The 144179-nt window shown below is 36.1% G+C and overlaps 2 protein-coding genes across 4 annotated transcripts; both read left to right on the plus strand.

The window, feature by feature from the left end:
- Nucleotides 1-2130: 2130 nt before the first annotated feature.
- CCDC112 (coiled-coil domain containing 112) lies at nucleotides 2131-38840 on the plus strand. 2 transcript variants are annotated; one of them, XM_027869217.1, is made up of 10 exons: nucleotides 2131-2223; nucleotides 7652-7773; nucleotides 9424-9545; nucleotides 21967-22056; nucleotides 22809-22884; nucleotides 26513-26903; nucleotides 33856-34269; nucleotides 36946-37041; nucleotides 37940-38058; nucleotides 38143-38840. In XM_027869217.1, the coding sequence occupies exons 1-10, from the start codon at nucleotides 2131-2133 to the stop codon at nucleotides 38171-38173; spliced, it is 1554 nt and encodes a 517-aa protein (XP_027725018.1). In that variant the 3' UTR covers nucleotides 38174-38840. The 2 variants fall into 2 exon arrangements, with proteins under 2 accessions (XP_027725018.1, XP_027725019.1); XM_027869218.1 differs by lacking the exon at nucleotides 36946-37041.
- A 7289-nt stretch (nucleotides 38841-46129) lies between these two features.
- PGGT1B (protein geranylgeranyltransferase type I subunit beta) lies at nucleotides 46130-106619 on the plus strand. Of its 2 annotated transcripts, XM_027869192.1 has the most exons (9): nucleotides 46130-46271; nucleotides 51293-51411; nucleotides 61946-62013; nucleotides 67454-67605; nucleotides 76264-76396; nucleotides 81592-81637; nucleotides 85263-85447; nucleotides 86543-86651; nucleotides 105209-106619. In XM_027869192.1, the coding sequence occupies exons 1-9, from the start codon at nucleotides 46132-46134 to the stop codon at nucleotides 105388-105390; spliced, it is 1134 nt and encodes a 377-aa protein (XP_027724993.1). In that variant the 5' UTR covers nucleotides 46130-46131; the 3' UTR covers nucleotides 105391-106619. The 2 variants fall into 2 exon arrangements, with proteins under 2 accessions (XP_027724993.1, XP_027724994.1); XM_027869193.1 differs by lacking the exon at nucleotides 51293-51411.
- The last annotated feature ends 37560 nt before the right edge of the window (nucleotides 106620-144179 follow it).

The following is a 144179-nucleotide window of genomic DNA, read 5'->3' on the forward strand; positions in this document are numbered from 1 at the left end:
CTGAGAGACCTATCCACTGAGACACTGAGTTTCATAAGGTAGCCCTATTCTCACTGACTCTCTTCCCCTTGCTCCAGTCTCTCCTCCCTTTTGTTACCCATTTTCCTAATTTTGAAGTTTTGCTTATTAGTCTTTTTCCTTCCTTCTTTTATCTGGTTATTTAATTCTCCCCCTCTTTTCCCCCACTGTTAGTGTCATCAATTCCCACTTCCTCTCCTCCCTTTCAACTACTATTGTTCAATAGCTTATTAAATTTAATTTTTTGCACCCCTTTCCAGAGACCATTTCTCTCACTCTCTTCTTTATCCATCCCCTCTTCCTGTATAATCTAGATCCTCATTCTCTGGTTCATGACCCCTATGCTTATCTAATTCCTCTTCTGTTCTCTGCATTTCTCATGGAATCAAAACTCCCAAGGTATCTATTCTAGGCTCTCCCTTCTAAGCAGTTTCTTCTACTATCTTGTAGAATTTGCTCCATGATTTCTTTTCCAGTGTGCCTCACTTCCAGGAAAATATCAATTCTTGCAAATGTCAGAGAGGACACTGACCCATGGCAGGTTCCCTACCCCCTTCCACTCTCACTATATTTCTGATTATGTAGCCGACCACTGACTTATGCCCTCCTGGTTATCTTCCTTTTCCATTTGCGGTTACTCTTTTTTTTTTTTTAAAAAAAGGCAATTGGGGTTAAGTGACTTGCCCAGAATCATACAGCTAGTAAGTGTCAAGTGTTTGGTCTGAGGCCTAATTTGAACTCAGGTCCTCCTGACTTTAAGGCCAGTGCTCTATCTACTGCGCCTTATTTTTCCATTTGCCTCAAAATTTTCCTCCCTGGGTTCATGCCCTTCCACTCCCTCAGGCACCAGTTGCTCCCAAGAGCTCTAACTCCCCACTCCTGACACAAGATGAGTGGTCTTCTCAAGCACCAGATCCTACAGATGATCCTGAGCATATAGTCCCCATCTCCCTTCACAGAATATCTCTTTCCACCTAAAAGAGTGAAACCTCCTCCAACCATCGGAACAAAGCTTCTCTCTTTTTCAGTCTTTTTTTTTTTCAATCCTTCCTCCCCACCTTCTCACCTACTCTCCCCTGTAGGCTCTTTTTTTCCTGAGAGACCACAGGGATTGCCTTTCCCTCATTCCTAGCTCTTGATTTGACCTGGGCACATCACACACTTCCCTCTATCTTCCTTCTCCCCTCCCCACTTCCATGTACCCTCCCATTTTGCAATGTAGTCCCACAAAACCCCCCCCCCATTAATTTATGTGTAGGTGGGGGTGTCATAATTTCCATCCACAATGCTCCAGGCCTGCTTTTCCACCTTTGCCTCCACCTGACTTCCATCATCAACTCTGTCTTCTTGTGCACATTTAGAAAGAATATACCCCTCCAACTCTATGGCATATTCAAGAAGCAAATAATCTCATCAGGTCTGGGTTTCTTTCTAAGCATGTTTTGAATAATTCTTTATCATTGAAAGTCTGTATTTATTTCATTTATAGTTCAGTTCAGATTTGCAGAGTAGGCTATATCCTGAGCTCCATTATTCTTTGAATACATTATTCCATTCCCTCCTATATTTTCTGGCCTGTGCAGAATAGTTTTATGTAATTTGAATTTCCTTCTGTTTGTATTTGAAGTTCTTTCTCCTAGTCACTTGCAGAATTTGTTTTTCGTAAATTAAATTATTAAGTTTAACCACTGTGTGTTGGAGTTTACAGTCTTTATTTTTGTTTTCCTGGAGGCAATCTATGCATTCTTTCTATTAGGATTTCTTTTTCTGCATTCAGAAGTTCTGGGCAGTTTTCTTGTATTATTTCTTGAATTATGGTGCTCATGTTTTTTGCCCAAAGCACAGAAACTATAGATCTTAAAGAGGGAGTGGAATAACAGAGTAACAGGTGGCCAAAGAACTCCACCCCACCTCCCAGTGAAATCCAGTTGGGATAAATGAACAGTAAGCCTGAACACTATCAGCTAGGCCCAATCTGAACACCAGGAGAGCTTCCTCTGACCAGGTAGAAAGATGCATTTGGAAATGTAGCGCTGGCCGGCCCCGCCCCCCTCCGGCCCCGCCCCCCGCCTCAGATTCATTCTCCATCCACACCAGAAAGATTGTTGAAAGATGGCCGCCTTGACTACCGTAGTGGTGGCGGCTACTGCAGAAGCCGGATCTCGGACCTTGGCCGCCGCACTTCCAGCAGCGGGACTATCGCAGGTGAAATCCCGCTGTTTTGCTTGAGCAGTCTGCCGGTTTTCAGCGTCGCTGGGCCCATGGCGGGGTCGTGGGTTGGGGGGGAGGCCTTTAGGCCGCTAGATCGAGGGTGGGCCCCCGGGGGTGGGGTGGGGGCGGGAGGGGCGCTCCGGACACGGGGTTTTTTCCCACCTGCCTGACCAGGTGGGGCGTGGGGATGGGGGCAGAGGGTGCATTTTGTCCTTGAGTAGATGGATTCTTTTTGCAGGCTTTTTATTTTTCTGCTTTTAGGGAGATTGCTTCGAAAGCACAGGTTGGAATTTGGGGAAGGTGGGATATTAAAAAAGGCGTCTTGGTAGAAATGTGACCAAACATTTGCCAGCGCCTCTTGTAGAGATGCCTGATCACTCAAGGAAGAATTGCAAGAGGCACTGTACCGATAGATTAATGCATATTTACTCCTGGTACACTGTAAAGGTGAAGGAAAGTGGGCTCCACGGTTGCAGGGGGAGATCTCCCTTGGTCTGGTGACTGAGCACTTTTCAGTATTAGTGTTGTTTTCATCGATGTTTTCATCCTTTAGTTGTTGCTTGTTGTTCCGTCGTTTTTCAGTTGCGTCCGACTCTTTCTGACCCCATTTGGGGTTTTCTTGGCAAAGATACTGGAGTGGTTTGACAGTTCCTTCTCCGGCTCATTTTACAGATGAAGAAATTGAGTCAAATAAGGTTAAGTGACTTGCACAGTGTCACACAGCTAGTAAGTGCGTAAGGCCGAATTTGAACTCAGGTGTTCTTCACCCCAGGGCCTGCACTCTATCCACTTCACCGCCTAATTTCCTGTTTCATCCTTAGTAAGCGTATCTAATAAATTCATCCAAGGCTTTTTTTCCTTCCATCACCTTCCATTAAAAAAAAAAAAGTTTAATATCCTGTGTCAGCCTCTGAGAAAGATAGATATTTCTTTTAACTTTGCCCCGATTATGCAAATGATTGTACTTTTGGGCATATTTGCCATCTTGCAAATATAGGTGAATCTACTTTAAACAAACACACCTTAAAATCTGGATGTAAAATAAAGAATGATTCTAACTGTCACAAAAGTATTATTTACGGTATTTGTTAATGTATTTAACACATTATTAAAACTTTACATATTTTTCAGAAAGGTTTATTTTGTGAATTGTACTACACCTGAATAGTCAAAAATCCCTGTTCAGTTCTCTGCAATTAATGGAATACAAATGCTGCCAGAATTATAAGTGCATAACTCATTTTCCTCATCTGTAAAGTGATAGGGTTGGACTGAATTGTTTCTGATATCTCTTCTAGCTTCAGATCTGTTATCTGTCATTTATGGCTCTTATGGTACATATAAACAATTAAGTCTCCGCATTGCTTCTTCCTTACGCACTTTGAAGCTACGTTCACTACATTGCTCTACACAGTAATCAAATTGTCCTGGGCCTATGGTGCTTAGTTGGTGACCAAGGGGGAAACTGTCTGACCCACACCCTTTACTATTACTCTGTAAACTGTAGCTGTAAACTTTTTAAGCAAAGGCACTGTTAAAAATTCTGCATTTAAAAATGTGTCTCAATACCATTTTCTTGACTGATCTTTTATTTTCCTGCATACCAGTACAGTTTGTTGCTTTCCACCATTTTCGGCCAGCTCTTAGCTTCTGAGATCCTTCCCTGTTTTCAAAAAATTGTGAGTTCATAAATAATGCCAAATGGAGTAGTCTTCTGATAGTACCCTAGTTCTTGACACTTTAGATAACATTTCTTTATTCCTGAGTGGAAATAAGTTCTAATTTGACACCACTGGAATATTATTAGACCTAAAAGGAAAACTCCGCAAATTATGAATCCTGTGTGGACTATTTATGGAAGAATATGGACTCACAAGATGAGGCAACTTGGATGGACTTAAATCTGTAGTCTGAGAAAGGGAGTACCCACATCAGTGATACATATCACACATCCATTGAAATATTGACATTTCAGACCCAGCTGCTGATTTGCTTTTGACCAAGCCATTTAGTAACTCTGTTAAGCAGTTATAAAAGGAGTAAAATACTTAAAACATTAAGTGAAGGCGTGGTAGAGTAAGGTTATATTTTAATAAAATTATGTAGTGATTAATTTCAAAGCCCCTATAACCCCTTAAGGAAAAATGAGAATTTTTAAAAACGTTAAATTAATATTTACACTTAGAATTTTCTTTTAAGTTTTTTTTAAATGAGCTTAACATCCATATTTCAATATCCAAAGCAAAAACAGAAATGACAATTATAGAGAGGCAGTTAGTTGGTATAGTGGATAAGAGGGGTGAACCTAGAATCAGGAAGGCACTCAATATGGTAAGATTTCAAGGGCAAGTCACTTACCCTCTACCCAGGTCAGTTTCCTTATCTGTAAAATGTGGATAATAATAGCACCTACCTCCCAGGGCTGTTGTAAAGCTAAAAAAGATATTTGTAAAGTGTTTTGCAAACCTTAAAATACTATTAAATACTAACAATTATACGAAACTGAACTTGTTACTACAGTTTTTTAAGTGGATTGTAAGTAACAAAACTGCTCTGCTTGTGTCCGCTTCTGAAGTTCCTCCTTTCTTATGTGTATTTTTAATATTTTATTTATGCTATTTAGTTCTCCCTACCCCCAGTAGAAGCTTTCCCCTGTGGTATGAGGGGAATATGTTGTTGTTGTTGTTCAGTCATGTCCAACTTTTCGTGACCCCATTTGGGGTTTTCTTGGCAAAGATACTCCAGCTCATTTTACAGAGGAAGAAACTAAGGCAAAAACAAGGTGGATTTGAACTCAGGTCTTCCTGACTCCACGCCTGGCACTCTATCCACTTCTCCATCCAGCTGCCCAAGGGTAGTATAAGGATATTTAAACAAAGCAAATCTATAAATTGTATGTAAATTTATGTCTCATTTTGCATTTCTCAGTACACCCACCTGTAAGAAAATGGGAAACATGATTCATCATTATTAGATTGTCCTCTGCATTTCTCAAAATTTAAAGTCTTTTTAGAATTGTTTTTCTGTACATTATTTTGGTCATTGTTCTCATGGCTCTACTTGCTTCATTGCATCAAGGCAGGACAATTCGGCAAGCATTTATTAAGCACTTAATATGTGCCATGCAAATACAAACAAAAAGACAATTTCTTCCCTCAGGAAACTTATGTTTTAACTGGGGAAGAAAATACACAAAAGGGAACTGAAAAAGGGGTTAAAGTACTTAGAGAGGCATGGTATTAGAGTCTGTAGAGTCACTAGCACAGCTAGGAGGGAAATGAAGATTACTCGGCTTGGGCTTCTCTCCAAAATGCAAGCACGAGGAGGATGGGGAGAAGGGGGGTGTCATGGCAGAAGGATATAGAAGACAAGGGTGATCAGACCTCAGGGGATAGTTAGATTGTTCAGGTTAGACAGCCCTCAAGGAGGTTGAGGCAGGAGCTGATTGCATGCTGTTAAAATCTGGCATGTGAGAAGCACAGCCAGGAGAAAAATGAAATCATTGTTAGTCTGTACATATCTCCTCAGGTTTCTTTGGCTTCCCCCTTTTGATTATTATGGCAAAGTAGTATTCCATTACATCTATATGCCACAACTTTTTCAGCCTTTCCCCAGTTGATATGAATCTACATCCCAGTTCTTAGCTATGACAAAATTTTTATACAGGTAGGTCATTTCCCTAATTTTTTTCCATCTTTGGGCAAAATGCCTAATGGTGATGGTCAAAAATGAGTCAAAAAAACATAGATCGTTTAATGACTTTGGATGTAGCACCAGATTGCTTTCCAGAATGATTGTCCCAATTTGTAGCCCTACAACAATGCATTAGTGTGCCTGTCCATCCACAGGTCCCTCTAACAGTTGCAAATTTTATTTTTTTGGTCATCTTTGCTGATCTGATGGATGTGAAGTGTGATTTCACAGTTATTTTTGTATGCATTTCTCTCAGTGATTTGGAGCATTTTTTCATATGGGATTGATAAATGACATTTCTTCTGATTTCAGAAGAAATCAAAGCTATCTATAGGTATATGAAAAAATGCTCTAAATCACAATAGAAGAGCAAATTAAAACAGTGCTGAAGCACCACTTCACACCTATCAGATTGGCTAACATGATAAGGAAAATGACAAATACTGGAGGGGATGTGGAAAAATAGAGACACTAATGCACTGTTGGTGGAATGTGAATGGGTCCAGCCATTCTAGAGAAATATTTGGAAGTATGCCCAAAGGGCTGTAAATTTGTGCATACCCTTTGACTGCTACTAGATAGTATACCACTACTAGGACTTGTGTCTCAAAGAGATCAAAGGAAAGGGAAAAAGGACCTATTTGCACAAAAATAATGAAAAATATTTAGCAGCTCTTTTTTGTGATGGCAAAAAAATTGGAAATTGAGGGGATGCCCATCATTGGGGAATGGCTGAAAAGTTATAGTAAGTGATTGAGATGGAATCCTGCTGTGCTGTAAGAAATGAGGAACTAGAGGAATTCAGAAAAACCTGGGAAAATTTACATGAACTGATGCAGAATGAAGTGAATAGAACCAGGATAACATTGTACACATTAACAGCAATTTTGTACAATGGTCAGCTATGAAAGACTTAGTTGTTCTGATCAGTACAATGATCTAAGACTATTCCAAAAGACTAATGATAAAAAAGGCTAAAAGTGCAAATTGAAGTATAATTTTTTAACTTTATCTCTCTTGCTTTTGGTAACATGACTAATATGCAAATATGTTTTGTAAAATTTTGTGTGTATAATTGATATCATGTTGCTTAACTTCTCTATGAGTTGGGGAAGGATGGGGGAGGGAAAGAATTTGGCATCCAAAATTCAAGCATTTCAAAAAAGAAGAGGAAACTGCCTGTTCCTATCCTGACTATTTACCAATTGAGGAATGGCTCTTGTTATATATTTATATCAATTCCTAACATATTTTGATAACAATATGTATTTGAAAGATTTGCTGCAAATATTTTCCCTTTTAACTAAAGTGAATTTAGAAAAGCTTTCAATTTTATGTAATAAAAATTGTACATTTTACCTATCATGATCATTTCTATCCATTGTTTAGTTAGGAATTCATTATAGTTGTAAAAGGTATTGCCATTCCTTCTTTTCTAATTTGTTTATGATGTGGCATGTGGCCTTTTATATTAGGTTGTGAATCTGTTTAGAGCTTATTGTTGTATACTGTGGAGATGTTGGTCTAAACCTAATTTCTCTCAGACAGCTTTCTAGTTTTCTCTGAAGTTTTTGTCAAATAGGAAATTGTTACCCTTATATCGTTGTTATCCATAGGCTTGTTGAACTCTTAGTTTATCTTAAAATAATTCTTGGAAGTCATAATTAAGCTTTAGATGAATTTACATTTTTAGAAGTGTACAATAATTTTTTGTGTGTATTCTTTGAAGAATGACAGCTATTCAGGTACTCAAGATGGAGTTCGACCTTTTCAGTTACATAACTGGAAGCAGAAAGCTGATCAGGCCAAGAAAACTGAATTCATACGTACAGCAGAAAAATTGAAAAATCAGTAAGTTTAAGAAAATGATTAGAAATTAACTTTGCTACTTCCAAACTAAGACAATTGAGCTCTTTTGGGAGTTAGTTCACAAAAATATACACATAAAGTTAATGAATCATAACAGTGCATTTTTTGTTTTTAAATGGAACATTTTATTTTCCTTAAGATTTTTCTTTTACTCATATTCCTGTAATCCCTGTGGTTTTTTTTTTAAGGGAAATATGCAAGAGTGTATGGGTCAAAGGTAGAAAAGATGACAATTTTAAAATAGCCTACTTCACATAATATAAGTGAGAGGCAGCATGATCCTGGGGAAAAGGAAGTATACTTTGGAGTCAGAGGAGCTGAATTCAAATCCTATCTCTGATGCTTATTACCTTTGTGACTTTGGGCAAGTCCTCTGGGCATTGGTTTCCTTATGTATGAAAAAAGGAGTTTGGACTAGATGGCCTCTAATGTGTCTTTGGTTCTGGAGCTGTAATATGTGTGTTCTAACTCTATAATCAATAATGATTTGTTTGTTAATGCTTATGTAGTCTTTCTAATAAGTAGTCACTGACAGTCATTGACTGATTGGTGCTATATACAGAGCAGTGAGGAGATACTTTAAAAAAAGAGTTAGAAGATAGAGCACTAGTTTCCAAAGACTTTTGTAATAAAACCTTTTTGAATTTTGATAGGGGCTTTTTCTTCAAATAACTCATTTATTTGTTAAACATGTTTATTTAAAATTGCATTACGTGTGTGTGTATGTGTATTGCAATTCTATAGATAGAACTTGTTTAGGAAAAAAAGTATTTCCTAGTTTGTGAAAAATGCTGCTATAGAAAATCCCTTGGTAAAATAAAATTTTACCGCTTTTATATAATATTTTTATCTTAAATATATTCTTTTCGTGGAGTGAGAATTTGGAAATAAATAATTTTCTTTTTCTTAATCATCAAAATATACTCACCTAATTATAGTTAGATTGTTGGGTTTTGGCTGTTTTAATGGCTATCACATAGTAAATTATTGTCAAATTAGTAAATGACACTTTGTAATCAAATGTTTTGTTTAATGATTTATTGTGTTAATTAGGATTTCTTAACCCACTATAGGAATATTAGAAAAAATTATTCTTTTTTTAAAATACCTTGCTGATGTTCTACTAGTCCCTAATCGAGTTAGCTATTTATAAAATAAATCATTATGTTGAAAACAGAAGTGTCATCATATAAAAAAACTCCCAATTAAATGATTCATGGGTGTGTTTAAAAAAAAACAAAACAAAATAACCCTTACAGAATACCTCACTTTAAGCCAATGTGGGAGGCAGTGAAGATGAAAGAGGTCAGGAATGAGAGATTGAACAAGTTATTTGAGTTTGTGCCTCACTTCCGTTGTCTGTCATAGAAAGGTAAATGTGAGGAATTATAACTTGATAAATGGACATTTTACTGAATTTAAATTTTCTTATAATTTAAATTCCATATATATATATATACACATATATATATATGTATAAACTTTTTGTTAAATTCAACAATATTGTTTAATAAGTACTGGATGGAATCAAGACAGATAACTATAAGGGTGATAACTGGTGTATCTTCATACTTGAACTAATTAAAAATGTTTTCAAGTTAAACTTCTCACAATGTGTTTCTTTCCCTTAAGAGTTGCTAATATAGAAAAAGATAAAAATGGTCATCTCTACAACAAAAAAAATGACTTCCGAATTGATTTTATCGTGTTGGAAGAACTTGAACATAAACTGGTTAACAGCAGGAAAACAGAAAGTAAGCACTTTGTATACTAAAACTCTCATGGAGAATAAAATTGTATAGTTGTCTTCTTGTGCTTTGATACTGTATAGACTATGTTTATCCTAGCTGGTAGTTTTTACTTTGTTGTTATTCTCAGCTCCTTACTCTCCCTTACCCCAGATTTCCAATCGGTTGCTTAATCATGTTGCTACCCCAACAACATTGCTCACACGGTCCACTTCACAGGTGCAGTGTTTGAGTGTGCATGAAATTGAGTTCCCCAGCTGCTCGTGTTTTCCCTTTTAGTATTACCTCATTTATTTTGTTTGTATTCTGTATGAACTTATATTTGTAAATATTTTCTTGTCTGATAGAATGTCAACTCCTTGAGGATAAGGAGGGACTGTTTCATTTTTGTTTTCATATCACCAGTACCTGACATAGTTCATGCATAATAAATGCCTGTTGATTCAGTAATCAGTAAGCATTTATTAAGCTCTTAGTATTTGCCAGACTCTATGGTAAGCGCTGGGGATACAAAGAAAGGGATAAGAAACAGCATCTGCCCTCAAGAAACTTATAATTGGATAGGGGAGACTATGTAAACAACTATATACACACAAACTGTATACAAGACAAAATGGAAATAATCAGAAGAGTGAAGGCACAAGATAAGAGGGATCAAGAAAAACTTCCTGTAGAAGGTAGAATTTTAGTTGGGACTTGAAGGAAGCCAGGGAAGTCAGGAGGTAACAATGAGGAGGGAGAGCATCCCGGACCTGGGGGACAGCCAGAGAAAATGGCCAGACATCAAGAGATGTTGATACACTTATCCTATGATTTACCAAAAAAAAAAAGTATGACTTAGTAATAATTTCTATTAATGAACAGAAATTGATTCTTGGAGTCACACCACCTACTTAATTGTTCTGTGTACTCCTGTATTAAAGGATAACGTCTTGATTATCATTGTCATAATGATATCTGACATTTACATAGCACTTTACGTATATTTGATCTGTGTCACCACAGTCTTGTGAGGTTGATACTACATTCATTGTATTACTTCCATTGAATAGATGAGGAAACTGAAGTTCACAGAGGTGAAGTGACTTACTTGTACAACTTGTGAGAAAGGTAGATCCATATCCAGTTTTTTTCTGATGTCAAATCTAGTGCTATCCTCCTTAGGCATAGTTCCTTGTACATAGTAAGTGATCAATTAATATTCATTGAATGAATGAATGCTACCACATCAATATTGTCCTTAGAAATATTATCGGAGAATGACAGTAGAGAATTGAACTTAATTGATAAGAACTACATGTTGGAAGACTAATTAGTAACAAAAATAGTGCTCTTGGGAGAAATAGTGTTTGATTATGTAGTAAAATGTTCTAAATCAAACAAAAGGACTTATTATTATAAAGAGAGTTCATGGTATAAGAAGCTGTATTGCAGTTTGTTATGAGTCCAAATTTAAGGGGCAGCTGCGTGGTGCAGTGAATAGAGCCCTGGTCCTGGTATCAGGAGGACCTGAGTTCAAATGCGACATCAGACACTTGACACTTACTAGCTGTGTGACCCTGGGCAAGTCACTTAGCCCCCATTGCCTCACCTCCCCTGCAAAAAAAGAGTAAGAATTTACCAGTATATTTATTTCCCCCCAGTATATGAATTTGAACCATTTGAAAATTAATTTTTTTCATTTATCATGTATTTTTCTCCCTTCATGTCTCCTCCATAAAAAAAAGAAAAACAAAAAACTTTATAATAAATATACCTTGTTAAAAAATGAATTCCTATATTAGCCATTTCCAAAATGTATCTCATTCTCCATATTTATTCCATCATCTCTCTGAGATTTAATTAGTTAATTTAATTAAACTCATTAATCAGATTTAAGTCATTTATTTCATTTTTACATTGTTGTTATATTATAAGTTGTACTCCTGATTCTGCCTATTTCATTCTGCATTAGGTTATACAACTCTTCCAAGGTTTCTCTTAAACTGTCTCTTTCATCATTTCTTAGAGCACAGTAGTATTAGTTTGCACTGTTTTTAAAACTGCCTTTCAAAGGTTTGGGTTAGTAGGAACCATAAAACCCAATTCCTTCACTACATTGTAATTCATAATGGAATTAAGGTTTCCTTGTGGAATGTCTTAATTTCCACTGTCATTAATTAAATGTTTATGGAGCATCCACTTTATATGAGCTGCTATGGAAGATAACAAACGTTTTTTAAAATTTTTTTATTTTTATGAATTTTTTTAAAATTTTTAACGTGTTTTTTTAAAACTTTGGGTTACCGATTTTCTCCCTTCCTCCCTCCCCACCCACCCTCATTGAAAAGGCTAGCATCTCGGTACAGGTTATACTAGTCATGTTGTGAAAAACTAAGTATATTTCACTTCATCCTATCCTATCCCCCCATTTATTGTGTTCTCTCTTTTGACCCTGTCCCTCCTTAGAAGTATTTGCTTTTGATTATCCCCTCCCCCAATCTGCCCTCCCCTCTATCAACCCCCTGCTCTCTTTTCCCCTTCCTCCCTTATTTTCCTGTAGAGTAAGATAGATTTCCATACCCCATTGTGTATGTTATTCCCTCCTTGAGCCAAATCCTATGAGAATAAGATTCACTCATTCCCTTCCCCATTTCCCCTCCACTGTAAAAGCCTTTTCTTGTCTGTTTCATGTGAGATAATTTACCCCATTCTACTTCTCCCTTTCTCCTTCCCAGTATAATTCTCTGTCACCCCTTAATTTTATTTTCCAGATATCACCCCTTCATCTTCAACTCACCCTGTGTCCTCTATCTATTTCTCTATCTATACATACATATAATTTTTCCTCTCCCACCACCCTGATAATGACAAAGGACTCATGAGTTACAAATATCATCTTTCCCTGCAGGAATGTAAACAGATCAACCTTAATAAGTCTCTTATGATTTCTCTTTCCTGTTTACCACTTCCACATTTCACTTGAGTCTTGTATTTGAAAGTCAAATTTTCTGTTCAGCTCTGGTCTTTTCCTCAGGAATGCTTGAAAGTCCCCTTTTTCATTGAATGACCATTTTTTACCCTGAAGGATTATACTCATTTTTGCTGGGTAGGTGATTCTTGGTTGTAGTCCTGTCTCCTTTGCCCTCTGGAATATCATACTCCATGCCCTCCGGATCCTTAATGTAGAAGCTACTAAATCTTGCGATATCCTGATTGTGTTTCCACAATACTTGAAATGTTTCTTTCTGGCTGCTTGGAATATTTTCTCCTTGACCTGGGAATTCTGGAATTTGACTACAGTATTCCTAGGAGTTTTCCTTTGGGGATCTCTTTCAGGAGGTGATTGGTGGATTCTTTGAATTTCTATTTTGCCCTCTGGTTCTAAAATATCAGGGCAATTTTCCTTGATAATTTTTGATTATTGATAATTTTTGGTATTGAAAAATTGAAAACTCCTTTCCTGGCCTGTGCTCTGGTCTATGAGCACTCTTTTCTGTCTTGGAACTGTGAGGAGGATTTCCTCTCCATAGCCACTACAAGCTCCACCATGCCAGCACTCCTCCTCGCCCCAGGACCACCACCCAGAACTGTGACCCAGATCCAAGCACAGGCAAAGCAAGAGAATTCTGCACCAGCAGAGAGATCCCTGCAATCCCCCTCTGATGAGCCACTCTATTCCCCCTCAGTCTGTGGGCCAGAAGCTCAGGAGGCAGCTGCTGCCCTGGGGTCGAGCTCGGGAAATAGGGCTGGAGCCCCACTGTGTTTCTCTCTTACCACCACAGAAACAGACTTTTGCCACTGACCTTCTAAGTTGTCTTTGGTGTTCATTCATGGGTTGAGAAGTCTGGAAACCACCACAGCTGCCCACAATTCAGTCCTCTGAGGCCTGCTCCAGATTTGCTGTGGCCTGCTTGCCCACACCAAACTGCGTTCCTCTCCTCACCTGTCGTGATATACCTTTCTGGGGAAATCTTAATGTGCTGAAGCATGTCGATCTTTCTGATCAATCATCCAGGCTGTTTTTGGCAGGAAATTTGTTTCACTCTGTCTTTTTGTGGGTTCTGCTGCTTTAGAATTTGTTTAGAGCCATTTTTTATAGGTATTTGGAGGGGTTTGGGAGAGAGCTCAAGCAAGTCACTGCTTTTACTCCGCCATCTTGGCTCCGCCATTAAACTATCTCTATTATATTAAAGATTATTGTCTGAGAGGAGAAATGAAAACAAATAATTACAGCACAAAATAGACTGTGATAGCACAATAAGAAATATTCAAAGAAATATAGAAAATCAAAGGAGGGAATGATTACTTTTCGCTGTGGAGATCAGAGCTTCATAGCACTTGATCTGAGACTTGGAATTAGATAGCATACTTGGCAAGGTAAGGGTGTTCCAGATAAAGGGTGCAGCATTAGCTAGCAAAGACAAGGTTGTGGAAAAATGCAGATTGTGGTGTGTTCTTTCACAATCTTTAACTTATTCTCTGCATCAAAATGCTAGGCATATAGGCCTGTGCCTCCTAAGTACTTGCTGAATAAATAATTCTACTCCTTGGTTAAGTATAATGTACACTAACAACATGGTTTGATCTCCAGGAACATCACAGTTAAAAACAAGAACCCCCAGGGCTAAGTGGCCTATACCTGAGGCAAAAAGCTAAGCTAGGCCTGTCTCCTAATGTAAGACAAATGAGTCACATATAGCATGTCACAGTGCTTCATTTGGTATCTTATTAAGATTAAATATTTATTATCTAATAGGTGTGAGTAGAAGAAGTGTCTCTGGAGGCTGAGTCCTTGAGATTTAGGTATATCACATCTCCTTGCTCTAGTTGTTAAAATGATGCTGTTTCAGAGCATCACACTTATAGCTCAGTTATTTCTTCCCAATCTAGAACATGAACATCCTGAAGGCAAAGGAAGCTAAAGAGATGCTTATGTATGGTGTCCATGGAAATAATTGTTGTTGACATGGCCATAGGGTTCCAGATGACACATCAGTGAGTCTAAATCAGTTCACCTCACCTTCTATTCTGAATGCCATTTCATGGATCCCTATTATGCCAGAAGCAGTTGGGGATCTTGTAGTTACCAGACCACTTACTGTCATCAGGATAGAGTATATAGACCTCCACTTACAAGTTGAGATATGGCATGATATAGTGGATAGGAGTTCCACCTTTGACACTTAACTGGCTTTGTGACCTAGAGATAGTCACTTGATGTCTTAGTACCCCATCTCTGTAAAACTCTTAAGTTTCAGAACCATGGCTACTCTGTGAGTTCCACATTGAAATCACAGATCTAGGAAAAAATATGATTATATTGGGTATTTCAGAAGTCTTGGTGTGCATGCGTGCATTCGCATGCACACCCCCCCAAATGAACTACTTATATCAAGGTGTCATTTCCAGATTAAAAGGTTAACTAACTGACCTTTTTCATGGGAGGTTTTGGATGTAAATAAATGTAAATTGAGCCAAAATACACGTGTGTTTGCAGACAGCATTTTATGTACTGCATTTTGCTGAGATTGGATACACTGAGTAAGCAAATCCTTTTGATTTTTCTGTGCCTTTTCTAGTGGTCGTCGGTCTGGGGGAATTCTTAAAATTTCGTTTCACACTGTAGCAGTCATGAAAGAAGGAATATGATAAATGTTATTAAGTGTGAAAATATATGTAGGACCTCAGCCTTTGTTAACTTAGATGAACATTAAAATAAGGCTTAAAATTAGTTGTAATCTAAAACAAAAAACAAAAGAATTATTCTGTTGCTGCTGCTGAAGTCATAGTATTAGACTTCAGTGTGATAATATTAACTTGGATTTTTTGAAGTCCCTTTACTATTACTCAGGACTTCACTGTGTTCTTAAAATTTATTTCAAGCTGTAATAACACATAGGTAGGCAATCTTTTTCTTTTGTTTGTATCTTCCACTTACTCACGTACTTTTTAACTTTTTTTTCTCCATCCTCCTTTCTTTATTATCCAAGTTGTAGCACTGACACCTAAGGGCATTGCTTAATACCACTAATAACATTCACAAAAAAGTTGCTAGCCTTTCTTAGAGGATCTCACACTGATAGATGAAGTTCATCCCCAGATGAAGTGTTAGGGAATAATAATAATGAAGTATATAAGTCAAATTCCATAACAACAAATTACACTGTAACAAAATTCTTTAAAACGGAAGATCCTGGTCTTCTGGGGGGAGTCAAGATGGTGGAGTAGAGAAGCACTCAACCAAAATCTCTGATCATTCCCTTCCAAACAACTTTAAAATACTACCTCAAGTTGAATTCTGGAGTGGCAGAGAAAACAAAGGGTCAGAATGAGCCATTCTTCCAGCCCAAGACAACATAGGCAGTTCAAAAGATCTGTGATATAGGAGGAGAGGCTGGCCGGGAGCCCCCGTGGATAAGATGCCATTGGTGGGACTAAGTGGTGGTGACAGAAGCAGCAGCAACTTCTGGAGCTTTCAAGCCAGAGACAAGCAGAGACCTGCATCTGGTCAGAAAGAGATTATAGGGTACCTTGTGCTAGCACTGAATGCAGAACCAGATGTTATTTGTCAACTCCATTGCCTATACCCATTTCTGGGTCATAGTTCAAGGGAAGAGGGGAGCACTTTCAGTCAGGAGGGAGTGTGAACTCTGACAGGCAACTGCTTGGCCACTCCACTATCTATAACCGTCTCTGGGTCGTAGTTCAAAGGCTGAGAGGAGCATGTTCAGTCAAGAGGGAATGGAAATCCTGAGGGGCAGTGTCACTTCTGGCCCTAAGGGCCCAAGGACCCTGAGGAACACTGTTTCTGGTCCCAAGGGAGGAGGACCCAGGAGAAGCATCAGTTACAATCCCAAGGACTCAGTGGCCCTTCTTGGGTAAGGACCAGAGTGCCAACCAAAAGAGTAGTGACCTTCCTTACTTCTCCCCGATCACACCACCTTGGAAGCACTGAAAATTTCCAAACCCTCAGAACAAGTTTTGAACACAGGAGGGCCAAAAAGCCTGCAGCTTGAGACAGACCCTCCCTTCCCCACCTCTTCCCATCCCCCATGCTGGAAACAAAGACCCACATTGACATAATGATCCAGATCAAGAAATAGAGTGGGAAAATGAGCAAACAATAAAAAAAGAAGCTGACTATTAAAAATACTGTGGTAACAGAGAAGAACAAGACACAAACTCGGAAGACAATGAAGTGAAAACAAACAACTCCTCAAACGAAAAATGTGAATTGGACCCAAGCCCAACAAGAATTTCTGGAGGAAATAAAAAAAAGTTTCAAAATCAAATAATCATAGTAGAAGAAAAATTAGGTAAAGAAATGAAAACAAAGGAAGAAAATTATGAAAAGACAACAGCTTGATAAGAGAGGCACAAAAAATAATTGAAGAAAAAAACTTCAAAAAACAGAATTGGCCAAATGGAAAAGGAGGCGCAAAACTTCTGAAGAAAATAATTCCTTAAAAATTAGAATTGGGCAAGTGGAAGCTAATGACTTCATGAGACTTCAAGAAACAATAAAAACAAAGAAAATGAAGAGAGAAGAAAATGTGAAATATCTTATTGGAAAAATAACTGACTGGGAAAATAGATCAAAGAGAGATAATTTAAGAGTTACTGGATTACCTAAAAGTCATGATGAAAGAAAGAACCTAGACATCATATTTCAAGAAATTATCAAGGAAAACTGCCTTGATGTCCTAAAACCACAGGGTAAAATAGAAACTGAAAGAATCCATAGATCACCAGCTAAAAGAGATTCCAAAATGAAAATTCACAGGAATATCATAACCAAATTACAGAGCTCCAGGTCAAAGAGAAAATATTTCAGGCATCAAAAAAGAAATCATTCAAATAACTTGTAGCTACAGTCAGGATCACACAAGACTCATTAGCTACCACATTAGAGAGCAGAGGACTTGGAATATAATATATTCCAGAAGGAAAAGAGCTGTGATTACAATCAAGGATAACTTACTCAGTAAAACTGAGTATACTCATTCGAGGAAAAAAAAAAGAATATTTAATGTAATGGAGGATTTTCAAGCATTTCTGATGAGAAGACCAGGGCTGAATAGAAAATCTGACTTTCAAATACGAGACTCAAGGGAAGCATAAAAAGGTAAACATGAAAGAGAAATCATAAGGGACTCAGTAAGTTTAAGATGTTTACCTTTCTTTATGGGAAGATGATTCATGTGTCTTCTAAGACCTTTATTATTATTTTTAGGGCAATTAGAAGGATTCTATATAGAAAGAGGGTACAGAATTGAGTCAGTTATGTTGGGATGAAGTTAAAAAAAAAGATAGGTGAGAAAGAGGGATACCCTGGGAGAAGGGGGGAGAGAGAGGAAGAATGGGGAAAATTATCTCACATAAAATGGGTGCACAAGGAAGAGTTTTTTGTTTTTTTTTTACTGTGGAGGGGAAACTGGTGGGGGGGGAGGCAATGCTTGAACTTTGTTCTAAATTAGTTCCAAAAGGGAAAATATATATCAATTGGTAATAGAAATCTATCTTAACCAATAGGGAAGTAGGAGAGAAAGGGGATGAGTGAAAGGGGGTGTGAAAAAAGGGAGGGCATATCAAAGAAGGCAGTAGTCAGAAGTGAAACGGATTTTAGAGGAGGTGCAGGATAAAAAGAGAAGGATAAACAGAAGAAAATAAGATGGAGGGAAAACACATAGTAATTATAACTCTGAATGTGACTAGGATGAACTCACCCATAAAATGGAAATGAATTGCAGAATGGATTAAAAACCAGAATTTAACAATATGTTGTTTACAAGAAACACCTCACATAGAGAAACACAGACAATTTAAATATAGGACTAGGGCAGAATCTATTATGCTTCAGCTAAATTGAAAAGGGTAACAATCATGATCTCAGACAAAACAAAAGCAAAAATAGACCTAATTAAAAGAGATAAACAGAGAAACTACATCTTGCTAAAAGGCACCGTAGACAATGAAGTAATATCAGTAACTAACATGCACCAAATTGCATAGCGTCCAGATTCTTAAAGGAAAAATTAAATGAATTATAGGATTAAATAGCAGAACTATCTAGTAAGGTACTTCAATTTGCCCCTCTCAGAACTAGATAAATCTAAACATAAAATAAGAAATAAGTTAAGGAGATGAATAGAATCTTAGAAAAGTTAGATATGACGGACCTCTGGAGAAAACTGAATTGGAATAGAAAGGAGTATATCTTTCTCTCCACTGCACATGACACCTTTACAAAAATTGACTATCAGGGCATAAAACCCTCACAACCAAATGCAGAAAAATTAAATGCACCCTTTTTAGATCACAATGCAATAAAAAATAAATTTAATAAAGGTCCATGGAAGCATAGATTAAAAATTAATTGGAAATTACATAATACTAAAGAATGAATAGGTCAAAGAACAAATCATAGAAATAATAATTTCATTAAAGTGAATGATGACAATGAGACAACATTCTAAAATTTGTGGGATACAGCCAAAGGAGTACTTCAGGGAAAATTTATATCAGAATGCATATATCAGTAAAAGGGAGAACAGATTTGGGCATGGAACTTAAAAAAAAAACTTGAAAAAGAACAACTTAAAAATTCTAATTAAGCACCAAAATGGAAATCCTGAAAATAAAAGGAGAGATTAATAAAATTGCTGGTTTTATGGGACAAAATAGATGAACCATTGGTTAATTTTATTTATACAAAGAAAACCCAGTTACTAATATCAAAAATGAAAAGAGTGAATATACCACCAACAAAGATGAAATTAAAGTAATTATTAGGAGTTTTTTGCCCAGTTATATGCCAATAAAACTGACAATTAAGTGAAATATACTAATATTTGCAATAATATAAATTGCCCAGTTTATCAGAAGAGGAAATAGAATATGTAAATACCTGTATCTTAGAAAAAGAAATTCAAGCCATCAGTAAGCTCCCTAAGAAGAATCCACAGGGTTAGATGGATTCACCAGTGAACTCTATCAAACATTTAAGGAATTATTAGTCCCAATACTATGTAAATTATTTGAAAAAATAGGTAAAGAGGGGAGTCCTACCAAATTCTTTTATGAAATAAATGTGGTTTTCATACCTAAATCAGGGAGAGCAAAAACAGAAAACTATAGGCCAATTTCCCTAATGAATATTAAAGTAAAAAATTTAAATAAAATACTAGCAAGAAGATTATAGCAGCATATCATAAAAATCATACACTGACCAGGTGCAACTTATAGAAGAAATGCAGGGCTGGTTCAGTATTATGAAAACTGTCAATTGACCACATTAATAACAGTAACAACAAAAATCATGTCATTATATCAAGAGATCCAGAAAAAACCTTTGACAAAATATAACACCTGTTGCTATTAAAAACACTGGAAAGCAAAGGAATCAATAGAGCCTTTCTTAAAACTTTGAGTAATATCTCTCTAAAACCAAGAGTAAACATTATCTGTAACAGGGATAAACTTAAAACTTTTTCAATAAGATCGAGACTGTAGCAAGGATGTGTATTATCACCTCTGTTATTCGATATTGTGCTAGAAGCCCTAGTTTTAGCAATAAGACAAGAAAAAGAAATTGAAGAAAAATAGGCAGTGAGAAAACAAACTCACTTTGCAGATGATATGATGTATATTTAGAGAACCCTAAAAAACTAGTTGAAATGGCAACTTCAGCAGAGTTGCAAGATACAAAATAAGCCCATATAAATCACCAGCATTTCTGTATACTACCCACAAAACCCAGTGGCAACAGATAGAAGGAGAAATTCCATTCAAAATAACCGCAGATGGCATAAAACACTTGGTAGTCTACCTGCCAAGATAAACCCAGGGATTATATGAACACAACTACAAAATACTTTTAACACAGATCTAAACAATTGGAGAAATGTTAATTCCTCATGGTTTAGGCCAAGCCAATATAATAAAAATGACAATTCTACCTAAAACGATCTCATTCGGTGCCATACCAACCAAACTACTTAAAGAATTATTTTATAGAGCTAGGAAAGATAGTAAAATTTATCTGGAAGAACAAAAGATCAAAAATATTGAGGGAGTAAATGAAAAAAAATGTTAAGGAAGGTAGCCTAGCAATTCTAGATTTCAAACTATATTACAAAGCAGTGATCATGAAAACAATCTGCTACTAAGAAAAATAGTGGTGAAATAGTGGAATAGATTAAGTACATGATACACATTAGTAAAAGACTATGGTAATCTGGTATTTGATAAACCCAAAGATCTAAGCTTTTGGGGTAAAAACTTAACATTTGATGAAAATTGCTGGGAAAACTAGAAAGCAGTTTGGAAGAAACTAGTCTTAGTCCAGCATCTCACACCATATATCAAGATAAGGTAAAAATGTATATATGATTTAGACATAAAGGGTGATAGCGTAAGTAAATTAGAGGAACTTGGAAAAATGTACCTATAAGATATAAGATAAGGGAAGAATTTATGGCCAAAGAAGAGATAGAGGGAATTATGGGAAGTAGTTATATAAAATTTTAAAAAAATTCAAAACAAAACAAAAAAACCTTACATAGACAAAACTAAAAGCAGCCAAAATTAGAAGGAAAATAGGAAAGTGTAAAAAAAATTATAGCAAATTTATCTGATGAAGGCCTCCTTTCTCAAAAAATAAGAAACGGAGTGAAATTTATAAAAAAAAAGCCATTCCCCATTTGATATGAAAGGCTTTGAAAAGGCATTTTTAAAAAAAAAATTGAAGGGGCAGCTAGGTGGTGCAGTAGATAGAGTACTTGCCCTAGAGTCAAGACGACCTGAGTTCAAATCTGGTCTCAGACACATAACACTTACTAGCTCTGTGACCCTGGGCAAGTCACTTAACCCCATTGCCTAACCAAAAAAAACCAAACAAAACTTCCTTTATTTTTGGGGTTTGTGTGTGTGATGTGACATGGCTGGTATGGAGAGGTTTTTCATAGTATCATATATATAATCGAAATAAAATTGCCTGTCTCTCAAGGAGGGGACATGAGAGGGAGGGAGAGAATTTGGAGTGCTCAAAAATTTTAAAAACAATTGTTAAAAATTTTTCACATTAATTGGGAAATGTGTAACAAAATAAATATAAATAATTTTAAAAAAAGAACCCCAAGCCCAAGGTAGCTAGTTTTTCATTTTTGTAATGCACTATTTTGTGAACAAAATTTCAGTACAATAAAATTTGGACAAGCTCTTGGAGTTCTTTATTCAGGATTTAACATTGGACATTAAGTGTTGCTCATAAGCAAAATTATTATCAGTGGTAAGCAAAAATTTTCCAAAACATCAAATTCTATTCTATGTGACTCTGCTATAGATTTCATCAATGTTAAAATGACTTTTCCAATCCTTAAAGAATTTCTGAGTTGTAAAAATGTTTCTAATAGAATTACTTAATTTTTACATGTCATCTCTGTAGGAGCTAAAATCCAACAACACCTGACAAAAATACATAACCATGTAAAGAGGCTTCAACAGCAGTTAAAAGATGTAAAATCTACACCAGAATGTAAGTGACTTATGTTGTACTTTTTGTGTATTAAAAATTATCTTGGGTGGGGGGAGAGATTAATTTATACTTTGAGATATCAGATGTTTTTCTTTTTAGCACTAATTGAGCAAAGACCCATTGTGTAAACAAAATGGAAAGAACAAAGAAAAGTTGTGGGATTAATGTGTGTGAAAATTATGCTATAGTTTATCGTATCTTTATTAGTGTAACAGAACATTTATTGTTAGTTATGATAATGGTCTTACTACAACTAATAGTAATGCTTTCATATCATCCTATGTGGTAAGGCAAGGCAGGTATTTTTCTATAATTTATAGATGGGGAAACTGAAGTACATACAGGTTAGTTTAAATGAGTTACTCAAGATAATTAGTGAACAAATGAATATATTGAGTACTGACTACTAGGTCAGGGTGTTTTCCACTGTTACTTTTTTTTTATTTTGGTGAGGCAATTGGGGTTAAGTGACTTGCCTAGGGTCACATAGCTAGTAAGTGTTATGTGTCTGAGGCTGAATTTGAACTCAGGTCCTCCTGACTCCAGGGCTGGTGCTCTATCCACTACACCACCTAGCTGCTCCCCACTATGTTACTTTTTAAGATTGCTATCTTTTGCTACTGTTCTTGTACTTTAAATTAAGACTTTTTAAATGCAATGAAAGTCAAATTTTTTCTTATAATTTCATATATACTAGTTATGTTGAAGTATAGTAAATGTGATACATTGTTTCCTCTTTTTTATTTTTACAGTTGTTGAAAAACTGAGAGAAATGATGGAAGAAGTTGAAAATGCAATCAATACTTTTAAAGAAGAGCAGAGACTGATGTATGTTTTAAAATATTTTTAAATAATCAGGTTTATTTTCACTCTGTTGTTAATGTTATTTTTAAGACTATACAAAAGCAATATGGCATGACTTAGATTGTTATTCCTTTTTCTAGTGATCACTTTTAATGTGCACATATGTTCAGAGTGAATTTGTAAAAGGCAAGATACATTTTAATGAGACCTTAAAATGTAAATCTTCTCCTCATTTCATTTATACACAGACACAACAAAACCCCAAATCAGTAACCACGAATTTTCTTTCTGTAAGATGTAGTTATTTTTCATGATGCTTCTGAGTTCTTTCCATGTCCAACACTTTCCTATTCGTTTCTTTTAAAATTAAAAGTAAAACAAAACATCTTTCCTTGATTTGACAAACAGAAGCATCCAACAAATACATTCTGCACAATGTACAGACTCAAGAAATACCTACCTGTTTCTTGAAGAAAGTTTATTCATGTGTTACAGACATTAGGCTTTTGAGTACTCTAGAAGGCTTTGGCATCTTTCTTTCTTCACTCCAACTTATGTTTCCAGCATTTTTTTTGCCGTTCTCCTCTGTACCCATCCTTACATTGAAGCCACTGGATATTAAAGTACATGTTGACTTGGTTTGGAGAATATAGAATTTCTGTTTCTTTATCTTGTATTAAGTTTATTTGCCTCTTGTATCAAGAGGCAAAATGACCAAATGTTCACTGAAATGACATTTCTTGTTGCATTTGTATACAAAATAATAGTTTAAAATGTGATTTTTTCTTTCGTTCTCCTCTCCAAGGAGAATCTAGTATCAATCATTGAACTTAGTTGGAAGTCTTTTATTTCCTCTTTTCATTTATAATGTCACTATAGATTGGGTTTGTTTCCTCTTGGAATGTATTAAATTATCATTGGCAAAGATTGTATATTAGGAGCACCAACAGTTAACAATGTTTGTAGATAGATAACTGTATGATTCTAACCTAATTGCTTGTCCCACTACTCTGCCATTATCATTGTAGGAGAAGGGGGATACAATATAGGCTTGAGGGCCATTTTATAGGTGATGCAGTAGATAGAGTGCTCAAGAGGTCTGGAGTCCAATAGACCTGAGTTCAAATACCATCTTAAATACTTACTAGCTGTGTGATTCTGGGCAAATCACTTAACCGCTTTCTGCCTCAGTTTCCCCAACTGTTAAAAGGGGATAAAGAGAGCACTTCACAGGGTTATAATGAGGGTCAAATGAGATAAATTTGTGTTTAGTACAGTGCCTGGCATGTAATAGAGGCTTAATAAATACTTGTTTTCTTCCTTTTCTCCTCTGTGTTGCAAAGGCCCAAATTTGATACCCAGTAGCCAAGCTTTAGGTGATGAACTTTTTGCTTATATGTGGACCGAGTGCTGCTGTAGTCTGGAAAACCTGAGTTCAAATATGGCCTCAGACCCTGGTCAATTCAACCTATTCCCGCCTCAGTTTCCTCATCTGTAAAATGGGGAAAATAGCACCTACTTCCCAACTTGTTGTAAAGATAAAATGAGATAGTTTTTGAAGCAGTTTGCAAAACTTAAAGCATTATATAAGTGCTGGTTATTGTTATTATCTACCCTGCTACTCAGAGAGTAAACAGTCTGTCCGGAAGCCTATTCTTAAAACCTTTCCAGGTTGGCAGAATCTGACAGATTTTGTATTCCCCTGGCATAGATTTTGATATCCCATGGTCCTTTCTACCTCTGGGTCTCAGAGTTGAGCTAGTTCAACCTATACCTATAAAATTCCAATTACTGAGTTTAAAAAAATCACTTTTTTCGTAGATGTTTTTAAAATGTATTATATATTTCTCTGTCTTCTTAAACAGATTATACTGAATGTAACCATCTTCTTTTGATGACTGAGTTTTATCACTATGAGTCTTCATTGTTTTACTCTCTAATGCAGCAATGTCATCAGGGTTTATTGATGTTTACAGAGTGATTTATGGCTATGTTAAGCAGTTTCAAACCGCAATACTTTTTGAGTTCTTGTTTTCTATTTTTATTTTTTCAGTCTCTTTCACTCTTAAGGTGTTAGCTCTCACTTCTTTCTACTGTCATTGCTATTGACAATAGCAACAACTTTCTCTCTCTGCTTCCTTTTTGTCTGTTGCTGGTCTGGGAATGGAGCTAGGACTAGATCTAGTTCATCAGAGATGCATGTAGACACATGGAACAAATATTGCTGGAAACAACAAAATAGAAGCAGTTATACCCAGCCCTGCCATAAACCTCTGAAATTAAATCTGGATAACAACCTGGAACTATGTAAGGGTGGAGGGGAATGGGATCGGGGTGGTGGGATAGAGGGGGAAGGGGGTTGAGCCAAGGAAGTAGAAGAAAACTGTGTCTTATGAAGAGAGAGCACTGGCTCCGGAGTCAGAGAACTTGGGTTCAAATCCTGCCTCTGATGTTTACTACCTGTGTGACCTTAGGTAACTCACTTAACCTCCCTGGGCCTCAGTTTCCTCATCTAGAAAATAAAGGGGTTAGACTATATGACCCTTGATGTCCCTTCTAGTTCTCGGTTTATGAGCTTGTCAGGATAAGAATTATACAGAGATTGGGTGAGGACAGTTAAGAGGAGAGGAAAGGTAAGAATTAGAATAAAGGAAAGTAAATGGAAAGCAGGAGCGTGCTAGTGTAATGGAACTTACCAAAAAAAAAAAAATCACTATCATAGATTTATAGTTGGAAGGGACCTTAGAAGCCAGTTAGTCTAACTCCACTCATTTTACAGATGAGGAAACTGAGGTCAAGAGCCTTTCTCAAGATCACACAGGTATTACATGGATGAAGTCAAATTTGAACCCAAGTCTTTTGATTCCAAGTGTAGTGCTTTATTTTATTTTGTTTTTTTAAGGCAATTGGGGTTAAGTGACTTCCCCGGGTCACACAGCTAGTAAGTGTCAAGTGTTTGGTCTGAGGCCGGATTTGAACTCAGGTCCTTCTGACTTCAGGGCCAGTGCTGTATCCACTGGGCCACCTAGCTGCCCTTCCAAGTGTAGTGTTTTATTCACTACACCATGCTGCCTCTCAGTCAAGGAAAATAAATAGCAAGAGGACATGAGAGCTAGGTGAAGTATAGGGAAACCGAGAGTTAGTTTATAATAAAAATAACATATGTGGAGTTTACATTTACAAGGTAATTTATTTACAACAACTCTGAGGTGTTGTTGATTCATTTTTCAGTTGTGGCCAACTCTTCATGACCCCATTTAGGGTTTTCTTGATGAAGATACTGGAGTGGTTTGCCATTTCCTTCTCCAGCTCATTTTACAGATGTGGAACTGAGGCAAACGGTTAAGTGACTTGCTCAGGGTCACACAGCTCATAAGTGTCTAAGGCCGGATTTGAACTCATGAAGATGAGTCTTCCTGACTCTAGGCCCAGTACTCTATTCACTGTACCATCTAACTGCCCTGTGAGGTAGGTAGTACAAGTATACTTGTTTTATACTTTTGAAAACTGAGACTCAGAGATGTTAAGTGACTTCAAGACTTGAACCCAGTTCCTCAAGAGTGCAAATTCATTGCTCTTTCTTTATCACCATGTTGGAGGATTGACTTGTAAATTTTTTAAAAGCTGACTATTCAAATATTCTTAATTTTAGATATGAAGAACTTATTAAAGAAGAGAAAATAACTACTAATGAACTAAATGCTTTACAGAGAAAAATAGAGACCTGGACATTGAGTAATTCAGGAACAGAGAGACTTTTCAAAGTACCGTCAAGCAGAGTTCCCTTGGATATAGTGATGCCAAATAATCTTCCTGAAGAAGTAGTAGAATTTGAAAAGTTCCTTCAGCAAGCAGGAGGACGACAAGGGGGATGGGATGATTATGATCACCAGTATTTTCTAAAAGTGAGAAATAAGCATAAAGGGAAGCCCAGCTATTTGAAAGAAGTTCTAGAGTATCTACCTGGAAGGACAGAAGATGAGGTTCAGCTGCATGAGAAATGGTATCAAAAATATCTATCTTTAGAAGAAAGAAAAAAAGAGGTAAAACTTTTTTTTATATAGTTTTTTTTTTTTTTTTGTAAAGCTTTTACTCTTTGGATATATTTCTCTTTAGTGACCTTTGGTCAGTCTGTGATTTTTTTTTTTCCTTCACCTCACCTGTCTATAAGCACCCAAAAGCACTCAAAGTAGTAAAATTAAAGCATTAAAATGCTAAATATATTAAAACCTAGGAACTAATATAAGTTTATATTTACATAAAATAAAGTTTATATTGAATTATCAAGGAAAGCATTAGAATTAAAATGAACAGAAAACCCCATTTAGTATGGTTAATTCATACTAATTAATATCCCGTTAGTATAACATACTATATATGTTTGCCATGTATGCCCAAGCATACCCTAATGTCTCCCCCAAAATTGCTTTGCATTTTAATTTATTTGCATGCTATGTTCTTTTAGCTTTAAAACATCTATTATGGGGGCAGCAAGGTGGTACAGTGGATAGAGCACCAGCCCTGGAGTTAGGAGGACCTGAGTTCACAGCCAGCCTCAGACACATAACACTCACTAGTTGTGTGACCCTGGGCAAGTCACTTAACCCCAGTTGCCTCACCCCTAAAAAAAACAACCATCTATTATGGAAGAAAGGCTAAATCATGTGCTCTAGATATTATAAAAATGTATAGAAAGCCCATGTTTGCTCACAGCTTGTACCCCCATTATTGCAGGTTGCTAGTTCTTTACCATTGGTCCTCTCCTCCTCTGACTCCTACATCAGGCATGTCCAATATACATAATCTTTATCACATGTATCCTACTGAAATAGGGCTAAGAAGTGGCTTTGTAATTAAATTTAATCATTTGATACTCTTTTAATTTTAACATATGTATTGGTGTATTGTTAAGATAAAAAAAGGAACCGACAAACCAAAATTTAATGAGTGTGCTTATAATAGTGCAGATACCTCAGACTTCCTGGTTGAGCACTTAAACTTGAAGATCAGTGATGGTATAGTGCCTGCAGCAAACTGAGTAATGACCAACAGAAACAGCCTTTATTCAGGTCATTGTAGGTCTTATTCAGACTCATCAAACATTCCATTTGATCCTTGGTTTATATTAAAAAAATTTAATTAGAACATAAGTCTTGATTCACAAGAGGTCTTTATCAGCCTAAATTGAGCATGTTTTCTAGAAGTAAAATAAGAAACAGAGAAGTTTTCAGTCCAATTGATATGAAAAATACAGATAGAGTATACATAGCCCATCAAAGAATACCCAGCATTTTGCTTTTATTGCCATTTCATCTCCTCTCATTATACAACAAACCAGGGTCACATGCGATCTACCATTTTTTGATAAGGGAATTAGAAACTAGCCTAGAACTAATGTTTTTAAAAACACCAACTGTCAAAATCTCATGTGTTGCACTATTCTTTATCGTATTGTTAGATGAGGGCAAGCAGGTTTATTTGTCTAATCAAGAAGAGTGGTGCTATTATCAGAGTAATGGAAAGACCAACCGAGAGAGCAGAGTAGGAAGAAGCAATACAGTCCAGGTTCCTGCAAGAGCTGCTCCATCACAGCCCTAGAAAAGCAATAGTCCTTCTCCTAATTGGGAAACCCAAGGAAAAATCACAGTGAGCCATTTTTGCATCTCATGTCAGCACAGGGAGACAGATGGAGATCTTCCAGCAGTGGGAACCAGGTCTAGACAGAAGGGCGCCACCCAGACTGCATTACGGTAAGAAGAGAGGGGCCTGATGTAGTGCAGGGTGCAGGAACAAGTACCACTTGACAACTCTATTGCTCATACTCTAGAGCTGCACATCAGATCCAGTGTGAACTGAGAAGGGGACTTCCCCTAGAGATGGGGAACCAGAGTAAGGAGTGATTTACAGGCCTGAGGCTGTGTACTGAGTAGGAAGCGGGAACAGAAGGGAGCAGCAGCTGTGGGACTAATTGTGGAGAGAGGTCTCACATCTAGCCCACAGCTCATAGCTGAGTAACCAGGACAGGGGGCTCAAACCAAGGGAGAGCCTATCATTCTGTCACTGTAGGTTCTGTAATTGTAGGTTGTACACAGTGTTACTGGTTTGAAGAATACAGCAAGAACAGTAAGGTGTAAGAAGATTGTAAAGGTAGGAAAGGGCCGGGGTATGAAAGACTGTGAACCCCAAATGAGATTTTTTATTGTATTTGATTCTGGAGTTTGAGTGGGGAGTAGGGCGCGTGTGCGTATGTGTGTAAGAGAGAGAGAGAGTGTGTGTGTCAGAGATAGACAGAGAGATAATCAGACTTGAGCTTTAGGAAAATCACTTTGGTGTGTGGAATGGAAAATGAATTGGAGTGAGGAGAGACTTAGGACAGGCAGACCCACCAGCAGGCTATTGCAACTATTTAAGCATGATTAATAATTGACCTGGACCAGAATGATGGCCTTGTTAGAGGAGAGAAGAGAGTATATTTGAGAGAGGTTAACAATGGTGAAATCAGCAGGCCTTGGCAATGGATTGTGGGGCTGGACACCCTGGCAGTGAAAGTGAAAGTCTTTTTGAAAGAAATCTCTTAATAGTCTGTCCTTTGTTCTGTTAACTCAATAAATGTCTTTCACTTCGATTTTTAAAAATAATTTCTAGAGGTAGGGTAATTTATTTCTTTTCTTGTCCTTTGTTTTATTTCGTTTTCTTTCATATGTTCCTGTTGTTTGGAACGTATGTAAGTTGAATAATCTGCTCGTGTCTTTTTTTTTTTCAGGAATGTTTCAAATCCCTTTCTTTTGCTAAATGTCTTTTTTCTTTGATAATTACATCTGGTTTGCAGTTTATGTCATTTGTGGGTTGCATCTTGAACTTTTGTTTTTTGGGAATATATGATTCCTTTCCTTTTCCTGTATCTGATAAGTACAGAATACTCTTCTATTAATAGAATTTCCTCTCTTTTATGTTGGAAAATCTTTTTCAAGGTCACTTGCAAAAATTTTTGTTTTTCACTGGAATTGTTAAATTTAACAACTATTTGCAGCAAAGATTTTTTTCCCCCAGAGACAATCTGTGGATTCTTTTGATTGGTGTGTGTACATATATATATATTTGTACTTAAAAGTTCCGGGCAATTGCTTTGCTGTTATTTCTTGCATTATGGTGTTCAGATTTTTTTACATGTTATGTTCTTCCTTACCTGATTTGTCTCTACATATCCTCTCTTCAAAGTCAGTGTGTTTTGCTTATTTAGATATCATTTATTCTTTTAATGTTACTACTTTTTGCTTTTCTTTTTCCAGATTGTCTTTCACTTTGGGATATTTGTATTCCCAATCAGTTGTCTTCTCTTTTGCTTCTTTGGAGATACACTACTGTGTATTCAAGTTTTTCCCTTTGGCTAATTATTCCTGTTGTACTGACCATAAATTCACTCACTTGTAATTTTGTGCCCAGAACAAGAATTGATTTCATCAATTCATCATAATGATGTGATTGAAGAATTTAAGTCAATTCAATTCAATAAACATTTATTAAATGCTTACTGTGTACCAGACACTGTGCTAAACCCTAGGAATTAAAATAATAAAAAGAAAGTCCTTGCAGTCAAGAAGTTTATAGTCTAGTGGGGATAGACCACACAAAAAAGTGGTGGGGGCTTTCAGGAAGTGGGGTGGGTCTACAATGGGGTAACCTGTGTGCCCAAAACCAAACAGAACTGCTGATGGAAAGTGGAGAATTACTAGGAAAGTTCGGATTCCAGCCCTTTAAAAAGGGAGACTTTGGGAAAAGGTTATTGTTCTATCCTCAATCCCACCAATCAGAGGGGAGAGGCACTGAGGGAGTTGAAAAGGTATTTGGTATCAAAACTGAGTCAGTGTGCATGATGATGAGATTTCAGGTGATGAGTTTATCCTGACTGGGGCATGATATTCTGTAGAGTGGAAACCAAACAGAGCTGATTGGAAAGTGTATGGGAAGCAGAGAGTCAATAATACTTGAACAACATCTAATATGGTGGGTTAGGAATGTAAGCAACTTTAATTTGTTTTGGTCACTTTGGATTGGCTAATCTTATTAAAGATAAAGATCTTGAAAATTGACTGTCTTTGGATGACTTGTTTATCACAAAGCAAAAATATGATATTTCGCATTTCATTTTAAAAGTTTGTTATTTTTAAAGTTTGTTAATTTTTTAAATTAAGTTTAGTTAATTTTAGTTTTTTAAATTCATAAGAATAATGCCCATTATGATTGAAGGTTCAATAGTATTTTTCTTTTTAAAAAGATTATCTTGATGGACACTCATGAAATATTTATTTATATATATGATTATTACCAAGCCTTCTGAACCAAAAATCAGGACACATGGTGTGACAAAGGATTTTTTTTGGTCATTTGGTTTGAGGTTGTGGGGCATAAGAAGGGAACAGTAGAACAGACTATTTCAAATCAGGACCATCTTGGAAAATCCATCTGTAGTTACCAATAGCCATAAAGCATTTAGTTACTAGATATTTGATGTGGGATATTTATCTTTTTTAAAAAGTATTTTTGATGACAAAGTTGAAGAAACTTTCTTACTTCTCAGAAATGACTTTAGTTTCTCACTTCAAATTAGCAAGGCCAGTTATGTTAAATTCCTTGTTAATTAATCTCAGGAAATCGAGGTGGACTTTTCTTCTATGAGATGTAGCATTTCTAATCTAGTCAGTCCTGTGTTTTTAGTAATCTGCCAGGCTCGGGCATGGGTATTTTTAATTGGGCTGTAATAATGATAATAGCTAACATTTACCTAGTGCTTACTATGTGCCATGCACTGTGCTATCCTCCCAGCAGTTGTAGGAGGAAAGTGCTATTATTATCATCCCCATTTTACAGATAAGGAAACTGAGGCAAACAGTTTAAGAGACTTGTCCAGGGTCACACAGCTTTTAATTGTCTGAGTCTAGTTTTAAACTGAGGTCTTGCTGATTCTAGGCCTGGCACTCTTTCCATTGTATCATCTAGCTTACCCTGGGGGAGGATTATGTGTATATGTGAACTTAATGAATTCTGAAGGCTGCTTCATTAGTGTCAATAACTTTTAAATAGTTATAGCATATATTTTTCAAATGTTCCTATTTTAAAAAATAAAATGCTTTAAAAATACTTGGTAAAATTCAGCTTATGGCCTGTTTCTGCCAACACATATGCCCATTTTGGAATGTTAAATATTTGTCATAGACTTGGATATTAAAACATGTTTTTCTTGTCTATTGGGTAGTTTGTTGCCTGACCTATTGCTTCAGATTTTGTTCCTTTTTGTTTCTCGGTTTCTCCTTTTTCTTAAAGATATAGTTTTAATACTCTCTTCTGTTTGCCTCCTTGGTGATAATAACTAATAAACCTCTTTCCTTATTAGTCAAAGACTGGTTAGAAAATACTTCAGAATTGTCAGCAAAAGTCATTGTAAATGATGATATAGTAAGTTCATGATATTCGTCAGCTAGTCTAGAGAAGTCAGGCAGAACAAATTTTAACTTTGTCTGAATACTCTAATTAAAGTTTCAGAATATCGCTGATTCGTACACAATGGACTTCTGAAGTGAGTTCCATCTTTTACTCAGTATCTATATAAGGCCTTTGGGTTGTTTCTCAGTGGATAATGGGTATGTTGTACCTAAGCTTCTGAAAAGAATATTAAGGATCATTAATAAATGCTGTTTTATGATGATGACTCAGATGTTAGTAATTATGTTGTATCTATGAGTAATTGCTTGAAATGTTATGAGAAAATATAGCTTATTTTGTTATTAATTATTAGGAAAGTAGCTAAATTAAATGAAGATCAACTTTCAATATTTTAAAAATGTTTTGATAAACATAATATTTTAAAATACTTAAATAAGTTGCTGAAAATTTTGGGGTGGGAAGGGGTCTTCCAGAGTTTTCAGAACCTGGAACCATCCTATACAATAATTTTGGATCTTTAAAGATGCTAAAGATTGTTAATTTTATATAAAAGTCACATTTACAATGCCTATCAGAGTGACTTATACACAGCAGTTACTCAGGTATCATGTTGAATGATTTTGAATCTGACTTCTAAATAAATTACTCATAGTTTTTTCAGACTAAAATGTATTTGATGTAGTCTTCAAAAGCCTTAAGTAGTTGTCTCAAAACTGAACATGAACTATAACATAAAGTTAAAATGAGAAAAGAGATCATAGGATCATAAATCTAGAACTGGAAGGAACCTCAGACGCCATTGAGTTCAACCTTCTTATTTTAAAGTCCAGGAAATTGAGTCCCAGGGAGGTTAAGTGACTTGCTTATAGTTACAAGACATGTCAGAGGGTTAGGATGAATCCAGGTCCTCTGATTTCCAGAGACAATGCTTTTTCACTGTCAACAGTCATTCTTCAAATAATGGTAAACATGTTGTACACCGTGAAGAAAGATCTAGAAAGCAATATTAAAGATCCGGAGAGAGTTTAATGTATTCTATTCAATTAAAAGCTAACATTGGTTGGGTTAATACTAAACTTTTATATAATAATTGAGTTATTTCACTATTGATTCCTGATACAGCATCAGACTAGAAGACACTCACAGAAAAGAAACTCCAGAAAAGAGATTTGGAAATAGGAGTGAGATGACTTGATGAAGGGAGTATAGCCTATAAAGTGCAAAAGGAACAAGCAGAAACATAGAAGAACCTAGCTAAGGTAGTAGACAGCAAACTGAAGAAGAATTGAAAAGTATGAAGTCTATTAGGAGAGGTGGCCCAAAGAACCAACAGAATTTATAATCAGTACTGTAAAAGTAAAACAAGACAAGTTCTCAACATGGTTATGAAAAAAGTTTGCATTTTAAAAAATAAAAGCCCACAAAATAATTCTAAAATTCAACCAAATAAGAATCCTGTGTAGTTTTTTCCGGAAATACAGGGTAAGACTTTATAGTTTGATCACCTGAGATTTAAAGTAAACATACATTTACTTTTTTTTTTAAACCATTTAGGCTATTCAGAAATGGAAAACAAAGAAGCAGCAAGAAAAAAAAGAAATGTTGGCGTGGAAAGAAAAGTCAGAGGAAGTACTTATGACTAATGATCTTCAGCAAGAAGAGTCCTCAAAACAAAAAGAGGAGCAGAGAAAGAAACAAAAATTGGCAGTTGAAGCCTGGAAAAAGCAGAAAATGATGGAATTATCTATGAAACAAGCATCTCAATTAAAAGAAGAAGAGGAAAAAGAGAGAAAACAACAGAGAGAACATCAGCGCCAATTTTACCTAAAATTACTGCTAGAAAAATATACTCAGCAGAAGAAAGAACAGAAAGAATTGTTGAAACTTGAAAAGGAGATGAGGGAGAAGACTGAAAGGGAAGAAAGAAGAAAAATGGCTACAAACGAAATTATTAGGTTTCAAGAGAGAGTAAGTATATATATATGTGTGTATTTATACATATATTTACATTTTATGTATATGTGTGAATATATGTGTGTGTATGTATGTGTGTGTGTGTATGCACACTTGGTGTGTATGTAGATAAAATCTCTCCTAAATAGTTTCCCCCTCATTATCATGTTCTCTTTTTTCGAAATACCTTTTGTGGATACCTGTTGTCTTAACATCAGAATCTGGGTGGGGGGGATTTCTCCCCTATTAAAAAAGGAATCTAAGAAAAAATGCCCATTATTTCCAATAGTCATACCTCTTTTGACTATATATAAATATATATACACACACGTATGTATATGTGTGTAAATGATATGTTATAATTATGTTATATACACATGTAATTATATTATATGCTATATATTGTATATACACACACACACATACATATATAAATATAAATTCTGCCTTACTAGTCCCCTGTCCTTCTACTATACAGAGGGAGGTATTTAATTTTCTGAGCTTCAGGCCCATCATTGGTTTTTTATTTCATTTTAGTGATTTTTAAATTTACATTGTCACAGTCATGCATATTCTTTTAATGAGATTTCTGGGTCAAAGGATGGACATCTTAATTACTTTTATTACATAATTCCATATTGTTTTCTATAGTGATTGGACCAATTGATAGGTCCACTAATAATGCATTTGGATGCACACCCTATAGAATTTGTCCAAAAATACATATTTGTGGGACAGACAGTACAGATAGACAATGAGCTGGGCCCAGAGTTGAATAGGAGGAGAGGAGAGTGTGATGGATTATTTTTGGGGAATTACAAAGTTATTTTACTAAACCCAAGCTTCCTGTGAAAGCAAAGATCCATCTTTTCCATACTGACATTTTATTGGTATTGCTGTATGGCAACAAGACATGGAATACCACTACATCTAAAGAACTGAAGATGAGTGTTACATTGAGGGCAGTGGAGAGGTACGTCATGGATGTGAGCAAACTACAATACGTAACCAAGAAGTGACTTTAGAGAATAAGATTAAACAGGGATTTTTATGATAGGAGGAGAAGACAGGCTGATCATGTGGCAAGAGGAAGGTTTGCCAAGTACTGCTTCACTAGTACCATTGGGACAAAAAAAGGGACTCCTCCCGTGTGTTAGATCAGCCTCTTCTGGTCTACTTTTTTTTTTTTTTTTGGCCTAGGCAGTGGGATGAAGTGACTTGCCCAGGTTCACACAGCTAGTAAGTGTCAAGTGTCTGAGGCCAGATTTGAACTCAGGTCTTCCTGAATCCAGGGCTGGTGCTCTATCCACTGCGCCATCTAGCTGCCCCTTCTGTTCTATTTTTGGTTGCATGGGACAGGAAAGCATATATGAGTTTCAAATTACATCACTGGAGAGAATTTCCAAATCAATTAAATCCCAGGTCCATCTACTCTATAGGAAGTTCATACCAATGCAAGTTGAAATATGGACAATAGACCTTCTACTTCATTTTTCCTTTGTGGTTACATAGGCCAAACTTATTTGTGTGATTATCAATCTCTTCCAAGAATCTCTTGAGGTTCTGGAACTTGATGCAATCAGCTCAATGTCATCCACAAACAGGATCATCAGGAGTATTTCCCCATCCACAGGGAATTTCTCTTTGACCTAGTCTCTGTACTGAACTCCATCACAGAGATAAATACCTTTGACAAACATGCATCATCCTGTTTGACTACTAATAGGTTTTACTATTTGATTGAATGGTTAGCTAACACTGGAAACGATATTGATCTGTGAAGTTGTTCTTGACTGTACCCTTGAATTACTACTTACCAAAATCAGTATAAATTAAGTCGATTTGCTTCTTAGTAGTCTAAAATAGAATTCCTTTTGTTTTTACTTCTAGTTGGAAAACAAACACCATAATTGGTACTTTGAAGAAAAAAAATAAGTTTTCTGTGAATTGAAACTAATTATGACTCTACATGATAGCCAGAAACATTATAATCTATATTAGACTGTTACTTAGTCCACTAAAATAAAAATCTTCAATTGAGTTTAAAAATTGTGTGCTGCCATCTGGTTCTGTTAAAATTGCCCGCCTGTTAAATGATAACTTTGAAATCACCTAAAAGATAACTTCCCTACCATGAAGTTGAAGATATATGTGGGAATGAAACAAGACCATTAGATTAGGAATCTAGGGAGAACTTTTTTAGTTGTACAAGTACTAACCTTAAAGGGACAGGTAATTTTAGCTTGGTAGCATGTTAATTTCATTGGTGGTTGTCACATTCCAAGTAGATCTCAATGGTTTTATAGTATACCTTCTAGGTTGCTCAATTCTTTTGACAAAATTTGGTTCATTAGAAAACATTACAATATATCCATGTATCAAAAATTTAAAGCATTAATCTCCAAAGATATTTGAAGGTCATTTAAAAATCTTAGAATCATGTAATATTAGAGCTAGGAGCAGATGAGAGGTTTGATTTAAATGACCTCTCATTTTACAAAGGAGGAAATTGAGACCCAGAAAGAGGAACTGACTTCGACAGATTATTCAGCTATTAAGTGTAGGAGTCAGAATTAGAGAACCCTTAACTTCTAGTTCAAGCAGCAAACAACTAGACTTTAAAGCCAAATTTCTTTGTAATTTTCCTTGCCTTCAGAACTCATCTCCTTTTTTTTTGTATTTGTTCTTCAGGATTTACATAAACTTGAATTAAAAATTCTGGAGAGAAAAGCAAAGAAAAAGGAAATGACAGAAAAAGAAAGAAGATTGGCAAAATTAAGAAAAAAGGTACTGTATCCTAGGACTATATCTGAGTTTCTACTTTATAAAAATCTTAAGCAATGTTATCCTTTTTTTTGCCCCTTTATAAAGATGTAGACATAAAACACTTAAAACTCACATTTACTTCTTTGGCTTTATTTCCTTATTGTACTGCTTTTAAAGTTTTTAACTGCTTGCCCAAGTAGAAAAAGCATAGTATAATGCAACTAAGGAGGCAACATCCTTTTTTCCTTCCTTTTTTCCATACTTACCCATACCTTAGACTTGCCAGTCATACTTTTTTGCCATATAAATGGTATTGCTTAGCTCCTCTGATATTACTGTCGACTAATCAGATTACTAACTGCTAGTGGGTAAAGAAGAGGACTTTTCTAATCTTGTACATAAAAAAAGGGAAATTTGATTTCTGGTCCTGTCATCACTTATTTTCCTATGTAAAGAATATAGCTATATTCACATCAATGTCAATTTCTATTTGCAAAACTCTTTTCTGTGATCCTTATCACCAATTTGGAATAGCCCTGTGGTTAGAGGTACTAGATAAATTATAAGGAAATGAAAGTCTTTAAAAAAAAAACGCCTTAAACTTTATTTTGAGGGAGAAGTAGAAGAAATATACCAGGTATTTAAAGGTAACTTTTATTATTAAGTTGCTATTGTATAATTAGAAAGCCTTGATTTTCAAAATAATAAACAATCGTAGCCTCTCTTCTTTAGGAAAATAAAGTAGTCACTTGAAGAACATAAAAGTGATTACTTGTTGAAAGGCTTCTATTGAATTTTTATTAATGTTTAGTTTTTATGAAATTGCTTTCCCTGTTTAATATCCTATTATAAATGTATAATTATAAATTTAGTAGTTAATATAATTTAATAGGTCATAATTTTATTTTCCTATTGACAGGTTGAAGTTAATGTTAGTCGGGATCCATCCAGGTTGTACAAACTTACCAAAGGATGGGAAGAACGTACAAAAGAGAGAGGTTCAACAGGCACAGGGCCTCTTCTGCATTTACCACATAGGTAAAAAATATATAAATGAAGTTTAAGGCTTTTCTTAAGGTCTTTTTCATTTCCTTATAATGTATGTACTACTTCTCTCCACAGGGCTATTCCCACCTGGAGACAAGGATTATAGAAGAGAATTTAACAAATAAAAATTACCATCCAATTAATATGAATATTGGTATAATGCTTTACACAGGAAAATAAATGATTTATAAACAAAGTGACCACTTATGTTCAGAAATTATCATTTTCCTTGTTTAACAGTTAGTATAAATTGTATAGTGCTTGATTGTTAGATCTTTAGGTATATGCTGGCAACTACCTTTTTTACTGTTTTATCCTAGGAAGATAATTGTGTTCCTGTTGAAATTTTTATTTTGCAACAGCAGATTGAAAGGGGAAAATAGAAATTTAAATTATTGTAATTTAAGCACATGAAATAAATAAGTGGACTTTTCATCTCATGTCTTCATTATGCAAAATGGGAAAACTATATTTGTATGGCTATTTGAAAAATTTTAATACATTTTAAATGGATGCTAGCTTATATTATTAACACATTTAGGAAATGCAAAGGAAGGCATTAAAATTGGGAGGCAACATAGCAGAGATAAAAGAGGGCAAATTTGGAATGAGAGGAGCTGGGTTCCCAGTTCTGCCACTTACATTCTGTAATGTAAGTCTGTAATAAGGTAAGTCCCTTAATGTTCCTAGGCCTCATTTACCTCATCTGTAAAATAATAGAGCTAGACTCAATAACCCGCACTGTTCCTTCCACCTCTGATGTAGTGACTTCTACCCTGGATATCTTAAATAAATAGGTGGCATTTTTATGAAATAAAGTTTTAATATTTGTTTTATGTTCATTGTTATTATAACTGCGACCTAGACAATGTGGATCCATTACTTTGAGTATGTATAATCTCTCCTGCTTAGTACCATCATAAGTTAATATTCTGGAAGCCTGCTTCTAAGCAGGCTTGTGTAGTGGAGTGCCCTGTCTTCCACTTCAGAGCATGGGCAAGTAATCTCTGACTGTCCTCTACTTTGTGATATTTTTTAAAAAATCTTTTAATTGGCTGCTGAGTTGGAATTGGAACATACCAAAAGCACAGACTGACAAAATAGCTTTTCTTCCTGCTGTCCAGGAGATAGGAATATAACAATAGGACTAACCCTAATTTTATATGCACATTCAGCTGTTTCATCATTCAATTAAAAGGCTTTTCTTCACTTTGTAGTAAGGGACAGGCAGGAAATAGTAAGAGTCTACATGCGTATGCTTTCAAGAGGAGATCAGGACCGTCCATTACACATTCCTGAAAACAGCTTCCCCAAGGATTCATGTGGGTTGTTTGGCACCCTGTAGATCAGACTGTGTATGCTCAAAGGTCTGGGCCCGTATTTGACAGTAAGACATTACATTTTTAAAAAGCTTCCTTGAAAAATTATTTGAAATAGTGACCAATTATGAGCAAGGTGGCATAGTATATAGTGTGCTGGATTTGGAATGAAGAAGACCTCAGTTCAAATTATGCTACAGATAGTTACTAGCTATGTCACCCTGTGTAGGTCATTTAACCTCCCTCAGGCTAAGTTGGTAGTTAAGTGGCACAGTGGATAGTGTTGGGCCTCAAGTCAGGAAGACTCCTTACTAGCTAGCTACTAGACACTTACTAGCAGTGTGAGCCAGGGCAAGTCACTTAACTCTATTTGGCTGGGTTCCATACCTGTAAAATGAGCTGGAGAAGGAAATGGCAAACCACTCCATTATCTTTCCCGAGAACACCCCAAATGGGGTTACAAAGAGTCAGACACAACTGAAAAATGATTGAACAACTACCACAAACAGGCTCAGTTTCTTTATCTGTAAAATGAAGAGATTAAATTTAACAGCTTCAAAGGTCACTTCTGGCTAAAAAAATCTATAGATTTGTCTAATGTCTGACACAATATTTTGTGCTTTGTTCTTTTTTGGCTTTCTTTTTAGCTATTCCAATCCTCCCTTTAAGCCTTTCTCCTTGTTGAGAATTAGTGGATGAGGATGAGACCCTGAGTAGTAGAAGGTTCTCAGCTATCTTTCTGCCCCATTTTCTCAGAGTGAGGGCATTCTTAGGTAGAGGGACTTTAAGACCTTGTACTGTGTTCCCCAGGAAGGACGTTTTTACCAGTAGGTACCCAGTTAATGTGAAGCCAAATCAGTAAGTCATTGTTTGGATATGCATAGCTAACTACTGATGTGACATTCCTTTTAGAGTAAAGAATATTTGGCCTATTGTTAAATTATAATCTTTCTCTTGGTTGTTAATTTCTTTCAATTAACATTTATTAAGCGGCTACACTACCATATTCCAGGCACTCTGAGAGAAAGGCAAAGACAAAAACAAATCGGTCTCATTCCTTAAGAAATTTACATTCTTAACCACATGAGCATATGTATAAATTCATACAAAACAGGTACAAAGGATGGGAGGAAGTGTGGTATGGTGGAAAGAAAGCTGAAGTTGGAATCACTGGACTGAGGCTCAGATCCCAGCTCTGCCACTTACTTGCATGTGTGACCATTGGCAAATTACTTCACCTTCCTGGACCATGGTTGATTAATCAGTAAAATGTGGGGACTAGATAATCTCTAAGGTCCCTTCCAGCTATAAATCTGTGATAGTATGAAGATACTAGCATCTGGGGTGACTAGAATTGGCTTCATATTGAAGGTGATCCTTGAATTGAGTCTTGAAGGAAACTAGATATTCCAAGAGGTGAATGTTAGAAGGGAGTACATTCTAGACATGGAGAAGAACCAGTGCAAAGTCATAGAGACAGGAATGTTGTGCTCAAGGAATAGCAAGACCAATTTGTTTGAATAACAGTGTATGAAGGAGGAGAGTAATGTATGCAAAACCTGGATGGGGCCAGTTTGTAAAGAGTTTTAAGTGCCAAAGGAGTTTTTATTTTATCTTGTTGGTAATAATAATAACAATAGTGATGATAATAACCAGCATTTATATGGTGCTTTAAGGTTTGCAAAGTGCTTTACTTACGTTATCTCATTTGATCATCCGAGAGTCACTATAGTTTACTGAGTAGTAGAGGTGGCATTTTCAGACATATACAATATGGTCAGAAAGTTGGGAGGGATAGTGAACACAGAAGATGATCAGATCCAGAAAAAAAATCTTGACAGTCTTGAGCACTGTACAGAATCTAATAAGGTGAAAATCAGCTCTCTTCAGCCCATTCAAACAAATGAAGACCATTCTAAGTGGCCAGATTGTTGACATCCCAGAAAATGTTGACATCTCTCTGAAAGAATCCCACATAGCAATTTTTCCATCTGATCAGTGTTGAGCTTAGTCTCCTTGGTAAGAACAGAAAACAGTTCACCACATGTGGCCCAGAAGTCAGGGAACTTGTAACAGTTCGTGCAATCTACAGTAAAATGCCAAATATGATCAAAGGCATTACCATGGATTTTTCATTCAAGATAAGGTCTCACTTTCCTATTAATATTGTTATTGAAGAGAATGGTTCACTTATTTAAATCAGAAGCTCCTTGGGTGAAAAATATATCTGAAGAGTACCCCAACATGAGACCAGGTATTGTTTGTCTCATATACTTTTTTTTTTTTGGCTAGGCAACGGAGTTAAATAACTTGCCCAGGGTCACACAACTAGTAAGTGTCAAGTGTCTAAGGCCAGATTTGAACTCAGGTCTTACTGAATCCAGGGCAGGTGTTCTGTCCACTGTGCTACTTACCTGCTCCTATTGTTTGTCTCAAGCCCCAAAAGTTAATTCTTGAAGGAAATGATAAGAACTTGTATCAAACTCAGCTGTTCTGATCCAAATCAAATCAACAAGCATTTATTAAGTGCTTACCATGTTCTAGGGACTGTGCTAAGGGCTGAGAATACAAATGCAAGCTGAGAGAAAGACAGTCCCTGCCCACTCACATTCTAATAGGAGAAAATAAGTTGGGGAGTGGGGTGAAGAGAGGGGAATGATAGAGAAAAACCAATTCAGGCCATGGCAGTAACAGTAAGGCTATCAGAAAAATTTTGGATAAAATCTGTTCCTGAGAAAGATGCAGGCTGATAGTAAGTAGGGATGCTAAAGACAGCCTCTTGAGGACTTAACTCGGTCATAAGAAAATACATTTGGTCATTTGGGGACTTTATCCTTTTAAAAAATCTGTTGCTGCCTTGAAAGATAAAATTTCATTTTAAAATGTGTTGATCTAAGCCAGTGGTACAAGTAGAGGCAAGAGTCCATGAGTTCTTGAAGATGAAGCACAAATTCTGGGAGGTGTTTCCACTAAGTTTTGAATAGGGGACTTTTTTTTTTTTTGACAGACAGCACAAGTTCAAAAAATCTTCCTGCCAAGTTTGTTGTCTACTTCTTCACTGTAATAAAAATGATTACTGAAAAAGGATGAAATTTGAAAGAAATAAATATAAGCACTTATAATTGGTCACAATTAATTTCACAGGTACAAGATAGGAGAAATTCAGTTAACATTTGTTACAAAAAAGATTTAAGGGTTTTATAGAACTGTAAGTTCAATAGGAGTGAATGATGTGATGTAGCAACCAAAAAATAATTAATATAATCATGGCCTAGATTAAGAGAGGCCTGGCTTCGAGGATGAGGGTGGTGATAGTCTCACTGTACTCTGTCCTTGTCAACCCTTGCAGCATTGCATTCTGTTCTGGACCACAGTTTAAGAAGAGCATTGATTAGCCAGAGAGTCTGCAGTGGAGGGCAATCAGGTTGGTGAAAGGTCTTGAATATTTGTAATATGCAGATTAATTGAAGGAACTGGGAAATAGAGAAGTGAAGATTCAAGGGAGACATGATACTTAAAGTGTTTGAAGGACTGCCCAGTGGAGAGGAATCTGATTATATGTTTAGTCTCAGAAGGCAGAGCCAGGAATAATGGGTGGAAATTGCAAAGAGGCAAATTTAGGTTTAATCTTAGGAAAAACTTTAGACAATTAGAGCCCAAAATGGAGTCCAAAAATGGAATGGCTTGCCTTGAGAAGCAGTGGCTTCCTTGGAGGTTTTCAAGTAGAGGCTTCATGACCACTTGTCTGCTATGTTATTGCAGAAATTTCTTCACCTATAGGTTGGACAAGAAGGTTTGCTGATGTCCTTTCCAATTCTCAAATTCTGTGATCCTACTGTTATTAATACTATATGAAAATCATTTTGGTAATTGGGTAAGATGAATTGGAGTTGGTGTGGGGAAGTGCTGAGTCAGGGAGATAAATCAGGAGACTATTATTATAGTAGTTCAAGAGGTGAGTGAAGGGGACATTTGTGAAATTTTGTGAGGATTTTTGGTGTTATTCAGTTGTTTGAATTGTGTCTGACTTTTTATAACCCCATTTGGGGCTTTCTTGGCAAAGATAACTGGAATGGTTTGCCTTTTCCTTTGCCAGTTCAGATTACATAGGAGGAAACTGAGGCAAACAGGGTTAAGTGACTTAACCAGGGTCACACAGTAAGTGTCTGGCCAGATTTTAACTCAGAAAAATGAGTCTTCCTGACTGTAGCCCCACTGTACCACCTAGCTGTGGAGAGTGAGGAGTTCATAGTGACACTAAGGTTGTGAACCTGAGTGACTAACTAAGAATAGAGGTCCCCGTGACAATTATAGGGAAGTTTGGAAGAGGGTTAGTGGTTTTATGGGGAAAGATGAATTTTTGTTTTTAAAAAACAAGTTGATTTTGAGGTAACTCCAGGACACCTAGTTTGAAATGTATGACAGTTGATGATGTGGAACTAGCACTCTGGAAGTCAGCTGCATAGAGATGATAATTAAAACCATGAAAGTTGGTAAGGTCAACAAGTCAAGAGTGTGTAGGGAAAAAAGAGGGCCAAGACCTTTTGCAGACTTAGTCCCTGTACCTGGTATCTCATCTCAGGCAACAGGGTTCTTAAGCAGGAATCACGTCTGTCTTTTAGGAAGATTAACAGTTGTCTGAAGGAGAGGAGAAAGAATGGAGTCAGAACAGTTAGGAAACTTAACATAAGTAGGAAAAGATGAACCTTTGATTAAAAGATAGTGGCAAAGAGTGGAGAGGATGGATTTGTGGTGGGAACAGAACCTTACTGATTGATATGAGTATAAAGGAAGAGAGAGGGAAGATTCAATAAAGTCTCTGCAGTTCCAAGTCTTAGTGACAGAAAATACCATGAGAAAGAGCATCAGATTTTGGACATTTTGAGTTGTAGACAATCCGTAACATCCAGATGGAGATAACAGAATCATAAAAAGAGTTGAGAAGGGACTTTAAGGATGTCTAGGCCAACCCCCTGTTTTTACAGATGAGGAAACTGAGGCCCAGAGAAATTCTTTCTGTCAGCATTTAGCTGGAATTGCAAGATTGGAGCTCAGGAAAGAGATGGATATATAGATTTAGAAGTCATTTATATGGAGTTAGTTGTGAGAATGGAGGATATTTCCAAGACATCGAAGGTGACCATAGTGCTTTGGAGGACACTTGTATTTAATGGGATTGGAACCCATAAAAGATATCAAGACGCTGTTAGGTAGAAATATCAGGCAGGAGAGACATTCGTGGTGCAGAAGAGTAAAATTCAATCCAGCATTAATTAAGGTCCATTATATGTAAGGCACAGTGTTAGATGCTAGACAAAGAAGGACAAAAATGCAACAGATACTTTTTCTCAAGGAATTTATGTTCTGATATGAGGTGGAAATTCAAAACAAGGAAAATTGAGGAGAAAACATGAACTGGAGGCATCAGGGTAAGCCTAAGAGAGGTGGTAAAATAGCTAATTCTTGAAGGAAGACAAGGATACTTGGACAGGAAGATGAGGTGGGGGAGTACAATCAAGAAATTGAGGAGGTCCCAGAGGCAAGAAATGGGAGGGAGAGTTCAGGAAGTGGAGTGGTATGAGTTAAAGTAGATGACAACCAAATTGTGGAGGGCTTTATATTATTTGCATTTTGTCCTAAAAATAATGGGGGGCTACTGCAAGTTTTTGGTGTGGTATTGAGTGGTATAGTCAGACCTGTGCCTTAGAAAGATTATTTTGACAAGAAAGATGAGGACTGAGCAAAGTATTTGGTGATCAGATCACTGCTGACCTCAGAATGAACAATTTCCAAAGAGTGGTAGAAAGACAAGTCAGATTGCTGGGGATGGAGGAGGTAATGCTGGGGAGGAGGGGAAGGCAGGGAGGTCAGCTGTTGCTGTTCAGTGTGTCAGACTCTTTGCAACCCTGTGGACCATACTGCCCATGAACTTTTCTTGGCAGATACTGGAGTGGTTTGCCATTTCCTTCTTCGGTGGATTAAGGCAATCAGAGGTTAAGTGACTTTGGAAAGATCACACAGATAGTAAATGTCTGACAAGGTTGGACTTGAAATCAGGTCTTCCTGACTCCAGGTCCCGTGCACTAGCCACCGGGACACCTAGCTTCCCATTAATTTAGCAGTCCAGATTGTTAAAAATGTGTGTGTGTGCTTTGTAGAATGGCGGAATTGGCTTTAGAGTAGGCAAGATCAGCACAGGCTTGGTGCCCTTGGACAAGTCACTTCCCCCTCAGAATTCTAAATTGCATAAGTTACTGACTCTGGAAGAAGGGAGAGGGAGGGAACATGGGGGGATGGTAGGGAAGGGAGAGCTAGCTGAGCATGTCTGTAAACGGGAGGAGCTACCTAAAATGGGATGGAGTTTTCTCAAAATCGTTTCTGTGGTTAACTTAATTCGAAGACTAGAATTGTTAACATTTTCAGGCCCCTGTAATTGCTTGGGGCAAAAACCAGCCAATGAGGTGGGGTGGGGTGTTGTTCATGAGGTTACACAACAGTTCGCACGCCCAGCTCTCCACACGTGGGCCGAGGGCTTGAAATTCTTGGGGGAGAAGCCCCAGCCTCGCACCTCGTGCTCGGTCGGGAGAGTTTTAAACTTTCTACGGTTCAAAGGCAACCAATGAGACACCTTCCCGGCTCCTCGGGCGTCATGTGACGGCAGGGTCGGCGCTGGGGGGGAGGGGCGGGACTTCTGCCGAGGTTGAAAAGCTTCCGGTGAGAGGCGTGGTACTTGATACGGAGCAAGATGGCGGCGGAGGGGGAGCGGTTGACCTTGGTTGACGGAGATGTGGAGCGGCTCGATTTCTTACGGGACCGGCATGTCCGATTCTTCCAGCGCTGTCTCCAGGTGTTGCCCGAGCGCTATTCTTCCCTCGAAACGAGCAGGTAATCACTGCCCGAGGGAGGCTTGGCGGCCGCGGTTGGCATTTTCCTGGGTCTGAGCGCTGCGGGGGAAGAGGCTGTGGAGCTGGGCGAGGGCCTCGGTTCTGCGGCGTCTCAGCGACGTGACCTTAGGCAGGCCACCTGCTGTGTGTCAGGCACTGGTCAGGCGTGCAGGGATTCAGGCCACTCGATACGTATTTACGGGAGCCCAAGCGCTGAGGATACAAAGAGAGGCCCAGAAAACGCCTGATCCCCCGGAGCCCACGTCAGGGGGGAGACGGCGCGCAGACTGCTGTGTGCAGCGGGGTGTGTGCGGGACGGCGGGAGGGGCACTGGGGCGGGACTTGGGGAAGCTGGGATGCGGGCAGACGGCCAGCCAATGAGGAGGCCGCGAGCCGGTGCGGGAAGGCCGGGCGGGGCCGGGTCCCTGGAGACTGGCAGAGCAGGAAGGGTTTTGAAAGCCCGAGAGGATTTTACCTGGGGGCCTGGAGGCAGTAGCGGGTCTCTGGAGTTTATTACATAGGAGAGTGGTCAGAAGGGGAGGTGAAGAGTGGCCGTGGTCAGGAAGAGGAGCTTGACCGCTGCGGGGAGGCCCGAGGCCGGCCGGCCGGCGATTACAGCGGTCCAGGCGGGTGTGGGGAGGGTTTGAGGGCCTGCTTCACAGTGGTTGCGATGTCAAAGGAGAGAAGGGGGCACAGAAGAGACCCTAGAAAACTAGAAACGACAGGACTCAACTGATTGCTCGTAGTAGTTGAGAGAGAGGACTTGAGGATGATGACATCACCATTTTGAGCCTGAGTGACTTGTACCGACAGTAATAGGGAAGTTAGAAAGAGGGGATAGGGAGGGGCAGATTGGTGGGAAAGATAATGAGTTCAATTTTGAACTAATAAATTTAAGAAGTCTACCGGACATTCAGGTCAAGATGTCTGAAAAACAGTTGGAGATGTGAAACTGGAGCACTGGACAGGTTAAGACTAAAGTAGATCTGAGAGTCATCTGCATAAAGATGATGAGATGGGAGCTGATGAGATCACCAAGTGAAATAGTATAGAAGACAAAATATACAAATACAAGCTTTCAAGAAACTTACTTTTTACTGGTAATATATTACTTGTTCGAAGATAAAGACATAAGCGTGCAGAATGTAAATATGCAAAATAAATACAAAGTTATTTGGAGGAAGGCACTTTTAAGTTTTGCTAAGTCTTTATGCAATTTGTTATCTTATTTGGTTCTCACAACCCTGGGAAATAAGTACTATTTGTAGCTCCATTTTATAGATAAGAAAATTGTGGCTGAGCTAGGTTGGTGACTTGCCTGCAGTCACACAGCTAATAAGTGTCTGAGATGGAAGTTGAGTTTAGGTCTTCCTGACTCCATATCCAATACTATCCATAGTTTCACCTCATGCCATTAAGTTGTAAAAAGACCTAAATACAGTGGTTTATAATTAATCGTAGAGGTGATAAGAAGTCACTGCAGTTTAATGAGTAAAGTAATGACATGGTCAGATTTGTGTTTTAGGAAAATTATTTTGGTGGCTTTGTGGAGGATGGATTGGTATGGGAAGGCATGGAAATCTCAAGTCAGGAAGCTATTGGAATAGTTCATGTGTTGGCTGTGTGAGATGAGGTTAGGTTTTACAGCTGAAAGTGCAGGAAGAGGGAATGCTATGGAACTCTTGAGAGAAGGGACAGTTTGATACTGTCACTGGAGTGAGATGGAGACTCAGGGAGAAGTAAAATTATTGCCTTTGCTATAGTGAACCCCCTTTGAAATTAGATAATACAAATGTTTAGTGGACCCAGCCAGCTTGGTTTCATGACTTCAATTCTATTCATCAATACTTGAGTAGGAGCACATGTGGCAAACTGAAAGTAATCCAGGAATTGGGGTTTGGCAGAGGATGAACAATAATAGCACACGTGGCATTTGAGAGTAGAGAGGAGTATAATTGGACAGATTCACTACAAGAGTAAGATTAAGGAGTGAAGAGAGGGTAGCCAGACCAGTAGTGATTACATGGAAAAGAACTGAAAAGTAGAAGAATTGGTGGTCATTGTGAAGATGAAGTATAGGTTTAGGGGAAAGAGATAATAGATGGAATGGTAGAAGGTTATGATCAGTGTTCTTGATTAAGGAAATGCAAAGCTTTTGGGTTCTTTACATTATAAACTCTGTGAGTACAGGGATTGTCTTTTGCTTCTTTTTGGATCCTCAGGACTTCAGCATAGTGCCTGGCACGTAGTAGGTACTTAATAAATAATTGATTGATTGATAGATAAAGCAAGGTCAGGAGTGTGATCACCCAAGTGTGTATCTGAGGTGTAGTGGAAGAGTAAATAGATCTTGATAGTTGAGAAGCCCATGATTAATAAAGGAAAGAAGGGTTTTTTAAGATACATTGTTAACCTTTGTTAAGTTGATTAGAGAGCAACCAGCTCTATATCCTAAGCACTTTCAGGTGCCACTCGTCAAAGAAAAGATCTTACCTAGTATAGTAATCTTTGTGTTCCTGTGTTTTTGCTGGTACAAATGAAATGACTTTGTTTTCAGAGAGACTCTAGGGGGAGTCCCAGACTAAACTTTTGATAATGTCTCATTTTTCTGCTTTCCTGTGTGTGATTTTGGTCTAGTTCTCTATACCTTTCTTTTAGTTTGGCAAGTGATATTATTCTGTCCCTTTAATAAGTACTTTGGGAGGATTAATCAAATAAGTTACTAAAAAAAAGGAAATTATTGAAATGTAGGTTGGTTATTATTAGCTTTATTCTGCTCCCACTAATCTGAGATCTCATACAAATACGAATTCCTTTTGATTTCCTTTTCTGCCATAAATGTGTTGGTTAACTAAAATGTCTTGTAATAAATTTAAGTAAAAAAAAACATAGCTATTGAAATCATGATATTGAGCTGAGTTTCTTTTCTGTGAATGGTTGAGGGATCTGTTTTATTTTACTGTATTATTATTATTGTATTTTTTTGCTGTTGTATTCTGATAACGGAAAGAAAAGGTAGACCTTGTAGAACATCCAGTTGGCCCTAGCCTCCATTGTCCTATTTCTTTTGTGGCTAAAAATTTCTGGGTATTATAAATAGGTATTAGGACATTCTGACAGGAAGACCAGCTATTGGGGGAAGTTCATTTAGGGGGAGGTGTTTTAGCATTTATAATAATATACCAGATGAAATCAACTATTAATTGAAATACAGGTGGTATGGAGTAAGGTATAAAAACACTGACTTACTAAATTGAGCGTATACCTTTTAAGAAAAGATTTTGAAGTGGCCTCCAAGACCTTAGAAATTTAATAATCACTTTTGCTAGTTGCTGGTTTTTTTTTTTCCTTACTGTTAATCATGAGTCAGTATTTTATCATTGTGTAGAAAGAGAATCATTTGAATAAAGTAATACTTTGATAAAGTTTAGACTGGATTAGTTTATGAATGGAGGTAATGTCATCAGTACTTCATAAACAGCTGTTTAATAAGGTACTTCCTTTCAAAGGATTTGACCTTTAAGTTGCTACAGAAGGTAAACTTGTAAACCTTATTCTCTGTGTATTTTGATTTGTCTTGACCGAGAGCCTATATAGGTGCTAGTCCTGGGATTGACCAGGGCAACTAATTCCCCAAACTTCGGAATACTCTCTTCCCAAAAATAAATTTTTATACCTTCCTGTTGTCAACCATTTTTCTCTTTTTAGTGGCGAGGGTTTTAGTGAATGATTATTATACTGCCCTAAACTATGTATTGGGTCTTATTTTCTTTTGTTTCCTTCTTTCCTATTTTTTGTTTTTTAATCTTCTCCCTCTGACACTTACTACCTGTGTGATCTCAGGACTTCAGTTTCCTCACTTGTATACTGAAGGGGTTACACTAACCCCTTTGAAATCCCTTTGAAATACCTTCCAGTTCTAAATCTATAATTGTATGATCTATTTTTAAAATTGTCAGCTGAGAGGCAGCTAGGTGGCACAGTGGGATAGAGCAGATTGGCCCTGGAGTCAGGAGGACCTCAGTTCAAATCCAGTCTCAGATACTTAATCCTGATTGTCTCACCAAAAAAAAAAAATGTCAACTGAAATGTTGCATATGTTTACCTAAACATGTATTAGCTTTCTGTATTTTAGATGAAGGGACCTTAAATCATCTAGCCATTTTAATTTTAAAATGAGGAAAACAAGGGTCTTATAAGATGGTACCAGAAAAATGTGTATAAAGAAGTAGAAATTTTTCTGTTAAAGTTAAATGCATAGAAATTCTTAAAATTCTAAAATGAAGCTATAGTTTTATAGCAAATAATATTGTATATTAATTTTATTTGTAGTAGGAGATGAAGTTAGCTATATTAAGCTCTGCACAAAAAAAGTAATACTGATTAATTGTTGAATTTGGGGAAATATTTTTACTCTGTTCTGAGATAATGCTCGTATTTGATGAATCAAAGTTTTTTTTAGAAGTCATCAAGTGTTTCTGTTCATTGCTCCAGTTCATTTTATGATAATTTATAATCTATGATATGTAATTTATACTATATAAATATATTTTACAGGAAGAACTTTCTTGGTATGTTTATATGAACACCAAAAGTGACTTATTTTGTCTAATTTGTACTTTTAAGAAGGAAACATTCCCCTATAAAAGTGTTTTTGGCTGATTGGACAGAAATTGACTTGTTCTGTATGCATTATAACTTCTCAATAAATATTGGTAATTATGTATTATAATTTTTTTCTTTTATTAATAAGATTATATAGACTCTTATTTTTCAACTTTTGCGTTTTTTAACTCATGTTTTGCTCTCAGGTGCCCATTCCTCAGTTTTCCCTCATGCCCCTCTATGTTTTTTCATCATGTGATTCATAGGAGAAGCAAGTATTTTTATTGTATTAAACAGAATTAAATTACTATTAAAGTTATTGCAAAATTAGAATGAGTTCATCTTTGTCTGTGATCATATGGAGTTCAATGGTTTGATAGTTATGGTGGATTTTGCCCTTTTCCCTACACATTCTAGGTTGACAATTGCATTTTTTGCACTCTCTGGGCTGGATATGTTGGATTCATTAGATGTGGTGAACAAAGATGATATCATAGAATGGATTTACTCCCTGCAGGTTCTTCCCACAGAAGACAGTGAGTGAGTTTTTAGCATCTTTATTTTTTATATATTTTATTTAATATTGAGTGCTTTTGGCTCTTGGACCTAGTCTGTAGTTTTGCAGCTCTTCTTGAATTTCATAGGTTTTTTTTGTTTGTTTGTTTGTTTGCTTATTTTGTTATTTTGCTCATTTTTCTGGAAGTGACTGTGGAATAGGTTTGTATATTCTACATAGAATTAACTAATTACCATAATTATAGTTTTTATGAGGTGTAAAAACAATTCATTAAAATGTGGTTTTATAAAATGTACAAAACATTCTTTAATCATCTTTCTGTATGCAAAGCATGCTATCTCCCAAGCATACAAGGAGGTATAAAACCTCAGGGAGTCTAACTAAATCTGGAACTGAAGTTCTATTCTTATGTAAAATGGGAATAAAAGTCCTATTTAAATGAAAGTTGTTACTACTTCTTTCCTTATGATTTTGGTTGATGAGAATTTAGTTCATTGGTATTTGAGCTGCAGGCAAACACAAGGTAAATTGAGGTGATCTGTCCCTCCCACCTTTGAGGTCTGTTCTGTAACACTGCTCCTCCTTGAATAGAAATAAAGCCATGCACATAGTTAGAGATAATTGTTTCCATTTTTCTTTTGTAATACCTGCAATAGGTATACACTCTGCAAACAGTTGACCTAGTAAAGATATGATGGGACTGCCTTGATATGTGGCATTTCATTTTCATAGGGCCTGGCTTTTGGGATCCTATCTCTGATCTTCAATTTTCAGTCTTTACTTTGGATTTTGTAGCATCCTGGTTGGTAAGAAGCTTGTTACTGCTTCTGAATCTATGCTTTGGGATATTTCAGCTTTTTTATAGGTCACACAACCTTCCTTATTGGTATGGTCCCTTGGCCTATGGCGTTAGCAAAACTTATTTGCTCATGTAAAATGAGACTTTATCACTTTATCAGGAATATTGCCAACCAAGTAAAAGCTTTACTTGGGTCTATTTCTTTTACTGGGAGTTGGGATCGCAAGGTAAGAGTGTTATAAGGTCAATGGAAGTTTTTCCTCTGTGGTTACATTAGATACAGCAAAACTTTCTTAAATTGAAGGGTAGAATGGTATGTTAAAATAGCAAATGTTTATAGGAATCCTAAAGGTAGTTTCTTGGACAGGAGTATTCACTATAACTCACGTTATAGTTATAGGTGAACTATTTAAACCTTTTATGACTGTGGGCTAATTTAATAGTTATTTTTCAAGCTTTTGTTAGCCATCCCAACACATCTAGTTAAGGTGTTTGTGTATATGATCACAGAATCTCACAGTTGGAAGGGACCTTAGAGGCTATATAATTAACTTATCCATACAGGGATCCTTTCTATACCCTATAAGTAGTCATGTAGCCTAGCTTTGCTTGATGGGGAAAAAATTGTTGGAGTTGTAGGAGAACAGGCACACTAATACACTTTGGTGGAGCTATGAATTGGTTTGGCCATTCTGGAAAAAAATTTGGAAACAACCAAAAAGCACTTAACCAAATGTAGTCTTTAATCTTATAACATATTAGGCACATATCCCAAGGAGGTCAAGGGCAGGGATAAGGACCCATATGTACAAGACTATGCACCTTATGTAGTAGGAAAAACCTGGAAACAAATTATGTGTGCATGTCATTTGGGCAATAGTTGAACAAATTGTAATATAGGATTATAATAAATAAGTACTGCACCGTAAGATGTAACCAATATGACATTCAGAGAAAAGTGGAAAGACTTGTACAGACTGACATCCATCAAAATGAGCAGAACCAGGAGAACAATTTATGCGATAACAGTAACAATATAATGAAGAAAAATAACTGAAAGTCTTTGGAAACTCTGATCAAAGTGGATAGTAAATTTCAATGAACCAATGTTGCAATATACCTCCTACCTCTTGAGAAAGTGGTAATAGACAAGAGATGCCCAATAAAATATGCTTTGTTGACATGACCAATGTGCTGTATTATAAATATTGCTGTATGATAAACATTTGTTATAAGAGAGAACTTCTACTTAGGAAGTTTTGGATGTGGGCTAGCTTAATGAACAGTGATAAAATTGATTTTATATATATGTACTTTAATGCACAGAAAAAATGCAGAAAGGAATACAAATAGAATAATACTTTTACTACCTTGTTAAATTATTTATCTATATTAACGCATATATGCAATTTAACAAGGTAGTAAAAATCTGCATATATTCACTTACACTTGTAAAACAGATAGCTGAATAAAATAGAAGTCTGGTTTTAAACAAGGCCCCTCCCACTCCCCATTTTTTCAATATATTGAAATTTTGTTTGGGATGATTATGTTCATAATAAAAAAGAATTTTTTTAAAAAATTCACTCTCACCAAAATGCCTTTTCCAAACCTTTCTATATTCCTCAGGCTTCCAGTGACTATCCTTCTCCCAAACCTCTCAGGTGAGAATCTTGACACAGATTTTGCTGAAAATTTTGAAGCCATTTGCTGAGAGCTCCCTCTTTTTCCTCATCTTACATGTATCTCTAATCAGATACATCTTGAGCATTTAATAAATGCTGATTGACTGACATGACATGACTCAGATCCCATCTTTCACTATCTCCTCCTTCACTCCTTTTTTACATGATATGGTAGCCGTCCTCTTTGTAAGGGCTCACCTTTATACATGTACACGTCATGCCATTTCATCCTGTCTTCTTCAGAAGATTGTCCCCTTTGTCATCTCCAGTCTCTCACAGATCTTCACTCTTTCTCTATTGATTGCTTCCCTCTTGCCTACAGACATGCTTATCGAGGCAGCTGGTGACACAGTGGAAGCAGCTACGTAGTGTAGTAGATAAAACATTGGTCCTAGAGTAAGGAAGACCTGAGTTCAGTTCCAGCCTCAGACACTTATTAGTTGGGTGACCCTGGGATGGTCTTTTAACTTCTGTTTGCCTCAGTTTCCTCAACTGTAAATTGGTGATAATAGCACCTGCCTCCCAAGGTAAAATCCCAAGATTTTAAGGATCAAATGAAATTATATATTATATAAACACATAAATATATAATATATAATTTATCACATATTATATATACATATATCTATCTATATCTGTCCATATATATTAAAAGGTACTTAGAGTACTTGGAACATAGTAAATACTGTATAAATACTTATTCTTCTTTCCCTTCCCATGTTTCTCCTATCCTCAAAAATCCCTCACTTGATCTGTCCATTCTACTCTCATTCCATATTCTTTGTTCTTTTGGTGGCTAACTTCATCCAGAAAGGCATATATAATTGGGGCCTCCACATCTTTTTCTCCCACTCTCTCTTAATTCTCTGCTGTCTGGCTTCTAATATCATCATGCAGTAGAAAGTGCTCTCTAGAGTTACAAATAATGATCTCTTAATTGCCATATTTAATTACATTTTCCCAATCCTCATCCTTCTTGGCTTCTCTGCAGCATTTGCATTCTCTTCTCCTTGATACACACTTCTCTTTAGGTTTTTGAGACTCTTTTCTTTTCTGCTTCTCCTCCTACCTGTCTGCTCTTTTGCTAGATCTTCATCTACCACGAATGTTCTACAGGGCTATGTTTGGGACCCTCTTCTCCCTCTTTATTATTTCACTTGGTGATCTCATCAAGTCCCATGGATTTATCTCTGTACTGATGATTTGCATATCTACTTATCTAGCCTTAACCTGTCCCCTGACCTTCAGTCTTACATCTCCAACTGCCTATTGGACTTGAACTGGATGACTCATAGATATCTTGAACTCAACATGTCCAAAACTGAAATCATTATTCGTGTGCCCCTCCCCCCAGCCCTTCTCCTCTTTATAATGTTCCTGTTACTGATGAGAGCCCACCATCTTTCATCCTCAACTCCTTACTCTCTCTCTGATGTTCTCCCCCCCATTCAGTCATTTGCCAAGTCCTGTCATTTTTGTCCTCATAAATTCTGTCTTGTATATGCTCCCTTTTCTTCTGACACTGCTACCCTCGTGCAGGCCCTTATTACCTCATACCTGGACCACTGCAGTACCCTTCTGATTGGTTTCCCTCCTTAAATTTTTTCACTCCATCCTCCACTCATCTGCCAAATTGATCTTAAAACATAAGTCTGACCATGTCATGCCACTCCCATTTAATAAACTCTAATGGCTCCCTTCACTTTCAGGATCAAATATAAAATCCTGTGGCATTCAAAACACTTCATAGCTTCATAATCTGGTCCTTTCTTTCTAAGAAGAGAAAACCTCATTCTGATCCCCCCTTACTCTGAAATCCAGTGACAGAGACTTCATTGCTGTTTCCATCTCCTGACTGCAGACATTTTTGTCATCACTGCCTAGAATTTGAGTCACCCTCATTTATTGGCTCCAGGTTTCTCTACCTTCTTCTTTTTATTGGCTAGGCAATAGGGTTAAGTGACTTGCCCAGGATCACACAGCTAGTAAGTGTTATGTGTCTGATATCAGATTTGAACTTAGGTCCTCCAGAGTCGGGCCAGCGCTCTATCACTTGCACCACCCACCTGCCCCTCTCTTTTCTCTTAAGTCCTAGCCACAATCTCACCTTCTGTGGAAGCCTTCCCTAATTTCCCTTTATGTTACTGCCTTGGCTCTGTTAATTACTTCCAATTTGTTCTTTATATATCTTGTGTTGTATACATACTGTTGTTTTCTACCATTAGACTCCCATTCAACCATCTTGAAAGCTTGGACTGCTTTTTGCCTTTCTTTCTATCACTGATGCTTAGCATGGTACCTGGCATGTAATAGGCACTTAAATGCTTGTTGACTGACTAAAGATTAGTATTGTCAGGGAAAATTCACTGTTTCTTGAAGCATTTCATTCCACTTTGAGATTCTTCCAATTTATTAGGAAATTTTTATTTTATCAAACCCATTATACCTGTTTGTAGGTTTCACACATTACTCTGAGTACTGCCCCCTAAAGCAGTGTATTTGCTGAGTAGTCATGCTTAAAGCAATGCAAAATCTAATTCCTTCTCCACTTGAGGGCTCTCAGTTTGAATATCAGAAGAATTCTAGTAACGTACAACCAGTTAGGCATAAGCAAAGCTAATACATTTTCTGGATCTTATAAGAAACAAATTATGTGAACAAGGATTGTAGTATTCTGTCTTTCTGCTTATACCTTGGTTCCTTGGATGTGCCTGGGTTTAGTTTAATTTTAATTTATCATTTTGTAGTTATAGAAGTGAGAAGAACTCTCTCTTCCTTACCTCTGTGAGACTTCTTGTGAATATGACCATAAATCTTTTCTTTTATAAAAATTAACATTGTTTTACCAACTTATTAGCTGCATAGCTGACCCTTAATGAATCTGACTGCCAACCATCTAGATCTTGTTCCCTTATCCCACAGTCTTGACTGTCTCAGAAATTTTGGACAAGAGTTGGAAGCTGACGTCCCTTTGTGCCAGTTGGGTTCAGCTTCTTGGTCTAGATGATGGGGTGCCCGGATGCCTGTGCTCAGACCCCAGTTCCAAGACCGTATTTCCCTCTAGCCTCAAAAACACTATCTGGCAGTTTCTCCCCAGCCCAAGGACACTATGCCTAACTAGCAATCACTCATGAGTGAGCCCCAGCAAAACACTTAATCCACACCTCTAGTAATTGTTATTTTTAACTGACTTTGTATTGGCTCATAAAGATACTCGGTAACCACCAAACTATCTATACTAACTCTCTACCTCATCATATGTATTCTGGACTCCTTATTATGTATATCCTAGATTTAAGACTCCCTACATCTGTCTTGTCAAACAAGATGTTGAGATTAGTGGCAGACTGGACAATTCTTAGTCAGCCCTGATGGCTAGTTAACTTAGTGACCTAGCAGACCTAAGGGGTGCTTTGTGGGCATTGCCTGGTGAACTCTGGGTAAAATGCCTGTGCAGTAGATATAAAAGTGCATATTCCTTTAAGAACTGACCACTCCTTAACCACTCCCTAATCCCTCCTTGAATCACCTAGTTAGCATTCTTGGCACATGTTTTACTACAGTTTTTCCTATATTAACTTTAATTGTACTCCTCTAAGGTAGCAGGTGCCTTAAGAACTTTTGCCTGCTGACTAGTATGACAATAAACCTTTGCCAACTTGATTTAAAGATTGCTTGAGTCCATGAATTCTTTCCAGATAACCCTATCCTGTACTTTGGTCCTTGAGGGGTCCTTGAACCCCTCAAGCCACATCGTAGAGCCCAGTGGACTTCTTTCTCAGTTATTTTGTATTTAGGCTTTGTCACTAACCTTCCAGTTCTTTCATTTATCCTGTATTGCTAATTTCATCTCTTTTAGTCAGTTCTCTGTTATAAGCAGTATTGGAGCTCTTAGCAAATTGAGGGGTGAAGTGCCGTAGGGACCAGCTAGATAGTTAGTGGTCTTAGGCAACACAGGTAGACTTGTAGGAAGGAAAAGGTAGTAGAGCAGATATTTAGGAATATTATGGATTCTCTTGTGTACAGGAATATGTAAAATTCTCTGTATGACAAATTAATTAGCTTAGAGTTAACTAAAAGGTGGATGGAAATATTCAGTAGTAAAGAAAAGTTGCTAATAATGCCTTAGATATAACATCTTTCTCTCCCCTTCTTTATCATCATGTGCAGTTATAGGATTTAGAGTTAGAAGGAATCTTGAGATATTCTAGTTTATAGATGGGGATTGAGACCTACAGATGTTATAATAGATAGTAACATTTTTATTGTATTGGCAATGCCCATCTCTGAGTTTAATATCTCTCCAGTTATTTAAGTAATTCTTTATTTCTGTAAAGAGTGCTTTGAAGTTGTTATCATATTATTCCTATTGCAGCTTGTTAAGTAGACTCCTAGATATTTTATACATTCTAAATAGATTTCTTTATTTCTCTTCCTGAGTTTTGTTGGTAATGTACATAAAGGATGATGGTTTTGTGAGCACATTTTATGTCCTGCTACTTAATGAAGTTATTAATTGGTTCTGTTAATTTTTACTAGAATCTCTAGGATTCTCTTACTAAACCATTTTGTCACCTGCAAAAAGCTATAAATTTGTTTCCTCTTTACTTACAGTTCTTTCCTCAATTTATCTTGCTTTATTGCAATAGCTGGGATTTGTAGAATTATATCAAATAAAAGTGGTAACGGTAGCTATCTTCATTTTATCCTGATCTTACCTGAAAAGCCTTCCAGCATATTTTTATCAGATAATGCTAGCTCTTGGTTTTAGATAGATACTGTTTACCACAGTCCATTAATTACTGTGCTTTTTATTGTTTTTTACATTAAAAATGTGTTCTTGTGGAAAGTATTGAGATAGGTGACATGGCCTGCCTCAGTCAAGAAGAGGTTTAGGGTTTTATTATTGAACACGTACTAAACAACAACATGACACTATAAAAGACTATATGATTATGCATAATGAAAACCATTTTTTCAAAAGTTACAAATCAGGCAAGTGCTATGCAATGATATGGGCTGAAAATAATTATTTTGACCAGTACTTTTCTTTGTTCTTTTTTGCTTCAGGCTTGTGATGTTATTGATGTAGGGAACTCTCAATTCCAATGAATAAAAGCAATGGTCTGGAGAGCTGCTTGAGATACCAAGAGATTAAGTGACTTTCCTAATGGCACACAGTAAAATTTGAATCCAGAGTAGCCTGAATGAATTTTTCTAGCTCCTAAAATGTAATGACTTCACTGGGTACTTTTTAGCTTTGACACTTTTAAACTGGAACAGTAGATGGTGCTATTAAATAATACTTTTAACAGTTAAGAAGTTGGGAGATAATTTCCTTGAACATGTTTAGTTTGCTGTAATGATTAGCATAATAGTCCTCCTTACCAGTTATAAATAAAAAAGAACAATTAAGGCTTTTTTTAACTTTTGCAGAGATTTGACTGGTATTGAATTTCTGAAGAGTAAATCTGCCGCATTGTTATGATTAAATTGGCATTTTAAATTGGAGTAAACCTTACAGTTTTTCATAAGATTTATATTTATACCACTAGGCCTACCTATCACAGTATTTTGCTTAAGGTCAAGTGGATCTATGATCTCATTGTTGTGGAATAGTCTCTCCATTCATAAACATCACATCAAATTCATGTTTTCCCATCTAATGCAATTGCCTTACATGAGCTCATCACAGGGAGTCCACCCCCATATGTTACGGGCATTCCTTTTTTCTTCTTTACCTAGGTCTCAAGAATACTAGTGGAGTCCAAGTCCACGGGCTTCCAGTTGACACTTCCTCTTTCTGATCACAAGACACAGTCAATCTGTCTTTCCGATCGTATTTTTTTGATGACATCCTTTACTCCATGTCTCCTTTTATAATTTTTGTAATGTGTTGCTATCTATTCACACTCACTATGCCTTTTTCCATTACCTTTTGGGGCATCGTTGATGAGAGTATTTTAGAAGGGAAGAGGATGTCTTTTGTAAACAGTAGTCCAACTAATAAACTAACAAACTGACTGAATCTTTACCATTACACAATTGACAAAAATTTCAAGAAAACACTCATTATTCTTATTATTTGTGTACTAACAAAAAAAAATTCAGCTAAAGCAGTAGATTCAATAGAGCTATCCTTAATAGCTCTCCTTTAGTCTCCCACGAAAATGTCAGAATCAGTCAATCAACAAGTAATAATGATGATGGTGATGCTGCTGATGCTAGCTAACACTTATATAATGCTTACTATGTCCCAGGCATTGTATTAGAACAATCCCTGTTTTCAGGAGCATGTACGGTTCCTTGAAAGATATGAGTGCTAAATTTTTGTTCACTAATATCAGATTTTGCAAGTATCAGGTATTTAATAAATATTTATTGAGTTCAATTAAATGGAACTCATCTCCTTAGGAATATTATAGGTAAAATTTGAACACTATTAAAAACTATGAGGAAATTCCTCAAGAGTGGAGATTTCCTTTTTTCCCTTGTGGGTCCTTAGTCTTCTAGCTGTCTTTGATGTAGGTAATAGATAATAAATGTATTTAGTTGGTATCAGCATAAATTTTTTTAAAAATTTAGTTAAGCTAAAAATTGATGAGACTTTAAAATTAACACCAAAAATAGCAATCAGATTAGTTCACTAAGGAATAGTATCAGATAGGGGCATGGAACAAAATGAGGAAAAGCAAAACAAAAGATAATGAATGACCTGACCAATACGAACAGGTATTTTTTGTTAAATTCCTAGGCAAAGAAAAGAGTCTAGTCTAGGAAAACATTACTTTTTTAAAAAAGAAATTTAGGGAATAATACAACATTATTTGCCAGGAAAAAGCTTTTCAGTTTTGGGGGTTGGAGTATCTAAGGAAAAAATACTAATTTTGATTTAATATGAATTCTTTGACTTTATAGTGTGGATGATTATATTCCAACCAGAGTGGTTTTAAGCCAAATTTCATAAAGGCCTTTTTTTTTTTTAAATGCATAGGCACAACTGAGTTTTCCTGTTTTCTCACTTGCCATTTTGTTTGTTTCTGTTTCTGCTATAGCCATACTTCCTTTCCATCTTCTCTTTTCTGTTAGTAATCAAATTCTCATTTCTGGTTTTATCTGTAACATTTTTAATAAGAGTTTTAGTGAGTGAATATATAGGCTGAGTATTTTGCCTTTGCATATTAGTTTTTAACTGCTAACCTCACAAAATGTCAGGGTTGGAAAGGATTTCAGAGACTGACTCATGCCGGAACAAGAATCCTTTCAACAACCTACCAGACAGATAATCATCTAACTTTACGTTATAGAGTTCTAGTGAGAGGGAACCCAGTATCTCGATCTGCTTTTAGACTCCTCTTACTGTTAGGAAATGATTTAACCAAAATCTAGTTCTGCCTTTTGGGGCCAAACAAAAGAGGTCCGATCCCTCTTCTGCATGCTAGTCCTTCAGATACTTGAAGACAGTCATCACTTACATCTCAAAACTTCAATATTTCCACTACATTTAACAGTTTTCATGTAGTATCATCCCAAGGACATTGACTATTATGATTGTCTTCCTCTGAGGGCTCTCCAACTGTTCTAAAGACTATACAGCTACTTTAACCTCACAGTGGAAAAGTCTATATGAAAAGCATGTATATTTTCTTAAAATGTGTGTATATATGTATATGAAGGACTGCATATTACAGTTATTAAAGAACCAGCCTAAGAATTAAGACCTGTGTTCAAGTCCCACCTCTATTCAAGTCCCACCTCTGATACATACTGACTGGCTGTGTATCTTTGGGCGAATCACTTAACATCTCAGTGTTCTAGGAAATGTTCAGAGTCTGTAAGTAGTAGCTGCTGATATGTGTTAATAGGGGGATTTACCTCACTGGGAGTTCCCTATGTCAGTGAAATCACAAGTACAGACAAAAAAAGGTATACAAGTTCTATCCCTACATATCTCAATTGATAGCCTTTTTTTTTTTTTTGGCTTGATTTAATATTGTGCTGTATTTTACTACCTAGCAAAAATAAAGGTTTCATTTTAACTTAAGTAAATATGTATGTTTATTTTCTAGGATCAAATTTAAACCGCTGTGGTTTCCGAGGTTCTTCATACCTGGGAATTCCATTCAATCCATCTAAGGTTAGTTTAGCTCTGTGTTGGGGGACAAAAAAGGGCATGGATGCATGGTGCAAAAAAAGTTGAGAAATGTGTTAAACTATCCATTGCTAGCTAGAACGAGGCTACATGTATTAATAGAGTATGTTAAAACAGTAAAAGCTGAATTATTCCTGGAATACACCAAAATCTGGTTATTTCTAATTTTCTTCCTCCCTTCCTTCCCCTGAAAATGCAAATCTCCAGTCCAGCAAAGGTATTGTTATTATTGTTATTTGCTGTGTTTCTAGAGTGGTTATTTACCCTTCCTGCTGTTTAGTGCAAAACATATGCCTCTTCCTCAGTATCGTTATTCATAAAAATAATGATGATAATTACCACATATTATGATATTAAACTGATTCAAAAGAAAGACCTACCTAAATCATTTTAGGGGAGTTTCTATCTCATAATATCTATATTCAACTTTAAATTTTGACCTTCAGAACTAGGATATCAACCCATCTTGTGAGTTCATGCATTCAGTTGATCAATTTAACAAGTATCCCTTTAAGAATACCGAAATGAATAGTTTATGTAGTGTGTAACTCTCATACCTTTTTCCAATTATCTTTTTTGACTTAAAATTAAAGGTAGTAAGTTGCTAGAGTAAAAATTAGGAACACATTAACTCCTGAGTTATTTTTTAAAAGCCAGAATTGAGATAGGTTACTTGGTCTTCAAAGTTTAGAATTTAAGATAGTGCATACACACAATATCTTATAAAACCTTTGCTACAGGGGAAATATGCTCAGAACGAAGTAGAAGCATCTGTGGACAGAATAGGAAGTCAAAACAAGTACAGCAGTTGCTCTAGGATATCCATAAAGGGATGGCTTCATTATTTATTAACTTTCAAATTCCCCTATAATCTGATCCCATCCTGCCTACACCTAAAATGTTACCTTAGATGGTTTGCCATTAATGTTTCCCCTTTCTCTTCTTCCTATAACTGAGCATAATAGTACTGAGAGTTATATACTTCATAATTACTCATTTCGGTATTCTTAACAGGATACTTGTTGAATTGATCAGCTGAATGCATGAACTCACAAGATGGGTTTATATCCTAGTTCTAAAGGTCAAAATTTAAAGTTGAATATAGATATCATGAGATAGAAACTCTCCTAAAATGATTTAGGTTGCTCTTTCATTTGAATCAGTTTAATATAAAATGTGGTGATTTCTACTAAAATATTACTATGCTTAATTTTGGCATGCATTATATCCTTGATGTTAACTGAACCACTTTTATATTAAAAAAAAAAAGTAAGGCTTACAAATAATAAAGGGCTAAATCCTGCTCCATGTTACTTTCTAGTTACTCTTCTCCCCACCCTTGTAACAAATAAGAACAGTTAGCAAAATAAATCAGTTCGTTGGTCATATCTAGAAACATTTGATTCATTCTGCACTTATAATTCACCACCTTTCTGCCAAGCAGTGGGAAGCCTACTTCACCTTTAGTTCTCTGAAGTCATGATTGGATTCTGCCTTGATAAGAATTTTTTTAACATTTATATATTTTTTGTATTTTTTTCATTTATTTTTCTTATTTATGTTTTTTATAGTTCCTTTTATATTACAGTTGTTCATTGTGTAAACTATTTTTCCTGATGATAATGTTATCTGTTAGCTTTGCTTTATATCTGTTTGTCTTTCCAAGTTTCATAGGAGTCTAATAATTAATTAACAATTATTTTGTTTTTTGTTTTTGTGAGGCAATTGGGGTTAAGTAACTTGCCCAGGGTCACACAGCTAGTAAATGTTATGTGTCTGAGGTCACATTTGAACTCAGGTCCTCCTGACTTCAGGGCCGGTGCTTTATCCACCGAGCCACCTACTTGCCCCAATTACCAGTTATTTTAAATAATGAATCCTGTGAACTGGTCACTTATTCAGACTTGCACTGCATATTTCTTTGGGCTGGAATCAGTTACCATAAAAAATGCAACCCCTTCATGGGTTTTATTATTTGTACTAATTGGGACCTAGCTGTAGTTATTTGCTATGATGCTTTCAATAATATTTCATTACCTTCCTATACCACAGAAAGTATTCACTTATTCCCCAGGTACTGGGCAACAATTTTTTTTTTAATTTATTTAGCTTTTTGGTGAGACAATTGGGGTTAAGTGACTTGCCCAGGGTCACACAGCTAGTAAGTGTCATGTGGATTTGAACTCATGTCCTCCTGACTTCAAGATCAGAGATCTATCCACTGCGCCACCTAGCTGCCCCTGGGCATCAATTTTGTCTCTAGTTCTTTGCTACTCCAAAAAGCACCACTGGAAGTATTTATGTATGAGACCTTTTCCTCTGTTGACCTTATTGGGGTATATGCCTAGTGTTGTTCAGTCATGTCTGACTCTTTGTGACCCTGTGGACCGTACTGTCCATGGAGTTTTCTTGGCAAAGAAACTGGAGTGGTTTGTCATTTTCTTCTCCAATAGATTAAGGTATACAAAGTTAAGTGACTTGCCCTGGGTCACACAACTAGTAAGTGTCTGAGGCTGGATTTGAACTGAGATCTTCCTTACTCCAGGCCCAGTGCTTTGTCCACTGAGCCACCTAGCTGCCTCCATATGCCTAGTAGTCATTTACTACATAGAGTAGTAGTAGTACAGTTTTAGTTACTTCTTCATTATAATTCTAAATTCCTTTCCAAAATGACTGGGCCAATTCCCTGTTACACCAACAGTGCATTAATGTGCATGTCTTCCTACATTTTCAATTTTCATCTTGGATTATTTTTTCAGTCAGGGTACGATGTTAATGAAATCTCAGAGTTGTCTTAACTTTCATTTCTTTTATTAATGATTTGGAACATTCTTTTAATATGATTAGTGATGACTTCTTTTGAAAAGGGCCTGTTCATATCCTTGACAAGTGATTTTTATCTTATATATTTGTTTTGATAAGTCTCAAACATAAAGCATTTTATAAAAAATAATAGCTGCAGCAATTTTCCCTTGTTTTACTGTCTCTCTTCTAAACCTAGCAGCACTAATTTTATTTGTGCAAAAGCTTTTCAGTTTTATGTAATTAAAATTGTCTGTTTTAATCTGATCACCTGTCCTTCGCTTTTATTCAATTTTATTTTCAGTTTGAATTCTCTCTGTGTCCTTCCCCACCCATTGAAAAGTGAAAGAAGGAAAGAAAGAAAGCCCATTACAAAATATGTATGGTTGTGCAAAATAAATTACTGCATTAACCATGTGAAAAAAAAATTCTTCAAACTGCATTTTGAGTCTATCCTGTCTATCTGGAGGTTTCATGTTTCATCATGAGTCCTCTGGAACTGTGGTTGGGCATTGTGTTGATCAGAATTTTTATGTCTTTCAGAGTTATCTTTACAATATTGTTATTGTATAAATTATTCTACTGGTTCTGCTCACTTCACTTTGCATTAGTTCATACATGTTGTCTCAAGTTTTTCTGAAACCATCTTCTTTATCATTTCTTATAGCACAGTAGAGTTCCTTCATATTCCATAATTTGTTCAATCATTTCTCAGTTGATGGACACCCCCTCAGTTTCCAGTTGTTTGCTATCATGAAAAGATGCTATAAATGTATGTGTGTGTGTGTGTGTGTGTGTGTCTCTGTGTCTGTGTGTGTGTGTGTGTGTGTGTGTGTGTGTGTGTGTATGTATCCTTTTTCTCTTTATTTGATCTCTTTGGGATATAGACCTACTATTTGGCATCACTGGGTCAAAGGATGTGCACAGTTTTAAAAATGTAAACTTTTTTTTTGGGTGAGGCAGTTGGGGGTAAGTGACTTGCCCAGGGTCACAAGTGTCTGAGGCCAGATTTGAACTCAGGTCCTCCTGACCTCAGGGCCAGTGCTCTATCCGCTGCACCACTTAGCTACCCGAAAACATAAACTTTTTGTGTTAGTTCCAAATTGTTTTCCAGAATCGCTGGACAATTCACTGCTCTGTCACCAATGGATTAATGTACCTGTTTTCTGACAGCCCCTCCAGCATTTATCATTTTTCTTTTTTGTTGGCCTATCCAATCTGACGGATGAGAGTTGGTGCCTCAAATTTGTTTTAATTTTCATTTCTGTAATTATTAGTGATTTAGAGCATTTCTATATAACTACTGATAGTCATATAAAAATTGAATTTCTTCTGATAACTGCCTATCCATATCCTTTGATTACTTATCATTTGAGGAGTTAGGTTTATTATAAATTTGACTCACTCCCTTTTATATCTTAGATATAAATGAGACCTTTATTAGAGAAACTTGCTGCAATCAATCAAAAATGTTTACTAAGTACCTGCTGTGTGCCAGACACTATCATTTTTTCTCCCTATTTCCCACTTCTTTTCTAATTTTAGCTGTATTGGTTTTATTTGGGCAAAAACTTTATACTTTTATGTAATTGGAATTGTCCATTTTATCTTCTGCTAACCCTCTCCCCCTACTTGGTCCTCTCTCCCTGCTCCCCTCCCTCCTTCCACCCTCCCCCCAGTTGTGAACTCTTCCCCTGTCCATAGATCTGACTGGCAATTTCTTCCATGCTCCTCTAATTTCATTATGTCAGCCTTTATGTTTAACTTACGTACCTGTTGGTTCTTGTCTTGGTATGTGGTGTGTAATCTATCCCTTGTTAAGAATTCTTCCTTTAGCTATAATTACACAAGATACATCCTTCTGTTAGCCTCTTATTTCTTTATTATATAATCTTTTATTTATGTGATTTATCTATTTGGAACTTATTATAAAATATAATCTAAGATGTTGATGTAAACCTCTTTTCTACCAAATTGCTTTTCCTGGCAGTTTAATATTTGGTTTTCTCCTGGCCTTTTTATAGCCTTTTATTTTTTGAGGGACAGGATTAAGCTGATACTTTGGTAGATTGTCTAAAATACGTTCAGTTTCTTTTGTTCCTTTGTGTTGTATCTGATTACTTATTACATTAAGTACTTTGGAGAATGGAGCATTTAATACTGGATAAATATTTTTCTCATTTCCAGGATGTTAAATTGTAGGGGCCTGGATTTTATTAAAGTTATTGCAACAATTTTCATAAAATTAATACTTTTACATCTTAAGTTTAGAAAATATAGTTAATTGTATATCTTTATCATTCAGAAGAAAGAGTATTTGCTTTAACTGTAGTTTGAATAAACTTTTATTCTAAGGAATCAGGAAATATTTATAATGTTGGCAATTTTGAACTTACGCAGGATAAATTTTAAATTTATACTGGAATACATGTAATGCCCATTGTTATTGATGTTTACGTGAGAGAATTGTGGTTTTTCTTAGACTTCTCTTAAGACGCTTTCTGCATGTAAAATATTAGCAAATTAAATTGAATCTGATTATTCACTAGCCATCTAACATTGAATTGTTTATTGATGTATGATAACCAGTTTCCTAATTATAATTGTATTTTCTTAAATTTAGGATCTTGGCATAGCTCATCCTTATGACAGTGGACATATAGCAATGACTTATACTGGTCTCTCATGCTTAGTTATTCTTGGAGATGATTTAAGCAGAGTAAATAAAGAAGCATGCTTAGCAGGGTTGAGAGCACTTCAGCTGGAAGATGGAAGGTATGATGAATTCTTTGTCACTTTTTAAGATAAATTTCTTCATTTGAACAGATATGAATAAAATAAAAATAGGGAGTATAACAATTCTCATTTGAACCAACCAAAGGTTGGTATGAATGACAACCTATAGTTGAATTCCTAATAAAGAAAATTACCCCTAATTTTTTTCATGATTTAAAATGATGATTGTTGTAGTGGCACTAATCTTTTTATTAGCTCCAAACAAGATAGAATAGTACCTAATTAAATAATCTTTTCCTTCAGAATGGAAGTATGTGGATCATTTTTTTTCTTTCTCCCCACCCCCCCGGCAATTGGAGTTAAGTGACTTGCCCAGGGTCACACAGCTAGTAAGTATCAAGTGTTTGGTCTGAGGCTGGACTTGAACTCAGGTCCTCCTGACTTCAGGGCCGGTGCTGTATCCACTGTGCCACCTAGTTGCCCCAAATTAAATTTTTCTTTTTTGGGTGAGGCAGTTGGGGTTAAGTGACTTGCCTGGAGTCACACAGCTAGTGAATGTTATGTATCTGAGGCCAGATTTGAACTCAGGTCCTCTTGACTCCAGGGCTGGTGCTATATCCACTGCGCCACCTTGCTGCCCCCATATGTGGATCATTTTGAGGAAAACATACTTTTTATTTGAATGTCAGGCATTTATTTGGTGCCTTCTGTGTACTGGGCACTTTCTATGCTCTAGGAATTAAAATACAAATAATTAAACAATTTTTGAAGCATGTGATGAACACAAAGTGCTTTGTAAACCTTAAAGCATTTTATAAATACTAAACTATTATTATTATTAAAATAGAAAGGAAACCAATATAGTAAAGAAGTCTAGTAGTGAAGTAGGAATAAAATGAAAATGTAGGCCTAAATATTGAAATAAATGTATGAGTATAAGTTTAAACATAATTTAATATATTCTGGAACTTTCTTTAAGAGGAAGTTAAATTAGAACTGAATAGCATATTATGTAGTCTTGGGCTATGATAGCATTGTCAAGACTGCTTTAGTAGCAAGAAATTCAAGTTTTCATTTACTTCTTGGCTCTGCTTTTGTTATCTTTCTTTGTTACCATAGAAGGTGGTTAACCTTCTATGAAAACAGTTCAGTTCTGCTAAGATTTGACTGTCCACAGGATATTCCCAAATAAAGAATAGTTTTTTCTGACTAATATATTGTACTTTTTAGAACTACAATGGACCTAAGGGTTAATCTAATGGAACCCTCTAGGTGAATAAACTGAAATGGAGCAGTTAAGGGACTTTATTTTTTAAAAGGAAAACATTGTTCTATGGTCTTATTGCTCTTGAGGATTTCCTTTTTGGGTCCTCGGGTGAGAATTTAACTGCTCTACCACCTTCCCTACTATCATTTCTCAAGAATCTTTAACTACCACTTACAGTAGGGAAAGTGAAGCTACTAGTATTCCATGAAGTGGTTCTGTAATTGCAATATGCTTTGGACATTCAAATCTTAATTTACTAATTTCTTTTCATTTTAAAATGTCATAGGAGTCATTCGGTTTTCATTTCTCTATATTAATAATGTTTCAAATGTATTTTTTCCACAAAACTGCCCATCTTTTTATATTTCATTGATATTTTTCATCATTCTTAACCAATAATCCCTCTCCCATAGAAACCTCTCCTATATAAGAAATATAGTTAAACCATGCAAATTAACATTTTAGCCATTTATTTCTCAAGAAGTGGGATATATGTTTCATCCTTAACCCTCAGGAGTTGAAATTGGTTGCTATATCAGTTGGAGTTAGAATGCTTTAGTTTGTTTTCCTTTTTTTAAAAGTGAACAATGTATTTGTTATTTATCTCTGTCCCACTTTATATATCCCCCCTTTGAACAATTAAAAAAACAAAAATAAAACCGTTGTAACAAATATGCATATGCCAGAAAGATAAATTTCCACATTGATCATACCCAAAGATGTATGTCTTATTGTTCATTTTAAGCTTTCACCTTTCTTTTAAAAGATGGGCTGTAGGGAGCAGCTAGGTGGTACAGTGGATAGGGCACCAGCCTTGAAGTCAGGAGGACCTGAGTTCAAATTTGGCCTCAGACCAAACACTTGACACTAGCTATGTGACCCTGGGCAAGTCACTTAACCCCAATTGCCTAAAAACAAACAAACCAAAAAGCAGAACAAAACAATAAAAGGTGGACTGTGTGCTTCATCTTTAGTCTTCTGTCTTCATGGTTTATCATTGCATTCTGTCAGCATTCTGAAGACTTTCAAAGTTGTTTTTTTTCTAAAATATTGTCATTGTATAAATTGTTCTAATACTGTTCATTTCATTGTATCAGTTCATAAAGATTTTCCCTGTTTTCTCTTTAACTGTCCATTTTGCATTTATTGTGGACCAGCAATAATATTACATTTATATACCGTAATTTAACTGTTCCACAAGAAGTGAGTCCCCTTAGTCTACAGTTTGGGACTACTGTGAAAAGAACTACTATAAATATTTTTGCACCTATGAATTTTTTTCTTGTTTTAATCTCTTCCGGGGTTATCAGCCAATAGTGATATTTCTGGATCAAAGAATATGGCTACGTATAGTGACGTGGGATATAGTTGGGGATATAGTTCCAGACTGCTTTCCGGAATGGTTGATCCAATTCAGAACTCTAGTGTTATTTGCCTTTTACATTACTGTGGTCATAGTGTATATTCTTTTGGTTCTGCTTTCTATTACTTTATATAGATCTTGCCAAATTTTTCCAAATTCCTCATTATTTTTCATTTTTTATAGCACAGTAATAGTCCATTAAATTTATGTAACAGTTTATTCATCTGTCCCCCAATTGATCAGTATCTGCTTTTTTTCCAGTTTTTTCCCATCATAAAAATGTGTAGATATAAATATTTTGGAATGTATGGAACTTTCCTTTTATCTTTATCCCCACAGTTGTGGGATCACCAGGTCAAAGAGGATGAAGAGTTTAGTCATTTTTGTAGCATAGTTCCAAGTTGTTTTGCAGAATAGTTAGACCAGTTTACAGCTCACAAAATGTATTAATGAAGTTCCTGTCTTCTCACATCTCTTTGAACATTGATTATTACCATGTTTTATCAAATTGCCATCTTGGGGCAATTTGATAGGTGTAAGGTGAAATTTTAGTTTTTTTAAATTTATATTTCTCTTATTAATTCCTAGTTATTTAGAATAGAGTTTTTTCACATGAATATTGCTAGAAAATTATCCTTTTTTGTTTTTAAAGTGAGGCAATTGGGGTTAAATGACTTGCCCAGAGTCTAGCTAGCGAGTGTTGTGTGTATGAGGCTGGATTTGAACTCAGGTCCTCCTGACTCCAGGGCCGGTGCTCTATCCACTGCGCCATCTAGCTGCCCTGACAATTATCCATCTTTTATCAAGAACAGGGAGGGCTTCTTAACCGTTTTTGTGTCATGCAACTCATGTGGTGAAATCTATGGACCCCTTCTCAGAATATTTTTAAATGTATAAAATACATAGGATTATAAAGAAAACCAATTATTTTGAAACATAGTTATCAAAATATTTTTTGTAATATGTTCATGGACTGCCAGATTAAAAATCTTATAAATTACCCACTAATCCTGAAAAAGGAGGTCAGTAAATATTTGTTAAGTGCTTACTATGTGTGAGGCATTATTCTAGGTGTTAGTATACAAAAAAAGGCACAAGACCATCCCTTCAAGTAGTTCAGAGTCATTTAATGGAGGGGACAATAAACATATGTAAAAACAAGCTATATACAGCATAAATAGAAAAAATAAATAGGTAAAGAGGGAAGGCACTAAATTAAGAGGGATTGGAAAGACTTCCTGTAAAAGGTGAGATTTAAGGAAGTCAGGGAAGATGCTAGTGAGATGAGGAAGGAGAGCATTCCAGGCATGGCAGGCAACCAAAGAAAATGCATGGAGCCAGGAGATGGAGTGTCTTGTTCATGAAACAGCCAGGAGGTCAGCGTCACTGGATCAAAAAGTATTTGATGGAGAGTGAAATGTGAAAAACCTGGAAAGGTAGGAGGGGTTTCTCAAAGGAGGAGTTTTGAACCCCAAACAGGATTTTAAAAATGTAATTCTGGAGGTGATAGGGGAGCTACTGGAGTTTCTTGAGTAGGGGGATGAAAATCACTCTGGTGTCTAAATAGAGGGTAGTTTAAAGTGGGAAGATACTTGAGGCAGGCAGACTCATCAGCAGGCTATTGCAGTAGTCCAGGTGTTAGTGATAAGGTCCTATACCAAGGTGGTAGTGTCAGAGGACAGCAGGGGGCGTATTCGAGAGATGTTACAAAGGTGAAGTCAAACAGGCTACAGATTGGATATGGAGGGTGAGAGATTGTGAGGACTCTAGGATTATTCCTAGTTTGTGAGCCTAATTATTGAAAGGATAGTGTTGTCCTCCACAGGAATAGGGAAAATAGGAAGGAGACGGGGAGGATTTAGGGGAAAAGATAATGATTTCAGTTTTGGACATGTTGAATTTAAGGTATTTACTGGACAACCAGTTCTAGATGTCTGGAGATGTGAGATTGGAGGTCAACCATGGCAGGTTGAGAATCATCAGCATGGAGATGGTAATTAAATCCATGGAAGCTGATGAGATCACGAAGTGATAGAGGGAGAAGAAAATCTTTTTTAAAAAATTTTATTTAGTATTTTATTTTTCCCCAGTTACATGGAAAAACAATTTTTAACATTCGTTTTTAAAACATCGAGTTCCAAATTTTCTCCCTTCTTTCCCCCTCCCAATCTCCACTCCATTGAGAAGGCAAGTAATTTGATATAGGTTATACATGTGTAGTCATGTAAAAAATTTCCATATTAGTCATATTGTGAAAGAAAATAGGCCAAAAAAAAGAAAAGAAAACAACCAAACCTCAAGAAAAATAAAGAAAGTGTAAAAAAGGTGCTTCAATCTGAATTCAGACACCATCAGTTCTTTCTCTGGGGTGGATAGCATTTTTCATCATGAAGTCCTTTGGAGTTGTCTTGGATCATTGTGTTGCTGAGAATAGCAAAGTCATTCACAGCTGATCATCTTACAATATTGTTGTTACTTTGTGCACAGTGCATTTCACTTTGCTTCAGCTCATGTAAGTAGAAGAAAGTCGTAAGAGATTGAGCACCTCTAGAGTTGAGTTCACAATATGTACAAAATATTCGATTGAATATACCAAACAAGCATTTATCAATGAGTAGCTACAGCGTCGCAGGCACCGTATTTAAACACTGAATATGTAAGTACAAAGAATGAAGAATCTCTGCTCAAAAGGAGCTTATATTTTAATGGGGAGAAACAACAATTATGTGTGTGATAATGTGTAGCATAAAAATGAAATGAATAAATGCAAATACATGCAAAATAGTTAAACACAGGGCATTAGGAAAGGTTTTATGCTAAAGATAGTCCTACATCTTGCTGAAGTAAGAGAGATTTTCTGTTTCAGTCTGGTCAAGACTTCAGAGTGGTCTTATGTCCCTCATTAGCTAGTGAATTTCGCACAGAAAATAACTTTTATTCCTTAGTGACAGAGTGTAGCTTATTCCTAACCATTCTTAACTTATTCTTAATCATTTTTTAGATGCTTGGCATTGGTCATAAGAATGTCTGGGTGGAAGAGTATAGAGATAGATAATTCAATAAGTTCTTTAACTGCTTCTGAATAACCTCATTTCTAACATGGTCACACTATTTTGGAGCTTCTGTGACATTTCCACTATGCCCCAGAGAATTCATTATTAGGGAAATTTCATCATCCTGCATCTAACAGGATAAAACTCCATCATCCTGCATCCAGAACTTCATGCATCTAGCTTTGGTACTCTACCTCATAACTGACCTTCTGGCTACAGGATGGATCCGTGAACTCTTAGCCTCCATTTAAGGAGGGAGCTCAGCTCAGAACATCTCATTTCTCACCTGGCTGTACTACTTTGGGACTTCTCTGACTCCCCTCCCTCCCTTCCTACTTTTCAACTTCCTTTTTTGTGTTGTCTTCTCCCATTAGATTGTAAACTCCTTGCTGAGACTATCCTTTGCCTCTGTTTGTATGCCAGCATACCATCAGTATATTCTTTGTATCTCTAGTACTTAGCACAGTGCCTGACACATAGGAGGCACTTAATAAATATTTATTGACTGACTAGTAATTCTTGTTTTATTCATTCTAGGTCAGTATTAATTTTCTCATTTGATAGACTGGGGATTATGGTTGCTTAGTCCTAATAATTCCTTATGCATACTGTTCTTTAAATGCATTTTTTGCTGACTTGAAAATCTTCAATTTTTTTTAGATTCCAGCTCAGGGTATCCCCTTCAGGACTTCTCTAATGAAAAGAAAATATCTGGAATTTCCATAATGTTCCATAATGTCCAGATCGGATAGTGATAATAACTTCGTCTTTTTGATTTGTCCAAGCCTATTACTGAGGGTTGTTGGCAGAACAAGATGAAGTGGGCAGGAATAAGATAAAAAGTTTAAAAAAAAATGTCTTTGTAAATAAACTAATGCTGTTACTACTGGTAAACATATGTACTTAGAAGTTTCTCTGAAACTTGTAGTATAACCAAATGATCACATCTCTCTATGGGAAGACGGGAATAAATTTAGAAATACTCGAAGACAAAGTATAACCTGAGCTAATAAGGAAAATATGTGCTTGAATCCTGTTTTACCCATTATTGTAGAGTACTTTTAAATTATTAAACTTAACACATGTTACTTGTATATAAATGAGGAGTCAGATCTAAGATACTCCCAAAAATACATCCCTAAAAAGCTCCTGAAATAGGTGGAAAAATAAAAACACAATAATGGGGTGTTTTTTTGTTTTTATTTTTGTTTTTGCATGTATGCATGCTGCTCATTTAAATTACTGCTTCCTTTTCTGTATGTTCACTAACCATCCCCATAATACAACTTTCTGGCTGTAGCACGCGCTCTCACACATATTCCCCCATCCTAAAAAGTTTGAGCATGGGTTCAGGGTACACTGGTTTGACATTCACTTGAAAAACCATATCACAAAAGTCCTCTCAAATATGTTTGCTTTTACGAGTCAGCCAGAGGGCAGAATTTGTTCAAAGCAAAGGCATTTACAAATAGCATTGTAAGAAAAGTAATAGTAGAACATTTTGCTTTTAAACTTGAGGCACAGTGTCCCTCAAATATTCCTAACATTGGTAGGAAGAGTAAACAACATGGACTTGGGTGTGGAGGGGCACGTAGGGAACATTTGTGACCAGCACACATGGATGCAAGGGCATACAAGCAGGACATATGTGTGGATGGTCTGTCACAATGCAGAGCCAAACCCAAATGAACCAAGTAGCTAATTGGAGCTCTTCAGCACTGGGTTCCTTGAAATACCTTCTTTCTACTGCCAGGTTTGAAGTAAAATCCCTGTTCCATGCCTTTCAGATTTAGGATTAAGAAGTTGCCTATAACCCTAATCAGTTCCTTATCATTAGCCTATACTTTCCCTTCAAACCATTTCAGAGACCTGCCCACAGTAATGTTTTAACTCCTGATTATGTAGTTATACCTGAGAATCATTTGTCTTGTTCTAGGAGATTGTCCCAATGTGTCCTAGTACTGTACTTGTAGCACCCAAAGTGACTTTATCTGCATTTAGCATCTTATCTACTGTAGCTTTCCAAAAGCAACTTTATCCACCTGCTCCATAAAACCACTGGTGCCAGTACCACTGTTCTTTGACTACCACTTCCATAATCCTGACAATATTCCACAGCTCTTCACGGATTGAATAGGAGCAGATAAAACTGTTTCTCAGACGTGGTATTGGGAAAGGAGGCATAGCAGTGGCCAAATGTAAAGCTGCCTAGAGAGTATCACCAACATTGCACAACATCCCTATTAGGTAGTACAAGTAGTAGCACCAGCAGTAGTAGTGTTAGTAGTAGTAGTTGTTGTTGTTAAGTGACTGTAGTTACACAGTTATTAAGTGTCCAAGGTAGAATTTGGACCTAGATCTTTCTGACTCCCAAGTATAGTGCCCTATGCTGTGCTGCCTCCTATCAATGGTAGTGTCCCATTTTGTAGGTGAGAGAGCAGAGGTTGAAGAGAATAAGGGATTTGGCCATGATTACACAGGTAATAGTGGCAGCTAGGTGACACAGTGGATAGAGCACTGGGCCTGGAATTAGGAAGAACTGAGTACAAATTTGGTCTCAGACACTTACTAGCTATGTGACCCAGTGCAAGTCATTTAACTCTGTTTGCCTCAGTTTCCTTATCTGTAAAATGAGCTGGGTAAGAAAATGGTAAATCACTGTAGTCTCTTTACCAAGAAAACCCCAAATGGAGTCATAAGAGTCAGATATAACTAAACAATAACACACAGCAAATAAGTGTCAGAATGTGCTCTATGTCAATTGACTCTTAAGTCTAGCATTCTTTTTGCTAGGTCACGTTGCATCTGTAATGTGGAATGGTGATAACATATTTTCTGTTTCTCAGTAAAGATTTGCTAAATAATCTAGTAAAGGCAGTAGTTTACACTAGATAGATTGTCATTTAAAGTTTCTGAGAGTAAGAAGGTAAAATAAATCTTTTTAGTGAAAGGAGGAGTAAAGTGCATGTAGTAACTGCCAATACAATGCTAAGAACAAAATCTATTTCTTTCAGTTTTTGTGCTATACCTGAAGGTAGTGAGAATGACATGAGGTTTGTCTACTGTGCTTCCTGTATTTGCTATATGCTCAACAATTGGTCAGGCATGGACATGAAGAAAGCCATAGACTATATTAGAAGAAGTATGGTGAGTTTTGCTATTCTTTTTTTTCCCCTGTTACTTAATAGAAACAATTACATATAAGATCTTAAAGTTTGCAAATTTCGTTACCTACATTATCCCATTAGGCTTTACATCAATCCTGTGAGATAGGTGGTTGTTGTTTGTCTTTCATTTTTAAAGAGGACCGATCAACATGGGATGACATCTTGACTTGATTGTGAATTGGATTTAAGTGAGGCAGAGTTGCACAAAGTTGTCAGCCTCTCTTCCTGAGTCATCGAAGTCTGGTGGAGGATGACTGGCACTATCCTGGAATGCAGTGGTTGACCTTGGTGTCTTTGGTACCTGACCAAGCTCTAAGCGCTTCATGCTTCATGTCCATTGTAATAAATTGTTCTCATCCACCCATTCCTCCTGGGGAAGTGTTCACTTACTTGGAGTAGTCATCCCCCTAACATACTGACAGGTTTGAAGCCTGTCGCTTACCCTCCATCTGGGTTAGCCCATCTGCTGAGACGGTTTACCAGGGTGTTACTGCTGTGCATGCCACAGCTTCTTGGAGCCACATGTGAGAGTTGAATCAGGTGGACACTAAAGGTGGATGAGTAGTCCTAAAAAGGGTTTGGCGAGCCCCCGCAGCAGAGGTGCTAGTCCTCCTGAACGCCCCATATATACCATAGGTGAGAATGGGTAGGAACTTGGGCTTGCAGACGTTAGGTAACTTGCTAGTAAGTGTTGAAGGCAGTCTGGGAACTGAGGTCTTCCTATGTAACATTGGGCAAGTTATTTAACCTCTCTTAATTCCAGTTTCCTTATTTGTAAAATGAAGGATTTCAACTAGATGACCTTTTTTCAGCTGCAACTCCTATGATCTTTAATAGGATTTACCTTGATGTTTCTCTCTCTCTCTTTTTTTTTTTTGGTGAGGCATTTGGGGTTAAGTGACTTGCCCAGGGTCACATAGCTAGTGAGTTTCAAATGTCTGAGGCCGGATTTGAACTCAGGTCTTCCTGACTCCAAGGCTGGAGCTCTATCTATTGTGTCACCTCGATGCCCCTTTTATGTCATTTTTCTTCCGAGTTAAATCTTCTTTAGCAGTTCTTAATGACAATAATTTGAAATTGATGATATTTTCCCTTTCCTTCTCCCTTATAAAATCATGAATAGGCTAAGGACTAGATATTCAGGATAGAGCCTCTTAATCTTGTAGTCTTAGAGAGTTGTCAACTGCTACTGACCTACCTGGGTTCCTTTAAGGCCCACCTAAAATCCTGCCTTCTACAGGAAGTCTTCTCCAAACTCTCAATTCTAATGCCTGCCTTCTGTTAATTTCCTGTTTTTCCTGTATATAGCTTGTTATGTATATATTTGCGTGTTGTCTCCTCCATTAGATTGTAAGCTTTTTGAGGGCAGGCAGTATCTGTTGCCTCCTTTTATATCCCCAGTGCTTAGCACAGTGCCTGGCACATAGTAGGTAAGAGAAATTAATATTATACTGTTATATTAATAATTATTAATTTGTGATCCACCCTTTTTTGTTTTTGTTAAAACCCAGCTCTTGAAAAGGTTAGTCAGTCTCTGAAGGGCATGGCTGAGTGATGAGATTAGACTCCTAGGCCCACCCAATTGGGAAACCTAATTTCTATTTAAAGTATAAACTGAATCCGGTCTGGGCAAGCCTTTGTCTGGAGGAGGAGCCCCCTGTCCTTGTTTCCCTCCGTTAAAGTTTAGGGCCACTCAGTTCATGAAGGAGAAAACTAGGTAGAGAAGTCCACGTGGATTTAACTTTCCTTTGCCCAGATCCTTTGAAGCTTCTGAGTCTCCTGATCATGCCATATTCTCAGTAGGAGGAGCTAAAGACTTTTAACCCACCTCCTTATTAAATATCCACCAGTCACATGTGATTTTCACTTGTCAAGGGAGTCCCCTTTCAGAAGGGATTTAAGGCATTTCAGGGTCTCCCTCTCTTTGGTTACAGAGAGAAACCACAATTTATTGATTGCTGGCTAGCCTAATTAATAAATTGATTACTAATTACCCAGAAACTCTGCCTCTTGGGGTTTTCATTAATCTCATAGGTATTAAATAGCTATTTGATTGATTAATTGAAATGACTTGCCCAGGATGACAAGATCAGTAGGTTATCAGAGGTGGAACTTAAAATTGAGTTTTCTTGGCTCTAAGGCTAACTTAACCTTTGCTTTGCTACCTTTCCTAAAATCCTGAACGTGAATTGTTTCTCTTTTTTTCTGCCATTTTTTGCCTTTACTAGATTTTTGTAGATTTACAAAATTTTAATCTTTAAATGTCTTTAAATGACTTGCTGTTTCGAAAATAAATTGTTTTGCTGTAGTTGGATTGTCATTGTATTTCTTAGTTGGTTCCTTGCAAAGCAAAGACTGTAAGTATTTCTAATGAAGCAGTTAGTGATACTATTTTAAGGAGAAAAGTTTCATTCTGGTTTAAGTAGTTTACTGAAAAAGTCCATAGAGTCCCAATAAGAAGGAAATTTCATTGCAAATTTCCTTTTTCTTTTCCTTTTTTATAATGTTGAATAAAATTAGAAAAAAATAATTAGGGGCAGCTACGTGGCGCAGTGTATAGAGTACCGGCCCTCAAGTCAGAAGGACCTGAGTTCAAATTTGGCCTCAGGCCACACACTTGACACTTACTAGCTGTGTGACCCTGGGCAAGTCACCTAACCACAATTGCCCCCCCCCAAAATAATAATAATTACACTTTGCAAAATGTATTATTTCCCAAATGTGAAGTTTTTATATGCTTTTAAGTCAATAGAGATTTTGATGTAGAGTGTTGTCTTTGGAGTCTGGAAAAAATGGATCTCTGACACATATTGACTGACACTGGACAAGTCACTTTAATTCTCAGTGCCCTAGACACTCTTGAGACTGTAAGATGCAGAACAGTTGCAGTATGCATAAGTAGAGAGAATTTTACTCCCTGTAATTTCTCTTCACCAATAAAATTGCAGGTTTGGACAAAAAAAAGTTTTAACATGTCAGAATGAGGTTTAGAAAGAATGGGAGATAGTGTATAGTTTGTTTTTAATTAAATATATGAGTGTGTTTAATGAAGCTTATAAATAATACAACTATAAAGATAATTCATAGGTACATAAAGAGGCATGAGAACTGGAAAATAGGACCTATAAAGACAAGAGTGGTTAGTGTTAAAAAAGGAGTCAGTTAGCCATGAGAGGTGATTTGACTGTTAGAAATATATGAAGTGGGTTTTTATTGATTGGTTCTGTCTACAAAGAAGACAGTTTTGGAAGTTTATTTTTTTTTAATTCCAAAAAGAAAGATTTATATTAGATATGTGAGGCATAAATCATACAAAGATTTCTACACACTGAAACATGTTTACAAAGAATATACTGTTATATAGCAGAACGTATACTGGATTAGGCATACAGTGTTATAACAAAGGAGGGATCAGAACCTAGAAATTACTTGACTTTAAGCAAAATTTGGATTATAAGGCCTTTCCAGACTTCAAATTCTTTGAATCTGTGAAGTAGCAACATTTCATCTGAAAATCATAAAGAATTACATGCAGTCTGGTCATCTGGTTAGATGTTGGCCTAGATGACCTTCTGAGGTCTCATCAGTCTTGGATTTTGTGAAATTTTATGCTTTTTACATTCTTAATTGTGCTTGTAAAAAATGTAAATAAATTTAATCATATTTTGATGTGAGGTAAAGAGCATTGGATTTGGAGTCATTGCACCTAGTTTCAAAACCTGGCCTTGTCATTTCACTTAACCTCTCTAAGCCACACTTTTCTCTATAAAATTAGGGGACTGTAACTAAATATATCTATGGTCCCTTCTAGTTCTAATCCTTTGATCCTGTGTTTAATTATGGTTTTTATTAGGCAGTAAATCTGAATCAAAGAATCTTAAATATTCATCTTAATCTTTTAGATAAAGGACTTTGGAATAGAGATTGACATCCATAAAGAAATAATTTATAGGTGTTAATCTTATGTCCTAATGGATATTTTTATTTAAATGTAACATACTTAAACTTACATTAATGGCAGAATGACTTATTTTGTGAGTTGGTGTTGTTACTTTAATAAGGTCATAGATTTAAAACTGGAATGGACCTCAGAGGTCAACTAATCTAGAGAGATAAAGTGACTGTTGAAGGTCACACAGGTCATAAGTAGCAGAGCCAGAATTCCAACCCAGATCTTCTGACTCCAAATCCAGTGTTCTTTCTACTTTGCTATACTGTGAGGTGATACTTCTAATAATTAGGTGGGGGGGGTGGGGGTGGAATATGCCTTTTGGCTGTTATTTTAAAATGTGTTATTTTATTTGACTATCATTTATTAGTAAGATCTACTTTTCAGTTCATTTTTATTCCTGTTTATTTATGCAGATGTTCATCTATCACTGGTTTTATTATTAGGCTTTGGAAGCAATAAACTTGAATTATGATAATAAATATATTTTATAATTTAGTTATTTTAACGTTTAACTCTAACAATAATAGTATATATTTATATAGAACTTGATAGTTTTTCAAAACACTTTCCTCATAGCTATGTGAGATTTTGTAGGCATGCTGATAACAATGTCAACAGCAAACTAGTCAAATGCATAGAATTAAGAATTGGAAGGGGAAAGAAGAATGGATTTTTTAAAAAAGAAAATTAGACTCACATAGCTAGTTTTTGGATGATCATTTATAGGAAATCAGTTCAGACGTGCACTACTTGGAAAAAAATCCATTTTTTCAATTTGCCACTGGTTGTTGGTGCCAGAGTCAGGTACCTGTGAAAAGATTGCCCATCCCTCCTTCATGCCCTGCATTTGTAAGGAGGAATAGTTATTTTGGAATTGCGAAGGAGAATAACGGTAGGAGATAAAGTAATACTTAATTCTGTCTGTTGTTGAGTTTTTAAAAAGTGTGTTCTCATATTTTGTCTCGTGCAAGGTTGTGACTTCATTGGTATAGGAAAATCTCAGGGAAGAAATTTTCTCTGCCAGTGCAGATGATCAACTGTTCCATATGATCTTAAAGAAATACCTGGGACATGAGAGAGAAAGTGACTTGCCCACAGTCACATAGGTAGTTTGTATCAGAGGCTGAACTTCATGGCTCCATGTCTGATTGTCTTTCCACTAAGCCTTGTAGCTTTTTAACAACTACTGTGTTATAGTAAACAGTATTATTTTTCTTTTTCAGTCTTATGACAATGGACTAGCGCAGGGAGCTGGACTAGAATCTCATGGTAAGATATCTTTAACAGGTTAACAATATTGAGTTGGGGTTGTATTGTCTTTTCAAAGTGTCTCCAGTGTCATAGGTGAAATTGCATTACTTTACGAAATAATATTTGAGCATTAAAAGTTTTTCAGAAATAAAAAAAGTTGGGATTTATCATTAGCGATGTTACATTCTGACAACTTTCATGGGATGCATCACAGTATTTTATTCTATATGTTGGCATAAACGCTTCCACTTCATCCTTATTCTTCTTTTAGAATAGTCTGTCTCTGCTCTGCCTCTTTTTTGTTTCCTCCACCTCCCTATGACAATTGAAAACCTCTTCTGAAACCATTGAATGTACAGATGTTCATGTTGTGGTTCTTACTGATACATTTCCTATTCGCTGGAGCTGCTCCAGTGGCTAGATGATTACTTGGGAAGGATGTTGTTGAGAGAATCCCTGCTTTGAATTATTATGTGACCTTTTAAGGTATCTTCCAATCCTATAATTCTGTGATTCTGTGATATCTAAGTACAAATACCTTGGGATCACTTTTTAATATGAAAAAGTTATTATCTTTGTGTCCATTTCAGTTGACAAGACCATAAGGAAATGAAAATCCTTTAATACTGTTGGCTTTTCTTAATCTGGATGAAAAAATACTAAGGACTCTATTTACATTCTAGCACTGCTGTATGTACTCTTCAAAAAAATAAACACCTTTTGCCTTATACTTTTTGAGTCGTTTTGCAAAGTAAGGGTATATTTCCTTATAAAAGTGTGTTGTGTTTTAACTTGGAAATTTAGTTTTCTGGTTACAAAGCTCTAAGGAACTGTGTATTTTTTAAAGTGCTTTGTAGGTAGTTAGAATAAGCTACCCTTTGGTGGTTGTGGTGCCCTAGGCATGACCTTGTAATTCATACAGTATTGTCACTTAAATAGCATTGTCACATGTATCGATTTGTATTAAACTTTACAAGAAAATAAATACTGAGGTATAATTTAAAACCTATCTCTATAGCTTGATTTTTCACTTTAATTCCAATTCCTGCTATTGATCCAGAGAATAATTTGAATATTCCTTTGTATTTTATCCTTTTCTCATAACCTAGAATCAAAAGGTCTTCCTGGGATGTGTATGTATCTCTCTGGGGCTTCAGGTCAGTTTATTAAATGGCTTTTTTCCTTAGTGAGTGGCTTTCTTTTTCTAGTTAGAACCTCCTTTTTCTCACTATGCCTACTTAATCTTAAAAAAAAAAAAAGGAAATCAGTTTTTCTGTCTTCACAGCTTCCTTTATTTCTTCCCCTCATATGTGAATGAAGTTTAACAATTGAGATTATAGTACTGTAGGCGTCTAAATAATGCTAACATGTATTCCTGTGATGACGCTTTTAGGTAGAATGACAAAGTGAATATCAGTTCTAGGAGCAGCCTTACTCTGTCTCATTTTATAGATGAAGGCACTAAGCGGAGGTGGTGGCGCTTCTCTGTGCAGCATGTTTATCAATGGCCTGGATAAATTTATGCTGAAGATTTTCAGATAATATGAAGCTGGGAGGGGTAAATAAAACATCAGATGACAGATTCAGGATCCAAAATGATCCCCAAAGGGTAGAATCATAGTTTGACTTATTTTTCTGCATGATTTCTTGGAATATGGTAGTTTTTCATCATGTTTTTTGAAAAGTCTATAATTTTTAGATTGTTTCTTTAAGATTCTAATTTCACATTTGTTATTCTTAGTGTTCACAATGTTGTCATGATTTGTTCCAATCTTGTTCTTTTTTAATTTGCTACATAATTTTTCCTTTTTTCTCCACATTTTTGTATTTTAATTCTGTTGTTTTTCTTTTTCTGAGGTTACTTTTATGGAGAAAGTCTCTGATTCACTGATCTTTAGTTTGACTTTGATTCATTCCTCAAGAATCTTAATTCCTGTCCTCATTTATTCTTCAGTTGATTTTCTGAACAATTCTGGAGGTTATTGGAGATGTTCCCTTGTCATTTCCATGAGCTTTGCAAAACTTGTTATATTACTTTCCTTATGGGCTTTTAACTCAGTTTCTTTGGTTTTGAATGCTTTTTCATTTATTCTCAGCTTTTCCCTCTTTTAATCACTCTGCTCATTTTTCTATGACATTATTTTTATAAACATGCCTACTGCTGACTCTTTCCCTTCTGTAAGCCCAGTTCTTTTAAAAAGCCTACCCCCCTAGCCCTTGCTGCCAGTTCTCTGATCCTCAGTTTTGGACAGCTCTGTTCACTTCATAGTGCTAGTGGTAATTGGGCCTATTCTTCATCTTGATCAATTCTACTTTCTTTTCTGCAACTCACTTCAGGCCTTGGGTGTGAGATAGGTGCAGGCTGGTTATGAAGAAATTGGAGGAGGATCCGCTAATGGGAGTAGTACTCCAGGAAGCCATTTTTAAACACCTCAGTCTCTGGTTTACCTTTTTTTCCTTCAACTGGATACCTGTTTCCTTCTGTATTATATTAATTTTAATTAGCACCATACTTCTAGTGACTCTGCTCCAGTTTGTTGTCCCTAAGGCTCTGCAGTCCTTTACTGCTACCTCCTTTCCTTCTTCTCGAGCCTCTGAGGCTGTTATTATTCATGGTCTTATTCATTCTTATTCTTATTTATGTATTAGTACTCCCCCCCCCCACACACACAAATTTTTTTTTTTTGCACCAGCAAAGGAAACAGAGTAGGAATACATTGTGAGCTAGTAGGAGAGCCATGAGAGAGGAATGTTATAAAAGCCAAGGCAAGAGAGCATATCCAAGAGAAGGGTGTATAATTCAGTTATAATTTTGGAAAAATTATTAATCTTTAAGAGAGTAAGATATATCTCAATATCAATTCTATGTGAAGTTATAACAACTTTAAAAGTTTTACATGGTTATCAGCAAATTCTGAGTGAAAGTCTAGGAAAATGATTTTTTCTTTCCTTATAGATCTTGTTTGGTTTTCCATTTCCTAAGACAGTTGTAAGGAATAGATGAGATAATGTAAACCTTAATGTGATATAAATGTGTTAGCTGTTACTGTTTTTATTAAGGAAAAGTCGTTTACTTTTATTTATAAGATACACTTCTTCAAATTGTGGTTTCAGTTTTATTTCTTTCAATGTTCTGCCATCAGAGGATTTAGAAGGCTTCTTTCACAACAAACTAGATTGATTTACCAATAAGATTTGACAAATCAGTTTCTGATTTGATTGGGCTGTAATAGCGGACAAATTGTCCAGTCAGCAACCCCCCACATTGCAATATAAATAATATATCTTCAGTTAAGGAAATTAAAGTTAGACAAAGGCGAGCACATTGTGTTAGGAAGTTGGAGCACCTCAGTCTTTGTCTTGACTGCCACTAACTAGATTTATGACCTTGGACAAATTCAGTTAATCTCTGTGCCTCAGTTTTCTTAACTCTCTCTTGAGTTCCCTTTCAACTCTAAAATTCTGTGATCTATATAATCAAATTAATATTGCAGATTTCTGTACATAGTGTAATGGTTTCATGATTTGATTTTATTTGGTCTTTTTTTTTGTCCTCTAGAATTGCTTGGTCTCTAGTCATTTTATAAACATTTAATAGTTAATTAATTTGAAACTTAAAGTGTTGACTGCCTATGATTAACAGGAGGATCAACTTTTTGTGGCATTGCATCATTATGTCTGATGGATAAATTAGAAGAAGTTTTTTCTGAAAAAGAATTAAACAGGATAAAGAGATGGTGCATAATGAGGCAACAAACTGGTTATCATGGACGACCCAATAAGCCTGTAGACACCTGCTATTCTTTTTGGGTGGGAGCAACTTTAAAGGTAAGACAGGAATAAAAATTAATAAAATGAAAATTTTAATGTGGAAAGATATATAAAACATGTAACAATAACCTATGTGATAAATTGTTTGGGTTTTGTAGCACATGCTTTTTCTCAGTATTACTGTAAAGTAAGGATACTGAGCTTCTAGTATTATGGTAGTGATTCTCCGTCCAAACTAAGCAAAAAAGGAATTAAAGTAATTAACCATCAGAAATAAGAAATAAATTATTCCATCAAACTGTGATAATCAGTCAAGTATTTTGTCTTTGACAGTTGCACCAATGGAGGCTATATAAGAAAGCCTCTTTGCCTCCTTGTGCTATCAGTCTTTAAAGGTGTACCTTATCTTGCCTTAATGATGTATTATTGATTTATTCATGAATTAGTTTACCCAGAATTTTCTTGAACTTATTAATATTTATGTTATTATTAGCTTGCATAGTCTCTTGGATGACATTTTCCATAATATTATTACAAAGTATTATTTTCCTATATTTCTTCTAAGATAGTCTGTCAAGCTTTGAGGGATATCTCCTAATTGCAAGGATTTTGTGCATAAGTCTCACTAAAATTTGGATTATTTCTTTCTTAAATATGTCATTTTATACTTACCTAAACTATACTCATCTCAAAAACCAGTTTTTATTGATACTTCTCCCCCTAGGGTCAAGTTTCTCTGTTACGCACAGTATCAGTTTTGATTTTAAAAGTCTACTATGAGTTTGTGGTATAGCTATAACTTAAAGTCATAAGTGACAAATTTTGGGTAGGTAAACATGCTATAAAAAAACTTATTTGGTTTGATGAAAAGAGAGTTTTGAAGTTTTATTTCAAGTCTAAATGTTAATAAGAGTTAAATTGATGGAAAGGTAAGATGTGAGGGTGAACATGGTGAATAAGGGAGATGCTTAGTTAATAGGAGTGGTGCTGATTTCTTGAAAGTTTTTTCAGTTCTCTTGGCCCCCTCATAATTTTTCAGAACCACAAAACTGGAGCAAACTTGTTTAAATAGTAAGAAATTGAATTTTGCATCAAAATAGTTTCTTAAGCTATTGTCTATCAGTAAATGTCCTTTCTGTGATCTCATTTCAGTTGCTGAAAATATTCCAATATACAAACTTTGAGAAAAACAGAAATTATATCTTATCAACTCAAGATCGACTTGTAGGTGGATTTGCCAAGTGGCCAGATAGTCATCCAGGTAAATGATTGTTTCTCATTTGGGGAGTTTTCCTTTCATTTTTGGAGAAATTTAATGTTTAGCATTATTAAACTTTCCTTAAAAATAATAAAATAATATTTAAGAATAATTATAATTTTTCAAAAGATTAGAGAGAAATATTAAATTTTTTTTTTTTGCTTAGGATAACTCATCTTGTCAGTTAGATAGCATTTTTTAAGGGCCTGCTGTGTGCCAGGTAATCTGCTGAGTGCTACGGATACAAATAAAGGCAAAAAACAGCCCTTGCTTTCAAAGAGCTCACAGTCTGATGGTAAAAGTATTGTTTAAGCTTTTGCCTTAAACCTTTTAGTGTTATGATCTTGAGTGCCCAGCTCTGCCTACTAGCAGCTTAATAGTTATTATGACTTTGCATCTAAGGTAACCTGTTTACTATTTTTTACTATTTTTCTCTTGAATTAATGGAGTCATATCTGTATTTAATATACTTGGATTATGAATCAGCTAGCATTTATTAGGTACTAACTATGTGCTGGTCAGTTGGGATACAAAGACACTAATAAAATAGTACCTGCCCTTAAAAAGTTTATGTTCTTGCAAAACCTATATCAAATTGCTTGCCATCTCAGGGAGGAGGGAAGTAAGAGGGAGGGAGAAAATTTGGAACTCAAAATTTTAAAAATGAATGTAAAGAATTGTCTTTACATGTAATTGGGAAAAAATTATTAATATGTATGTATGTATATATGTTTATGAGTGTATGTAAGTTTGTGTTCTGTGAGGGAGACAGCATGTGCACATGTACAAAATAAATAGAAGATGATAACTTTTGTTGAGGAAGGTACTAATAGCCAAGAGGAAGGAGATCAGGAAGGAAAGGTGGTACCTGATCTGATGTTGGAAAGAAATTATGGATTCTCAAAAGCAAGGAGAGGGGGGGTGTACCTTCTAGGCATGGGAGACAACCAGTGCAAAGACACAGATAGAGTAGACAAAGTGTCAAGTGTAAAGAGGGGCAGGAGGACAAGTTTGGCTGAACAGTAGCATGCTGTAAAGTGACTAATACATAATAATGCTGGAAAGGTAGGCTGGTTCCAGATTCTAAAGGCTTTTAACTACCAAATAAAGGAGTTGATATTTTATCCTAAATGAAGGAATGTTGAAAGTTTATTAGGGAGCATTGTGGAAAAATAACTATGTTAAAACCTAGAGACCTAGGATTCCCCCCATTGCAATTGAAATTAAGATAAACTGAGGCACAAAGTTTGGAGCATATTCAGTTTAAAAGGGTTCTTTAACTGAATTTCTAAACTTAAGAGACGTTAAGTGCCTTATAGGAAAGCTCAGCTTCCAAACTTAACTTAGTGACAAATGAAACATGATTTAGGTAGATGCACAAAATGTCATTGGTTATACAAAATGAAATCAATTACAGAATAAATGCATTTACCAAATGGGATCAATTTGATTTTCTCACCCCATAAATACCCCCATTAAGGCTCTAAAAATGCTTTAGAAGGAACAGTGATCAAGAAAACTGAAGAGGGACTGCCATAAATTACTGTATCCAATCCGGGACAGCACAGAAAGAGTGCTGGAGGAGCAGCTGGGTGGCACAGTGGATAGAGCACCGACCCTGGAGTCAAGAGGACCTGAGTTCAAACCTGGCCTCATGCACATAACACTCACTAGCTGTGTGACTCTGGGCAAGTCACTTAACCCCAGTTGCCTCATATAAAAAAAATAAACAGTGCTTGAATCCTTTGGAAACCCTGACTAGGAGACATGCTAGCGCAGGTAGAAGACAGTGTGAAGCAGCCCAGTCTCACTGCAGAAGACAAGATGAGAACAGTGCCCAACATGGGTTAACTAAGAGTTCCAGCTATCACAGAAGACAGAACCACACCAACATCCAGTGCAGAGCCCTTCAGAAAGTCCCAGCTGCAGCAGAAGGAGCCAAGTACATCCAGTACAGCATCCAGGAAGCCTAGGCCTGAACCAAGATAAGAGATTAGAACTGAAGAATAATGAAGAAATAACCTTGGACTGAGAGAATCCTGAGGGGTAAACCTAGAAAAAGAGAATAACTCTACAAAAAAGTACAATTAGAGCCTTAGCAAAAAAGAAGTCACAAAGAAAGGACTTCAAGAGTACTTGGGGAAAATGAAACAAAAAGATTGAAAAAACAAAACATAAGATATAGATCATTAAAAACAACTGACCTGGTAAACAGGTCCAAGGAAGAGTTATTAGAGTACCTGAAAATAATGCCTTCCGAAAGCTTGGATTCCATATTTCAACAAATCATAAATGAATATTGTTCAAATGTCTTAGAACCAGAGGGTGAGGTGAAATTAGAAAAATATGCCAGCACTTCATAAAAGAAACCAAAAATGAAAACTCCTAGGAGTATCATAGCCAAAATCTGAAGCTTCTAGGTGAAAGAAAAAAAATACTACTTATAGCCCCAAAAAAGGAGTTTTAAGTACCAACAAGCCATAGTCAGAATTACGCAAAACTTAGAGGCTATGTGACTAAGGAGAGGAGGACTTGAAATATAGTATTCCAAAAGTCAAAAGATAAAGACTTTATAACCAAGATTAACCTAGATAACAAAAGTAAATATAATTCTGCAGGGGGGAGAAGGACGGATATTAAAGACAGACAGATAGATACCTCTTTTTGGTTTTATTATTATTGATATCTTCTGTTTTAACATTGGCTAAATATCCTCCTATACCAAAAGTTATTTTGTCCCTCTCAGAGAGCCATATGACAAAGAATATTTTTTAAAGAGAAAGAGGAAGAGAAAAAACAATTAGCAAAACCAATAAATGCATTGAAAAAATAAGAAAATATATGCTGTTTTCTACACCTATAAATTCCCATGACTCCTTTGGAGTTGCGGGGGCAGTTTCTTCTTATATGTCTCTTCTTTGGGACTATAGTTGTAATTTTACAAAATTCACTTGCAGTTTTTCTTTCCATTTACATTGTTGTAGTTGTATATATTGTTGTTGTTTTCTAGACTGCATTCTTCACTCTGCTTCATTATCTTTCCATGCTTCTCTGTGTTCATTGTTTCTTACATCTCAGTAATATTCCATTACGTTCATGTATCACAATTTTTTTAGCCATTCTCTAATTGAAGAGCATCTACTTTGTTTCCAGTTCATTATTACCACAAAATGTATTGTTATAAATATTTTGATGTATAATGGACACTTTCTTCTTATCAGTGACCTCCTTGGGGTATGTCCTAGCAAGTGAAATCTCTGGGTCAAAGGATACAGACATTTTAATGACTTCATTTTCATAATTTCAAATTGTTCTCCACAGTGGTTGTGTTGATGTCCGATGTAAGTGTGCCTGTTATCCCATAATCCCTCCAACACTGACTGTTCCATCTTTTGTTGGGACTGAGATGAAATCTCAAGTTGTTTTGATATACATTTATATGATTTAAAGCATTTTTTCATACATGTTGTTAATAGTTTTAAGTTCTTCTTTTGAGAACTATTTGTTCTGTCCTTTGACCACTTGGTCTTATATCTGTTAATTGTCTTCATATCTTAGATTATTGTTCAGTTGTGTCTGACTCTTCATGACCCAGTGAAACGTATCATGCCAGTGCTCTTCATGGAGTTTTCTTGGCAAAGATACTGGAGTGGTTTGCCATTTCCTTCTCCAGTGGGTTAAGGGAAACAGAGGTTAAGTTACTTGCCCAGGGTCACACAGCTAGTCAATATTTGAGGCTGGGTTTAAACTTGGTTCTTTCTGACTCCAGGCCTAGCACTTTATTCACTGAACAACCTAGCTGCTTCCATATCTTAGATACTAAACCCTTATCTGAGAAATCTGATGCCAAAAAAAATTTCCCTTTTTAGCCACTTCTTATCCTAGATGCATTAATTTTGCACAGAAGTTTTTCAATTTCATGTAATCAAAATTATTTATTTTATCTTTTATATTTACCTTTTTTTTTTTTTTGTTAAAAATTCATCTACCTATACCACGAAAGGCATGTGATCTGCTTCTATTCTAATTTTCTTATGCTGTGCTCTTTAATATTCAGGTCAGGTATGCTTTTTGAATTTATTGTGGAATATGGTGTAAGTTGTTGGTTTAAGCCTAATTTCTGACTGACTGCTTTCTCTTTTCCTGGAATTTTTTATCAGACAGTTCTTTCCTAAATAATTTGTTTTCAAGTTTATTATTGAATTATTATTAGTGAATTATTGAGTTCTGTTGTTTCTAATTCTCCCTTGTCCATTCTATTCTACTGATATATTTCTCTATTTTTTAATTAATACCAAGTGGTATTAATGGCTGCTGCTTTATAGTTTGAAGTCTAGAAGTGTTATTTCTCCCTTTATCCTTTCCCTTTTTTCATTATTTCTCAAGATATTCTAGATCTTTTTTTTCCCAAATGAATTTTGTTCTTTTTATGAGGTCTGTGTAGTATTACTTTGATAGTTTGATATAGCATTAAAGCTGTAAATTAACTTTTGTAGCCTTGCTATTTTTATTATATTCGCTCAGCTCCAGCCACGAGCACTGCACACTCAATTGCTTACCAGTTGTTCAATTCATATAAGAAGCAAAGACAAACACAGACTAAAAAGGAAAGGCTGTACCAAAATGTATTATGCAGCAGGTGAATCCAAGAAAGATGTAGTTGAAATAACAAGTAAAATTCACAATACAGAGATAAATAAGGAAATGACATGCTGAAAGAAACTATAGATAAACCCATATTAATATTAAACTTATGTGCTCTAGATGTCATTATATCCAATACATAAATGAAACAACTCAATTACAAGAAAACATTGAGAGCAATGCAGTAGTGGTAGGAAAATTTATTGAAACGCTCTGGTTTGGTCAAATCTAACAGAAAGATTAAAAGGAAATACAGAATTGAAAAAATTACAGAAGAAACTGGAACTAAAAAACAAATGGAATTTTCCAAACATGAATGCTAAAGAATACTCAGTACCACAAGGAACTTTTAAAAAATTGTCTATGTATTAAGGAGATATAATGCAAATAAAGGTAAAAAATAGTGGCAGAAATAGTAAACACATCCTTTAAAGACTGTAATGTAATAAAAGTGTTCATTCAGGGAACATGTGACAGAACCAGGGCTCCCCCTCACTACCTTTCCCCATAACAAGTTGGACAGCATATTAAAAAGCAGGGACATCAACTTGCTGACAAAAGGTGTATAGTCAAAGCTATTGTTTTTCCAGTAGCAACGTATGGCTGTGAAAGTTGGACTATAGGGGGCAGCTAGATGGTACAGTGGATAGAACACCGACCCTGAAGTCAGGAGGACCTGAGTTCAAATCTGGCCTCAGACACATAACACTCGCTAGCTGTGCTACCCTGGGTAAGTCACTTAACCCCATTGCCTAGCAAAAAAAAAAAGAAAAAAAGAAAGTTGGACTTTATGGAAAGCTGAGTGCCACAGAATCAATGCTTTGGAATTATGGTGCTGGAGAAGACTTTTGAGAGTCTCTTGGATAGCAGGGAGATCGAATCAGTTAATATTTAAAGAAATTAACTAAGACTATTCACTGGAAGGTAGAATACTGAAGCTGATGGTTAAATACTTTGGCCACATAATGAAAAGACAGGACTCACTGGAAAAGACCCTGATGCTGGGAAAGATTGAAGGTGAAAGGAAAAGGGGACGGCAAAGGATGAGATGGATAGTGTCATAGAAGCAATGACCATGAGCTTGGACAGACTTAAGGAGATAGTGGAGGATAGGGTCTGGTGTGCTATGGTCCATGGAGTCAGATGTGACTGAACAACTGTAGGCTGGAACTTCATTGGCCACTACCTCCCTTGACACAGCTTCCTGGTTACATAAGGACATAAAATATCCATTTACATTGTTTTTGATGTCCCTATGAATTGGGAGACTTCTGAAGACAACAACAGTGACCATATCTTATTCTGCTTACCAAATGTGCTTCATATGTGATAAGAAAGGCCTCGTCTAAAGAAGTTAAGTCTCACTCATCCTTGTTGCGTATCCTTCTTGTGTAAGTAAGTCTCCTTTTGTTAAATGTTCAAAGACTTATGAGCACCTCATTTTATCCCATTCAAACCTGAACTGGCTTGATACTAGCACTGCTGACAAGCCTGCCTCCAGCATTTGGCATAGTTGGTAATTTAGATGAAATGAAAAGGTTTTGTGTCTTACATCATCAGAGTTGGGGAAAGGCACTACAAATACAGAAGGTAGGGTGATCTTGGGACATTACATGGTATCTTATTAGAAGAGCTCTTTTGATCAAATATAGGGAGTCATCTCTGTGGGATAGGTAGTGGGCTTCTGCTTGGATGGGAAAATTATTTCAGTGGGTACTAGAAGAGGTTACTTAAGAGGGTAAAAAAAGAGGCAAGTCCAGCATTCCCTGCTTGTTTTGACAGTCCTGCGAATGGACTGTTCCTGTTATTGGACCGTACTTGCTACCGAACAGAAGAAGCAGAGTCATACAATCATCTTTTGTTTAGAGTTATCCATTATGGATTGAGTAGATTCACAGGAAGCCATGCAAAGAGCTGGGTAGAGTATAGAAGTTTCTGTTACTAAATGGAAATAGCATGTTAAAAGTCAGCATAAAATATGAAATGGGGGGTCCTGGCAAGACCTTCAAGTGGGCTGAAATTCAGATTGCATAGCTGGCATGTGAGAGAGCTTTGAGGTATAGGGCATTTTTTTATTTACGCTAATCTCTCAGCAATATAACTAAGTATAAATAAGTGGTCTTGCATCTAGAGAGTAAAGGACTACAACGATTTGCCAATGCCTCCCACTGTATATAATTATTTGTGGTCATGATAGCACTTATAAAAGACTTCATTAGCATACTAGTGAAGTAGCATAATAATCATTTACCATATAAATGATAGGTTGGAGCTCCTATAAGAACAGCAGAGGTTGAGGTCCAGTACAAATGTGGACATTAGGGTGGTAATATCACATTGTGCTGGATAAAGAACCATATGATCCCCCTAAGGACAAAAAGAACTAGCTGATAGGTGGCACAGTGCATAGAGCACCAGCCCTGAAGTCAGGAGGACCTGAGTTCAAATCCGGCCTCAGACCAAACACTTGACATGTACTGGCTGTGTGACCTTGGGCAAGTCACTTAACCCCAATTGCCTCACTTTAAAAAAAAAACAAAAACAAACTGAAAAAGAGCTAGCAAAGAGAGGAGGGAGAAAACCAGCAAAACCCTGGTAGATTTATAGGACATTTCTATCAAACTTTTAAAGAAAAATTGATAATAACACTACATAAATTATTTTCAAAAAATGACAATGCACCAACATAGTCCTAATGCCTAAACCAGGGAAAGGTAGCACAGTAAAAAATTACAGACCAAAATCATTAATGAATATAGACTGAAAAATAACTACCAACATCCTGCAAAACAACCTACAGCAACTCATTCAAGAACTTAATTATGCTTAATTTTGATTTATGCCAGAGAAGCAAAGATAGTGCAACATTAGGAAAACAATGAACATAGTTAATTATTTGAAAAACAAACATTTAAAAGCAGAACGTTCTCCTTAAATAAAGGGCTTAAATGACTAGAGAAATATGCAGTCTTCCATTTATGGTGTGATCCAAAGAGAGATCTGATTACTGCCTTCTTGGTCTGTACTCAGATCCTTACCCAGATAGAGCCACTACTTCCTTGAGACTTCAACCACTCTTCTATGCCCTGGAACTGTGACCCAGAACTGTGTAATGGGCAGATGAGGCTGCCAAATGGCATCTGGTAATAGCAAAATGATCCCTCTTTCTGAACAGGTATTCAGTCCCTTTACTCTTCTTGGACCCTAGGTGGTTCTACTGATGTTTGATGCTACATTCCAGGTCCCCAGCCTATCTTCTGCCACATTCTGCTTCTGCTTTGCCAGGCTCTTGGCAAGTTCCTGTCCTAGTGTCCTCAGATCTCTAAGTCTTCCTAAGCTGCTCTGGGTTGGGAAAATGACTTTACTGTGACTTTTTGTTGGTTATCCCCCTCAATTTCGTTTGACACACTTTTTAAAAGTTGAGAGGAATATGTTGGGACAGCCAAGCAAAAATATTTACTTCACTTTACCATCCATCTTAGTTCCATCCCCTCACATTGATTCACTTTTGTGGGGGCACTGTGATACTGAGGTTTATTGTTTCAAGTCTATACCTCTCTCTTCAAGTGTATTTTCATAATTGTTTCCTTGTATATTTTTTAGAAAGAAATCTCTTAACTTTCACTTTTTTATTCCTTTTTTTTAAAACCCCATACTATCTATTTCTGAGTAGGTTTTTTCCCCTCCTTTTAATAATCTATAGAAATTTGGTTATTTTGTGACTGTTATTTCCTTGTTTGTTTATCTTTCTTGTGTTCCTGGTTAAGGTATTTGCAAGTCAGATAATCTGCTTGGGTCTTTTTTTTTTTTTCCCCATTGTTGATTTGCAAGGTATGTCATCTTGAAGTATATCTAGAGCGCCTTTGTTTTTCAGAATGTTTTACTCCTTTCCCTTCTGTTTCTTGCGGGTTGAGAATAGTGTTGTGTTGCTTTGTATTTGAAGGTTTTTCTTCTGGTTATTGCAGAATATTTGTATTTCCAATTGGTTGTTTTCTCTTAGTTTCTTTGGAGAGAATTGCTTTGGTTGATTAAGAGTTTTCTATTTTTATTTTGTTTTGCAGGCTATAATTTCTAACATTTATTTCTTTTTAACTTTTTTCAAAATTTTGATTCTTCTCAAATAAGTCAGCAACATCTTGCTGCAGTTCCATGCTTTCTTTAGGAATCCACAGTGTGGTTTGTTTTGGGGTTTGTTTGTTTTTTTTGACTAGGCAATGGGGTTAAGTGACTTGCCCAGGGTCACACAGCTAGTAAGTGTTATGTGTCTGAGGCCGGATTTGAACTCGGATCCTTCTGACTCCAAGGCTGGAGCTCTATCCACTGAGCCACCTAGCTGCCCCCACAGTGTGTTTTGTCTCATGGTGTTGATTCAACTTCCTTTGTCTTACAGTATCTGCTTAGAGATGTTTTCAGTTATTGAGATTTCATAGTGAACAACTTCCTTCTGTATTAATATCTTCCCTGTTTATTTATCTGCTTGTGCTCTAGGTTTTAAACTGAATTTCCTTCCTCTTAAGATCTTTGGTAGTCTTTTTTCTTTATATTCTCCTATCACTCACTTTCTGACACCTTCTCCTTTGATGGCAGACCTCAGTCTCTTGAGGGAACAGTACAGGTTAATCCCAACTGAATGCTGATCCCTTTTAGATGTAGACTAGTAGATCTGTGATCTGTATGATTATATATACTATATATAGTAGATCTGTAGATGAAGATCTGTGTGTTTACTGGTGTCCTCCCTAGTTTTCCTACTGCCACCCAAGGCAAAGGAATTCTCACCCTCCTATGCCTCCCCTTCTTCACAAGTGGGTGGACAGAGTTCATCTGCATTTTTCTAAATAGTGAGGTGAGTTGCAGGGGCAGGATGTGCTGTTAGGCTGTAGCAGCAGCAGCAGCAGCAGCAGCAGCAGCAGCAGCAGCAGCAGCAAAAAAAAAAAGATCACTGTGGGGATCCCAGAGTATAAACCAGTGGGTCATCCTTTGAGAATGTAAGGGTTTTGGGGGAAGAGGCCTGCTGACTGAGTTAGTACTTAGTAATCCCTGCTGTTAATTCATAAGGCCATTGCCTTGTTAGGTTTCTTGATGTCTTAGCCTGTGGAGATAGTTGTAATTGCTTTTTCTCTGGTGCATAATTTGACTTTTCGGGGAGTTTTGGAGAGTTAGTGAAGACTCAAGAATATATCTAATCCTTTTTGTTGGTTATGTGACCATGAGTAAAAAAAAATGGATCTTTAATGAAATAAAAGATTTGTAGTCATTCCTGATGAAAAAGTCAGAAGTATTAGAGTTCAGAATGGCAATGCAAGAGACAAGAGAAACAGAAAAGTATATACATTTTATCAATTAGAAAAGACTATCTCAGGATGAATTGTTTATATATAATAGTGGGAGAATAAAGGATCTATTCTGTCAAGTAGTACCTGTCAAAATCCAAATGGCTTCAAGAGTCATCAAGTTAAATAAGACAAGGAGAGGGCTTGAGGAAGTGGGGGAAGTGCTACCTATTCTGTTCTTTATCATTGCTATTTTTCTTGTTAAAAAATAATATATTTAATATTTTTTGTTCTTACTGCACCTTGATTTCCCTGTTTCCTTCTTCCTGCTTAAATTATTTTAAAGAGGAAAAAGAGAAAAACAATACATTAAAATTAATCAACACAGAGAGAATCTGATTTTTTAGTCCTTTCCTCTCCCCCCACCTCTGCAAAATAGTCTGGTGAGGTGTCTTATAATAGCTCTTCCTAGGGGCCGATACCTTTGTATCATTCAGTTTTGATAGTTTTGTGATCGTTCTTTCCATTTACATTATTTAAGTCATTGTTATATTGTTTTTCTGACTTTGCTTACTTCATTTTGCATTAGTTCATATAAGTCTTTGTTTTTCATTATCATAGTCATTTACTGCAATTTCTTTAGCCATTCCCCAATTGATGGCCAATTTCCAATTTTATGCTACCATGAAAAGTGTGACAGTGACTTTCTTGGCACTTTCTGTATGCCTAACAGTAAAATTTCTGTATCAGAGAGGGTGTGGACATTTCAGTCATTTTATTTGCATTATTACAAATTGCTTTCCAGAATGGTTGTAGCAATCAACAATGCTTTAGCATGCTTGACTTTGCCCCATGCCTTGTTATCTTTGCTAGTTTGCTGAGTGTGGGGTGAAACATCAGGGTTATTTTCATTTACAATGATATTAGTGATTTGGAACATTCTTTCATATGGTCAGGCAAGTCTTCTTTCGAGAACTATTTGTTCATGTTCTTTAACCACTTCTCTGTTAAAGATATGTGATTTTTCAACAAAGTTTAGTGACAGTGATCGAACAATTTCTTTTAGTACCTTGAGGGTGTAGTTCATTCAAGACAGGTTTTTGCCCAAGACATAGTAGTCTTTCACTGTGCTTCTTAAGTTCCTTTTGCAAGTATTATTTCTGTATGTGAATTCCCTAAAGTGGGTAGTAATCATCTGTTTTGATAAGGTTTTGGTGGTTTCTGTTGTTTATTGAAGACCTCCTATATTTCTGTTACCTTGTCAACAGCTACCCTCCATCATAATACCAGTGAATCTGTGCTATTATGGATAATATGGAGGGTGGATGGAAATAGATAACTCCAGAGATAATTTTTTTTCCATTCTTATGGATAAGATTCTTTATTTTATTTTTTATAAATTTATTTATCTTTAGTTTTTAACATTCACTTCCATAAGATTGTTAGTTCCAAATTTTCTCCCCATCTCTTCCCTCCCCCTACCTCAAGGTGGCATGTAAATTGATATAGGCTCAACATATATTCACATTAAACCAATTTTCACATTAGTCATGTTTTAAGGAAGAATTAGAACCAATGGGAGAAACCATGAGAAAGAAGAAACAAAAAAAGAGAGAGCAAATAATATGCTTTGATCTGCATTCAGACTCCATAGTTCTTTCTCTGGATGTGGATAGCATTTTCCATCATGAGTCTTTTGGAGTTGTCTTAGATACTTGCATTGCTAAGAAGAGATAAGTCTGTTGAAGTTAATCATTGCATAATGTGGCTGTTACTGTGTACAATGTTCTCCTGGTTCTGCTCACTTCACTTAGCGTCAGTTCATGTAAGTCTTTCCAGTTTTTTCTGAAGTCTGTCTGCTCATCATTTCTTATAGCTCAATAGTATTCTATTCCATTCATATACCACAACTTGTTCAGCCATTCCCCTACTGATGGGCATCCCATCAATTTCTAATTCTTTGCCACAACAGAAAGAGCTGCTATAAATATTTTTGTACATGTGAGTCCTTTTCCCATATGTATGATCTCTTTGAGATATAGACCTAAAAGTGGTAGGTCAAAGGATATGTACATTTTTATAGCCCTTTGTGTACAGTTCCAAATTGCTCTCAAAAATGGTTGGATCAGTTCACAACTCCACCAGCAATGCGTTAGGGTTCCAATTTTCCCACATCTTCTTCAGCATTTATCATTTTCCTGTTTTGTCATGTTAATCTGATAGGTGTGATGTACCTCAGGATTGTTTTGATTTGCATTTCTCTAATCAATAATGATTTAGATCATTTTTTCATATGACTGTAGATAGCTTTAATTTCTTTATTTGAAAACTGTCTGTTCATATCCTTTGACCATTTATCAATTGGGGAATGACTTCTATTCTTATAAATTTGACTCATTTCTCTATATATTTTAGAAATGAGGCCTTTATCAGAGACACTGGCTATAAAATTTGTTCCCCAGTTTTCTATTTCCCTTCTAATCTTGGTTGCATTGGCTTTGTGCAAAAAGTTTTCAATTTAATATAATCAAAATTATCCATTTTGCATTTCATAATATTCTCTATCTCTTGTTGGTCATAAATTCTTCCGCTCTTCATAAATCTGACAGGTAAACTATTCCTTGCTTTCCCAGTTTGCTTATAGTATCAGACTTTATATCTAAATCATGTATCCATTTTGACTTTATCTTATTATGGGGTGTAAGATGTTGGTCTATGCCTAGTTTCTGCCAAACTCTTTTCTGGTTTTCCCAGCAGTTTGTATCAAATAGTGAGTTCTGTCTTGGGGTTTATTAAATAGTAGATTACTGTAGTCATTGACTAGTGTGTCTTGTGTACCCAGCCTATTGCACTGATCCACCACTCTATTTCTTAGTACCAAATAGTTTTGATGATTACTGCTTTATAATAAAATTTAAGATCTGGTATGACTAGGCCACATTTCTTTTCATTAATTCCTTTGATATTCTGGAGCTTTTGTTCTACCAGATGAATTTTGTTATTATTTTTTCTAGCTCTGTAAAATAATTTTTTGGTAGTTTGACTGTTATGGCACTGAATAAGTAAATTAATTTAGGTAGAATTTTCGTTTTTATTATATTAGCTTGGCCTACCCATGAGCAACTGATGTTTTTCCAGTTATTTAGATTTGACTTTATTTCTGTGAAGTGTTTTGTAATTGTGTTCATATAGTTCCTGGGTTTGTTTTGGCAGGTAGAGTCCCAAATATTTTATAATATCGACAGTAACTTTAAGTGGAATTTCTCTTTCTATCTCTTGCTTTTGGGGTTTGTTAGTAATACAGAGAAATGCCAGGGATTACCACTTCTAGGTCGGTATCCCAAAGTGATCATAAAAATTGGAAAAGGGGGGCAGCTAGGTGGCGCAGTGGATAGAGTGCCGGCCCTGGATTGAGGAGGAACTGAGTTCAAATCTGGCCTCAGCCACATAACACTCACTAGCTGTGTGACTCTGGGCAAATCATTTAACCCCAATTGCCTGATAAAAAAACAAAAAACAAAAAACAAAAAAAAATGGGAAAAGGACTAACATACAGAAATATATATAGCAGCTCTTTCTGTGGTGGCAAAGAATTGGAAATTGACGGGATGCCTTTCAGTTGGGGAATGGCTGAACAAGTTGTGATCTATGTATATAATGGAATACTATTGTGCTTTAACAAATGATGAGCAGGCAGACTTCAGAAAAACCTGGAAAAACTTATATGAACTGATGCTCAGTGAAGTGAGCAGAACCAGGAGAGCATTGTATACAGTAATAGCCATAATATGCGGTGACTGACTTTGATAGACTTATCTCTTCTTAGCAATGCAAGTATCTAAGGCAGCTCCAAAAGACTTATAATGGAACTATCCACATCCAGAAAAAGAACTGTGGAATCTGAATGCAGATGGAAGCATACTATTTGTTCTCCTTTTCTTTTGTTGTTGTTTTGTTTTATTTCTTCTTTCTCATGGTTCCTTCCATTAGTTCTAACTCTTCTATACATCATGACTAATGTCAAAATATTCTTAATATGAATATATAAGTAGAGCCTATATCAGATTACATGCTGTCTTGGGGAGGGGGGAGGAGAGAAAGGGGAGAAAATTTGGAACTCAAAATCTTATGGAAGTAAATGTTGAAAACTAAAAAGAAATTATTAAAAAAAAATAGAAAGAAAAAGTGGTACCACACAGGGGGAAAAAAAGAAATGCTGATGGATTTATGTGGGTTCCCATAGATAATTTTAAGGATGAGCAACTGCTTCCTCCTGAAATCATTTGTCTTGGCTTAGATTCTTATAATCTAGACAGTAGCTTACTAATGTTCAGAAAGAGTCTGCCCAATATGACGGATGTTCTAATAAACCTTGTCTTTGGCTGAAAGACAGACAAACAAACAAACATCTATCTTGCTCCTTTTTAGAAAGAGCTTCATTTACCTCCTAGCTTCACATTTTCAGTGTTCCAGTCATTCCTCCTCTCTGACATTTTTAGACAACTTCTTGTCATAGATCAGGATTTTGCTTTGCTTCAGATGTCTTTCTTTTCCTCTCTTTTTCTTTCCTTTTTTTCCTTCTTTTCTCACATTGAACATGGTCAAAGTCAGGGAGGCAGAATAGCATCATGTGTTGCAATATATTCATGTGAGGAAACCCCAAAACTAGAGGATAGAACCACTGTGGAACGCATTTGATGACGATCATTAGAGGCTGAGAAAAAATATTATCACATATTTTAATGTTAATGTTACCTTTATTTCTACATTTCATCTGTTTTCACCAAAATGCTCTATACTATGCTTGTTTTTTTATTAATGGGATAGTTAGTGAACATAAAGAAAAGGAAACAGTAATTGCAAAGAACCAGCATGGCATTTGATTTAAATGTTAATTAATAGATTTGTATGTTCCTTGACCCTGTGCTTTTTAACATATTTATAACTGACTTGGATAAATACAAAGATAGTATATGTAACAGGCCAGGCCTGACATAGGGCAGTTTGGTAATTAAAAGTTCAAGATTTGAATGGAATGCGACAGTTGTGGAATATTTAACAGGCAACATAAGAAGGTTTACTTAGCTATGGCATTGAAAGGATACTCAACGAGGAAGCAGCATTTGACTTAGGTAGACACCCTCAACATCACCCTCTACTCTTCATCTTTATACAGAAATGCATCTCATCAACAGTGCAGTATAGTGACCCAAGTGGTTATTAGATTAGGGAAATGAGGGGGAAATGGCCAAGGAGACACCAAAGGTCAATATTGAACTGCATTATCAGGGACATCGAAAGAATCTTACCTGAGGCAATATCCTCTATCACCTACAGGAATTGGCATTTTTTGAAGAGCCATAATCGAAAAAGAGGGCCAGTGGGCAAGCTTAACGAGGCAGTAACAACTCTTTAGAAGAGAACCCAAAATAGGTACCTCAGAAGTTGTAATCACATTAGGAATACAGAGAATAAAGAAGAACTGAAGAATATAGGGGCTGTTAATCAAATAATTAAAGTTAAAATGGGGGGGGGGAAGATAACGAAGAGTGAGGTTTAAGAAAATGCTTTCTAGGAAAGGGCCCAGAAAACAAACCAAAAAAAAATTTGAAGGGGAAGAGAAGAAGGGAAATTCTATTTGACTCTTTAACTGAAAGGGACAAAAGAGAAGGATCAAATGACCAAAGAAAAGGAAGAAAGACCTAATAAGCAGAACTCCAGAGGGAAGGAGGTAGTAACAAATGGGGATTGGAGAGTGGAGGATTGATTGTGAGGGGAAATAGAGCCAATGATAATAGGCTATAATAACTGAAAATGTGGTACTGTGGTTATAATAGAAGAGGGACAAAAATCCCAATATTAGAGACAAATGGAGGAAAATATAAATCTAAATCTCTTAACTTTGAGTGTGAATGGATTAAATAATCCAATGAAACAAAAAGGAGTGACAGATTGGATAAGAAAACAAAACCCCACAGGTATGGAGGGTGTGTGTGTATAAATATCATAAAAAGTACCCATTTAAAAACAAAAGCAAACATCATATATAATATGTAACAAACCCTTTTCCAGTAAATATAGAGGTAAAGCAAGGGTGCCCAGCCTCTCTACTCTTACTTGATTTGGTTCTGGAAATACTAGCAGCTGCAGTAAGACAAGAAAAACAAATTAAAAGCACGAACATGGTAAAACAAAGATAAAGCTATACCTATTTATTGTTGATATGATGACGTACTTACGGATGAGTAGTACTTCCAGACCTCAAACTGTGTTATAAAATAACAGTCATCAAAGTCATCTGACATTGTTTTAAAAAATAGATCAGTTGAACAGATGAGACAAGAGAATCAGGAACAGTGGAATTGAGTAAGTGTTTAATAAACTGGAAAACAAATTCCTTAAGAACGAATTCCCTATTTGATTTTTTAAAAAAATATTTCCTGGAAAACAGTCAGGCAGATATTAGGCTTAGACCAAAACGTTGCACCATATTACACAATATATTCTAAATGGATATGTAGCCTTAATATTAGAGATCATACTATTTTCAAAAGTTAGAAGAGAAGCAGATTCTGTTTACTCGCAGCTGTGGGTAGATGTATTCTTAACCAGATGAAGGAAAAGAGGCAATTACAAAAGATGAAACAAGTAATTTTGATTATATGAAACAAAAGTTTCTGCACAGGCATCTAGGATAAGAAAGGAGGCAATCAAACAAGAAAAAAATCTTCGCATAATTTCTTTTATAATGGCTTGATGTCAAAATACATAAAGTTACTAAATATATGTGACCAATAGCCATTTCCCATTAGATAAGTAGTCAAAGGTTTTCAAAATAAGAATGAAAAACTATTCACAACCACATGAAAGAATGCTCCAAATCACTAATAATGCAAATCAAAATAATCCTGTGAGATTCTGTTTCACGTCCTGCAGACTGAGTAAGATGACAAAAATGTCAATACTCAATTTTGAAGGGATTGTCAGAAGATAGGCATGCTGATGTCTTGTTGATGGAGCTATGAATTGGTACAACCACTTGTTGAAAAGTAATTATGGAATTATGTAAATAAAGTGACTAAGATGTTCATGCTCTTTGATGCAGAGATATCTTTACTAGACTTATTCTTCGAAGAGGCCATTGATAAGAATACCCCCATACATACCAAAATATTTATACCAACACTTTTTGTGATAGCAAAGAATTGGAGACAAATACCCATCAATTGAGGAAAGGCTAAACAAATTGTCATACACTAATGTAATGGAATATTACTGTGTTGTAAGAAATGATGAATGTGAAGACTATAGAGAAGCATGGAAAGATCTATATAAACTAATTCACAGTGAAGTGAGCAGAGCCAAAAAAACCACGTACATAATGACTACAGCAATATAAATGGAAAGAACAGCTCCCCCCTCAAAAAAAAATTCAGAAATGAATATTGTAAAATTATATAGACATTCCCAACCTTATATAGACATTCTTCCCTCTTGTCCCCACCCCCACTCTCTACCCTTCATTTTCCAGATGTGAGAAGTGTTGCTTGTTATACGTGTTTTTGGACTTTCTCAGTGTGTTGATGGGTTGCACTGATTTCTTTCCCCCTCCCCCTTTTTTTCGATCTTTAAAAAAATACCATTCTTTATATAGTATGGCTCTCTGGGGGGGGGGATACTGGGGAAAACTGTGATTATGTAAAATATATCAACAAATTCATTTTTATAAAAAATTAAAAAGAAGACATGATAAGTGTCTTCAAATATTTTGAGTGACTGTCACATGGAAAGAGAGGGATTAGATTAATTCTTCTTGGTCCCATGGGGTAGAAGTAGGAACAATGGGTGGAAGTTGCAGAAAGTCAATATTAGACTTGTAAGGAAAACCTTAACAATTGGAATTATTCAAAAGTAGAATGGGCTGCTTCCAGAGGTAGTAAATTTACTGTCACTGGAGACCTTCAGTCTGTCAAGATATGAGGCTTGTTCTTGTAGACATTGGTTTCAGTGGCCTTTAAAATTCATTCTGACTAAGAGTCTGTAAAAAATTTTACAGATGTTAATTTTTATATACTATGGCATTTGAGACTTTAAAAGAAATACTTTTTTTTTTAAAGACAGTATTAAAAATCATTTTACCGTTTGCTTCATATATGTATTTTATGTTCCTGGTCATACAGATTATTCACTAGTAGTCTAAATTCAGTCCACACTTGCCTTTTTCCCCTCTCTCCTTATAAAATATACATTTCCCCCCATTTCTTCTCCTCTTACTAATAACTATCCTTTAAGCCTCATTTCAAGTGGTTCCTCATCATTATTTCCTTTTATTTCTACCACCACCACTCCCCAAGCAGGAAGTTCTGTTTCTTCTGTGCCTACATGATTACACTTCATACTCTGTTTTGTATTTTATTTGTGTACCTGTGTCATCTACCCATCTACAATATTTGCATTTATGACAGTCTGTTTTATTCAGTATTCTGTTCCCATGTAGTTCTAAGCAAATTGCATTACACACAACCACACTCAGTAAGTGTTTGTTGAATTGAATCAAAGAATGGTAATAAGCTATGCACTTAAAATGTCTTACAGTATATGCCAAAATAAATAGCCATCAAAATATTAATATTTTATTTTCAGATGCTTTGCATGCATACTTTGGAATCTGTGGTCTGTCACTGATGGAGGAAAGTGGAATTTGCAAAGTTCATCCCGCCCTGAATATAAGCACACGGACTTCTGAACGCCTTCAGGATCTCCATCAGAGCTGGAAAACCAAGGACTCTAAACAGTGTTCAGAGAATATGTATATTTCCACGTGACTGATTTGGGTTTTATGGGAGGGGAATAGGGTCAATAATTGATAGCATAATATTAGACTAAGGCTAAAAGCCATGCATAACCAAGTGTGCTATTTTTTTTTAAAGGATAGAGTCATACAATCAATCTTATGCTGGTGTCACTTTGGAAATGTAGTCTTGAGCATAGCCCTTTGCACTGTGATTCAAGAGTGTTTCATTTGTGTTGAAGTTTGCCACTGTAGAATCTGATGCTTCTTCAAGTGGCTTATATTTCTTAGAAATCCCTTGAAGCAAATGAACTATATATGTATTTGTTAAATTTTTTTTAGAAGTTTTCAATACAAACCAGGTCAAAGTGCATTGATCAAAAAGTATCTTTAAAACAAGTTTACACTTCATTTAACACTGACAACCTTTCGGAGACTACTTAATGGCCTTTTGCAAACTTGATTTACCTGTAATATATAGATGGGTTTGGGGATAGATTAGTTTCTGGGAATTATTCTTTGAAAGCAGTTTCCAAATTTTTTTAAATGAAATATTCTGTCTTTTCCTTAAGTTGGTGTGCCATTTAAAATTATAGGTCCTACTTAAAGAAACTCAGTAATAATTTTGTACCAAGAGGAAGTAGGCTCATTAATTATAGTGAAAGCTTTTTTAAAAGATATTATTAAATAAAATAATGAAGTGTTTAATTGAACCACAGTAGAGTAAGAGGGTAATATAAATTGAACCATATGCAGCTGTGAGAGAGGTTTGTGCTAAGCATAATTTTTTTAGGTAGTTTTGCTAGGGTGGGGTATAGTTAGTGTGTGGAAGAATTCCCATTTATTTTTGGTTTCAGTTTCAAAATATTTGTTCCTTTTTGCCTTTCTGGGAGAATGGCACAACCATCTTAGAAAACTAAGGTTTTAAAGTAACTCAGTAATAGTTTTAAAAAATGTAATAATGTTATACTTGAAATTCAAAATTTTATGATTGTGATATTTTTGGCCGCTTGGGTTTTTGTTGATATTTTGCCTCTAATCTATCTGTGAGCAGCAAATGGTGCTTTCCTGGTTTAACTAATCCATTACTTAAGCAAGTTGAAACCTGCATTCAGGAATATAATTAACACTTTATAAGAGCACATATATATATAAACAGTGGCATCTGGCATGATGTTTAGAGCACTCGACCTGGAGTTGGGAAGATGAGTTCAAATCCAGCCTCAGACACTTAGCTGTGTGACCTTGGGCAAGTCACTTAATCTCTGTCTGCCTCAGTTTCCTCATTTGTAAAATGGGGGTAATAATAGCACCCACCTCACAGGGTTGTAAGGAAGATAAGATGAAATAATATTTATAAAGTGCTTGGCAAACCTTAGGCACAATATAAATGCTATTATTATTATTACTACACATTTATGTATATGAATATATACATGCATGTGTGTGTGTGTGTGTGTGTGTGTGTGATACGCATTTTTTTCTGATGAACCTTTTTGTAAAAGAATGAAATGGACCACAGGGGCTGAGAAGTCTGAATGATTGTTAAGAATTATGTTGACTAGTAAACTGGTTATGTTTATTTTTTAATGGAGGTAGTGTAATGATTTGGAGTCTTTATTGGTGATCACTTATCTGTTGACCTTGTCTCTATTGTACCAAATTCCTCAAAGATAGGCAGACTTAAGATTGGGTAAGACTCCCTCTTCCCATCTAAATGGTTGTCTAATTATTGCAGTTTAGGAGGGTAGGGTAGACCTTAGGAAAGACTTATGTTTTTTCCGTACATGTGATCAGACTGTTATATTTTCTATATGCAGAGTATCCCCAAAGTCTTAGTGCAGTTTTAAGCTGTTAAGCTTTTTTTTTTTTTTTTGGAGCTATTAAGACTTAAAACTGCATTGAGACTTTGGGGACACCCTGCTTATGTAATCATCATTTTAACAAAATTACTGGTATCCTGCCTATGTAATGTTTGATCATTTTGTTTTCCCAACTTAGCATCAAAATTACTCTTTAAATAATAGTCTTCTCTAGAAAAGCATACTATAAATATAAAGTAGTGATATCCTGTGAAATCAGCAAACTGTTGGTTGTTACCTTCATACTTATTTGCAAAATTTAACTACATTATTTTTCTTTCTTTCTTTCTTTCTTTTTTTTTTTTGAATTGGGAAAATAAAAATCTTCTAATGGTGAAGAAAAACAGTGGCAGCAATAAAACTTGATACTATTTCCTTTCATAGATAACTCTTTCATTTAAATTCTGTTTAAGGCATTTGGTGGTAATCACAATTAAATATTCAAAATCTACTAACTACTTTTCTACATCAATTATTTAAGTCAGTGTATGTAAGTAGAGTTGGGAAAAAAAAAGTCCCAAATTTAGTGACTATACATAAAATAACTTCTGTATTACTTCTAATAATATTCCTAAACAAAAATTGAAAGATTATGATGAAAGAACCCTACTTCTTGAGATTTTCAAATAGTTCTTTAAATTCTTCTGTGTTATACTTGGTTAAACATATAAGCTTTAGTGATTCATTATATGCTTATTCTTAATGACTTTTTTGTATCTTTACTTTGATTATTGGACCCATCAATATTAGCTTTCTATAGCAATGTATTATAGAAACACTGTTTTACTAATAGAAACCACCTAATTTTTTCTATCCAATTTTACAAGAAAAGTATTAATGAATAAAATTATGTGTGTGTGTGTGTGTGTGTGTGTGTGTGTGTGTTGTGTGTACACATTCTTTACCAGTGGTGAAATAATAATGAGGTAAGAGAAAAGGCATAAAATAAAACCTCAAACAGACACCCCCAGCTAATGTTAGTGAGCTGTATTTTTCTGGCATTCCAAACATTTAGAAGAGACATTAATGATAAAGCAAAGTTTCTTCACCGCCAGATATTTAAGTTTTCAATTTTCTTAAAGAAAGCAGAAAACTATGAATTGTACTTTTAAATTGCTACTTGTTTTTTGGGTTTTGTGGTTTGTTTTTTTTTTTAAAGTACAGACAAGCCCTGACTTACAATACCCTTCACATGTTGTAGCCAGGGACACCTTGCTACCTTTTCCTTAACAGTCATTATTACCATTATGAGTCCTGGCCCCTTTTAAGAAATGGCTTCCAACCATTGCTACCTAGGGGTAGCCTATCTCTACTTACATCCTTACTCCCCACTCCTGACTGCTCTCACTAGGGATTTCCTTCTCTTTTTCCTTGTTTTTCTCCCCTCTCCACTACCACTGTTGCTAGAAACTTCCCTGGAAGTTTCCTACTCTCTCCTCCATATCCTACTACCACTGCCTGTGGGGACCCTATAGTATCTTCTAGAACTACTGATTTCCATTCCAACTTCTTTGCCTTTGAAACTGTTTCCTACTCTAGCTGTCATCCTGTCCAGCAGCATAGCTACTAGGGATCCTTGTACTTTCTTCTTCCTTTCCATACTTCTCACTCTTCTTTTCCCTTTCTCATGTCAGGGGAGCTACCAAGGTCCAGTTCCTACTTTTAGAACTGGTGTAAGGAAGAAAGGGCAAATTGTATTCTTATTTCCAGAGCTAAGTCAGGAGGGATGTTCTTGGTGTCCTGAGTTACAGTTTTCCCAGAGACACAGTGTTAAAAGAAGATACTGGTTTTTATAGTGTTATTAATATTATAGTTCAACTAAATTATGACTGAATAGGCTTTGGTGGGTTACTCTAGAAACCCAACCTATATTTATAATATTCTTTCCATGGGAATTAATTCCAAACAACTTTCTTACAAGTGTATTTTGTTTTTGATTTAGTGGAAAGAATGTTCAATTTGGAATCATAGGGCTTAGGCTCAGATCCCAGATCCGATGTTTACTTTTCCTGTGTAACCTTGGACAAATCACTTAATTTCTCTGGGTCTCAGTTTTCTCACCTGTAAAGTGAAGGTGTTGGACTGAATGACCTCTAAAGTCCCTTCCTTTAAATCTTTGATCCTATGATTCCTGGGCTTGATGCATGTTAAAGCTGAATCTCTTGAATCTTTTACCCCTTCTATTATAAAATTATCATTGACATTCAGAATGATAATCCTAAGACACTTTTAAGATTTTCAGCCATCAAGAAACAGTGATATCATTGCTCTTAGAAAAGCAGGAAAAAAAGACCAACACATTTTTAAAAGGTTTTTTACACAGTAAAAACTAAAATGGATTGGGGGGCTAGATTTCAATTTACAGAGTGAATGTTTCTTGAGCAAAAGTAACAGCTCACATTTATATAACATTTTGGTGAAATTCACCTCCTGTTTGTGTGTCCTTTGGTAATTTTTTTCTTTAAGAATCTGTTGTTAGTGATTCTCAGTTTTATCAGAGATTTTTGTGCTATCTTAATATATGCATGGGAGACACCTTGTTAAAGGGGAAAGCCTTTCAAGTGATGTCTATACACACATATCTACTAGAGCAAATGCTTTTCTGTTATTTGTAAACACAATGTGGGATCTTGTTGTCTCTCCAGCTTTGAATCAATTGTGTAAGTGAAAATGTGTTCTAATATTTGTTAAATTCCACGTGTTTACCTCTCATTTTCATCAAGGATATGCTTAACACACCTCAGATGATTCTAGGCCCATACCTGAAGTCTTTCCAATTTGGTAGGACCTGGGAGTACTAATGTCCACTCATATAATCTTAAAGAAACAATAATCACTTCCTCACTGAAGTGACCCACTGAAGTATTTTAGTAGTAGTTTTCTCACAGCAAGTTTTAAAGTGTGTGTGTATATATATATATATATATATGTAAATTATTATTATATTCTATGAATTTTTTTCTTTTAAGAAGTGAGGAAATAAAATTCTGATTTCATTGGGACTGCCAGTGTAAGTATAGAAATTCATTCCACTAATGCAGATCACAAACTTGTCTGTGATTTAGTCTTAGAGAATTATCTGCCAACTGAACTCAACTTTAGATTTAAAAATCACAGAATCTTAACGTTGGATGGGACTTTGAAATTACAAAACTAGTAAATAGGTTCAAACCTAGTTCTCTGCTGACTTCAAATCCAGCATTTTCTACAACATTCTATTGAATTCCTCAAACCTAACACCTAAATAAATGGAGAAAGGTAGAAATTGATCTAGTCAAATAGAATCTTTTTTTAAAGTAGAAAACTCAGGTCTAGTGAAGTCAAGAGATTTTGGAAGTAGGTCCAGAATCCAGATTTCCAGGTAACTACTTTAGTACTCTTAACATTCCCAAGTATTGCTTTGCTAAGAACATGAGATAGTCACTGAAGCTGTTTATATTTTTCACTCTACGGTAGTAAATTTGGCTTACGTGTTTCATTGTTAGAATCTCTTATTGTCTTAAACTATATTAGGAGATATAAAAAGAAATGGAATTCTTCTAATGAAGAAATTGTGTGTGTGTGTGTGTGTGTGTTGGGGGGAGGGTCCTTGAAATGGGGAGTGAGGTGGGAGTTGTACTGGTTTAAGGCCAGTTCTAATCTAAGGCTCAGGATGAAGCCTGCAGAGAGGGAAGAGATTCATTTAAAATAGAGAAAGTAGTCATCTATAACTTTGAACAATATTAATAAATATTTGACTTTTTGTTTTAATCTTAGCACTCAAAAAATTCATGAGTTATATGATTTCTTTAAAGTATACAGAGATAATAATTCTCTGCTACAACATATACCAAGTAGGTTTTCCTTTATATTTTAGATAAGTTATTAGTTGCCAATTAGGCAGGTAGTACCTTCCATTGGTATAGAAAATTTTGTTTCAGTCTGAGGGTAAAAAGATATAATGTGGCATAGTAGATAGGAAGCTAGCCTTAGAGCCTGGGTCCAAATCTTGCTTCTGACATAACTAGTAAAATGATGGATAAGTCATTTGACATAAGTGCCCAGGTAACTCGACTATAAGTTACAGATAGGAAGGGCAGGAAAGTTTCCACGCAATGAATTTCCTACACAGTTGACATTATAAATCCAGAACTATTCCTCCTCTCCAAAACTTAGGGCAAAGTAAGTAGAAGCCAAAACACAAAAATTAGTTGCATAAATGCTTTTGTTTTTCTGGTTTGGTGACTTCTGTGTATTGATCCACATGTAATAAGCAGCAAATATCCCACATATTCTAAGGTAGTCCTCCCAATTTCCCCCATGTGAAAAGTTTCTTCTTAATTCAGTCACCAAGTAATTGTTGGAAATAAATGTAAAAAATTGAGTGACACTAACAAATATGTGTAAAACCAAGAAAAATGTTACTTCCAAAAAGGAAGGATGTATTTTTCTCAAGAATTTTTTTTTCATTCTACATGTCTATATATAAGGCTCGACCTAAAATAACATGCATTGCAAACTGGACCCTAATCATCAGTGAGAAAAGTGGACAATCAACAAAGAAGTTTTTGAAGAATTCCTGCAAAAAAAGAAAAAGACATGGGCAGGATATTCAATTTGAAGCACCCCCAAATAATAGCAACATAAACATAATACAAGTACCATCACCATTTGTGAGGGGAAGAGGGATTGAGAATTTATATGGTACCTGTTGTGTGCCAAGTACTGTGCTAGAAAATATGCACTACATATTAATAATTGAAATGCAAATTAAATCAGTTTTGAGGTTCTGCTTCATACGTATAAGAATGGCAGTGAGCAAATGTTGGAGGTTCTATGGGAAAATAACTACACTATTGCAATGTTTAGGTAGAGTTTTGAATTGGTCCACCCATTTTGGAAAGCAATTTGGAACCAGGCCCAGAAAATTCTCAAACTGTGTGGACCTTTTACCTTTATCTGTGCAACTATTAGGCTGATACTTTAAGTCAAAGAAAGAGGGAAAAGATCTATGTATACAAAAATTTTTATAGCAGCTCTTCATTATAGCCAAAAGTTGAAAACTAAGGAAGTATCTTTCTATCGGGGAATGGCTGAACAGATTGTGGTATATGGACATAATGGTATATTATTGTGATATAAGAAATTATGCAATCTATAGCTTCAGAGGAAACTAGGAAGATCCTCTCTTTTGCAGAGCAAAATGAAATATACAGTAATAACATAGGAAAACCAATAATGAAAGACTAGAAGTATGTTCACTACTGACAAACCATGAGTACAAAAGAATGAAGGTGAAAGAATGCCACTCTTGACAGAGAAGTGAACTTAAAATGCGGAAAGAAACAAATTTTTGGATGTGGCTAATGTAGGAATTTGTTTATCTGAATTATGTAGCCGTGCAATAAGGACTTTAATTTGGGGTGTTTCTAAACTTTGTTTAATGGGGTAGTAGAGGGACATATTAATTTAAGAATACTTAAATGGAAAATAAAAATAATAAGCTTAAAAATAGAAAAATGAACAGAAGAAAATAAGGCAATTCAGAAGAAAGCACAGAAGTAGAACAGTTTTGAAAATAACATGGAAATTGCACTTTTAAAAAAGTGATATGAAATAAAGATTGGAACTTTCATATACGAATTCTCTTTTTTGGGTTCTGTGTCTATAGAAATGCTCTCTTTGGGTGTTTAAGTTCAGAATTTTAAAATAGGGTTGGTAATCTTTTGCCCTTCTTCCCACTAGCAACCCAAATTACTATATTTTCTACATTCATTTCATTTTTGCTCCTCTTCATGAACTGCATATTCCAGCCAAACTGGCCTACTAGGTATTCTCTGAACTCAAAATTATATCTCCCATCTTTGCATGGGCTCTCCCTGAAACCTGGAGTGTACTCCCTTCTTAACTCTACCTCTTAGAACCTCTAGCTTCTTTCAAGGCCCAGCTCAAATGCTACTATCTAAGGAAAGTCTTTCTTCATTCTTGCCAGCTATTAGAGCTAAGATCATGTTGGGGCCTCAGATCATGTTGAATTTGTCTATAAATGCACATGTTGTATCTCCTCAGTAAAATATAAACTTTTTTTTACGTTCTCTGTGGTTTTTTTTTATTAATTTCTTTTGATTTATCAACAATCACTTCCATAAACTTTTGAGTTTTAAATTTTTCCCCCTCTCACTCCCCATCTCCCTCCCCAAGGTGGCTCACAATTGATATAGGCTGTACATACACGTTACTATTAAACATTTTCACATTAGTGATGTTACAAGGATATGTAGGAATATTAACTTCTTGAAGACAAGGTTAGTCTGTTTTGTCTTTGTATCCTACATTTTGTAGTCCTAAAGCACTATATGCTTGCAAATTTTGTTCAGTAGTGGTCAGACTCTTTGTGACCCCACTGGGAGTTTTCTTGGCAAGGATACTGGAGTGGGTTGCCATTTCTTTCTCTAGATCATTTTACAGATAAGGAAACTGAGGCAAACAGGGTTAAGTGACTTGCTCAGGGTCACACAGCTAAGTGTCTGAGGCTAGATTCGAACTCAGGTCAGGTCTTCATGACTCTAGGTCTGGCACTCTATCCCTTGTGCCACCTAGCAACCCCAAATTGGCAAGCTGCTGTAGTCATTGAATTACCCCTGGAACAGTCCTTGGGCCCTAATTGATGGTACTCCAGGACGAGCTGGAGGAAGTTGTCCTCCAGGGAATAACCTTTAAGAATACTCATAATAGATATTTCAGCTTAGAGGGAATGGATTTGTCTATTTTAAAAACCTAAGGAACTCAAGGCTTGACCTAAAATAACATGGCTTGTATGCTTGTTTAACAAATAAGAGTCCAGCTGAGTCAGGAAGACTCATCTTCCTCAGTTCAAATCTGGCCTCAGATACTATCTGTGTGACCCTGGGCAAATCACTTAACCCTATTTGCCTCAGTTTCCTCATCTGTAAAATGAGCTGGAAAAAGAAATAGCAAACCATTCCAGTATATTTGCCAAGAAAACCCCCAATGAGGTCACATAACTGAAAACAATTGAACAACAGCAAAATTAACTTTCTTTTCTAGACAATCAACAAAACAATAAACCAAACCCTGATTTGTAGTGTTGGCCAATTTGAGTTGGCTCTAGGACACCCCTGAAAATATTCTATGACAAGATGAGTCATCAGAATAATAGTGGGGGGAGTTCATTATTCTATAGCAAGTAAAATTTGGATTTGGGAAATTCTAACATTTAAGTAGATGGTTTTAAAATAGGACCCATATAAGGAGCTTTGCTATATGGGCTGTGATAGCAAAGACATTCACCGAGGCAATAAGCAAACAGTTTCATTCCTCCCAGCCATGTCACTAATGTGCTGTGACCTTTGGCAAGTCATATCATTTCCTTAATAATAGAATTCAGTGCTTTATAACCCAGGAATCATAAACCTTTCCATTGGCTCATACTTACCTCAGCAGAATTGATAGGATTGATTAGATTAGGTCAGTAAAGGCATTGGTAAGGCCCAGACACTATAAAATATTGAAACTGCAAACAAGAGACAGCATTATTTCCAACTCTATTGGACAGGAAATCCAACCCTGTTCTTCATCCATTGAATGTTGACTCACAAGAAAGTTCTCAGACCAAATTCCCCAAAGTGGATGACACCGGGCCTGGCTCCATAGTGCTAATAATCTATTATATTTCAAAAATGTTTAACATAGTGTTGACTTGCAATAATAATAGCTTACATTTGTATGATTCAAAGGGATTTTTGTCATAATAGTCTTGGGAGGAAGATAGAGCAATTAATTTTACTCATTTTATAGTTCAAAAAACAGGTGAAGAGAGGTGAAGTTTTGATGAAGTTTATCCGCTGAGAATACAGGTGACAGAAGTGGGTGGAAGTCTTGGAACAGAAGAATGTTTAATATTTAAAAAATCCCAAATACATAGGGTATGTCATGTCAGTGATAGGAACACCAGAGTTCAAATCCAACCTCAGAAGCTTACTAGCTGTGTGTTCTTGAGCAATTCGCTCAACTTCTGCTTGCTTCAGTTTCCTCATTTGTAAAATGGGGATAATAATAACACCTACTTACCAGGTTGGTTGTGAGAATCAAATGAAATATTTGTAAAGCACTTAGCACAGTGTATGGCACATAGTAGAAGCTATATAAAAGCTAGCTATCATCATCATATAAATGAAGTGGAAGAGTGGAGAGGGAACAAAAAGGGTCTATGAGACTCTTTCTTCTGGAAAGGTAATCCTGTGCTGAGAATGGCTAATTCAGACAAAGGTGATTCTTTGTCTCTTAGTCATTTTGTCTACCCAAATCTGGAATTTAAATAAAGATCAAAGGTAAAGGTAAACATTTGCCTGTTTTTCTGATGGCTTGTCTTTTCTAGTGTTCAAAGACTAAATTATTTCTGTATATTTGGGCTTTAGTGTTTCCCTTTCTTACTATTCTGTACACTTTTTCTGTAGATTTCTTTCCAGGTCCCCCCTTTCTCCCATAATAGGATATCAGTCTATCAAATATCCATCAAGGACCAGTACATACGTGGAATCTCTTTGACTTAACTCTACCACACGAGTAATTGCAGAAGGGAATAAAAACCAAAGTTGTAACCCAACAACAAAGCTTGTAAACCTCAGGCACTGTGATGCAGTAGAATGGCTATGGAATAAGAGGCCCTGGGTTCAAACTCTGCCTCTGAAGCTTATTACCTGTGGAACCGTGGGCCAGTCACTTAACCTCGATGAGCCTCAGTTTCTTCACATGGAATAGGAAAGGTTTGGACTGGATGGCCTCTGAGGTCTGTGTTTAAGTGTCTGACGTCTGTCCTCTTCTCCTCACTCACAAATTCACTGCTTTAGTCAAGGCCCTCATTAATTAGCCTGAACTGTTGCAGCAGCCTCTTAGTTGGTTTCCTTTCTTCAAGCCACCTTTCCACTTCTTCAACCTACATTTTGCTGCCTTTACTAAAGCAAAGGTCTGGCCCTGTCACTCTCCTGCTCACAAAGCTTCATTCCCTATTTCCTCAAGGATAAAATACAGGTTCTTTTGTTTGGCATTTAAAACACTTCACAATCTGGTTCTGGCTTACCTTCACTCACTTTGGTCCAGCCAAACTTGCCCCCTTGGTATTCCTTGGATCTGAGATTCCATATCTTATTTCTGTTCCTTTCACAATCTGTCCCCCGAACCTGGAATGCACTCCCTCCTCTCCTCTGCCTTTTTAGAATTCCTGGCGTCCAACCCTCAGTTCAAGTGACAAATAAGGCTTTTCCTGATCCCCACATCTTCCATTCTTTCCTCACCAATTATATAACTTTGGGGCAAAGAGATTTGGGAGAAGGCTGGTTCCCAAGCTGAGGAGTTTATGTGTAAGGGAGATGGGTAGGCAGGAAGGAGGAACTCAGAAGCTGAGCATGGAAATAAATGACTGCTGACAGATAAACTATGAGAGCCTATCAGAAGATCTGAACAGATCGAAAGCTCAGGGGCCATTAGAGCTGATCCAGGAACAAGATGGATCTGTGAATCCAATTTGCCTCCTAGTGAAGATGCTTTCTCCTCCTTCTGGTTATCTGGGTAGCCAAGTTGTTCAGTTCCTTATCTGTTGCTTACAATTTAAATTTCATTTATCCTACATTAAAACTCAAGCAGAAATGTCAAGCTTTGTGTGATGTTATTTAAGGTTTACAAGTAGAGTAAGGTAGAGTGCTCTTTAAGTTAGTGAGACAAAAGGTTTGTTTAGCAGAAGCTAATCATGTTAAAGATAAAGTGGGAGTGGTACGTGCATGTGTTTGTATCCCCAGCACCTCGTAGAGTGCCTGATTGTAGCTCTGGAGCTGGAAGAGGCCAGCTGGACCAACCCCACGTCCCTCTAGAAAAAGGAAACTGAGGCCAGGGAGGGTAAGTGACTTGCCTGGGTCACAACAGGTGCCATGGCCAGAATAGAACCCAAGTCCTCTGATTCCAGAGCCAATGCACCTTCCATTACATGGCACTTCCTTCATAAATATTTGCTGATCAGTTGGTTGATAGATCAGTAGTGTTGTGCTTGTGTTCACACATGTGTTATCAAAAGATGATTTAACTTGTAAGACCTTATTTCTTCTTTAGGAGCTCTTAGAATATCAAAAGGTGTTTTAAAAAAGTACTCTTAGGAGCAAAGTAGTCAACAAAATCACAATTTATCACATTTGCCAGATTAAAGAAATATAATTTGTGATCATGAGTGGCATTTATATAGTTCAAAAGTTTTACAAGCACTTTATGGAATTTATCTCCTTTGACCTTTAAGAAAATTCTCTTTTACAGTTGAGAAAAGTGATGCTCAGAGAGGTTAAATTATTTGTCTCTGATGACAGAGCTAGTGTCAGAGGCAGGTTTTGAATTCAGATTTTCCTGATTCTGGGAAGTGAGCAGAGTAGCCCTGAAGGAGGTGACTTGTTAGTGTCCACTGTCTTCTAATGCACATTTGGAGGGCTAGTTACAGAACCTGATGTGATGAAAAAAAGCATATCAAAGAAACTAAAGATGTTGCACAAACTTAAATTATTTATGTTAAGTGCTTGTGTATTGACCTATTGCAATTTTTCTCAATCCCACGTTTCCCATTCTTGTTTGTTGTCATCAATCAAGAAATGTATCCCAAACTGAAAGCCTGGGCTGCCTGCATTGTGATTGACTACCTCATTAAAAAGAGAACTGGCTATTTGATACATATCCTTTGGTATCTAATAACAAGCTGTGTTTCTCTTTACATATCTCATTTCTTTGGAAAGAATGGTGTATTGTTTCACTATGTACTCTTTAGGAAACAGTCCAGCTGTATCTACCAAGGTAGTATTACTTTATCATTGATAAGCCCAATAAATTACTTGATGCTCTAAAACCAATATATTAAAAATACCCTTAATGTTGTGTGTAGAATGGATACCTTATACTGACAATGAGTTGCTGCCAATGGCTTTAGTTTCAGCAATATATTCCTTGCTCAGACTATAGCAGGATTTCAATAGACTAATATAGCTGTAGGATGCTGCACTTAGACCTGAGGGAAGATAAAACTGACATAATATCATTCCTTATTTTCCTCCTAAAAGTTGGAGAATTTTGCCAAACATAAAGGGATTCCAAGTTGTGTTTGCCACTGTTATTTCAATATAAAGGATCTAAAGCAAGGATTTAGGGTTCTTGATCCTTACACAGATAAACTATAAACAAATGGCCAGACTTTTGGGGTCTAGTTGATTCTGGAGAAAAAGGAAATTGTTTGAAACTACTATATCTTGATTTCCTGAGGAAAACAGAAGAGTGAAGAAAAGAAAACTTCCTAGAACTCCTGAGATATCCAGGATGGCTTTTGGTTTGACAAAGGATATCTCTGGCCTGGTCCAACAATAAACAAGGCTGGTTGATGACCAAGGAGTATTTTAAGAATCTCTCTGAATTTGTCCCAAATAGTTACCAAGAGAACACCTCTTAAAAAAAAAAAAAGAAAAGGCATCTTGTAAAATATCTCCATGATAGATTATGCAACTTTTACAGAGTTCTAGAGCTGGCCTCAAAACCAGGAAGACTTGGGTTCTAGTTCATTCCTGAATATGAGATCCCAGGTAAATTACTTAACCTCTCAGTGCTCTAGGCAATTCTATAATACTATAATTATTTGCAGAGAATTTGCTAACCTGAAATGGGTGGGGCAATTTTCTTACCTAGGAGTTCTCTGTACCAATAAAATTATAGGTATTATCCCTATTGTTAAGTTTTAATCTAGTGGGGGTGGGGAGGGATACTAGCACAAACTCCTACAAACAATGAGCCAGTCCTCAGAACAGCCAATGCCAGCTCTAATTATCAAATATCTGAATCCAAACCCAGTCCTGGTCTATGAGAACAGAAGCACTTAAAAGAACCAGGCCCTATAGGGAATGCACAGAGATTTAGGTTGTTCAGTCGTTTCAGTCGTGTCCTACTCTTCATGACCCCATTGGGGGTTTTCTTGGCAAATATACTGGAGTGGTTTGTCATTTCCTTTTCCAGCTCATTTTATAGATGAGAAGACTGAGGCAAACAGGGTTCAGTGACTTGCCCAGGGTCCCATAGCTAGTAAGTATCTGAGGCTGGATTTGAAGTCAGGTCTTCCTGACTCCAGGCCAACACTCTGTTGTGCCACCTGGTTGCCCAGGGAGATGGGATCTAGATGCCAACTACTCGGAGCACTGGGAGTCAAAGTAGGAGATATGGCCAACTTTACACCAGGGTGCCAGTGGTGGGATGACTGTGCAGGAGCCTTGATACAGATATGATCTCCAAAATTCCACTGACTCTCCAGGGCCACAGTAGGGTACAGAACCAATCACCAAATAAGGATTGAAAAAGAAAGGGAGAAAAAGGCCAGTCAAGGCCCAAACCCATAACAGAACAACAGGAGGCTGAGAAGGAAGCCAGAGAATGAAAAATAGAGCAGGACCTGATAGCAGTCACACCATCCAGATGTGATGTGGTAGTGACATCATGATTAAAAAGTGAACAGAAACAAAGGCCTATCCAAACCATCCCAGATTGCTAGAAGAGACTAAGTTGAACATGGAATTACAGCCTAAAAACCGAGGCTATAAATATGAGTCAGCAAAAGAAGATACTAAATAAAATGAAGAAATGTAATGGGGTAAGAGACATCCAAGTGATAAAACTAGAAGACAGTAATCCCACACCAGCTTTGATTAGAACCTCAGAGAAAAGATGGACAAGAATGATTGAAAAAGCAAAATAAGAGATAGAAAATGAGATGAGAGTTGTGAAAGGATAATGAAAAGGAGAATTTAAAAATAGCTTAAAACAGGTTTTTTTTCTACTTTGGGTATAAAATCTTACCCAAGTATAATGAAATCCCTGAAAAATAGAATGAAGCAAACTGAACTCAGTGGCTCTATTAGTGAACAAGAAATATTAAAAAACAAGTTGAAAGATTGAAAAATAAGAAAATGTAAGATATCTACTATCAGAAAAAGTCAGACTCAGAAAACCATGACCAAAACAAAACAAAACAAAACCAAAACAAAAAACCCAAACCTGTACACCTATTTTAAGATAACAAAAGAAAGCTGACTATATCTATTAGAACCAGAGGCCAAAGTAAAAATAGATGAAATCCACTAATTGCTTTCTTTTTTCATAAGTTTTTTATTGATATTTTTTGTTTTTTATATCATAATAGTCTCCCCCAATATTCCTCTCACTAGTCCTCCTAAAAGCCCTCCTCCATAATAAATAGAATTTTAAAAAGTTTTTTAAACATTTTTAAAGTTTTGAGTTCCAAATTCTATCCATGGCCCTCCCTTCCCTCCCCTCTCCCTCAGACAGTAAGCAATCAGATATAGGTTATACATGTGTAATTGTGTAAAACATATCCATTTTAGTCATTTTGTACAAGAAGACTCAAAAGAAAAAAATAAAAGAAAGTGAAAAATAGCATGCTTCAGTCTGTATTCAGTCTATATCGGTTCTTTCTCTAGAGGTGGGTGGCATGTTTCATCATTAGTCCTTTGGGATGGTCTTGGATCACTGCATTACTGAGAATACCTAAGTCATTCATAGTTCTTCACTGAACAGTATTGCTGTTACTGTGTACAACATTCTCCTGGTTCTATTCATTTCACTATGCATCAGTTCTTGTAAGTCTTTCTCAGTTTTTCTGAAATCATCCCGTTTGGCATTTCTATAGCACAATAATATTCCATTACAATCACATACCATAACTTGTTTAGCCATTCCCCAATTGATAGACATCCCTCTGAAATCCAATTCTTAGCCACCACAAAAGGGCTACTATAAATATTTCTGTACAAATAGATCCTTTTCCCTTTTTTTTTTAAAATGTCTTTGGAATATAGACCTCGAAGTGGTATTGTTGGATCAACGAGTATGCACGGTTTTATAACCCCTTGGGCATAGTTCCAAATTGCTCTCCAGAATGATAGGATCAGTTCATAACTCTACCAACACATTGCATTAGTGTTCCAGGTTTCCTCCAACATCCAACATTTTCTTTTTTTGTCATATTCGCCACTCAGATAGGTATGAGGTGATACTTGAGAGTTGTTTTAATTTGCATTTCTCTGATCAATAGTGATTTACCAGAGGTTCCCAAACTTATTTGGCCTACTGCCCCCTTAAAAACAAAAAGTTACTCAGTACTTCCCTGGAAATCTACTTTATTTAACCCTCTAAGAGTTTAAAAAAGATCTGCGTCATTTCAAAATGTGACTGCCCCTGGATCCTTCCAGTGCTCCCCAGGGGGTGTTATCACCCACTTTGGGAACCTATGATTACAGCATTTTTCATATGACCATAGATAGCTTTGATTTCTTTGTCTGAAAACTGTCTGTACATCCATTGACCATTTGTCAATTGGGAAATGACTTGTGTTTTTATAAATTTGACTCAGTTTTCTATATATTTGAGAAATGATGTCTTTATCAGAGATATTTGTTGCAAAATCTCCCCCACCCCCCAGTTTTTGGCTTTCCTTATAATTTTGGTCGCATTGGTTTTATTTGTGCAAAAACTTTTTAATTTCATATAATCAAAATTATCTATTTTACATTTTGTAATGCTCTCTATATCTTCTGTGGTGCTAAATTCTTCCTTAATTTATAAATCTGATAGATAAACTGTTACATGCTCTCTTAATTTGCTTATGGTATCACCCTTTATGGGTAATCATGTACTTATTTTGACCTTATCTTGGTATATGGTGTGAGATGTTGGTGTATACTTAGTTTCTGCCATAATGTTTTCCAGTTTTCCTAGAAGTTTTTGTCAAATAATGAATTTTTGTTCCAGAAGCTTGGATCTTTGGGTTTATCATATACTAGATTATTATGGTCATTTACTATAATGTAATTTGTACCTAATCTGTTCCACTGATCCATCCCTCTATTTCTTAGCCAGTACCAGATTGTTTTGATAATTACCACTTTATAATACAGTTTGAGATCTGGTATGGCTAGACCACCTTATTTCACATTTTTTTCATTAATTCCCTTGATATCCTTGAGCTTTTGTCCTTCCAGATCAATTTTGTTATATTTTTCTAGCTCTATAGAATGATTTTTGATAGTTTGATTGGTATGGCATTGAATAAATACATTAAGTTAGGTAGAATTGTCATTTTTATAAAATTGGTTTGGCCTACCCATGAGCAATTAATATTTTTTCATTTGTTTAGATCTGACTTTATTTGTGTGAAAAGTGTTTTATAATTGTGTTCATGTAGTTCCTGGGTTTTTCTTGGCAGGTAGACTCCCAAGTATTTTATACTGTCTACAGTTATTTTAAATGGAATTTCTCTATCGCTTGCTGCTGGACTTTGTTGGTAATATATAGAAATGCTGTTGATTTATGTAGGTTTATTTTATATCCTGCAACTTTGTTAAAGTTGTTGATAATTTCAAGTAGTTTTTTTTACTTGATTCTCTAGGATTCCCTAAGTATAACATCATATCATCTGCAAAGAGTGATAGTTTTGTTCATTCATTCATTTTCTTCATTGCCTATTCTAATTCCTTTATATTCTTTTTTCTTCTAATTGCTAGAGCTAACATTTCTAGTACAATATTAAATAATAGAGGTGATAATGGGCATCCTTGCTTCACCCTGATTGTATTGGGAAGGCTTCCAGCTTATGCCCATTACAGATAATGCTTCCTGATGGTTTTAGATAAATATGACTTATTTTAAGGTGAGCTCCATTTCTTCCTATGTTCTATGTTTTAGTGCTTTTAATAGAAATGGGTGCTGTATTTTGTCAAAGGTTTTTTCTGCATCTATTGAGATAATCATATGATTTGTTAGCTTTGTTACTGATATGGTCAGTTACGCTGATAGTTTTCCTAATATTGAACCAGCCCTGCATTCCTGGTATAAATCCCACCTGGTCATGGTATATGATACTTGTGACGTATTGCTTCAATCTCTTTGCTAGTATTTCAGTTAAAACTTTTGCGTCAACATTCATTAGGGAAATTGGTCTATAATTTTCTTTCTTTGTTTTGGTTCTTCCTGGTTTGGGTATCAGCACCATATTTGTGTTGTGAAAGAAATCTGATAGGATTCCTTCTTCACCTATTTCTTTTTTTGCCATGTACTGCTGAGAAAAAAGTATATTCCTTTTATTCCTTTCTATTCCCATTCAATTTTCTCCAGAAATCTATCATATCTAACTTTTCAAGAATTTTATTCAACTCCTTAACTTCTTTCTTGTTTATCTTTTGTTTAGGTTATCTAAGGGGGGAAAGTTGAAGTGCCCCACTAGTATAGTTTTATTATCAGTTTCCTTCTGTAACTCATTCAACTTCCCCTTAAAAAATGTAGGTGCTATATCATTTGATGCATATGTGTTTAGTATTGATATGAGTTCATTGTCTATGGTACCTTTCAGCAAGATATAGTGTCCTTCTTTATCTCCTTTAATTAGATCTATTTTTGCTTTTGCTTTGTCTGAGATTGTGATTGCTACTCCTGCTTTCTTTGCTTCAGCTGAAACATAGTAGATTCTGCTCCAGTGCCTCCGTCTACCCTGTGTGTATCTCTCTGCTTCAGATGTGTTTCTTGTAAACAACAAGATGTAGGATTCTGGTTTTTAATCCATTCTGCTACCCACTTCTGTTTTATGGGTGAGTTCATTCCATTCACATTAATAGTTATGATAACTGTGTATTTTTCACTTGTTTATCCTCCTTTTCATCTTACCCCCTACCCTTTCCCTCCTCACAAGTGTTTTTCTTCCGATCACTGCCTTCCTCAATATGCCCTTCCTTTTATCAGTCCCCTCTCACTCTTCTGTTATCCCCATCCCTTTTTATTTTCTTATAGGGTAAGACAGAGTTCTATATATACCTGAATGTGTATGTTATTCCCTCTTTGAGCCAATGTTGATGAGAGTAAGGTTTAAGCTTTGCCCACGCCCCCCCACCATCTTCCCCTCCATTATAATAGCTCTTTCATGCCTGTTTTATGTGGGAAAATTTACCCCATACAATCTCCCCCCTCCTTCTTCCAGTGCAATTTTATTTCTCATCCTTTTGTTTTGTTTTTTGATGGGGTATCACCCCATCAAAGTCACCTTATATCTCCACCCTCTTTCTACATATATTCCTTCTAATTGCTCTTATAGTAATAAAGTTGTTAAGAGTTACAAATATCATCTTGCCATACAGAAATTTAAACAGTTGAACCTTGTAGAATTTCTTATGTTTTCTCTTTCTTGTTTCTTTTTTACCTTTTTATGTTTCCCCTGAGTATAGTATTTGAAGGTCAAATTTTTTATTCAGCTCTAGTGTTTTAAATAGAAATGCTTGAAAGTTCTCTATTTTGTATCCATTTTTTTCCCTGAAAGATTATATTCAGTTTTGCTGAGTAGGTGATTCTTGGTTGTAATCCTACCTCCTTTGTCTTCTGGTATATCACATTCCAAGCCCTTCGGTTCTTTAATGTGAAAGCTGCCAAATCCTGTATAATGCTGAGTATACCTCCACAATATTTGAATTGTTTCTTTTTGGCTGCTTGCAATACTTTCTCCTTGGTCTGTGAGCTCTGGAATTTGGCTATAATGTTCCTGGGAGTTTTCCTTTTGGGGTCCCTTTCAGCAGTGATCAATGGATTCTTTCAGTTTCTGTTTTGCCCTCTGGTTCTAATATATAAGGACAGTTTTCTTTGATAATTTCTTGAAAGATGTTACCCAGGCTTTTTTTTTTTTTCTTAATTATGGCATTCAGGTAGCTCAATAATTCTTATATTATCTCTCCTGGATCTATTTTCTAGGTCAGTTGTTTTTCCAGTGATAAATTTCACATTTTCTTCTTTTTTTTACTTTTTTTATTTTGTTTTATCTTATCTTGGTGTCTCATAGAGTCATTAGTTTCCACTTGTTCAATTCTAATTTTTAAGGAATTATTTTCTTCAGGGAGCTTTTGTATTTCCTTTTCCATTTGGCCAATTCTATTTTTTCAGGAATTGTTTTCGTTGGTAAATTTTTTTTCTTTTTTGGTGAGGCAGTTGGGGTTAAATGATTTGCCCAGAGTCACACAGCTAGTGAATGTTATGTGTCTGAGGCCGGATTTGAACTCAGGTCCTCTTGACTCCAAGGCCAGTGCTCTATCCAGTGTGCCACCTTGCTGCCCCAACTTGGTAAATTTTTGTATATCTTTTCCCATGTTTTGACTCTTCTTTCATGATTCTGTTGCATTACTCTCATTTCTTTTCCCAGTTTTTCTTCTACTTCTCTAATTTGCTTTTTAAAATTCTTTTAAAGCTCTTCCAGGAATTCTTTTTGGGCCTGAGACCAAATTGCATTTTTCTTTGAGGCTTCATATGTAGCCTCTATTTGACACTATTGTCCTCTTCTAAGTTTATATCTTGATCTTCCCTATCACTATAGTAACTTTCTATATTTAAGCTCTTTTTTTTTTGCTCATTTTCCTGCCTTTTTTGTGACTTGATGTTTTTATGTGAGAATCAGACTGTAGTCTTGCACTGTCCCAAGCTTTTTGTGCTGGTGCTCTGGGTCTTACTGCTGGCTTTCACTAGGCTTCAGGGCTTAGCTGCTTGCTTCAACTGGAAGGCTGACTTCCCTTCTGGCTTGTACTGTGGGGCTGGGGCCTCCCTGTTGGGCTCCCCTGGGTGTGGGGGTTTGGCTGCTGGCCTGCTCCAGGGGTGGGGGCCTTAGTGCTGGGTTACTATGGTAACAGAGTCTTTCTGGTGGCTGGCCCTGGAGGAGATACCTTGTTGATGGTCTGCCCCAGGAGTGGGGCCCTGCTACTGAGTTGCTATGGAAACAGGGCCTCTCTGCTGGTAGGCCCCTGGGGGATATTGGTGAGCCCCAGGACAGGGCTTCACTACTGATAAGCAGTGGGATCAAGGCCTTGTTGGTGACTTGTGCTGGGCGGTGAGGTCCCTGGTGTGGGGTCATGCAGTGCTGTACAGACTGCTCATTTGCTTAGAGGACCCCTGGTTGGCAGGAGGCGGTGTCTCATTGGTGGATTGTCCCTGCTTGGAGCCTTGCTGCAGGCCCCCTCCTGTGACGCTGGCTACTGTTGCTGTTCTTGGACCTCACTCTCCTTCCATTCCAGTGAGACCGACCTTTCCTGCTCCTACATCAATTCTGAGTTTTCTAGTTGGTTGGAGGGGAATTTGGGAGGGCTTCAGAGGGTTCCCTCCTCACTCTACCATCTTGTCACTGGAAGTACCAAATGGTATTTTTAAAGACAATAAAGGGGAAAATAATAGGAAAAAACAAAAGTGATGAATCCATTGAAAAAGTCTGAACACAGTACAATGTATAGCACTTGTGAACCTCTCACTTCTGCAAAGGAGTGTGGAAGAAGTAACATTCACTTTTGATTAGGGATCAGGAGGTCTGGTATTCCTTCCATTTATATTGTTGTCCTCATTGTATATATGGTGTTCTTCGCTCTGTTTCTTCTCTGTGCTTCATTTCATGTAGATTCTTCCGTGTTTCATATACATCATTTTTTACAGCATGATAATATTCCATTACATTCATGTAGTGTTTTAGTGTATATTGGGATATTCTTATCTATGGCATCCCACTTTCTAAAGAAAACCTTCCCCAATCCCTCTTAATTCCCTCTGTTAATGATTTGCTATTTATCTTGTATATAGCTTGCTTGGTAAATATTTGTTTGCTTGTTATCTCCCCCATTAGATTTAAAGTTTTTTGAGGGCGGGGGCTATCTTTTGTATCCTTTTGAGAGCTTGCCCATCAATTGAGGAATGGCTGAACAAATTGTGGTATATATATGATTGTGATAGAATACGATTGTGCTATAAGAAATGACAAGTTTGATGGTTTCAGAAAAACCTGGGAAGGTGTATATGAACTCCCACAAAGTGAAGTGAGCAGAACTGGGAGAACACCATACAAACTAACACCAATAGTGTATGATGATCAATTATGAATGACTTAGCTATTCTCAGCAATACAATGATCCAAGACAATTCCAAAGGACAGGATAAAAAATGGTATTCACCTCCAGAGAAAAAAACTGGTGGAGTCTGAATGCAGATCAGTGGTTACTGTATTTGTTTGTTGCTGTAAATTGTATGTCTACTCTGTTCCACTGATCTACCTTTCTATTTCTTAGCTAATACCAGACAATTTTGATAATTATTGCCTTATAATATAGTTTAAGATCTGGTCCTGCTAAACCTCCTTCCTTTACTTTTTTTTTTCATTAGTTCCTTTGATATTCTTGACCTTTCATTCTTCTAAATGAATTTTGTTATTATTTTTTTCTAATTCAGTAAAATAATTTTTTGGTAATTTAACTGAGATGGCATTGAATATATAGATTAATTTAGGTCAAATTGTCATTTTTATGGTATTGACCCTGCCTGCCTGGGAACAATTAGTATTTTTCCAATTATTTAAATCTAATTTTATTTTTATAAAAAGTTTTTTTTTTATATTTTTGTTCATATAGTTCCTGGGTTTGTTTTGGCAGGTGTACTCCCAAGTATTTTAGACTGTCTAGAGTTATTTTGAATGGGGTATGTCTTACTTCTTCTTCTTGCAGGTTTTGTTGATGATTTATATAATGATTATTTATGTGAGTTTACTTTATGTCCTGCTACTTTGCTAAAATTATTAATTGTTTTAACTAACTTTCTAGTTGAGTCTTTAGGATTTTCCAAGTATATCATCATATTGTCTGAAAAAAGAAATAGTCATATTGCCTCATTCCCTATTCTTATTCCTTCTATTTCTTTTTCTTCTCTTATTGCTATTGCTAGGATTTCTAATACAATATTAAATAATATTGGTGACAGTAGTCATCCTTGTTTCACACCTCATTTAACTGGGTAGGCTTCTAGCTTATCCCCATTACAAATAATGCTTGCTAATGGTTAGGTAAATGCTTCTTATCAATTTAAGGAAAAAAATCCATCCATACCTGTATACTATCAAGTGTTTTTAATAGAAATGAGTGTTGTACTTTATCAAAAAGCTTTATCTGTATCTATTAATCATATGATTCTTATTACTTTTATTATTAATATAATCAATTATGTTAATAGTTTTCCTTATGTTAAACCATCCCTGCATTCCTAGTATAAATTCTACTTGGTCACAATGGATAATCTTAGTGATATATTATTGTAATCTCCTAGCTAGTATTTTATTTAGAATTTTTCCATCCATATTCATTAATGAAATTGGTCTATAATTTCTCAGTTTTTACTCTTTCTGGTTAAGGTATCAATATTATATTTGTTTCATAAAAGGAGCTTGGTAGGACCCCTTCATTGCTTATTATTCCAAATAATTTATTTAATATTGGAGTTAGTTGGTCTTTAAATGTTTGATAGAATTCACTTGTAAATCCATCTGGTCCAGGTGCTTTTTTCTTAGGAAGTTCATTTATGGCCTCTTCAATTTCTTTTTCTAAAATAGGTCTGTTTAGATATTCTAGTTCCTCCTCTGTTAATCTAGTCAGTTTATATATTTGTAAATATTCTTCCATTTTGCTTAAGTTGTTAAATTTATTGATGTATAATTGGGCAAAATAACTCCTTAAAATTGCTTTGATTTCATCTTTGTTAGTAGTATATTCATCCTTTTCATTTTTAATACGATTGATTTGGGTTTCTTCCCTATTTTTTTTTAAAAATCATATTAACCATTGGTTTATCTATTTTATTGATTTTTTTCTTAAAACATTTTTATTTATTAATTTAATGATTTTCTTATGCTCAATTTTAGTAATCTCACCTTTAATTTTTAGGATTTCCAATTTAGTGTTTAATTGGGGAGTTTTAATTTGTTCTTTTCTAGTTTTTTTAATTGTATGCCCAATTCATTGTCTGCTCTTTCTCTATTTTCTTGCTATAAACATTTCAAGATATAAATTTTCCTCCAGTTACTGCTTTTGCTGTATCCCATCAGTTTTGATATATTGTATTGTTATTGTCATTCTCTTTAATGAAATTATTGATTGTTTCTATAATTTCTTCTGTAACACACTCATTCTTTAAGATTAGATTGTTTAGTCTTGAATTAGTTTTTATTCTATGTTCCTGTGGTCCCATGTTAAATATAATTTTTTATTGCACTGTGATCTGAAAAGGATGCATTTAATACTTCTGCTTTTCTGCTTTTAACTATAAAAATTTTTATGTCTTAATATATAGTCAATCTTTATAAAGGTCCCATCTACCATTGAGATAAAAAGGTGTATTCCTTTCTATTTCCATTCAGTTCTCTCCAGATATATCTATCTGGAGATATAATCATATCTAGCTTATCTAAAATTCTGTTCACTTCTTGACTTCTTTCTATGTATTTTTGCCTAGATTTATCTTATTCTTAGAGAGGAAGATAAAAGTCTCCCACTATTACAGCACTATTATCTATTCTCACCATAATGTATTTAACTTTTTGTTTAAAAATTTAGATGCTATGTTGAGGTCAAATCTGCCTCAGACATTTGACACTTACTAGCTGTGTGACCCTGGGCAAGTCACTTAACCCTGATCACCTCACCAAAAAGCAAAAAAAAGGAGCGGGGCCAAGATGGCGGAGTAAAAGCAGTGACTTGCTTGAGCTCTCCCCCAAACCCCTCTAAATACCTGTAAAAAATGTCTCTAAGCAAATTCTAAAGCAGCAGAACCCACAAAAAGACAGAGTGAAACAAATTTCCAGCCCAAGACAGCCTGGATGGTTGAATGGACAGGTATATAGCACCAGGCTGGGAGAGGAATGCAGTTTGGCGTGGGTACCTAGGCCTCAGCGAACCTGGAGCAGGCCTCAGAGGACTGAATCACGGGCAGCTGTCGCGGATTCCAAACTTCTCAACCCACAAACGCCAGACAATTTAGAAGGTCAGTAGGAAAAGTCTATGTCTGCAGTGAGAGAGAAGTGCAGGGTCCCAGCCCCATTCCCTGAGCACAGCCCCGGGGCGGCAGCTGCCTCCTGAGCTTCTGGCCCACAGACTGAGGGGGAATCGAGTGGCTGATCAGAGGGGGATTGCAGGGATCTCTCTGCTGGTGCAGGATTCTCTTGCTTTGCCTGTGCTTGGATCTGAATCACAGTTCTGGGTGGCGGTCCTGGGGTGAGGAGGAGCACTGGAATGGTGGAGCTTGTAGTGGCTGTGGAGAGAGAATCCTCCTCACAGTTCCAAGACAGAAAAGAGTGCTTGTGGTCACTCAGAGCACAGGCCAGGAAAGAAGTAAACATCTTGCCCTTGATCATAGCACCTTGGAAGAACTGAAAATTTTCAGGTCCCTAGAAGTATATCTGAAAGCAGCTTCACAAAACCCCTGAAGCTTGGGACTGTACATTCTCCACACTGGAAGCAGACTCCTACCTTAACAAAGAGTTTATAACTCAAGTAATTGGCTGGGATCATGAGCAAGCAGCGCAAAAAGAATCAGACTATAGAATCTTTCTTTTGTAACAAAGAAGATCAAAACATACAACCAGAAGAAGACAACATAATCAAAGCTTCTACATCCAAAGCCTCCAAGAAAAATATGAATTGGTCCCAGGCCATGGAAGAGCTCAACAAGGATTGTGAGAAGCAAGTAAGAGAAGTACAGGAAAAACTGGGAATGATGTAAGAAAATCATGAAAACAACATCAACAGCTTGCTGAAAGAGACCCAAAAAAATACTGAAGAAAATAACACCTTAAAAAATAGCCTAACCCAAATAGCAAAAGAGGTCCAAAAAGCCAATGAGAAGAAGAATGCTCTAAAAAGCAAAATTGGCCAAATGGAAAAGGAAATCCAAAAGCTTATTGAAGAAAATACTTCCTTAAAAATTAGAATGGAGCAATTGGAAGCTAGTGACTTTATGAGAAATCAAGACTGTAAAACAAATTCAAAAGAATGAAAAAATAGAAAACAATGTGAAATATCTCATTGGAAAAACAACTGACCTGGAAAATAGATCCAGGAGAGAAAATTTAAAAATTGTTGGACTATCTGAAAGCCATGATCAAAAATAGAGCCTAGACATCATCTTTCAAGGAATTATCAAGGAAAACTGCCCTGATATTTTAGAACCAGAGAACAAAATAGAAATGGAAAGAATCTACCAATCACCTCCTGAAAGAGATCCCCAAAGGAAAACTCCTAGGAATATTGTAGCCAAATTCCAGAGTTCCCAGGTCAAGGAGAAAATATTGCAAGCAGCCAGAAAGAAACAATTCAAGTATTATGGAAACACAATCAGGATAACACAAGATTTAGCAGCTTCTGCATTAAGGGACTGGAGGGCATGGAGTATGATATTCCAGAGAACAAAGGAGATAGGATTACAACCAAGAATCACCTACCCAGCAAAACTGAATATAATCCTTCAGGGGGAAAAAATGGTCATTCAGTGAAATAGAGGATTTTCAAGCATTCTTGATGAAAAGACCAGAGATGAATAGAAAATTTGACTTTCAGATACAAGACTCAAGAGAAACATGAAGAGATAAACAGGAAAGAGAAATCATAAGAGACTTACTAAGGTTGAACTGTTTACATGCCACATGGAAAGATGATATTTGTAAATCATGAGTCCTTTGTCAGTATTAGAGTAGTTGGAGGGAAAAAAATTATATGTATGTGTATATGGATAGATAGATAGATAGATAGATAGATAGATAGATAGATAGATAGATAGGTAGATAGATAAATAGAGGGCATAGGGTGAGTTGAAGATGAAGGGGTGATATCTGGAGAATAAAATTAAGGGAGAATAAAATTAAGGATTATACTGGGAGAAGGAGAAAGGGAGAGGTAGAATGGGGTAAATTATATCACATAAAACAGACAAGAAAAGGCTTTTACAGTGGAGGGGAAATGGGGGGAAGGGGAGAGGGAATGAGTGAATCTTATTCCCATCGGATTTGGCTTAAGGAGAGAATAACATACACATTCAATTGGGTATATGGAAATCTATCTTACCCTACAGAAAATAGGGGGAGAAGGGGACAAGAGAGCAGGAGGAAGATAAAGGGGAGGGCAGATTGGGGGAGGGGGTAATCAGAAGGAAACACTTCTAAGAAGGGACAGAGTCAAAAGAGAGTATAGAATAAATGGGGGGCAGGATAGGATGAAGGGAAATGTACTTAGTTTTTCACAGCATGACTACTATGCAAGTGTTTTGCATGACTACACATGTATAACTTGTATCAAGTTGCTTGCCTTCTCAATGAGGGTGGGTGGGGAGGGAGGGAGAAAATTTGGAACTCAAAATCTTGTGGAAGTGAATGTTGAAAACTAAAAATAAATTAACAATAAAAAAAACTTAGATGCTATAGTGTTTGGTGCATATAGCTTTAGTATTGATATTGCTTCATTGTCTATAGTACCTTTTATCATAATGTAGTTTCCCTATTTATCTCTTTTAATTAAATCTATTTTAGTTTTAATTTTGTCTGAGATCATAATTGCTAAGAGAAGACTTAGAAAGGAATGAGTATTGTGTGGACGAAGGAGTAGACTTATTTTGCTTGGATTTAAAGGCTAAAACTAGGATTAATGAATAGAAGTTGCAAAGAGGAAAACTCAGGCTTGATGAGTGGAAAAAAACCGTTAACAATAAAAGCTGTCTGAAAGTGGAATGGGTTGCTTTGGAGGTGGTGAGATTCTTAGCATTGGATGTCTTCAAGCAAAGGCTGGTTGATCATTTGCTTGGGATGTTGTAGATGGGTATCTTGTTCAAGTGCAGGAAGAAGTAGATAGCCTTTGAGGTCCCTTCTAACTTTGAAATAGTATGAGTCTATGAATGACTGACCTGGGATCAAGTACAGCAGTTTAATCATACTATTTAAAACAAAATAACGTGACATTTCACAACATTCAGTGTGAACATACTCCATTTAGAGAACTATACTCAGAGCTTCAGGGACTGGGAAAATAAGGAAAAAATAACAGAAAAAGACATGATCCCTGCCCTTGAAGTTAGAATACAATCTAAGTGGAGAGCCATACCATTTACAAATATATACTACATAGGAACACTTTCAGAGAAGAACACAAATGAGTGCAAATTATTAAAGTGAAAATGGAATATATTTTACATATATATATATTAGACACACATATGTATATATGCTGAGGAGAAGCAAAGTAATGAAGCAATGGATTCTAATGATAAGAATAACCACAACTCGCAGTTCTATAATATTCTAAGGTGTAAAACTTTAATGCTGGCACTTTGGGAAAGATAAAAATCATAACAGTACTATATACAGTAAGTGCTTAATAAATAATAACTAGCATGTATATATGTTTGTTGACTGACAGATTATGTAGCTCTCAGAATGAGATCCCATTGCCCCAAGGGCTCAAGTTATAGAGGGCACTGTGACTAAGGATTCCTAAATACTGACTATTCTTCCCACCAAAAAGAAAAAAAAAAAACAAGCAATCTATCCACCACAATAGTTGGTTAAACAAAAACTGACCATAACTACTTGTCCACTTTTATTTCCTAAACCAAACAAAACCTATTTATCTCTTGTTTCTTTAGGAGAAAAGAAAGAGGCCAGATGTTACCCAACCCTTTTGTCACTTAGGGTAGGCCCCATGTAGGTAGGAGTTAACATATAGAAATCAAGTTAGAGGAGGAAAATCAAGTCATCAAGCATTTATTAAGTGATTACCATGTGCCAATGAGTATCCTAAGTACTGTTAATATAAAAATATAAGCAAAAAGAAAGACTACCCTCATGGATCTTTCATTCTGATGGGGGGTGGGGAGACAACACATAAAAGGGAGACAAAATAAGAGGACAGTAGCTAGGTAAGGTTTGAAGGAGTATCCATGGTTGGGCTAGGCAATTTGTCAAAATAAAGGTTATGGGAAGAACTTACCAATTAGAAGGGCCTGCAGGGACAGAGAGATCTTCCAGGGTGATAAGGATGCTCTAGAAGAAGTCTAGATTCAGGGATGGAGTTGGAAGAGAAGTCAGTCAGTCAATGTTATTATTAATAAAATAAACATTTTATTAAGCACCTCTGAACAAGGCTCTGTGCTAAGCACTCAGAATACAAATATAAAAAAGAAAGACAGTCCCTGCTGTCAAGGAGCTTGCAATCTAATGGAGGGAAGACAACACTACAAAAAGAAGCCAAAAAATGAGAAGGAGGTAAGGAGGGTACCCAGGCAAGGGCATGATGAAGAAGTCCAAAAGAGAGGAACCAGAACAGAAATGAAGAGGTGGCTAGCTTGGGTACCTTCCTTAGATGGGGTTTTTAGGAGGAGCTCTTTACCCTGCCCTCCAATCAGAGAAAGTAGGCTAAAGAATGAGAAGAAAAAAAAAAAAGAATCCCACATAAAAAGCTATTATGATGAGAGGGAACTTCTAGTCAGAAACCCAAATAAAGAGAATGACTCCAAAATATCTATAAGGAAAACTCAAATTAAAACAGAGCTTGGGCATAAATTCAATTAGAATTCCTTGAAAAGAAGTAGAGTCTTAAGTTTAAAATATTTTTATAAATGAAATGAGAATGCTAGAGGGAAAAAATAGAAAAGAAATGAGAGTTATTTGACACAAGAGGTACAAAACTTTGCCTAAGCAGCAAACTCCCTGAAAGTTGGAATGAACCAAATAGAAGTCAGTCATTCTATGAGAAATATTAAAACAATGTCAGAAGAAAAGAGCATTTTTCATTGTAAGTCCTTCAGAATTATGTTGGACCATTGAATTGCTGAGAATAGCTAAGTCATTCACGATTGATTATCGTACAGTATTACTGTTATGATGTACACTGCTCTCCTGGTCTTGCTCATTTCATTTTGCATCAGTTCATAGAAGTCTTTCCAGGTTTTTCTAGCATCCTGCTCATTATTTCTTATTGCACAATAGTATTTCAGCACAATTATATACCACAGTTTGTTTAGCCATTCCCCAATTGATGGGCATCCCCTCAGTTTCCAATTCTTAGCCACCACAAAAAGAGCTGCTCTAAATAGTTTTGTACATAGAGGTACTTCCCCCCCGCCTTTTTTTAAAATCTCTTTGAGATACAGATCTAGTGGTGGTATTGCTGGATCAAAGAGTAATGTATGGTTTTTACCCCTTTGGGCATAGTTCCAAATTGTTCTCCAGAATGGTTGGATCAGTTTTCTACTCCACCAACAATGCTTTAGTGTCCCAATTTTCCCACATCCCCTCAAAAATTTATCATTTTCTTTTTCTGTCAAATTAACTAATTTGATGGGTGTGAAGTGGTACCTCAGAGTTGTTTTAATTTGCATTTTTCTAAGCAATAGTGATTTAGAGCATTTTTTTCATGACTATAGATAGCTTTGGTTTCTTCATCTGCAAATTTTCTATTCATATCCTTTGACTGTTTATCAATTGGGGAATGGCTCTTATTTTTTTCCTGGCCTGGGCTGTGGTCTGTGAATGACCATAAACACTCTCTTCCACCCCAGAACTTTGACTGGGGTCCCTGCTCCTCCCCCTCCCCTACTCTAATATGCTAGTGCTCCTCCTTGCCCTGGGAGAAGTGTAAGATATTGGTCTTTTAGCAGTTTCTGCCATACCATTTTCCAGTTTTTCTAACAATTTTTACCAAATAATGAATTCTTACCCCAAAATCTTAAGTCTTTATACTTGTCAAATACAAGATTATTATATTTATTTGCTGCTATAAATTATGTCTGCTCTGTTCCATTGATCTACCTTTCTATTTCTTAGCCAGTACCGGATAGTTTTAATAATCATTGCCTTATAATATAATTTAAGATATGGTACTGCTAAATCTTCTTCCTTTACATTTTTTATTAGTTTCTTTGATATTCTTGACTTTTTGTTACTAATTAATTTTGTTATTATTTTTTCTAATTCAGTGAAATTTTTTTCGTAATTGTGATGGCACTGAATATATAAATTAATTTTTATTATATTGGCCTACCCATAAACAATTAATATTTCTCTAATTATTTAAATCTGATTTTATTTATATAAACATTTTTTTAAAAAACAATTTTCTTTATATAGTTCCTGGGTTTGTTTTGGCAGGTGTACTCCCTGATATTTTATATTATCTCATTTTAAATGGGGTATCTCTTACTATCTCTTCTTGCAGGGTTTTGTTTGTGATATATAGGAATGCTGATGATTTATGTGGATTTACTTTATATCCTGCTACTTTGCTATAACTATTAATTTTTTAACTAACTTTTTAGTTGAGACTTTGAGATTTTCCAAATACGTCATCTTATTGTTTACAAAAAGAGATAGTTTTATTACGTCATTCCCTATTCTGATTCCTTCTATTTCTTTTTCTTCTTTTATTGCTATTGCTAGGATTTCCAATACAATATTAAATAATATTGGTGACAGTGGACATCCTTGTTTCATACTTGATCTTACTGGGAAGGCTTCTAGCTTATCTCTATTACAAATAATACTTGCTGACAGTTTTAAACAAATGGTTTTTTATCAATTTAAGGAAAAATCCACTTATACTTAAACTTTCAAGTGTTTTTAATAGAAATGAGTGTTGTACTTTATCAAAAGCTTTATCTGCATTTATTGATATAATCATATGATTTTTAAAATTGTTATTATTGATATAATCAATTATTTTAATAGTTTTCCTTATGTAAAACCATCTCTGCATTCCTGGTATAAATCCCACTTGATCATAATGTATAACCTCTATAATATATCATTGTAATCTTTTAGTTAGTATTTTATTTAGGATTTTTGAATCCAAATTCATTAATGAAATAGGTCTACAATTTTCTTTCTCTGTTTTTACTCTTCCTGATTTAGGTATCAGTATCATATTTGTTTCGTAAAAGGAGTTTGGTAGGATCCCTTCTTTGCTTATTATTCCAAATAATTTATTTAATATTGGAATTAGTTGGTCTTTAAATGTTTGATAGAATTCACTTATAAATCCATCTGGTCTTGCTGCTTTTTTCTTAGATAGCTCATTTATGGTCTATTCAATTTCTTTTTCTAAAATAGGTTTATCTAGATATTCTATCTCCTCTTCTGTTAATCTAGGCAATTTAGGTTTTTGAAAATATTCTTTCATTTCACTTAAATTGTTAAATTTATTGACCTATAATTGGGCAAAATAACTCCTTATTATTGCTTTAATTTCATCTTTGTTGGTGGTATATTTGCTTTTTTAGTTTTTGATACTAGTGGTTTGGTTTTGTTCTCTCTTTTTAAAAATCAAGTTAACCAATTGTTTATCTATTTTATTTGTTTTTTCATAAAACCAATTCCTAGTTTTATTTATTAATTCAATGATTTTTTACACTAATTTTATTAATTTCACCTTTAATCTTTAGGATTTCCAATTTAGTGTTCAGTTAGGGATTTTTAGTTTATTCTTTTTCTAGCTTTTTAAAATTGTATATCTAATTCATTAGTCTACTCTTTCTCTATTTTATTGATCTTAGCATTTAGAGATATAAATTTTCCTTTGATCATTGCTTTTGCTTGTATCATATAGGTTTTGATATGATGTCTCATTATTTTCATTTTCTTTAATGAAATTATTGATTGTTTCTATGATTTGTTCTTAAACCCACTCATTCGTTAAGATTAGATTATTTATATCCAATTAGCTTTTAACCTATTTCCATTGTCCCTTGTTAAATATAATTTTTATTGCGTTGTGATCTGAAAAGGATACTTTTAATCTTTCTGCTTTTAACTGTAAAATTTTTATGCCCTAATAGATGGTCAATCTTTGTAAAGGTACCAGGAACCACTGAGAAAAAGGTGTATTTCTTTCTATTTCCATTCTATTCTCTACAGATATCTATTATATCTAGCTTATCTAAAATCCTATTCACTTCCTTGACTTCTTTCTTATATTTTTTTTTTGTTAGATTTATCTAGTTCTGAGAGGAGAAGATTAAAGTCCTTCACTATTATAGTACTACTATCTATCTCCATTTGTAATTCATTTAAGTTTTCTTTTAAAAATTTAGATGGTATAGTATTAGGTGCATATAGGTTTAGTATTCATATTGCTTTATTATCTATGGTACCTTTGATCAAAATGTAGTTACCCTGTTTTTCTCCTTTAACTAAATGTATTTTAGCTTTAACTTTGTCTAAGGTCATGATTGCTACCTGTGCTTCTGTTGTATCAGCTGAAGCATAATAAAATCTACTCCCTTTTTTTCTCCCTCAGGTCACCTTTTCCTAAGGCTTAACCCAACACAGTCCAGGCTAGTTTTTCCTTAAAAGGCACTGAAACTATCCTTTTTAACTCTGTGTGTATCTTTCATTCTTAAATGTGTTTCTTGCAAACAACATATTGTTGGATTTTGATTTTTAATCTATTCTGTTATCTGTTTCTATTTTATAGGTGAGTTCATCCTATTGACTTTCAAAGTTATAATTACTATTTGTGAATGTCCCTCTATCTTATTTTTACTCACTATTTTCCTTTTTAGCTTCTCTTTTTACCCTAACCCTTTTACCTTATTTACTCCCCTTATCCTCCTATTCCTTATTTTACACACACCTCTAAGAGTCACTTATCTTGTCCCCCTGCACCCTCTTAAATCTTAAACATCTTTTATAAAATACATAGGGAACTGATAAATTTGTATGAATAAGAACGCTTCCTCAATTAAAGCAACCCTAAGGTTCTATTTTACACCCATCAGATTGGCAAAATTGAACAAAAAAAAAAGGGAAAATAACAAATGCTGGAGGGGCTATGGAAAAACAGGTATAATAGTATACTACTGGTGGAGTTATGAGTTGGTCTAGTCATTTTGGAAAGCAATTTGGAACTATGTTCCCAAGTTATTAAACTATGCATACCCGCTGATCTTGAGACACAGCTACTAGGTCTATAACACAGAGTGATCAAATAAAGAAAAAAAGGAACTACATATACAACAATCTTTATAGAAGCTCTTTTTACAGTGACAAAACTGGAAACTAAGGGAATGTCTATTAAATGGGTAATGGCTGAACAAATTATGTTCTATGAATGTGATGGAATTATGAATTATGCTGTAACAAATGACAAAAGAGATGATTTCAGAGAAACCTAGGAAGACTTGTTATGACTAGGTGCAGAATGAAGTGAACAGAACCTGGAGAACAATTCCTAGAACAACAACTACATCGTACAGACAAACAACTTTGAAAGAACTCTGGTCATCCAATGACTGTCTTGATTCCAGGTGACTCATGATGAAACATGATAACCACTTTTTGACAGAGAGGTGATAGACTTCAGGTGGAGAGTGAGATATATTTTTAGATATGCGCAATGTGGCGATTTGTTTTGCTTTACCATGCATATTTGTTACGTGAGGTTTTTTCCCTTTTTCATTGATGGGTGAGGAAAGGTTTGAGGGACAGAAGAATAATTTCTGTTAATTTAAAAAAGAAAACATCTGCTATGGGCCAGCCACTGTTCTAGGTGCTGGGTTAGTGGCATTGATAATTCAAATTGTGGGATGATACTTAATAAAACCATTATTTGATTTTCTAATCTATTCTATTCACAAGTGAATATAAGTGTTTCTGACATTCTAGAAATTGTTATACTTTAACATAACAAAATCTCATTCTGAAGATAACTTAAAATCAGTTTGAAAGGGGCAGCTAGGTGGCGCAGTGTATAGAGCTCTGGCCTTGGAGTCAGGAGGACCTGAGTTCAAATCCGGCCTCAGACATTTGACACTTAACTAGCTGTTTGACCCTGGGCAAGTAACTTATTCCCATTGCCTAGCAAAAAAACAAAAACTAAAACTAAACAAATCAATTAAAAAATGGTGGCTAACTTAGCAATAGCATAGAAAGGATATTCAGGAAATGATACAGCAATGGTTCTCTGCTCCTGCATTCTTCTTGGTGCTTTGCTTGTCAGAAGATTGTGTAAATACTGAGGGAAGTGTATTGGCATTTTTACTTAGGCCACCCAGAAGCCCTTAAGTCTCTGAACAAATTAAGACTTCAAGATGGTTTCAGTGTCTTTTAAGGAAAAACTAGCTTAGATTGTGTTGGGTTAAACCTTAGGAAAACATGGCCTGAGGGGGGAAAAATAGCCACTTATATGAATGGAATCCTAGTAAATACTGAATGTTCCATTCTTTTTTTTTTTTTTTTAATCCATCATCAACCTTTTGGCCACACCCTGATAAAACTGTCTCAGTAGACAGGCTAAGCCAGGTTGAGGGTAACCGATGCGCCTTAAGTCTGTCAGTGAGTTCAGGAGATGTCTACCCCAAGCGTGAAGACTTCCCCAGTGGAATCAGTGGGTGAGAACAATTTTGTTTCAATGACCACGAAGGCAGGTTAGAGCTTGGTCAGACATCAAAGAAGCCAAGGTCCTCTGCTTCATCCTAGGCCATTACCAATTGTCTTGACTTTTGTCTTGCCACTGAGCTTTGATGAGTCTGGAAGAGAGAGTGAGGCTGATGACTTTGTGCAACTCTGTCTCACTTAAATCCAGTTTAGGAGCCAGTCAGGATATCACCCTGTGATGTTATTGGTCCTCTTCAAAACAGTCAACCTTTTATTTGTAACTAACCCTTATTAATTGCAGATATTTTGTTAGCTCAAGAAAAGTAATGAGGAATTCATGAATCTTATGTAGAATTTTAAGTTATTAGTACTTCTTATATCTAACATTTATGTAACACCAAAGTTTGCAAGACCCTTTACATATATTATCTTATTTGATTCTCACAAGATCCTGGTGACGTGGGTGCTATTGATACATTTCAACAGAGTATTGAGACTTATTTTATAAGGATTTCTTTCTGCAGAAGCACGTTTCACCTGTGAATGAGGTCAGAGGGAGAAGGGGAAATAATTCCAGTACAATCCACAAGTAAATTCGTCTTTCCAAAAGAATAGAATATGTGTGAAACACACAGGATTTTTAAAATGATCAGTTAAGAGACTAATTTTAAAAAGTGAATTAGTAGTAAGTAAGGAGTGTGGTCTTTGTGAAGAAATGCCAATCTTAAGTCTGAACTTTCTGTTTTTGTTTTTAAAAGGGAAATCTGTGAGAAGATTTAATAATATCAAGGTAGTTTGCAAACAATCAGCCTTCCAAAACATAGTTTTAAATATAATCCTTATATCTATATCCAATTCAGAAGTTCTGTACTTTGTCTTTGTTAACTGTTGGATTTCAGGAAGGTTGACATGAGATGTTATTGACATTTCCTGGGCTTTCCCCCCCTTTTTTTTTCTCCGTCAAAGGCTTTTGTTGTGGCTCTGCTGGATTACTGCCATATCTACCTACAGCACCTACATGGTGTGATCAGAATCTTTTAGCATCCTGATTGAAGAAAGCCTTGGAAGGCCATCAGCATGATCCAATAAAAAGTCACCTGAACAAATCAAACCTTAGATGGCTAAAGGGTTTCACTTTCTCCACTGTAAGTGGATCCTGCTTTGTGCTTGTTTGTTTTGTTCGGCAGAAGAATCCTGCATGATGGGCTGAGGCCAGAAACCCCAGTTGAGGCGGAGTTTCCCTGGACTTGTCCATTGTTCAGCTAATGAAAGTTTTACATCACCACAGCCGCTCTGTGCCTTTAAGGGATCACTTTCTTCTCTGAGCCACTTCACAAATACTTGAAGCCTGAATTGTCTCCTCTTTTATCTTTTTTCTCCTTCCTCTCTGCCACCCCCTTTTCTTCTTCCTCATTAATAACAGAAGGCATTTGACAAAAACTCAGACTAAGATGGGAATCGATGTTAATAAGTATGTCTGAGTCAGGGAAATTAACGGAGTTTGGCTCCATAATGGATTTGCTAGCAAAGGGCAAGGTAAGGAAAATGGGTTCAGCATGGCCATTCTGGGGATGGGGACTTATGCATATCATCTGGAGAGTCTCCCCCTCATTATTTGCCTCTCTAACTTTCCCTGCACTCATTGGTCCCCTACTCTGCCAACACTAACTTAGGTTTTAGTTGTATATTTCTGTCCAACACAGTATTTTGTGTGATAAAGAGTGAGATAAGACTCTTGGGTTTTCTCTGAATATCAGACTGCAAAGCAGCTGGTTTTTGTTTATTTGTGCAGTACTTGAGAAACTGAGAAATGTTGGGGCCAGGACTGTATGTAAATTGGCTGCTGGTTGGGAGGGAGGGAGGCTTCAGGGGAGTCAGAGGTGGGCAAGTCTGCTTTTCAGCCTGACTAGGTTCTGGGTACTGAGAGAGTCAAACAGTAGGAAGGACAGTTGAAGCAATTACCCACCCTGCTTGCTATTTTGCACGTACTTGAACAGTCCTGGAGTCTGTGAAATCTTGGGTGCACTTTGGCAAGCATATAGCTTGCCTCATATGCCAAACAAAAATAGGCTTTGCAGGGTCAGATCCCAAACCTGAAAAAAATATCCATCTTCCTGCAAAGGTGAGGATAAGGTTGTGACTCACAGAGGGCCATGCTTATGTTTCTTATTCCAAAGGTTCTTTTTTTTCTAGTACCTTTTATCCGTAAGTCATTGAGCTTTATCGCCTTCTATCTAGACCTTAGTCCTGACTCCTTAGAATGGAATATTTTAAAGTGCTTTACATTGAAGAGTTGAAGTTCCAGGGCCCTGAATATGGTAAGAAGCCTCTCTTCACCCCCTAGACCTGATACTGGCTGCGCTGTAAGAACCCATTCAGGGATGCCGACCACACCCTTAGCACAATTGTAGAAAGTGTGCCTTCAGCTTTTCTGGCAGGATGCCTGTGAAACCTGAGTGCTTCTGACAAGTGTTTTTGAGAGAATCTCAGCACCACTTTACATTAGTGTGTAAAGTGGTCAAGTAAAGCTCATAAGTGGTTTGTAGAAAAGTGTCTGGAAATGCTGCCTAGAGGTCTGTGCACATATTAGCTTGGGAGGCTTCTGAGCTGCAAGAAGGCTGAAAATACAGGAAAAATACAGGGAGTATACAGAAATACAGGAGAAAATTAAATTTCCCTCCTTGCCCAGAACTCAGAGAAGAACCAATTATGCAGGGAGAGTTCCCTTTGAGCCCAGTTCTCTGAGAACTGCATCCGTTTGTTACCTTCACTTGGCTAGTCCCTGAAACTGCAAATGTCTCCGGATTTAAAGTTGCTTAACTCCATGGGCGGGGTAGGGGCAGTAGAGAGACAGAGACTGAGACAGAGAGCAAGCTGCTTTGTACACAGAGTAGGAAGGAGGGTTGGATAAAAACAAGTTTATTTAGCCTCTGAATAGGATCTTTTGGTTCACTGCCTATAAGTTCAAACATATTTGCTCAAGAAAGAGATTATCTAAGATACTTGAAATAGGGTCTGTATCCAATAGCAGAGTAAATTTGAATGTTGAACCTAATTAAAACATCTTTATTTGAAGATAAACAGATATACAGTAAAAGAGATAACTTCAGGTTTCTATCCAACACAGCATTTTGGATAATAAATGGGTTTTGAGGGAGAGGAAGTGAAGTCGGACTCTTGAATTTTCTGTCAACATCACAATGTGAAATAGCTGGCTTTTGTTTAATGTGCAATACTAGAGAAACTGAGAAATGTCAAAGCCAGGTTTGTATGTAAATTGCTTGATAGGATGGGAGGAAGGCTGCTAGGGAGTCGGAGACAGAGAGTGTGTGTGTGGGGGGTACATCCGCTCTTCACCTTGGCTAAGTTTTCTGGATATTGCCCTTTAAGTAAACTAAGCAGGAGAGAGTCAGACTCTAGGATGAACAGCTGAAGCGGTTACATTTCAGGGATTCAGGGAGTCATAGGAACTGGAAGGAACCTGAAAGGTAGTTGGTTGATTTTAAGTCATGTAGATATTCTTGAATTATATATATTCTTGAACTATATAGTCCATGGCTTTTCTTCCCCAGCCTTTAAGATGGTAACATCCCAAACACTTAGTGGATCTAGCACTTAGTAAAGTTCTACCTTCAGATAGGTACTATCCCTGTAGATGCTAGAAGTAAAGAATCTAGCATAAAACTGATAACAAAAAAATTG

Source organism: Vombatus ursinus, unplaced genomic scaffold, assembly GCF_900497805.2.
Source record: "Vombatus ursinus unplaced genomic scaffold, bare-nosed wombat genome assembly UNPS02014792.1, whole genome shotgun sequence".
Taxonomy (NCBI): domain Eukaryota; kingdom Metazoa; phylum Chordata; class Mammalia; order Diprotodontia; family Vombatidae; genus Vombatus; species Vombatus ursinus.

Coding starts and splice junctions, on each gene's coding strand:
- CCDC112 (XM_027869217.1), top strand. CDS start 2,131: ATGGCCGCCTTGACTACCGTAGTGGTGGCGGCTACTGCAGAAGCCGGA. Junction 7,774..9,423: donor GCAGAAAAATTGAAAAATCA/GTAAGTTTAAGA, acceptor CTTTCCCTTAAG/AGTTGCTAATATAGAAAAAG. Junction 34,270..36,945: donor TTATTAGGTTTCAAGAGAGA/GTAAGTATATAT, acceptor TTTGTTCTTCAG/GATTTACATAAACTTGAATT.
- PGGT1B (XM_027869192.1), top strand. CDS start 46,132: ATGGCGGCGGAGGGGGAGCGGTTGACCTTGGTTGACGGAGATGTGGAG. Junction 67,606..76,263: donor CTTCAGCTGGAAGATGGAAG/GTATGATGAATT, acceptor TATTTCTTTCAG/TTTTTGTGCTATACCTGAAG. Junction 85,448..86,542: donor GGGTGGGAGCAACTTTAAAG/GTAAGACAGGAA, acceptor ATCTCATTTCAG/TTGCTGAAAATATTCCAATA.